This window comes from Pituophis catenifer, unplaced genomic scaffold, assembly GCF_029215685.1.
Source record: "Pituophis catenifer annectens isolate HBS135680 unplaced genomic scaffold, rPitCat1.0.hap2 SCAF_2, whole genome shotgun sequence".
Classification (NCBI taxonomy): Eukaryota; Metazoa; Chordata; class Lepidosauria; order Squamata; family Colubridae; genus Pituophis; species Pituophis catenifer.
The window spans coordinates 194,716,348-194,854,042 of NW_027256882.1; the positions used below are offsets into that span (position 1 = coordinate 194,716,348).

A 137,695-nucleotide genomic window follows, 5' to 3' on the forward strand; every position below is an offset into this window, starting at 1 on the left:
AAGCATCTTTTTGGCCGAAGAGGTTGTAGAAAAAATGCTTTTAAAAGTAAAAAAAAAACAGCCTCTGATGATCGTGCAGTTCAACTGGGCATGGAGGGGGGGGGGGCGCAGGGATTTTTGCTACCAGTTCTCCAAACCACCCACCACCATTGCTACCGAACCGGGAGCATTTCACCCACAAAAACATTTCAACACAAAACTGTGTTGACTAATCTACATTTGATCAGGAGGCTGAAATTTTTACTCTTCCAGATGTTATTCATGCTGGACATCTTTGATTAGTAGTTGACTATCTCATCAAGAAATTTATGCCAAAAGATTATATTGATGACTATCCTAAATTTAAAAAATGACAGTTTTGACAACCTTTCCAACAGGTTGGAAGAATAATTGTGATACATGTGCCAACCTAATAGGAGTTAAATACCTGAGATGTATAATCTTCTATTGCATTTTTGCATCAAAGCTGAAGTAAGTCTGTCTGGTTTCCAGAATTTCTGACAATTTGTCTCCTATATAGGATTATCAAGATCAATATCCTGAGCTTTCTTTGAATTATATGGTAGATCCTCTATTTCTGATTGGAATAACAACTTATTAGCTTAGACTATTTAAGATTTCATTTCGAAGCCTTTGATATTTCAAATGAGAGCATATCACATAGATGTCATAACCATTTCAAATCATGTTCCATGAAAATTTATAAAAGTTTAATCCACTGAACACGTTTTGTTGGTGTCCAAAGGTAGAGTATCTAAAGTATCAAAAATTATTTAAGCAGATAATGAGATCAAGAGATGCTACAATACTTGTGTTCAATAGATGAAGTACAATATTATTAGCATACATTGGATTATTATGATGTTATGGAGAGAATTGAGTGGCAGATTTTTTTCCCCCTAAAAATGAAATGATGTTCTTGCCAAAATCACAGGAGCAAAATAAAAAGTGCATAAGTATTTTAAGTATTTTAAAATATATGTATTTTATTGTAGTTTATTGTGGCTGTGCACTGCCCTGAGTCCCTCGGGAGAAGGGCGGTATAAAAATTTAAATAATAAATAAATAATAATAATAATAAATAAATAAGTATAAAAAAGAATAATGCTAATGTTCTGAACCCAGGATAAGTGCATTGTCCATATTTATATCTACAAATGCTTTTCTTGCTCCATAAAAGGGCCCAGGTTAAGCTCAATTATTTGGTTTGAGTTTTGTAGTTTGTTACGATATAATATGTTGGAGTTATGTCTAGAATCAAAGCATAGTTTTAACACCTGATTAAATAATCCCTTTAGGGTACAGGGAAAACTGAAATAGTGTTCTCTAAAATACTTTTTTGAGATAATCTTATTTCTTCTATGTCAGAAATTGCCTTTGGGACCGTAATTTTTCCTATCATTGAGCATGCATGTAAAGATTTAGCAGGATGGCACATGATTAAACTGGAAACAAATGCCAAACATTTGAAACTTGCCTGCAGGATAATAGCTCAATTAACTTACATTTTTGTGGAAAGTTAACATCTGCATGAGATAAAGATGCACATTTTAATTAGTTGAAATGGTTACTTTCCCTTTGGATATTTCGCTGGAAGTTTTCCTTGACAAATTCTGGATTGCACTAACATTGTTCAGAGGTATTTTCACAAGTGGCACACAAAAAAATTGATGATGATCTTCATTTAAAAGCAAATATATTGCACTTTATAAACTATAGTATTCCAAACTATGTGCTATAGCTTATAGCAAATTATAAATTATAGCTTTAAGCTGCCAACCAAGAAAATTAAGAGGAGGTACATCTCCCTGAATTCAGTGAAACTTATTTCTGAGGAAAAAAAATACACCAAATTGGGTGATCATAAACATGTTCTTATAATACTTTAAATAACATATTTTGTTATTTAAAGCGTATGTGACATTAAGGTATTTTAAATGGAAACAACTCTAAAGGAACATATATTGCAGCCAGCATAAGATGTGAATTTAAATTAAGCAGTAGATTTAACAAAAAAGATTCAGAATTCACTTGAAAAAGTACTCAAAAATGAAACTAACAAAAAAGAAAGGATGAAATACACCATAGCTTTCAGATACAAAAAAGACCTTAGTCATACAATCATGCATTTTTCCAATCTCAGAAAACCAGAGCAAGTATTCACAGATGCTAAACATTCTGGTCTTGCCATTGGTCAAAACTCACCTCATACCCATCCAAAATTAACAGAAATGATTGATGGATTCTCCCCTCCCCAGCTGGTCACATTTGGGTCGGGTGGACAAAGGCATGGGGAATCTACCTATTACTTCTTTAAGTTTGTCATGCCTGAACACCATTCACAAGCCTGATTCTTAGGCAAATTAGAGTTGGACTGTCAAGACAGCACAGTTTATTCTGGCCTTCTTTTCTGCTGACTCAGAGACTGGAGGAATATTTGTTAAACTGGCTGTGAGGAGCAGCCCATTGCTATTATTTTGGCATGCTTATGGTTGGGTGATTCTAGAAAACACTATATATTGCTTTTGGGAAATGACTTGGGTGGTTTAATGGCATGAAATGATCTGGTCTTTGAAGTTGCCATAGGAGCAATGAACAAACACTGACAGAAAAGACACTGACAGAAAAGTGTCACTGAGGAGTACAAAACCACCTAGAGCTCAGAGGTGAGATTTGGGGATAATCTGTCATAGTTGTAAAAACCTATGAAAATCATAGTATAACAGAATCAAGGAACTTTAGAGGACTTCTGGACTAGTCTAACCCCTTGATGACATCAGCAATCCTCAGAGCTTCTCAGAAAAACAGCTGTTCAATCTTTCTTTGAAAAACACCAGTAATGAAGCACGCTTGACTCTAAATATTTTGACTTTGCTGCAAAAAAATCTAGGATGTGAGGAAAAAAAACCTGTGAAAGGTTCATTGGGTTCTTAGCGAAGAAAACCCCGGATGGGTCTCGCCATTGTTGGGAGGAAGATGAGAAGGGGCCGAGCGGCTGTAAACTCCGGTGACGTGCTCCCAGCTGTTTGGAGGGACTTTGCCGCTCAAGCACAAAAGAAACGAACGCTTTCATCGGAGCTCAGTGAAGCATAAAGCTTGCGAATGGCGCCTCCTTGTGACGTAACAGGAAGCGCGCCCTATCGTTGAGCAAGCTAGTGGGAAGGGGTGTGTGGTGTTAACTGTTTGATTGCCAAATGGTAAATTGCTTGTTACTAAGTGTATAAAGAGCGCTATACAGCGGCTGCATGTAGCGCTAACTTTAAACGTCAATGCCGGCTTGTGCCTTACTCCTGCCTGTGTTGCTGTGCTTAACCTGATTAAAGATGCTGCAAACCGCTTCGTTTCCTTCTGGTTGTTGTTTGCTTCCAGAGCGGTTGGGTGGACAAGCTGAGAGAAAGTTAGCGCTCTCCTCAATCATCATCCCAACCACCTTTTCTAGCGGTGTTTTGTGTGTTGGAGGAGTTTCGTTATGGCTGAGGGGACGGCGCCAGGAGCCTCGGAGTTGGAGGTACCTCTAGAGGCAGGTGTGGAGGAGGTGCTCGTGGAAGCGGAGGAGCTGCAAACCGCACCCCCTGAACAGCCGGTGGTCAGACCCAAACTGCGCCAGCTACGTGAGGAAGATTGTTGTGGGCCGGCTGGTACACAGAGTCAGGGGTTTGAGCATTCTGAACAGGCTTCCGGTGGAGACTGGTGGCCCAGTTCCACCCACACTGGTTCTAAACTGCCAACTCCTCCCCTGTTGGGTCCGTCTTTCAGGGGCTGGAGGGAAAGGCGCTGGACAGATGACGAGGAAGCGGATTGGGGTTTTGCAACTACGGGTCCTGACTCCAGTGCTATGGAAGCCCTTCGAGACAGGTTTGGGGAGGGGAGTTTTCAGGACGCCCCCTCTTGGCAGCCCTGGGCCATCGGATCGGAGCCGTTACAGGGCATGTCTTGGCAGGACAATGGACTTTCTAGGTCAGAGGTCTGGTTCCTCATCGCCAGCCCTAAATTCCGAAGGGAACAAGAACCAGGTCGAGCAGAGGGCCAGACCGGGGCCTGGGAACATTGGATACCCAAGGGGGAGTCCAGCATCAGGGGTCCTGAGCAACCACCGCATAGAAGAGAGGTAGGGGCTGGAAAAAGGGCACAACGTCTTGTGGGAGACTGGTTTGGTTCCACTGACAGGAGGACTGTTGAAGACCAAAGGAGTGATAGGGAGAATAGGCCACCTGTCCCACCTCCAGCGTGGCCTCCAGTTCCTGGGATGTGGGCACCTCAACCCACTTGGGGCCCCCCAGCACTGCAAGCTACATTCGACGGGAGCCCAGACCATGTGGCATTGTTCCTAAGCCAGGTGATCAGTCATCTAGACCAGTATGGTTGCTGGTATCCGTTTCAATGGGCCATGGTGGTGGCCATTACGGCCGTGTTGACAGGTGATGCTGCAGATTGGGTGGCTGGTTTACACCGAAATCATGCTAGAAAACTAGTAGACGTGGGCAAGTTCTTGGAGGCCCTCCATTCTACCTTTGAGGATGAGTCCAGTGAGCAAGTTGCAGAAGGTGAACTTGTGGCCCTCAAACAGAGGGGTTTTCCAGCTAAGGACTATGTACGGGACTTCCGGAAACTTGCTAGTCGCTTAAGGGATTGGCCAGAACGAATGCTAGTCCAGCAGTTCCGTATGGGGTTGGATCACGAGTTGAGGCAAGCCTGTGCGTACCGAGGCCTAGCTCCACGCTTAGCCGTCTGGTTCAAAGCAGCTATTGAACTGGACATAGTGCTCCGAGAGTTTAGGCCTCGGGTGGAAGTTAATGTGGGACAGAGAAAAACTGACATGGAGAAGTCGGCGGAGAAGCCTCAAACCATGCGACTCCAAACCCCTCTGCCCGGCGCAATCTCATCTGACAGATCTCAGAAACCAGCCTTCCATTGTTTCCAGTGCAATCAGGTGGGCCACAGGGCAGCGGAGTGCCCTTTACCACCATTGTGGTTACCACCCCAGAAACAGACTGCAGGGGTGCCAACCAAGGGTCGACCACGACAGCCGCAAGAACGAACGCAAGTGCTCCAAGGACCAAAGACTGTCATAGACACACAGCCAGGGATGTCATACCAACACCAACGGCGGGGAGGTTCCCAGTGGTGTCAGGCGACAGCGACGACGACGAGCTGGAGGACCCAATGGTGAGCGAACCTGTGTACCCTTTTGTAATACCTGTGGTGCTGAGAAACCCCCACTGCCCAACAGGTCTTCAGTATGGAGCTTTAGTGGACACTGGGTGTACCCGTTGTCTGATTCGTAAAGCTGTGGTAGATGCTCTGGGTCTACGGACAATGCGGCTAAAAGTTCCTGTCAAATTCGAACAGATGGACGGGTCGTTGTTGGGGGGACGCCTGCTACCCACGTAACAGAAAATATGTTGTTGGCAATAGGCGACCATCAGGAGTCCATTCGGTTCATCGTAGTCGAGAAAATGATAGAACCAGTGATCCTGGGTCTGATGTGGTTAGACAAGTGGCAACCACACATCTGGTGGGAGGGGGGTTACCGTAGACTCGGGATCCCCTTGGGACCAACCGTCCCAACCCCCCGTCCCTCCGGTTGTACAGCCAGGTGGGGGCAGGACAGTAGCTGTGCATCCACAGAGGTTTCGCATGCACAGGGATTCCCTAATGTCTATCACGATCTTGCAGCCGTATTTAGCGAGGAGGAATGTGAGGTACTACCCCCCCATAGGCCCACGGATTGTGCTATCGAGTTGGTGCCTGGAGCTAAATTGCCGAAGCCACGAATGTATTCCATGACCCAACCGGAATTAGCTGAGTTGAGACAATATATCGACAAAAACCTAGCCAGAGGCTTCATCATCCCTAGTAGATCCAGGATGGCTGCCCCAGTTTTCTTCAGGGAGAAGAAGGATGGCGGGGTACGTTTGTGCGTTGACTTCCGAGGCTTGAACAGGGTGTGCGTAGAACATTTGTATCCTCTTCTGCTTATGAAGGATCTTTTAGCTGCATTATCAACTGGCCGTGTTTTCACAAAGCTCGATTTGCGGGAAGCGTACTACGGGTTTGGATCAAGCCGGGTGACGAATGGAAGACCACCTTCAATTGTCCCCTCGGTAGTTACCAGTATCGGGTTATGCCGTTTGGACTCCAAGGCGCTCCAGCTGTGTTCATGCAGCTTATTAATGAAGTGTTGCATGAGCATCTTTATAGAGGAGTTCTCGTTTATTTAGACGACATCTTGATCTACACCCACAACTTGGAAGAACACATTAAATTGATACGTCAGGTTCTGGAGAAACTGTTGGCTGCTAAACTGTTTGTAAAACTCTCAAAATGTGAATTCCATAAGTCAAAAATAGATTACCTCGGTTATCAGATATCGAGCAACAGTATAGAAATGGATCCACGTAAGGTCCAGGCTATTGTGGAGTGGCAAGCTCCTAAAACAAGGAAGCAACTCCAAAGTTTCCTTGGTTTTGCTAATTTCTATCGCCAGTTTGTCCCCGCCTTTGCCACTATAGCTCTACCATTAACGGACCTATTATGCACTAAACCAGCTATGGTAAACCCAAGACCAAGGCAGGTGTTGCAATGGTCAGCCCAATGCCAAAGTGCATTCGAGCAATTGAAATATCTCTTCACCAGAGAACCAGTACTCAAGCATCCTGATCTGTCACGTGAGTTCATCATTCAGGCTGACGCCAGCGACATTGCTGTGGGAGCAATGTTGTTGCAAAAGGATGAACAGAATCAAATACGTCCTTGTGCTTATACCTCACACAAATTGAACACCACGGAGAGGGGGTGGGCGATTTGGGAAAAAGAAGCTTTCGCCGTCCGATGGGCGTTGATAACTTGGCGTCACATTCTGGAAGGGGCAATCCTCCCGTTTGAAGTGTGGACAGACCATAAAAATCTAGAAGCATTGCAAACGCCTAGGCGTCTATCTCCAAAACAGCTACGCTGGGCACAATATTTTCAAAGGTTTTCCTTTAAACTCAAATATGTACCAGCAGGGAAGAATTTCCTTGCTGACGCACTATCACGTATGCCGCAATACAATAGCAAGCGCGAAGAAGTAGTGGAATCCCTTATACCACCTATTGGGACTGGACAACCTGTTGCAGCAGCACTACGAAAAGAATCGTCTTTCCTAACAGACCTATGAATGGCTATCCAACAGGACACGTGGTTAACCCAAAACCAGACATCAGTAGTCTTATGAGATGGATTGGGGTGGAGTGGGGATAGGCTGTACATTCCAGAACCATTCCGAGTGACAGTCCTATGACGGAGTCATGATGCCAAATCAGCAGGTCATTATGGTTTCCTTAAAACTCTTCACCTGATCAGATGTCAGTTTTGGTGGCCACGGATGCGTGGTGAAATTGAACGATACGTGAAAGAGTGCCCCACATGTGCGGCAGCAAAACCATGGTCAGGGTAGCTGATTGGGCGTTTGCAGCCAGTGGCTGATCCTAGTCGTCCATGGGAGGAGGTTGCGATGGACTTTATAGTGGACCTCCCTTCTAGCAATGGATATACCGTCATCTGGACGGTAGTGGACCTGTTTTTGAAGCAAGCGCACTTCATACACTGTCGAGGTTTACCGTCTGCTCGACGGTTGACAGACAAGTTCATCCAACATATTTACTGTCTTCATGGAGTTCCGAAGAGAATTATATCAGATCGGGGTGTTCAGTTCACCACTCGATTCTGGAGATTTTTCATCCACCGGATAGGATCTACCCAGGGGTTAAGTTCAGCCTTCCATCCCAGTACTAACGGGGCCTCAGAATGGGCTAATGCCGCAGTGGAATGTTATCTCTGTTGTTATGTTTCTTACCAACAAACTGACTGGTCTGCTTTGATCCCATTTGCTGAAGTTGCATACAATAACATCAGCCATTGTAGTACGGGCTTTTCTCCTTTCCAAATCATCTACGGGAGAGAATTCCCTGCCATACCTGAAGTAGAACCTCCAGCTACAGATGTAGCTACGCCTTCTGGCTGGGCAGACAAAATCCGACAAATGTGGCCAGAGGTTAAGGCTGCTCTACAAAAAGCAGCGAGTCAATACAAACTGTATATTGATAAAAAAAGAGCAGATCCAAAACCGTTTTCAGTGGGGGATCAAGTTTATTTATCAACCAAATATTTAAAACTATGGTTGCCTAGTAAGAAATTAGGACCCAAATATATAGGTCCTTTCCTTATAATACGCGTGATCAACCCCGTCACTGTAGTGCTCAAATTACCTTCACTGTTAGGAAAAGTACACCCTGTTTTTTATAGCATCCTCCTAAAGCCCATCAGTGGGGATAGAGCTACGACTCAGTCTGACCCACCAGGACCGAGCCATACCGACCAGTATGAGATAGATAAAGTGTTAGATTCCTGACTATGCAGGGGCAGGCTGCAGTACTTAGTACGTTGGAAAGGTTATCCGTTAGCACAAGCGTCTTGGGTGGCAGCTCCAGACGTCCATGCCAACTGGTTAATCCGTCGGTATCATCGCCAACATCCAGATAAACCGGGACCCAGTGGGCAGAGTATCTTCTGTAATTAATGTCTCTGTTTTACCTCCTGCAGGTGGACTCCTGGTAGAGGGGAGCCACCTATCGAGCCCCGGATGGGTCTCGCCATTGTTGGGGAGGAAGATGAGAAGGGGGCCGAGCGGCTGTAAACTCCGGTCATGTGATCCCAGCTGTTTGGAGGGACTTTGCCGCTCAAGCACAAAAGAAACGAACGCTTTCATCGGAGCTCAGTGAAGCATAAAGCTTGCGAATGGTGCCTCCTTGTGACGTATCGTTGAGCAAGCTAGTGGGAAGGGGTGTGTGGTGTTAATTGTTTGATTGCCAAATGGTAAATTGCTTGTTACTAAGTGTATAAAGAGCGCTACACAGCAGCTACGTGTAGCGCTAACTTTAAACGTCAATGCCGGTTTGTGCCTTACTCCTGTCTGTGTTGCTGTGCTTAACCTGATTAAAGACGCTGCAAACCACTTCATTTCCTTCTGGTTGTTGTTTGCTTCCAGAGCGGTTGGGTGGACAAGCTGAGACCTTCCTTGACTGCTATTGCATATAAACAGCTCTAATGCTTCAATTATTAAAGAAAAACATCATAGTCATGCAATTCCTTTCCTTAACCAATTCCTCTCACAGATCACAGGAGCAGAGGAGAAATTAGGAAGACACTCAGTCCTCTTCCTTGTTGTTGCAGACATCCAATTATTTTAAAACTATATTTTATATTTTGGTAATTGTATTTAATAAAAGAGTGCAAAACCGTGTCTATATGCATCTATATAGGTACATTTTACAGATGAATGTTTAAACCATTAGTGTGAAACACAGAGTTAAAATCTGACTAGAGATGAAGGAAATACTTCTAAAAGAAATTAACTAAACAACAAGCTTAGATATATTTATTTATTCATTTATGTATTCATTCCTTGTAATATTCAGCCTGCGCCACAAAAGTTCAAGGTGGAGTATGTAGTATTCCATCCTTTAATTTTTCTCCACAATAAAAACCGTATGAAGTAGTTTACCTGAGAGAAAGACATGGCCCAGAGTTACACAGTGATCTTCTATGAGTGAAGATAAATTTAATCTTGGGTTTTCCATAGTCCTAATTAATGTCTTAATTGCCCCATCACATAAAAAAACCATTATTATAAAAGATAGGATACAAATATGAAATTGTTCCTAGAGCTTGCCCATTGGACACTGCCTTCCTTCTGCCTTTGAAGGGACACTTTAGGACAATGGTCCCCAACCTTTCCGGCTTGGTGGACCAGCGGTGGAGGGAGGAGAGGTTGATTCTGAGTGGGCGGTGGTGCAAGTGAAGCTTTGTGTATGAATGCAAGTATCCGCATGCATGCTCACCCACCACTTGCATGGCCTGGTTTCAAAGGGGCTGCAGCCTGGTAGTGGACCGTGGCCCGGGGGTTGGAGATCCCTGATTTAGGAAATGGTTAATTCGAAAATAAATGTTTTGGAAATTAAAGCAAGAGAGGGAGAGTCGGGATTAATTAAAACTGTCCTCATGGTAATGCCACATCTATTGTTTTGTGTATATCAAAACTAGATGCAGGCCTTATGAGAGACATCAGCCCAAATGCAGTTTGCTGCCTGCATAAAAGTGGAAAGTTGAGTGCAATTCTCTCTATAACTAAAAAGTAATGATTGGTTAGTGTAGGGAGTTACTTATCCTGAAGTGTTCTTAGCCCAGGCTGTTCTGAAAAGTCACTGCGCCAATTCTTTCTTTTTCACAGGTTCTCCTGCACAATCTCTCCCATGTAGTATACTACCCAGTGACTTTTTTTCATCTTGAGGGATGATCTGTCCAGTCTTAGCTGATCCTGGGATCCTGAAAAACTGTTAGGCTCCTCAGAATACAGCTGTCATCTGCAGTTGCATGATATGGTAGAAGCCAGCTGATAGCTCTTGTTACTTCCTTATCACTACCCTCACTCTAACCTGCTCAGTGAGTAATAGCAATTCCCAGGGAAAAAGAAGCTTTTAATCAATTACTTATTTTGGGCTGCAGGCTTTGCTTATCTCACCACCCATTGTTATCATACAGAAGACCGGGAATCTTATTAATCAGCACTGCATAATGACCTAGGCATGCAAGTATCTTGCAGTTCCACAGCCTGTTTCAGTAAAAGCAACAAAAATGCTTACTGTCTCTTTTCCTGTTTAACAGATACGGCTCTTACAAGAAACAAGTCTGGGTGATTTGCACAATTCCTTATCAGACAGCAAGTTAAATAAACCAGAAGCGGAGAGAATCAAAACACTAGGAGTGGTGTCATTTCTAGTGCAGATACATAATCTGAAAATGGGAAAAAATGATGTTTTCTAGGAAATAGGAACTGTGTAATTTGATTACATTCCTCAAATATTCTGTGTATTACAACTTTGAGCAATTGCTCTGTTAAATGATCTCAGTGTTGAAGTTTAGTGTGAATTATTTTGAATGGTTTTTGTGAATTCTTTTCTGAAAGGCTTTGGGCTACTGTCCACTAATGAGAAAGAGAAAAAAATCCCCCCTTTGGTATCATGCTGGCTTGCGCTATTGTCTAAGGTTTCAAGTAATAAAGCTTTAATATCTCAACTCTGAGAATTGTGCTTTCTCAGCAAGAAAATTGTAACAAAATAATTAGATGTTTGGCAGAAAACTGATTTCAAGAGTAGAATCTAGGTTGCTAGTTGTTTGGTTTTTTTTTTTTTTTTTGAATTGCAACAGTTTTGCAGGGGTAATCTCCTGCTATTCTTTTAAAAAGTTCTCATCACTTCTTTTTTGTCATTACTAGCTCCTTTGTTTCCAGGCAATTTGAAGAACTTTATAGGAACCAAATCACGATTCACAAAGAAGTAACTTTCTTACTACCTATGTGCAAGCTGCATCTAGATGTAATTTTTAATATAAAAATGTTTATTTATTTACTTATTTTATTTGTATCCTGCCATTATTATTTTTAATTCAAGGCAGCCAACGTATATTCAACACACCTTCTTTCTCCTATTTCCCTCACAACAACAACCCTGTCAGGTGAATAGATTGGGAAAAAGTAACTGGCCCAAGGTCACCCAGCTAGCTTTCATGGCTAAGGTGTGACTAGAACTTGCCGTCTCCTGATTTCTGGTCTGGTGCCTTAGTCACTAGTCTAAACTGACTGCTTTGAGAATTTAGAATTGGAATTGAGAAGCTCTTGCTCCTTCATTCATAGAATTCATGAATGAATTCAGATAATTTTTTTTCCATTTGTAATTATCATACCTTTCTATCTCTTCTTACCATGAAGTATAGATATCACTGCACAATGACTTTGATTAGTAGCACTTGAGGTTTGTCCATATAAGTTACCCTGAGAAATGGAGCACTCCTTGCTGAGATGATTAACATTTGTACATTTTATGAAATAAATTATTGTGATTCCCCCCCCTCTCTCCCTCCCTCCCTCCCTCCCTCTCTCCCTTCTTCTACTGCAGTAGACTTTGAGCAGTTTACATAATCCAAAAGTAAAAACAACAAAAAAAAACAGTTAAAAATATATATAGCAACATAGATAGACTGGGCTAACAATAACAAACAACTACATCAAACAACTCCAAAATACATTAACCCCAGCCCTAAGAACAAAGCCAAAACTTAAAGGCTTTCTAGAATCCCTTTTTATAATTTTTTTACTCACTCATATTTATTTGCTTTCTTATTATTGTTCCACCTATATGTAGCCACTGGCTGTGGTGGTGCAGTGATTAGAAATGCAGTATTGCAGGCTAACTCAGGAGTTCGATCCTGAGGTTGATTCAGCCTTCCATCCTTCTGAAGTTAGTTAAATAGGGATCCAGATTGTTGGGGGAAAGATGTTGACTCTAAACCGCTTATAGAGTGTTTAAAGCACTATGAAATGGTATATAAGTCTAAGTGCTATTACTATATCAATTTGTATAGCCATCCAACTTGCAATTGCAATTCTGGGTGATGAACAAAAGAAGGAGTAGGCTAATGTGGACTATTTTGTGTTAATATTACAAAGTATATATATTAGGAAAGGGGTTTACTGAAATGTCTAAATGAGTTAACTTAACCACATATACTTCTCTTATAAAAGTAGCTAGACAGAAAACCAGCCATGTAATTTGGGTGAAGAAAAAAAAGGTCTCTCAGCTTGCATATGCACATTACCTAGCAAATTCATAGCAAGAAGATATACTTGTAAAATGTTTGGTTTCCACTAAACACAGCTGGTGCAACATGCTTAACACCTTTAATTACTTTGGCATGATTACAAAAGGAGATAACTTTAATAAGAACATGAACAAACCCACTAAGGGGATGTGAGCTTGTGCCAAAAAGTTATATATGGCTGTTTTTCTCTTTTGATATATATTACCCAGAGGCTATCACAGCCATATTAAAAAAACCCAGTCATCCATAAATTCAGCTAACGTTAGTCATAATTAATGGAACGGAAGAAGCAATAGAACTTTTAGTTACAGCACATTTCTGTTGATTTTAATGGAACCTATTTGGGACTAAGAGGGCCAGTTTGGTGTAGTGATTAAAGCACCAGTCAAGAAACCAGGAGACTATAAGTCCTAGTCCCACATTAGCCACAATGGGGTGGGTGACATTGGGCTAGTCATTCACACTCAGTCCTATGAAGGAGGCAAATCACTTCTGAAAAAAATTGTCAAGGAAACTGCTGGGACTAGTTCTGGCAGTTATCAGAACTCGAAAATTGACAGGAAGAAGGAAGGAAGGAAAGAAGGAAAGAAGGAAAGAAGGAAAGAAGGAAACCAGAACTAGCTATAGTTGCCCTGCATATTTGAAGGCAATGTATTCACAAATGAAAGTGTGAGAGGTGAGAATTTCTGAAACATCACCGTGAGTTATTTTATTCTCCAATGTTTTCTAAGTTTATAACATCTCTGTTTCCCCATGATAATTAGATAATAAAACAAATCTGCTGTACTGAATGCCTTGACAACTAGCCATGGCAATGGGGAGCCCCTTGTCACCCAGTTTCCCTAATAGCCTTCAGTATGATGACCTCCATATAGTTTAGAGTTATAAGAAAACCATCTGTCTGAAAACTTATATAATAGTGCTGATCCAACTACAATGGAACTTCAGATCTTTAAGTTTCAAAAAGTGACAAAAATAATGCATTATTTAGGGGGAAAGAGAGCAGTAACAGTTGGAAGAGTTTTATCTTTCTGCCCTTCCTGTTATTTTTCTCCCCAGACATTTCTATTAAAAATTTCCATGGGGAAAATGATTTTAATATAGCAGGGTACAGTAGAAAACAATGATGGGAGATTCTTTTTAATCTGTCACTTTTCCAAGTTGTATCCTTTTATTTTCCCATTTAAATCTGGCCATTTAAGTCCTGTTGAATTGAATTTGGGGATTGAGAAAAAGGTGATTTTAGCTTTGCCAGTTGTGCCCTGTCTCCAAAGTGCTGTGAGTTTATCTTTGATGTACAAACTGATAGAAAGTTCTCATTATGTGGGATGATAAGAAATAACTTGAGAATTTTGAGAAGATGCTACAACTCATCATTTTATATGACTGTTACACTGACTGAAAGTTTATATAGTCAGAAGATGGCTAGCCTAACCTTTATTCCTTAGAGTTTGAATCCATTGATTCTGGTTCCTGCAGTCTGAGGAACTAAAGAATAAACTCTTCATATATTTAGCAACCCGGCATGTTTTTGAAGAATACTCCCTTATCTATTAGAGATCTTGAAATGGAAGGAGGACAATAATCTATCAGATATGCTCTAGTGAACCTCACACTGAACAAGAAATTTAGATGACCTTTAGATTCCTTTCCAACTCTATTTCCAAAGGTACTTTTCTAAAAAGAAACTAGACTTTCTTAGTTTTTTTCCTTGAAAATGTTTTGCTTTCCATTTTCAAGGGAAACCCCCCCCCCCCCCAAGAGAGTCCAGTTGCCTTTTAGAAAAGCACCTTTGGGACAACAATGACCTGGATGATTGAAATCTCCATAGACATTCTTCCAACTCTATGATTCTTTCAAGAGAAGCACAAGCGTGGAATCTGAACTTTGACAACAATCTTAAGGATTTCCATCATCTTATTTGTCAAGTATTATGAGGAGGCAGCAGTGATGGGCTGCTACAACTTTCCTCTCGCCATCAGAGTAGCAAAGGATTAGCAACAAAGCTGCTCTATTGCCTTAGGATTAGCTCCAAGAGCTGCTGCCCTGAAATGTAGATACTAAAGAATGAGCTGCTGCAATAATATTCCTGGGCATTTTCATCTTCATTTTGATTTATCTGCTGATCATGGATGCCTTTGAGTGAATAGGCTTTCCGCACTGAGTTAAAGCCATAGCCACCACATTTCCTTTTGTGTACCCACAGAATGGTGTTATAAGAGTTGTAAGAATTATTTTTTCTTTCCTCATGCCAGGGATCATTGACAGATCACTTTATAAGCATAAAGGTGTGCGGGTGTGGAGAAAAAAGCATGACCTTTTTCTTTTAGTTGTCCTCTCTTTTTAAAGGCTATGGATGGTGTTACCTCTGAGCCTAGTAACCCAACCATTTCTCTCTTGTATATGAAATCTTTCAAAGGTCACCTGGATCAGAGGAAGCTAACAGTAAGAATGTAGGTAGCTTTAGATAGCTAAAGATCTTCTGAAGTTACTTAGTAGTTGCAGAATAAGCTGTTGCTCCAGAGAGAAGCACAAGTGATATTTTAAACAATGTTTGGGAGAAGAGAAGGCACGTTTTAACCTGCAGTCTTCCTGTGAATATCTGTTTTGCCATTCCCGAGCAGCAAGGTGCCAGCAACCAAAGGAATGATAGGAACCTTTTGAAAGAGATGGATTAGGGATACGAGCCCAAACTTCCGGTTTTGCAGTTGCTAATATCAAATGCTTTATTATCTGTGTTATTGTATATTTAAATAAAGCCTTGATATCCACAAATGGTCACTCCATGTCCCTGCTGTTCAGCTCCTTTGACAAGCCATTCACATTGTGTTTTATTTGCTCTCATTACTTCACAGAGCAGAGACAAGGAAGAAGGACACAGAGATGGCCCTTTCACCTGCACAGTTCAAAATCTTCGCTACAGAACTGGAAGCTCTGCACAGGCCTGGGGACTACAAAAGAAAGCTGCAATGAATATACAATAATAACTGAATATTCAACCTGAATTATGCTTATACCTGATTTCTTTTTATCTCTTGTGACTAACCCAGACTTACCATACAGGTTTAACACAATGATAAATGATATCCTCATGCAGCTCACTGGTTTTGTGGTTTATCTTATACAATCCATGTTGGGAACTGCCATGAGTTTCTAATAAGATGGGTGCCTATATAATTTTTTAAAAAAATGTTGCTGGAGTTATTTTCTAATTGCTGATCAGTTTAGATATATATTTATTATATTTATTATATATTGCCCTGAAAAAAAAGAAGGTGCCTCCTCATCTTTCCTGCTGTAAGTTACAATAAAACTAATTACCCAGAAGCATTAAATATTCCTTTCAAATCCATGTTCTTGAGCCATTGCAGCACAATGTCAGCAGGACCAACAGCTGCCTTGCCAGATTACCCTGCAGGAATTAAACACAGAGTTGGACAGACTATGCTCAGAATATGTTGTATCACAAGATTGGGATTCCTGCCCTGTATTGCATTTTTTTACAAGGGCAAGTTCCAACTCCAAGTTGTAACAGATTCATTTTTTTGCCTTCACTAAGCAGAAGCTGACTCAAAGTGTGTGGTGTGGTACTCTCCTTCTGCCCTCTCCCATCTTTCCCTCCTTTGGAGTAAGATCTAATATTGGCTTAATAGTATCTCTGAAGTTCCATCACTACCAGTAACACATAAGCATACTTCATGTAGCATTATTTTACCTCTCAAGCAAGTATTGGTGCTAAAATGTTCTTCCTAATTTCTGCTCCTAAGGTCACAGTGTATTGATTTCCATCATGCAAGAGCTATGGACAGCATGGGAAGTAATCTGCTGCTGTGCCATTTAAATTGTTAGAGAGAAGCCATTTCGAAGAAAAACTTCATAGTGGGCTTGATGCAGTTGATCCAATGGATGTGTTCACCAGGGCTGTGGACTGGTAATCATAGATCATCACCAATGTCAACCTTGCACCATCTGTGCTTTCTTTTAAAGGCTTCTTGTGAAGGCATTTGTTGGTAGCAATTGGTGCATCAATGAATCATAGTCAGAATCTGCAAATTCTTGCCTCTTTCATGCTTCCTACATGTTCTTGTTGAACAGTACTTTTCTGCCTGTTGATTCCCTTTCAGTTCTGTCAACCTTGATTGAGCACTGCCTTAAAGATTATTGATGCTTTGCATTCTTATAATGTGCCATCATCAGTATTAGATGTGAGGTTGGAGAAAGTTCAATGGTGGAATCTGTCAAAAAAGTATTGTCTATATAAAGAAAAAGCAGAATAAAACCTGAAGCAGAAACAAGGGCTTCAGAGCAATTTGGAAACATTTATAAAAGCTTTTCCTGTGGATTTAAGGATGATGACACAGAATCAGAACTAAATAGTCTTTATCCCTTAATTCATTTGTTGAGATTTGAAGCTAATACTGAGTTAGTATAAAGCCCTTATTGAAGATTCAGCAATGGGTGTATCCTGCACTGTATATAAGAATATACGTGCCAATTCAATAATAGAAAATCCCATTTTTCCTAGACTTATCTCTATTGGCATCAAATGGAAGTCTGTATAATTGAAATATATGAAAAAACTTCACAGAAAAATACCATGCTAAGGAGGAAAATAAAAAAACTCTTTCCTCAGCATATTCAAGAAACAACTTCTTCCTCTTCTTCTTCTTCTTCTTCTTCTTCTTCTTCTTCTTCTTCTTCTTCTTCTTCTTCTTCTTCTTCTTCTTCTTCTTCTTCTTCTTCTTCTTCTTCTTCTCCTCCTCCTCCTCCTCCTCCTGCTGCTGCTGCTGCTGCTGCTGCTGTCAACTAGGAAACCAACTGTATTTCATAGTAATCCTTATCTCGTCATTGTAAGAATGCTACTCTCAATGTGCAATTCAGGATAAAATGTCTGGGGGTGTGTTCTAGTCTGGGTTTATAATATTATAAGGAGAATATAGGAAGTGTTATTTGCCCAAATTCATACAACCTTTTTATTGATTTCTATTTTTCATAGAATAAAGTTCTCAGAGTTGTTCTGGAGTCTGGTGGCTTCTAAATCTCATAAGCAAACAAACATTTTTTTCCTTAAAAAAAAAAAAGCAAAATTTCTTTCTAAATACAGAATTATTGGGCACAGTCATTGAGGGCAGAAAATCTGACCTAAGCAGGCTGAATTTGCAAATTATACTATAGCCATATGTAAAAGAGTCTGATGGCATGTTCTCCATTGCCATGTTCTCCAGAGAGAGACATTTAGGAGCAGAGAACAATAACTTCCCTTCTAACATTACTTTGTGTATGTGTAATCATGGGTTAAGAAATGAGATGACAAGAAAGAAAGAAAAAAAAAATAGAGCTTTGGAGTCCTTGGTGCTCTCTGAGCTTAGCGGTTTGCTTGTGGAGATTTCATTACCTGACTAGATAACATGTTCAGTGCTCCATCTAGAAGGAGCTTGAAGAAAGCAGCTGACAAAAGGAAAATTAAGCATTCGCTTTCTCTGCCTCAAAACTTCTATCCAAGGGTGCTTTCCAATGAGAAGGTGCTTACCAGACTAATATTATAATAAATTCTAAATTTGGATGGCTGCATATTTCAAAAGAGGTTTATGAACATTCTATTCACATAAAGAAAATATTGTGCTAATGTCAGTCACTGAAATACATTTATAGTATCACTTGTTTTAGAAACTGGGGAGAAAAAGGAGAAGGATCAATGGAAGTCAAAGCTTGCATTATTTGTACCTTCATATTAACAGAATGAGGGCCCAGCACGGCAAGTTGAAACAGGCAGTGTGCAGAACGTATCTCGGATCAAAGGAGGCATGCAAAGTTATGGCAAAATGGGTAAAAGGCAGCAGCAGGACAATTGTGAGGGCAAACTATGGATTGAATGTCAAATGTGGTTAAGCAGTTGGATTCTAACATTGGGTGTGTCTCCATGTGCATGTGAGGAAGAGATAATATCCCTGAGGGTGGGGGGATACAGCAGCAAAGTGACAGCCAGAGGCTGCAGTCTCAAAACCATTGCAGGCAATGAAGTTACTGTGCAATCACTTGGGGGAGAAAGATACACATTCCATTCCAAGGAGTCAAAAGTGTGTTTGAGTTGCACATTCCAGGAGGAAACCATGATACAAAGAAGAAGTGGGTGGGAAAGTTATCCGCTTCTTTTTCCTTCAGGGATGTTATTTTGACCAGTTTCCCTGCCACTCCTCCATCTCCTCCTCTGTCATGCCTCCAGCCAGAGTAGGAAGAGAAAGCTTGGTCTCTGCTCTGAAATGATATACTTTGCTAACCCCTAAGGAGAAGGTGGAGTAAAGGACTCGGAGAAAGAGAGACGTTTTGCAAAGAATTCAAAAGTGAAATCATGAGGACATCTGCACAGGTAGGATGGAGCCCACTTCTCTCTCTCTTTGCTCCTCTCATTTTAGGCATTTATCTTCTCAGGCATTAGTTGCTTTAATTTGAGAACTAAAAGACGTGTTGCTAATTTGCTCCTGATATTAAAAATGAAAAGATACACTCTGTCTCTATCACTACCACCACACAAACGTTTACCAGCTAAAATGGAACTTGTGTTTGTGTTTTTTTGTGTATATGTATTTTTAGGGCCAGACTTAGCTCTAAGATAGAGAAATTATCAGTTCAGAAAGCAGAGAGGGTTTTTTTTTTTAAGCTTGGATTGAAAATCATTTACAGCCAGGCTCAGAATTAGGGAGACAAAATTACACATCAAAAACTTTCAGTGTATAGCAGGAATATATCTATTTTTAGAAATTAAACATAGGACATTCATTCAAAGGCTTCCTCTGCAACAAAATTTGTATATATATAGATGTATGTATGTATGTATGTATGTATGTATGTATGTATGTATGTATATATTGATGAAAACAAATGCAGGATACTGCTTCCATGTGGTGATACCCATTTCCCCATGCTCCACCGAGCAACAATTATGTCTTTTTAGGGAATTAATTTTTTAATATTCTCTACTTAGTCCGCTGCAGATGTGTAGTCATTTCCTAAATATTGAACAACAACATTCCAAGTGTTATCTACAACTGCTTTTGAAATGTAATGATATGTAATGTAACGAGTCATCTTTGGGGGTCTGGCTGTACTGAACTTGGCTTGTCAGTTATTTTCATTTACAATAATTGACCTCCACTCCACCCCCACCTCTTGAATATGCTGTGCTGGATTTGTTTAAACTGAACATATTTTAAAGTAAGATCAATTGCAAGCGGTAGAGATTGTCCATAAGAAATATACGAACAAATACAAACTCAATGAGATTTTTTTTATGCTTGTTACTAACATAAGTCACACTTTATGTTAATTGCTCAATTTAATTTAATAACATATGTTGCAATGAAAACTTTTTTGATGATAAAATACATATCACATATATCCCACTTGCTTTGCAGTGAGACCCCTGTGTCTGTCTTAATCCAGGGGACAGCCCATTCTACCTGGTTCCCAGTTTTGAAGCCAAACTGGGAAAAATAGTTGTCTTCCTTCTGTCGGAAAAGCATAAACAACTTTTAAATCTTTTAAATCAGAACAGATTGAAATTTGCAGGAACTAGAGCATAAGAAAATACTAAATACCATAGGATTCACAATAGGGAGTTATAAATCACACACTTCAGTATCTGTTTTCTTTTTAGCTAAAGCAAGAAAAATTTTAACATATGCCAGATCACTATTAACACTATCATGTTTGCCGAATTTCACAGAACATTGTATTACAGTAACAGGTTTAGTTCCTGGTGACTATTTGGACAAATGCCTGTCAACTTGATTTGTCTTTAGTATTAATTCATAGGTCTTCTAAAAATATTCTTGGAGGTTCTTTATATGCCTCAATATTATGAGAATGTAATAACACTGAGAGTGAAACTAGATCATGTGATGAGAAATGCATATGGCAAATCTCAGAACAACATTAATGGGATTTTGGGGAAAGGAAAGGAGAAGTAACAAGGAATTAGAACTAATGATTGGGAGTAAAAAGCAGTGAAGAAGAGTACATGAGATTAATTTATTCATCTGTTCCCAAAACAAAACAAAACTCCTTTAAAACTATAATATAAACAAGTCTGACACAAAATATATTCTTCCCATCCCCCAACTTCTACTGATGAGAGATGGGAGATAGTAAAGCAAATAAATGATTAAAATAACATTTATTTTTCAAATCCTCTTCTTACATCATTTCTGAGGTACAAACCAATGATCTGATTGAAAAGGACATTCCAGTTACAGAGCAAATCTAACATCATTGAATCCAGCATTCTCTCTACCCTTTTCCTGCCAAGGTGATTTATTCAAGCAAAAACAACATTTGGCATGGGCAGAGCTCCTAAATTTCAGATCAAAAGTGGAATTTTATGGAGAATTTTGTATCAGGAAAAATTAACCTTGTCATTTTACAGAATACCAAAAATAGCACTGAGCTGCCTGATACATGCAAAGTTCAGATTTCACATAATGATACAGACTTCACAAAATGAGAAAACAGCTGATATTTACATGTATGACATTCTTTTTTTTTAATTGAACGTTGGGAATGTTGCACAATATTCAATAAAGTGAATAATTTTTCTGTACAATGGATTTGCTTTGATGAACTGTTATTAACACCTAAGGCTACACATATTCTAAAGTTACTTTGACTTGGAAATTAGATATAATTATATATTGTTTGCACCTTAAAGATTTATGTTAATTCTGCCATGTTTTCTTTAATGAGACTAACTAAGTTTTGTTTTGGCCTAGCTCCAAATAAGAAAATGTAAGATAGCTCCTTACTACCTTTCTCACTGTTTTAGAACTCAGTATGATAAAACGGTTTTTTTTTTCTTAGAATGACATGCCCCAAACTTCCCAGTTGGGAATACCAGATGTTTCAGCTCTAACTCCTATGGAGATCACTAGATTGAAGATTATCATATATATATATATATATATATATATATATATATATATATATATATATACATACATATATATATACACACACATATATGAACATAATAATAATAATAATAATAATAATAATAATAATAATAATAACAACAACAACAACAACAACAACAACAACAACAACAACAAAAACCTCCACTATTTGGAACATTGTACATCTTAAGAAGGTACTTGGTTGATACCTAGGATGCTGGCAGCAACCCGTATCAACCATTAGCACCAGCCAATGGTATTTGTGATGCATTTTTGAATGTTCAGTTGACTGAGTTTCATGTTTAATGAATAAAGTAAATAATAATAATATTGTCATTGTACATGTATACATCGTATACCCTTACAACGAAATTCACTTAACATTTAATAGTCACTTAAGTACTATCATATGCTGCTTCCATCTGCTGATTTTAACCTTGGTTACACCAAGAACCTCAGAAAATGGTTTTTCCAAATCTTTTCCCTGAATCTTTTATTCCAGGGATTTGGCAATCCTTGCTTTATATGCCTGCATACAGAAATGGCAAGAGTTGAGGATGACCTGGAAGTGATTATATGGCTGAAGGTGCTAGGTGGGTCTTGGGCTTGCTCTCGGCATACAATAATCGCTTTCCTCCTTCCTCAACTGCCACTCTCTCTATGATTATCTCACACAGACTTATATCCACAGAAACAATAGGTAGCAAAATGCGACATGCTGAATTCAGCTCTAGAAAATTATAGAATTATAATTTATAATTATAATTATAAAAATAATCATGATGATTGGTTGACGAGCTGACAAATGTTCAGGAGATGGTTTGGTAAACAGAAAGTTTCTCCATTATCTATGAAAAAGTTCAGCTCTTTGCCACTTCATAGAAAAAATGTTAGAAAGAAAAGGAGTAAGACTGCATTTTCTGCCCTAAAATATTCAGGCTGTTAATTTAGTTCTGTATGAAAAATATTTTTTTAATAAATAACTCAAGGCAGTAAACATACATAATATTTCTTTCTGTTTAACCCACAACAATCCTGTGAGGTAAATTGAACTGAGAGAGGGTAACTGTCCCATAGTCACCCAGAAGGCTTTCAGGATTAGGGAAGGACTAAAACTCATGGTGTCCTGGTTTCTAAGCCAGCACCTTAAACACTACATCTAACTTGGCTCTCTTGCAGAAAATTGTGCTGAAAATCAAGTATTCTATCCCTTTCAGTTCAAAATATTAATGAAAGTACTGTGAGTTTCTGACTTGGAAGAGTTGCCGTGGGTTTGAGGCAATTGCCTGAATGGCAAAATGATTTCATTATTTATTTCATTCTTTTAAAAATGACAGGCATTATGTGTGGTAGGGCAGATTAAAAAAGAGTCAGTCCTATAAGATTCAAGAACTTCATTCTAACTTCCTTATTATATAGCAGTGATTCATAGAGATTATTAAATTCTTAGCGTGGCATGAATTAGATGAGGTTGCGTATCAACAGAACTCTTTATTTAACAACAGAACAGACATGGTAACTGTGAACAACCCTGAGGAAACCAGACAGCTCTTAAATACTGCCCCGCTGTCAGAGGGCTACCAATCAGGAAACACTATTAATCCTGTGTTTAAGAGGCCACGCCTCTTAGCCAATCCCCGGGCGGCATCCCCAGTTGCCGGGTACCGCCGAACACAACAGAGATGACTGAGGTATATTTCTTTTTGGCAAATTTGGGCCAGCATATCCTTTGTTGCACTTTCATCATTCTGTACATGTTGTTTTTCCTTTACTTAATGCTGTAAACTGTTGTTCTCAACCTCAGCAGCTTCAGGATGTGTGGACTTCCACTCCCAGAATTCCCCAGCCAGCATGATGGCTGGGGAACGCCCACACATCTTGAAGTTGCTAATGTTGAAAAACACTGATGTATTTGCAGCAACTTTTCCAAGTGCATGTCTGCCATTTAATTTCTTTTCATGGCTAATCAAGACTTGAAAAAGTAAAGTCTCCATCAAATTAAGCTCAGTTCCCAGTGATTTCATGGAGACATCCATTTTGTTTTCTTGTTAGAACTATGGGAGTACTGTGTGCATATGTACGTATAGATCGGGGGTGGGTTCTACTTACCTTTACTACCGGTTTGCAGCAGGGCTGCACGCTCTTCTGCGCAAGCACAGAAGCGTTTTGATGACATCAGGATCGGTGGGCAGAGCTTCCTGCTGGTTTTACTACCAGTTCTATACAACCGGTGCGAACAAGGGGCAACCCACCACTGGTATAGATATATACCATAGTTTAGTTAATCATTTTCAAGACTATGCCAATAATACCCTTTTTAAAGGAGAATGCAATATTTGGTAACTTCATAGATCTGTTTGAGTGATATTTGTTTGGTTTTTCTTCTGTGATGAAGAAGATGATGATAATGATGATGATTTGGACTTCTCTGTAAGGCCTGTCCCAGTTTGGGCATATAGGAAAGAAAGACCGTTGACTCCATTTTCAGTGAAAGCCAAGCCATTTTTACTAAAGCCAAGTGGTTACAGTGTAAGCAAACCCAGATCTGAGGATTCTGTGTAAAGTCAGTAATTTTCCCTTCCCCCAGGCCCTCCCCCATGTTTATCTTGTGAGTGTTCAATAAAGTTGAAATTAGCTGTTTTGGTAACAGTTCTAAAGTTTGGTGCCTCTTTGGTGGGTGTTCACATTCCATTCCCATGCCTGTGGCCTTGGATCATTCAACTGTAATCTCTGGTTGGCCCTTTTGATTCCTTTCATTCCCCCTCCCTGTATTCCCTCCTCCCCATACATTATGGCAGGCTGCCATCAAAGCAAATCAGGGCTAGCTGCTTCCCAGTCTAGCTTAAAGCTTTGGTATTCCCTGGAGGTCAGTTACTTAAGAATCAACCAAGTCTGTTTCTGCTTAATTTCTGAGCCGACATGATTGTCCAGGTGTTAATACTTGCTAGGATTGCATCTTAGAGATCAACTAATTGATTATGACACATGTTTTTGAACTCTCCACTTTAATAAATGTAGATTTTCACTTTTGTGGCAACAAATTTGACAGGGTTGCTTCTCTAAAAATGATCAATGAATGAAGACTCTCAGTAGGAGGTACAAATTGATTTGAGGTGATGTTATGAAAGTTTAATTATGAAAATTGTTATGCAAGTTCTATCTGGAGTATTTGATATGACAGACGTGCATATAGTAACTGAAGCTCCTGATGCCCAAGGTTATATTAATTTTTAAGTACACAAGTAAGAGCTTATAGGGTACCCGATCATCCAAATTTTAGAGACCAGGAAGTATATGAAAGAGTTAAAAAAAGAGAAAGGAATGGGATTTTAAAATCCACAAATGTATTTCCCATGTATATCCATATTATGACACTTTAGTTCTGTTGACTTACTATTTTACATCCTACCTAAACTGTTTCATTCTGGCAATTTGTTCACTTCCATTTCTGTTTCCACACATACTCCTATTTACCCAAAATATTTCATATTAAATAACCTCAGTTTTGAATACCTTGGAATATATCCCATTTGTTGATAAATTTTGTATGTTTATTAGGAACATAAAATGCCTCATTTAATTAAAAAGTGACATTCTAAGTCCTGAGTATTAATAATCGTATAAGATTCACAAAAATAATAAAGTTATTCTGCTTAGAAAATCTGAAGTATTCATAGAAAATACTAATTGTATGTTTCAGTGAAATATTAATCATTTTTGTTAAGCTTGATATTGGTTATATTCAAATATCAATGCAATATTAGTGTTTTTAAACAATTAAACAATTATTTTAAACAAATAAAATAATGTAAAACAATATTTTACAATAGAAAATAGCATCCAATGAAGGATTATTGTATAACTGTACTTCTTATATTTTAGATTGAGTGTAGAGAATTCATGCTGAACTACCACTCTTAGCTTCCTCCATTAATTCATTAATTAATGGAGTGTTTTGATACTTGTTCCCTGATTTTCACCTGACTTCACACTTCTCCTGATTTTGGTTCCTGGATAAGAATTATTGTAGTCCTGTCTACCCAAGGAAATAATTTGTTGCTGTGTTTCTCTGATTCCAGAGTGATGAAGGCCCAAGAGGGACTGTGCAAAGATGTCATCAAAGAAAATCCCTCTTCCTTTATGTTCTACTCTTCAGTGCTGTTATTGGTCTTGTGTTAGTCATTGTCTTCTCCATCATTACATGTGATCTAGGTATTAGAGCTTTTCTTTTTTATGACTTATTCTGTGTTTGCTCATTTGAAGGCTCTCTCTTATCACTAGTTCTCTCCAGGTTAAGCATAAAAAAATGAGTGACAAAACCATTTTGTCAGATTGAGGGAACCAAAAATGCTTAATTAAATCTGAAGTTGCTTCATAAAGTTGCTTTAGGGTGGTTATGATGACTAAAAAGTATGGAAATTGCAATCCTACACAGAATTCTGTTCAGGAGCTTGTTGGGATTCTAGAAGTGATCTGCTTTTAAAAGAGGGTCAGTTGTTCCTGGTAGTGTAAAGATGCTCTTTGTATGTATATTTTACAGAGCGTATTTGGATGAAATGCTAGCAAAAAACTGAAAGAAGCTTTCCTTTGGGCTATATTCAGAGCAGCATGACAGCATAAGAAGGAAAATGAGAGAATCAAGTTTCAGAGCTTTAATGTTTACTTACCAGAATAATAATTTGTATTGATAAAGATCTTTATCAACTAAGATCACCACAGAATTATGAGAAAAGTTGCACATATTTTTGCGAAGTGTGATTATTGTGTTATGGAAATCTCATCAACTTCTGTACTCCCAGAAAACTCTTAAAAGATCTTTACATCTTAATGTTTAAACTGCTTCTTGAAAATCTCAAGACCCCCCTCATTTATCATAGTTTCTCAGTGAAGATAGCAGTAAAATCAAAATACATTTGTAGAAAGCACTTAATACACTATTAGCAGTGGTGGGATTCAGCCAGTTTGCACCACTTCGGGAGAACCAGTTGTTAACTTTCTGAACAGTTTGGTGAACTGGTTGTTGGAAGAAATTATTAGGGCAGAGAACCGGTTGTTTAATTATTTGAATCCCACCACTGACTATTAGTCATATTTTCCTGTAATACTCTAAGTCAGGGTTGTCAAACTCCCAGCCCACGGGCCAGATGCATCATGCACTGGCCACGCCCACACTCATTTAATGAAGGGGAGAAAAGTCCTGATATGTCGCATGATGCTGCCGTGACGACATGAGTTTGACACCCCTGCTCTAAGTATCTGCAAGATACTTGGTGATATACTCTCAGCTCACACAGTTTGGCACTGAGGTTCAGTAGATTTAGCCACAGGAACCTCATCCTGAGAAGAACTATTTCCTACACTCAGACACTCTGCAATGAGCACAGACTGAATTTTAAAAATACAGTTAGCTATTGTACAATGCATTGTCATTCTAAAACATAGCATCAACATATGTTTATGTTGAAAAATATGAATATTTTAATAGCATTAAAATATTCATGACATATTCAGTGTAAATATTTCTCCTTGGTTTAACTCTAGATATTCAATTTGGCTTCCACCTTTTAGAAGTTACCATTTCTCTGATGCTTCATTGACCAAACAACATTACTGAAGCTTAAATATATATGGCCAAAAGACAAAAGAAAGACCTTGAGGAGGGAATAGACAGATGATAACAAATTCTATTGTACATTGTGCTTGGTCATTTATGTTACCATTAATGATACAGTGTAAGATATATAGGTAAGTGATCTAGCCTGATTCATGTCATGTGACTTTCAAGGAATTCTGGGAAGCACATTCCAAAGGAATCGGTTACTTACATTTTCCTGAGCAATGTGGAACTTATTTTGAAAGAACAAAAAAATTCAAAGGAAAAATTAGATGGAAAACATCCATTAATCAAATTGCTCCTTATGGAAGTTCTCAGTAGTTTCCATCACCACCACCACCCACAACTCCAAAGATTGCATCCTAGAAGGCAGGGAAGAATTTCAACAAAATCTTAATTCCATTCTTCAATAGATCCATTCTTCAACAGATCCAGGAAACTACAGACCTATCAGCCTGACCTCAATACCAGGGAAGATTCTGGAAAAGATAATCAAGCAACGAATCACCAAACACCTAGAAGCAAACAAAGTAATAACCAAAAGCCAACATGGGTTTGTCAAAAACAGATCATGCCAGACTAATCTTATTGCATTCTTTGATCAAGTGACAAAATTAGTGGACCAGAGGAACGCTGTAGATATAATGCACTTGGACTTCAGTAAAGCATTTGATAAAGTAGACCGTAATCTACTACTAGATAAAGTAGAAAAATGTGGGTTAGACAGCATCACCACCAGATGGATTCATAACTGGCTGACCAACCGCACTCAATGTGTAGTCCTCAATGGAACTGCATCTACATGGAGGGAAGTATGCAGTGGAGTACCCCAAGGCTCTGTTTTAGGCCCAATACTCTTCAACTTCTTCATCAATGACTTGGACAAGGGGATAGATAGGGAACTCATCAAATTTGCAGATGACACCAAGCTGGCAGGAATAGTCAACACTCCAGAAGATAGGCTCAAGATACAGAAGGATCTTGACAGACTTGAACATTGGGCGCTATTTAAAAAAATGAAATTCAACAGTGAAAAAAGTAAGGTTCTACATTTAGGGAAGAAAAACAAAAAGCACAGGTACCGTATATGTGGTACCTTGCTCAATAGTAGTAACTGTGTGAAGGATCTTGGAGTCCTAGTGGACAATCATTTAGATATGAGCCAGCAGTGGTGCAGCAGCTGCCAAAAAAGCCAACACAGTTCTGGGCTGCATAAACAGAGGGATAGAATCAAGATCACGTGAAGTGTTAATACCACTTTTTAATGCCTTGGTAAGGTCACACTTGGAATATTGCATTCGGTTTTGGTTGCCATGATGTAAAAAAGATGTTGAGACTCTAGAAAGAGTGAAGAGTGTGGAGAAGAGCAACAAAGATGATTAGGGGACTGGAGGCTAAAACATATGTAGAACGGTTACAGGAACTGGGTATGTCTAGTTTAATGAAAAGAAGGATTAGGGGAGACATGATAGCAGTGTTCCAATATCTCAAGGGTTGCCACAAAGAAGAGAGAGTAAAACTATTCTCCAAAGCACCTGAGAGTAGAACAAGAAGCAATGGGTAGAAACTAATCAAGGAAGGAAGCAACTTAGAACTAAGGAGAAATTTCCTGACAGTTAGAAGAATTAATAAGTGGAACAACTTGCCTGCAGAAGTTGTGAATGCTCCAACACTGGAAATTTTTAAGAAGATGTTGGATAACCATTTGTCTGAAGTGGTGTAGGGTTTCCTGCCTGGGCAGGGGGTTGGACTAAAAGACCTCCAAGATCCCTTCCAACTCTGTTTCTATTCTATTCTATTCTATTCTATTCTATTCTATTCTATTCTATTCTATTCTATTCTATTCTATTCTATTCTATTCTATTCTATTCTCTCCCCCTCCCCCTCCTTTATCTAAGATTCTAGACCAAGAAATCTCCTCTGTTCTGCCTTGCAGGCAGAGATTCTAAGCTGGCTCATTTATACACCCCTTACTTGCTCTAAGGTATTTTATTTTTCCTGATGTAGAAAGTTGTGCAAAGAAATGAATATATGCTATGGGTTTTCCTGCAGTTATAGTATAAAGCAATCTATACTTTTCAGTAAAGGCAAGATAATTTACAATTCCTCCTATGTTTTTCCAGAAAGCTGCAATACTGCGTCCTGCCTTCTGCTCTTGAGTAGACTGCAGAAGGCTCAGAACGGCACCATTGATCCTTGTGAAGACTTCTTCAATTATGCATGCGGCAACTGGGAGGCTAATAACACATGGGACATTGATATGCCCTCAATGAATATGTTTGATGTACTTTTGGAAGAAAACTATCTCATCATGAAGAAACTTTTAGGTAGAGGGACAATACATATGGTTACTTCTATGGTCAGAATCCTATGCAGATATCTAGGGTGAGGGTGGGGGACAAAAACCAGGAATATATTCTAAATAGGACTGCTAGTAGTTATACCATTAATGCACATATACCATATAACAGACGTAGATTCATTAGTACTAAGATTCTTGATGCCAACTCCCTGTTATCAGAAAATCTACATCTATTCCCAGTTGCAAGTATAACAACCTGCAACAGAACAAATTTAAAACCAATTCAGATGGTAATTTTTTATTTGGCAAGAGTATCACTAGATAACATTTCCTACTCTTTTGATATAAAGAGCATTTTTTTCCTAAATGTATCCAATTGGAGGGGTAAGTAGAGTCTTTAGCTAACCATTTCTTTATGCATTCCTTTTAAATCTGTTTATTCTTTTGAACCTATTATTTATTATTGGTTTATTTTTATTCATATTCCACTGTGAACCCATAATTTTAGGGATTTCTTTTTGATTAGATTATTTCATCAAGTGTTGTTCAGTTTGATGCACGAAGTATGATTCATTTGTTCATCCCAATTGTAGTACAATTACCAAAAATCACTGCTGCTTGCAGTGCTATATGCTTTCTTCTGTCTGTTAAAAAAATTGATCGGATTCTGTTAGAGATTCTTGATAAAAAAAAATAAATTCAAATTTTATCACTAGAGTTTGTCCTCTTGGGATTCTGGGATGGTGATTATGAAGATGATCGTGATTTTAATGAATAGGTTTTGTGGCATGAACAGGTTTGAAACCCCTTGATTGTACTGTCCCCTCATTCTTAGCCATTTGTAAAGACCCTAGTAAGCCATAGTTTCCATATAACATTTCTGCCAGTTATCTATGTATAAGAAATATATATTCTCCCCTATTAGTTGCCTACTTTCTTCTTGACTTTTCCTTTCTCAATTCTGCATATCTAACATCTCTACTGCTTCTGTTTCTCTTGCTCGTTTATGCTAAAGAAAAATGATAGCCAAGTCACCTAACATTATAAAAAAAAAATTCAATACAATCAAAAACAAAAGTTTCAAATGGGAAAAGGCCTCCCATTAAAACATAAGAAATTCCAAACGTCAAATTCAAAAAGGTCCATTTGATACTCTTTTTGAATGTAGAGAGAACAGACCGATAAAGAAGAATATCTGTAGCTCAAGCTTGAAATAAGGCGTTCTTGATGCTCTCTGAGCTTGGTTGTTTTCTTGTAGACGTTTCATTACTCAAAGTAGGCAAAATCTTATGATGTTACCTTGTTACCTAGTTTGGATAATGAAACATCTGCAAGAAAACAATCAAGCTCAGAGAGCACCAAGCACCCCCAGAGAGAACAGGGACAATAACAACTCAAAATAGGTCCCTCATGTGAGTTTTTAAATCCAGCCAAATAATTTTTCTCTCAGAAGGACGCTACTTAATAAATCCCAGAGCAACTGCATTTCTCTATGGTATCATATCAACTTTCCAATTAATACAAAAGCATACAATGCATAATATAATCAGATAACATTTTTGGAGCTCTTTTTGAAGGAATTCAATATGTCATCTTTAGCCATATTCAAAAGAAAGATAATTATGTAAACACAATGGAGCCAAATTAATTTGATGATCAAACTTTGATTTCTGCAGCCATAATGTCTTTATGGTGCTTCTTCGCACATGTATTCTTCTTTCTTGCTGTGTCCTTCTTTGCTCTATTTTTTTCCTAATTTTATTTATTTATTCTATTGAAATAAGTAGCCTCAAGAAAAAGAAACCTGAAATACCTCATCGCCTTAATTTTAATTGACACATTTTTCTGCCTTGAATATCAAGGCATCTTGTAGAAATATACTACAGATGGAACCTCTTCCATGGGTGGAGAAAGGGTCATCACCTCCATTCCCTGACCAATAAAAGACAATGGGAATCTAACACATCTGAAGGAAGTGGTTGGGTAAAAGTATTTGTACATTATGTCTTAATGCAGTAAAGCAGACATATGCCAAAACATATGGGGATGCTCATCTGTTCTCTGTTGAACTCATGGATATAATCTTAATATGATTTGATTTAATAAACTTAATATGATTTAAAGTTAGTATTTAGGGTTATTTCTGCTAGCCAGCCAAACCAATGTATTGGTTTCACTCAGATTCTTCTTTTCAAATAGTACCTCTTAAAGTTGATTACAAATACTTTAACATGCTGAAGAAGCACATATAGAAATAGAAAACACTGTTATGAGAATGAAGGAATTTTAGCTTTGTTTAACTATGTATTTTATAGCTTGTCATATTGAAAGGAATTTGGGTTGGGTCACATTTAAAAAATATTAATCTCCCAATGATTTTGTTGATTTTAACTCTTTCTCTTGTTCAGAGGAACCACAACTTGGGACTAACAGCTCAGCAAAGGAGAAAGCTGTGCGGTTTTATACCTCTTGCATGAATACAGATCAGATTGAAGCTCAAGGTGCTGAACCTTTGAAGAAGCTCATAAATGAGGTGATCACTGTACATTAATGTGTATGTCTGATTTTGCCCAGGCATAGATGTATTCTATTATAGGTTCCATCTCCTTCATATTGGCATTGAACATAACAAGTGTGATCATTTACTTTCTGGCCCAGAAACTCAAATAATTGATGGTTGGTTATGATGTTCCTATTTCTTATTGACATATATCTATAAAATATAAAGATTCTATACTGTCCAGCCTATATTTCTGCCCTTTTTTTCTGTTGCTTTTTAAATTCTGTATCTACTTAGATTCATTTCTCATTTCCATTATTTCTCCCTTATTTGCTATTCTTAAGTGGATAGTTTCATTGTTTTTAAAATGTCAACTCTCAGAACTTAATAGCTGGAATCCATTTTTAAAATGTACTCAGTCTGAAAGATTTAAATTTAAAAATGTAATGATATGTGGGAATGACCTTGAAAGACAGGGAGAAGAGCCACAGCCAGAGAAATAGTTGGATAAGTGGGTGTTGCAAACATCTCAGAAGGAATCCTCCCTAATTTCTCAGACTGAATGGCAATGGGGGAGAAATCTACTTTCACACTGGTAAGATTCTGTTAGTGTAACCTTACAACAAAGTAGAATTAGTTCATCTGGGCGCACTTCTTGTCTGGACTAACTCACAAGGCTGACAAAAAGTGGTAAGCCTATATTTCTAATTAAGGATAAAGCCACATTTCCCTTGTCCCTGGGTTCAGAACATCACACACATTTTTTTAAAAAAAATTTTTTTATTTATTTTTAACATAAAACATAAAACAACAGCTTTTTAGAGCAAAGGTTTGGATCCGGGATAAAATAAGTATAAATTCCAAATTTCATCAATTAACATCTTAACAAAAAAGGGAAAAAACAAAAAAAGCAAAAAACAAAAGAAAGAAAAATAAACAAAAAGACACAAGTAAAAACAAAACAAATCTATACCCTATTTTTGTCATTCAATTTAACATCTTATTCTAACATTTAACATTTTATTGTGTAATCACCCTAAATCTTAAACTTCAAATCTAAGCAGCTCTTTATAATATTCATTTATCATTTTAACAATTAGTATTTCATATATTCTCCTTACTTCAAAGACCCAATTCAAGTCAATATTTCTTTGAAATCACATCTAATAATCAACATATAATATTTTATTCCTCTCTTAAACATTTCAAAATCAGTAACTATTCTTCAAAAATATCTCCTTCACTCCTCCTATTTTTATTTTTGGCTGAATTGCAGCTTAATTGGCTGTCTTCCACGTATATTCCTCCTCTCCTAACCTTATTTGTTGGCTGGATCACAGTTGATTTTAACTGCTTTCCAACATTTTCTCCTTCACTCCTAGGTTTATTTTTAGCTGGATAACGGCTTTTCAGCTGTTTTCCAGTGGTGCTTACCTCCATTCCTTACCTTTTATTTAACTGGTTCAGTTAATTTTAACTGGTCCTCAGCATTATCTCCTCTACTCCTCCTGGGTTTATTTTTGGCTGGTTCACAGCTTAGCTGTTTTCCAGTGGTGCTTTCCTCCACTCCTTACCTTATATTTAACTGGTTCACAAATTGGCTCTAACTGCTCTCCAGCATTTATCTCCTCCGCTCCTCCTAAGTTTATTTTGGCTGGTTCACAGTGTAATTAGCTGTTTTCCAATGGTGCTTCCCTCAACTCCTAACCTTATATATAACTAATTCACAATTTAGTTTTAATCACCTGATCCCCAAAATCACACTTCCTTGTCAAAATAAAATAATAATGCATTTTAATATATAAATTTTCTTCTACTCTCTCCTACACTATTAATTTTATTTAAATTTCATCCATTTCATATTTGTTCCTTGTTTTTATGTAAAGCAACATATAAAATCTATAAACAATTCTCATTGGTAAAGGCTTCATTCACATTTTCTTTTTTTCTATAAAAAACAATATTTTAAACCCTTTTAAAGAAGCCAGTTTCTATAATCATTAAATCTATCAGCAATTCTTATTAATAATCAAAAATTCATTCATACTCTTCATGTTTCTAATAGTTTTTCTAGAATCACCTTTTTCCGATCTTAAAAATCACTTCTCTTAATAACAATAATAAAAGATAAAAAAAGGGAAGAGAAAGGGAGAAGAAAAAAATAAAAAAGAGAAAAAAAATAAGAAAAAAATAAAATAAAAAGATAAGAGTATGGCAAAGAGAATAAAAAAAAAGAATTTCACCAAAAAAAACCCAAAAATAGAGAAGAGAGGAATAAAATAAAAGAGTAATAAAGTAAATAAAAAAAAGAAAAAGAAAAAAAAGAAGAGGTAACAAAGAGAGTAAAAGAAGAGGAAATCTCCTCCTTACATCATTTAAACCTCAATTACATAAAAAACATTTACATCCCTTTTAATTAGACTATAGTATTTTTCATCTTGCTACAATTTTTTTCCCTTTTCAATTCCAAATGTCAATAAAATTATAAAGACTAAGAAGTTTAGTTCTTTTTTATTCCCAATATGGTATTGTCATATCCTCTTCCGTTTCTACGCCCTTTCCTTTTGCTGCCACACCTTTAATCAGTTTTAATTGTCCAATTAACTTCTTCTTGACAGGCAACCATTTTAGCTTCCTCTGCCACGTCTGCTTAGTCAGTTTAAATTGTTCCATCTTATTTCTTTCCTTGAAACCTTAAACAAATTAGGAATCCCCAAAGTTGGACCTCCTTGATTCCATAACAGACCAATTTAGGTAGCAAGATACATTGTGTCTGAGTTAATTCAAAAGTAATCCACAAGTTTAAACTTTCACTTCTCCACAACATGACTCCATTTTAACCATTCTGTAATTCTCCGATAGGCTTTCCTGGTTGCTTCAAAAAATTTCTGCTTACCACCTCTTCCCTCTTTGTCTCTCCAGAAGTAATCCAGTTCAATAACAAAGAGTTTCAAAGTTTTACAATTTCCAACAATAATAAAGATAATTCATAAATGGGTCTCTTCCTCTGGCAAATAACTTTCCTAAATCTTCTTGCCCTCACAATCTGTAGCCGCTGTTTAAGGCTAGGGGCTCTCTTGTTAAAATCCATTTTTTAAGCACTGCTCCGCCTGGGTTAAATCACTCACCCGGCTTCCAAACAGTTTGCTCTATTTCTTCGCTTCTTCCTCCTGCACATCGCTTTTCCCGGTTGTCACAGCCTCGAGGCAGCCACCATGGCTGCCACTGAGCTGCCGCCGCCGCAGAGGGTAATCCTCCGGCCCCGAGAAACCTGCCCATTCCTCTCGGCTGACCGAGGGGGTCCCTCTCTTTCCTCCTGTCCCTTCAGGACAGGATAGGTCCGTAGACCTGCCGGTAGCAGCATATCAGACAGGGTTTTCGCAGGGCTCACTTTTATTATTTGTTTTCTTTTGTGGCTAGTTGTTGGACAGATTACTGTGATGATGTAGCCTTGGACATAAAGTTCTTTCCAAATCTATTTTTCTGAACCTTTCTTAAAGGTTTATTACCATTAATAGGCCAATCACAGATCTAATACTACAGAGTTTTCATAGTTCCTTAAAGGCAATATTTTCCCCCCCAGAAAAGTCATCTTAATTTCCATATTCAGCTCCCGTTCTTCAAATAAGGCAATTTCAGGGCAGGGAAAAATGCATATATGAATCATCCCATAGGAACATCTCCTTGGTTTTCATATTACTTTCTGGATGCCAATATAGCTATAAGCATTGATCAAGTGAACAGGGAGAACCAATAGGCGTTTGCTGTGGAATTCATATGAATTAATTATTATGATTATATTTTATTGTCAGTGTACAACAATGAGATTGGTTGAGCTCCCTCAGTGCACCCCCCAACACAATACAACTCACAGTGAAGACAGAAAACCCCTAACCCAATAAATCATATTAACAAAACACCCAGTCCTATTGCACCAGTGTCAACATGTTACATATTGAGCCAGCCCTGCAGTCCATCATACTACATAGTTATGCTGTTATTTCTCATTCAGGATTCTGACAGTCCACGGATAAAAACTGTTCTTCAACCTGTTTGTGCGGCTGGCTATACTTCTATATCTCCTTCCCGATGGTAGAAGGGTAAAGAAGTGATGACCAGGGTGAGAGTTGTCCCTGAGAATTTCCCTCACTCTTCTAAGGCAACAAGCCCTAGCAATCTCATCTAGTAGTATCAGGGGACAGCCCACAGTGTTTTGTGCTGTACTCACCACCAGTGGTGGGATTCAAATAATTTAACAACCGGTTCTCTGCCCTAATGATTTCTTCCAACAACCAGTTTGCCAAACTGCTCAGACAGTTAACAACTGGTTCTCCCGAAGTGGTGCGAACTGGCTGAATCCCACCACTGCTCACCACCCTCTGTAATGTTTTTCTATCCGTGGCTGTCAGACCAGCATGCCATACTATGATGCAATAAGTAAGGACACTTTCTATTGTGGACCGGTAAAAGGAGGTCATCAGTTGTTGTTCCACCCTGTTTTTATGCAAGACACTCAGGAAATAGAGTTTCTGTTGGGCCTTCCTGGCCACCTGGATCATGTTGTTTTTCCAGGTGAGGTCTTCGCTGAGATGGACTCCCAGGAATTTAAAGGAGGAAACTCTCTCTACACAGCCCCCTCCTCAATGTAAAGTGGGGCAGGTTCCTCTCTCTTCCTCTGGAAGTTTGACATCTGAGAAGGTAACAAATAGAAATAAATTATTTTTTCATTTATGGTGAAATGAAGGTGAATGGACCTAACTTTGCTGCTGTGACTTGCAACAATTGGGAGATACGTTTGCAACTAGTGCAAGCAAATGGCACTAATGGAAGAAATACTGCAGTTGGATGAGCAAGGGACTAACAACTGTTAAGAAGATAAAACAAAATTATTAGATTAAATAAAGGCGCATTACAACAGGAGTCAGGAGTGGAAGCAACTTTCCAAAGGGAAGAGAATCAAACAAAGAAGCAAATTGAAAGGGAGTGACAACAAGAACAAGACAGGCAGAAGGAACATTGCAGGACAGAAACTCAGAAATGGTTTTCTGGTAACAACAAAGGAAATGAATTAAATATTCTAGGGAAGGAAAACCGGAGTGGACTAAGCAAATGAGCAACTAGAGTTTTAAAGAGCAGATGCCTGAAAGAGAACTTAGAGGAGAAAATTTAGTTTGGATTGTATGGTTTTGAAAATAGAAATTAAGCAGGAGAATTACTTACCAGTTTCTGCCAATCCAGTGATTTCTTCTTTTCTAATATATTATTCAAACAACCTATGCATGACACCTGTGTACATTGACAACACAAGATGGAGTACATAGTGTCACAAGTAAATGCCTTATTCTCCAATATGAATATATCCCATATATGAATGGGATATCAGGGGTTAATTTATTCTTCACTTCTTAATGTATTCATACTTCACCACTCCCATATCTAGCTCCACCCATTGTATATATAAGGAGCTGCACGCACCCATTCCTTGCTTCTATCTGTGAATATTCAGTGAATATAGAATGCCTTGTATAAATAAAGAGAGATATATTTGAACTCTTAATTCTTAAATGATTTATTGAGTCTGATCCTGAAAACATTGCAACAAGCTGGTAGCAGAGGATGGTTAAATTGACTCAATAAAAACTTAAATATGTCTAAGAGAGATAGGCCCAACACCAGGGCATACAGCAAAGAAATGGGAACGGATCAAGAAATAATCGATGAGTCCGCAAATGCGATTTCGAGAGAATCTGAAGAATACACCACTGAAGACGAAGAAATAATAAATGAAAATGATGACCGAGAGGAAAACAAAGTAGAAAACAACGAACTCAGGTCAGAGATATTAAAACTGTTAAAAAGCCAGAAGAACGATGAAAGCCTCATCGCGAACCTCCAAGATATGCTGAAAAACAGCGGAGCAGCGAGAGAGAAGCACATCGCTACTGAAAAGCCAAAAGATTCAAAAATAGTGAGTAATACGATTACAGACAAAAACGCTGTGAAGAACAAAAACGGTGATCCCGCGCAAAATTTCGAATGGCAGCCATCTTGGTTTCAACAGACCTCCAGGGTGAGCGAAGCAAAGCCAATCAGAAAACTTGATTCAAAATTTCTGGCGCGAAAGACATTACTAGATAATGAAAATGAAAAAGAAAAGTCAAACACCTCAGAAGAATCAGAATCGGAAAGTGAAGGTGATTCAACAGACACACAAATAAAGTCAGCAATGAAAACGCTTTTTGCTGCATTTGGACCGAAACTAAAGATTACCAAAAAATCAACTAGAAAGCAAGCGAGCAAGCCAACGCCTCAAAATCTACCCGCTCCCATCCTGACGACGAGAGCACCGACGCCTGAACCCAGAGAGCCCTGCAGATACCGCCCCACACCGCAGATCGATGAAGCACCAACGCTCTCAAGAGAAGAAAAAGAACAACCGCCATCGTCAGGACTCCCAAGATCGAGCCAGAGACCGATTCATCTGAGGAGGAGCAGAGCGAGCGAGCCGCAACGACGAGAACCTCTCACGACGACTCCAGGAATGAAATGAGCAACGCGCATGCGCAAGACTACGCAGACGGCCCAGGAAGACATGAGTTGCTGAAAGGATCGTGCAGACTCGTTGCGAGCATTCCCACGCCGTTCTGTAATTTCCAGCATTTAAGAGACCACGGACTACCCCCGGTTGTAAGTAATGGACACAATAATGTCAGAAACTTGCCCAGTGACTTCCCAAAGCTGAGAATAGATGGCATTAATTTACAAGAATGGTATCAGCAGCTCCAGGTTGTCTTTATGAAAGAAAACTTACTGTTTTTTATCACTAATCCCCCAAAAAGACCTTGGACTCTAAAGTTAGACTACTTACACCATACAGCATTTTTCTTATTAATCTCTAGTGTATCTCCTGCAATGTATCACAGCATTAAGCAAAATCTGACTGTCTCAGAAATTATTCAATGCATGTTCAATTTATTTCACAGTGATAGTGTAGCTACTACCACAAGAATGTCTAAAGATTTCTTTTCTTCTAGGATAAAACCAGGGGTTTCCATAAGTGAACATTTAATATCTTTAAACAAAATTAGAGCTGAACTGCATTTAAGGGGGGAGGTGATTTCAGACCAAACGATGAAAAGTGTTATCATCAATTCACTTGACCCATCATGGGATAATTATATGTCACATTTAGACACAATCAATCTAGGATACCTATCCATAGAAAGTCTATCCAATAAGTTAATAGCTGAAAACAATTCAAGGAGGGATCGCTCTAACAACCACATAGAACACAAATCATATAGAAAGGTAGCATTTCGAGAAAGATATCATGAAACATTTAGATGCCACAACTGTGGATCCAAGGAACACAATAGGAGAGATTGCCCCAAAATTCCAAAAGAAAGACATAGGTCAGAACACAGAAATAAATACAACTATAGACAGCCTTCCATTGATAGACATAGATATAGAAGCCCACCAAATTATAAAAAGCATAGAGGGGGCAGAGATAATTCAAAGGATAGAAAATCTGGTTCACTGAATGGACTAAACAAACAAGACAACACTAACATACAGCAAACTGAGAACAATAATTGGCTTATTGATTCTGGAGCAACTAATCATACCACTAATAATAAAAATATATTATCTTCATTTGTAGAAGATAAATTTGTAATAAAGGTAGCTAACCAAGAAAAGGTCCAAGTAATAGGTAGAGGGAATGTAACCTTACCTGGCCTAGGAAAAATAGAGGGGGTATTACTAATACCTGAAATACCTCATAACATACTAAGTGCCATAAAACTAAGCAGAGATTCTGATATTAATATTGTGTTTTCAAAAGGAAAAGCGACTTTGGAGAAAAATAAAATAGATATAGGTACAGTAATGATTAAAGGAGGCCTACCTTATTTAATAACAAAGGAGAAATGGTTACACAACATTGATTCAAATATGGAAGATTGTATTGAACTAGATAATGGAAACATTAGTAACAGTGACAATGATGAATGTAAGGTAGCTCATAATCACAAGGATGCACATAATGAGAAAAAACCAAAAATAGGTAAGCCAATTCATGATGAGTGTGCTCATGTTTTACATAGGAAGTTAGGACATGCCAGTTTTCCTGTAGTACAAAAAATGACTGAACACGCAGAAGGCGTTAAAATAAAAAATTGTGAAAACTATTTGGAATGCTCAGTATGTAAGTCTACAAAACTAAAAACTAGTCCCAGGCCTAGAAAATCAACAAGGTTAACCAACAAAATTTTTGATTTAGTACACATGGACCTGGTTGGTCCACTAACTCCATCAATCACTTATAAAAAACGTTACTTCTTAACCATTGTGGACGATTATAGTCGTTATGGATTTGTTTACACATTAAAACATAAGGATGAAACTTTTCAGAAATTTAAAGAATTTTACAAACGCGTAGAAACACAACACAATATCAAAATAAAACAAATCATGACAGATAGGGGATGTGAATTCATGTCTAAGGAATTCTCCCAATGGCTGAAGGACAAAGGAATGTTACATTACACATCTAGCCCATTTTCTGCATTCCAGAACGGAATTGTAGAGAGAAAGAACTCAACATTACAAACAATGATTAGATGCACATTGGAAGATGCTGGCTTAAGCAAACAATTCTGGTCAGAAGCCCTACAATATTCCAATTACACACAAAATAGAACTTGGTCCAGCATTGTAAATAAGACACCATATGAAGTGATGTATAATAGGAAACCAAAATTAGCACACATGCACATATTTGGAGTCACTGCAGATGTACACATACCTAAACAATTAAGAAGAAAAGGAGAAAATGTGTCTAGAAGACTTAGATTTATGGGATATGAGACAGGTACAAAAGGATACAGATTCATTGATAATAATAACAAATTTATAGTTTCCAGAACAGCTGTGTTCCATGAACAGGCCAACTGGTCTAAAATACATCTTAATGAAATATTCCCAAGCAACAACACAGATACAAAACCCCAAGAGAAAAGAACTATAGAAAAGCAAAATGACAACAAACATAGAAACAAAACCAAAACATGGACAAACAGTCAACACAAAATAAAGACAGATACACTAACAAAAAAGGAAGCAAGATATTTGCATGATAATAATAGTAAACCTGAAAAAACAATTAGAAACACCAGAAATCAAATGCCAAATAAGTACAAGGATTATATAATGCATATGAATGGAGAATCAACGACACCTAATACTTATGAGGAAGTGTTAAAACTTCCTCCTAAAGAAAAAGAAAAATGGGAATTAGCAATGACAAAAGAGATGGAAAGTTTACAAGGATTAGATGTATTTACACCTGCAATTGCACCAAAGGACAAAACTATTATTGGCACTAGGTGGATATATAAAATTAAAAATTTAGAGGGAGGCAATACTCTATACAAAGCTAGATTAGTTGCACAAGGTTATGCACAGAAATATCCCGAGGATTATACTGACACTTACTCCCCTACAGTAAGAACTGAGAGTGTCAAAACAGCCCTAGTTGAAGCATCAGCACTCAATCTCGATGTATTCCAATATGACATACAGACTGCGTATTTACACGCAAAATTAGATAAGGAAATATATGTAAGAGCACCTCACAGTCAATACACAAACAAGAATGAGACTTGGTTATTAAACAAAAGTTTATACGGGTTAAAACAATCTGGTAAACGATGGTATGATTGTTTAGTAAAAGTACTTAAGACTATGGATTTCAATGCTACTACTGCTGATAACTGTTTCTTTGTTAAAAAGGGTGATGATTAAATAGAATTTGTATTGATCTATGTAGATGACATTTTGTACATAGGTAAACATAAAGAAAGAAGAGAAACATTTGTAACAAAGCTAAATGAACATTTTTCACTGAAATCTTTAGGCAAAGTAAATAAGTATCTTGGTGTTCAAATTAGTAAAACTAGAAAAGGATTCAAGCTTTCTCAGAGAGATAAGATCATAGAGCTCTTGAACAAATGTAATCTAAGCGATGCCAAACCCTGTGACACCCCTATGCAGACTGACTTTCTAAGGAATGCAGATGAATCATCCCCTGAGTTCAAAGATAACACTTTCTATAGATCAATCATAGGTTCCCTTCTTTACATTTCCAATTGGACCAGACCTGATATCGCTTTACCCCTCAATTTATTGTCCAGACATGTCAGCAAACCAACAATGTACCATTGGGAAGCTGTCAAAAGGATATTAAGATATTTAAAGAATACCTTAGATTTTTGTTTGATATTAGAGCCTAATAATGTCAAGGAACCAAACCTCACATGTTACGCAGATGCGGATTGGGCTGGAGACACTTCATGCAGAAAAAGTACATCTGGTTATATATTCCTCCTTAACGGTTGTCCAGTTTACTGGTACACTGGCAAACAAGATTTAATGGCCACTTCAACAACAGAAGCAGAATATGTTTGTCTATCTAAAGCAGCAAATAACCTGTTATGGTTTAATGACTTAATTTCTGACATTTGGAAAAAACCCACCTTGCCTTTTGTCATGCATGAAGATAATAAGGCGGCTATCGAAATATCTAGATCTGATGCCATTGGACAAAGGTCCAGACATATAGATATAAAATTTAAACATGTGAGACAGTTATCTCAGGATGGATTTATTAAAGCGGTACATTGTGAGACATCAGAACAATTAGCTGACATATTAACAAAACCTTTGCCATCTAAGCAACATAAATACCTGACTTCTAAGTTATATGTTTTGTATTGTTCTGAATCTGAATGTAATTGGTGTAGCATATCGAATCGGCATTTAGAGGGGGATTTGTCACAAGTAAATGCCTTATTCTCCAATATGTAAATAGTATATGAATGGGATATCAGGGGTTAATTTATTCTTCACTTCTTAATGTATTCATACTTCACCACTCCCATATCTAGCTCCACCCATTGTATATATAAGGAGCTGCACGCACCCATTCCTTGCTTCTATCTGTGAATATTCAGTGAATATAGAATGCCTTGTATAAATAAAGAGAGATATATTTGAACTCTTAATTCTTAAATGATTTATTGAGTCTGATCCTGAAAACATTGCAACACATAGAAATCAAATCAATGTTATAATTGATACAAGAAGGTAGAAAACCTCAGCTATAGCAGCAAAAATGTGAAACAGTTAGTGTGAAAGTTACAACAATGTGCAGAAGAACAAAGCCAACTAATTTCTACTATATGAGCATATAGCCTCCATTTTCAATGAGATCATCAAGGATCACTTTGAAATCCTGAACCTCATTAATAGAGAAACGATGGAATGAAATCAAACAAAATAAGTACAGATGTGGAAAAAACCCTGTCAAAGACCAAAAAAAACAGAAGAAAGCAAACTAGATGTCAGAACAAGGAAAATTGCAATGAAGAGAAGAGAAGCTAAAGTCATGAAAGACAAATACCTCAGGAAGGAGGTATTTTACAGATCTTCTAGAAGAGACAAGAAGCAATAATACATCTGTAAGAATGTAGGATATGGAAACAATAATAGAAAAACAGGAACAATTTTTCAAAAGATCTCTGAAGTCAGAAGGACTTTCCAATTTTGAAATGGTATGTGGGAGGACACCAAGTAACTGATGTCTTAGAAATGATTTCCTGTTTACAAGAATCCCTAGTACTACCAGATGAAGTTAGAACAGCACCCCTTTGGTCATCAAGTTGGAAGAATATAAGAATTTATGGAATAATTATAGAAATATAACATGCAACAGAAGAAGAATCAGTAAAAATTCCAGTGAAACTATGTTAGTAAATCTGGAGAACAATACATTGTGCAACAGATTGAAAGGAGTCTGTCTACATACCAGTAACCAAAAAAAAGAGAGGAAGCGTTCCACATAATAGCAAAATAATGCTGATGATCATGCAACACATATTTATTTCCTTACATGGAAATAATCATTTCCTTAATATTTGTCTCCTTACATGGAGAAGGAGATGTCAGAAATTCAAACTGGTTTTTAAAAAGGCAAAAAGGCATCATGAGTTTATTATTGCTGGAGCATAATGAATAGAAAAGAAAGCCGAAGAGGGGGAAAAAAAAATCAATATGTGCTTCATTGACTATAAAAAAAATTTCACCTTGCCAGCCACAAGAAGCTGTGGAATTTTCCAGAGCTGTGGAAGAAGTGGTGGTGGGGGGGGGGTGTTGGTCAACCTATTTTCCAAAGCATCTGAAGGAAGAACAAGAAGCAATGTATGGAAACTAATCAAGGAGAGAATCAACCTAGAAATAAGGAAAAATCTCCTGACAGTTAGAACAATTAATCAGTGGACCAACTTGCCATTAGAAGTTGTGGGTGCTCCACCACTGGAGATTTTTAAGAAGAGATTGGACAACCACTTGTCTGAAATAGTATAAGGCCATGATGGCAAATTTATGGCCCGTGTGCCATAAGTGGCATGCGGAGCCATATCGGTGGGCATGTGAGCTTAGCTCCAGCGCACATGCGTGAACCGGCCAGCTGATTTTCGTGTCTTCTCGGCCCACCAGAAGTTGGGAAAAAGACTGTTTCCTGCATCTGGAGGGCCTGGGGGGGTTAGGGAAGGCACATTTTTTGCTCTCCCCAGGGTCCAGAGCCTCTCTAGGAGCCTGGGGAGGGTGAAAAACCAGGCCTACCGGCTCAACAGAAGTTGGCAAACAGGCCATTTCCGGCCTCTGGAGGGCCTCCAGGGGGGGAGGCCGTTTTTGGGGCCCCCCCCATGCTCCTAGAGAGGTTCTGGAGCCTGAGGAGAGCAAAAAACAGGCCTACTGGCCCACTGTGCCATCGCATGCCAAAAGTGGTGGGAGTGCAAGGCGGGGGTCGCGCACGCATGCATGGAGGGCAGGGCACATAGAATTATAGTTGTGGTCACACATGCGCGTGACCCCCCCCCACACTTCCCCCACTTTTGGCACACGATTGCAAAAAGTTTAGCCATCACTGTATAGGGTCTCCTGCTTGAGCAGGGGGTTGGACTAGAAAACCTCTTAGGTCCCTTCCAACTCTGTTATTCTGTTATTTTTGAATATAGATAACTGAAAATGCAAATTATCTGTAAACTCTAATAATGAAAGTCAAGAAGCATTATGAAAACCCATGAGACTATGATTAAATGTAAAGAAAATCAAACTGATATCAACATGTACTGCAAGGAGTTTTAAAACTGATTATAAAGACATTGAAATGATAGATAACTTCTGCCTTTTAGAATCAAGTATCAGAGTAAAGATATAGCAATCAAGACATTTTTCAGGCTAGCATACAATATGGGGGCAGTAAAGATATTTACCCTGTTTCCCCCAAAATGAGACATCCCCTGATAAGACCAATCATGCTTTTGAGTGCATGGCAATATGGCCAAGCGCTTATTTCAGGGTTCAAAAAAATATAAGACAGGGTCTTATTTTCAGGGAAACATGGTAGATGCCACGACGTGTATGAAATAGCTTTCTTTGTGACCCTCTGGGGAAGAAACAGGGTAGAAAGAGTATTGATGACTTTGAACGTTGTTGCTAGAGAAGGCCCTTGATAATATTAGAGACAGCTAAGAAAACAAACAAATGAATCACAGCAGAAATCAAACCAGATTTCTCACTTGGAAGAAATAGAAGAGTTTCAAGCAGCAAAGCGGGAGGATTCAATTACACTGGAAAATGAGTTAATCACTGAAAGCCTGAAGGGTCAGCTTGGGGACTGATCATCCTGGAGGAAATTTATGTATATGATTTACTAAGATTCAATGCTGACTTGGTAGAGCTTAATCAAACAATTATTCAAGTTCTTTGGTATGCAGATTCAGACTTTAAAAGATCTACAGAGTACTTGGTAAAAATATTAGACATTAAAAAATCTTTTTGCTTTGAGAGTTATTATGAGCAACATGTCAAATTATTTTTATTTATATAATATTTCCCTCAGTAAATGTCCCTCCATTAGAAGGTTTCTTTGCAAAAATTACTGAGGTAAAATGAATGAAAGATACATGGAATGCTGCAGTATCTGATCAAGGCCATGATTCATTTTGATAATTTTTTTCATTTTCAGATAGGCAAAAAGTTGCTTCAGATAAGTCTTATTATCTAATGACTTACCTCCTCCATGATATTAGGTGGTATCTCGATGTCAGCATTTTCACTTTATAATTCTGTTTACTCACTGTTTCTTCTGTCTATATTGGGTACTATATAACTACAAGAAATGTGTTAAAAAAGGAGGGAGCAGGAAAATTGTGCTGTTAGGGTTCATCATCTGAGGGAGGGCTGTAAGTCCATCAATAAGTTCAAATAATAGTGGAGTGAAACGATAGCACTCTGGTAGGGAAAAAAAAAAACTCTTTTGTCCCATAACACAATTTTGACAGAAATATTAATACTCTTATTTCGGGGAGGGGGTGTGTCAAAATTTTGCATTAGTTTTAATGATGACATGTGGACTGAGGAATACAACTAGATGAGCTAAATCTACTTTGGTGTAAGGCTACATTATTAGAATCTTGCAAGTCTGAAAGTACAAATTTCCTGCCTGCCATTTTTAACTGCTTGACCCATTAGGGAAGCTCCTTCCTATCTTCCTTCCTTCCTTCCTTCCTTCCTTCCTTCCTTCCTTCCTTCCTTCCTTCCTTCCTTCCTTCCTTCCTTCCTTCCTTCCTTCCTTCCTTTCTTCTCTCTCTTGTATGATGGCTTCCAAGGCAGCATTGCCTCTCTCTTTTCCTCAGGGTAATCCATGCATTCCGTTACAGGGATTACTGTTTTAAGGTAAGTACAGTGTAGCCGGACATTTATCAGGATGGCAAATGAGGAAAGAAAAGAATGAAACCTGTCCTTACATATGGTGGTGATGGTGCTTATTATTATTATGGTTTCATTTATTTTAAAAGGAGTCTTAGTTGAGTCCATTTCTGAAATCAAATTTGAACTGAGCATTTTCCGATTCAGAATTTATACAACTCAGAGGCTGGTTGGAAAGAAGGACTCTGTTTATTGATGAGCAGAAGCAACAACAGCATGCAGTTCTGGGATAGCTGACAAACTGGGGTTAGGATAGGTGGGCTTTTATACATTCTTTCGGGTTTTGTGTTTTAAATGCTCCAGGGGGTTGTGCAATGTAGTGAACTTTATCTCTTTTGCTATTCTAATGGGAAGGGGGGGGGAGTTAATACTAATATGTCCTAAAAGTCATGTCCTGTCCTTCTTAATCCCATCAGCAGGAGCTTTGTTTGTGAATAGATTGACCCAGTCTTTCTTAATGGACACAAAATATCCATCTCTAAAGACTTTAAGTATCTGCTGGAGGCTGTTTTGCCAGAAGACTGGGGTTGTCTTTAAGAACATGTTTTCTCCATTTCTCCTTTGGGGAAATATAATATTCTGCCTCTTTTTTAATCTTCCCCAAATTATTTCATTCTCTGAGGAAGGGGGCTTCCTAAAGTAACAATGTTCAAATTTTATTTGTTCAGATTGGTGGTTGGAATATCACCGGTTCCTGGAAACAAACAGATTTTAACCAAACTCTTCAGATACTCATGGAAAAATACAGCACTTTTCCATTCTTCAAAGCATACGTGAGACCCAGTTCATCTGATCCAAGCACCAATATTATCCAGGTAGGATTACTAGAAGACAACATTTAGGTAATGCAGTGAAAATGTTTAATTCAAATATATGCATTTTCCTGTATGAAGTTACCTTATGCAGAGTCGGAACAACGGAATTAGCACACGGAATATGACCATCAGCGGCTATGAACATTCAGTTCTCAAAACACATATGATAAATCTCTTTCCTTTCCATGTTATATCAGGATTCAGGTTTAATGATCCCCCATAAAAAAAAATCAATGGAAATTTGAGCATTTTTGTTTTTTATATATTTTCATGTACTCCTACATAGATATGTGAACATGCTTCTTTAGTGCAATTTTTGGAGGTCAGGAAAGAGAAAGAGAGAGGGAGGGAGGGAGGGAGGGAGGGAGAGAGAGAGCGCTAAGCTCTTCTGAAAAATGCATCTACCACTGTTCACAACATTCAGTAAATTTTCATACTGAGGTTTAGAGTGTGAAGGATTACATAGCTTTTTTTAAGTTAAGGTAAGATATTAGCTAGATCTGATACCGTACTTGCATTGGCATCATTGCTCTGTCTAGTGGAATTAGAAATGCTTATTGGTTCCAAACAAAATCCATGATAGAATAGATGATTTATTATCAACAAAAACAACTCAGAATGTATTGTTTTCCTCTTTGAAAATTACATCTGATAGATTATCACATGCAAAATTAATGCAAATTTGTGCCATTGCTGATAACAACTTGACAATGTAAACTCTTCTGTTTACAATGCTCTCTTCTTGTCAGCAATTTTGCAGAAGTCAGTATTCTCTCAACACCTTTCTCCCTCCCTTTCCTTCTTTCCTTCTTTCCCTTACAATTACTTTTTGATTATTCTTACCCTGTTTATAATATAGCTGGTATTACTATCTATCCTTGCTTTCTTTTTTCAGATTGACCATCCAGAATTTGACTTGCGACTAGAATACTATTTTGAAAGAAATGTGAATTATCCCCAGGTAAGCTGTGTTAAATGATTAATTTACTGTTTCTGGTTTAGTCATTTCCCAAGTCAGTCTCTATATCTTGTGCTTGTTGTGTGAAACTGACAATATATTGTGAGGTGGGTCACAAGGTCTCATTCATCTATGATGTGTATTACTGTACTGTACTGAGAAATTTAAATGGATGATATTGCTTGTCTGTGGTTTTACAGTGGCATCAACTCATGGTGGGGATCAGTGGTAGGTTTCACATTTTGTTACTACTGGTTTGCGCCATGCAGGCCTGCCTTCCGCTCATGCGTCCTGCCTCAAAAACGTGCCTAAATAGGATGGCATACAGCTGGGCCCACCCGCGATTTCCGCTACCGGTTTGCCTGAACCAGTCCGAACTGGCTGAATACCACCTCTGATGGGGATTGGAAGTCTCCATTGTAATCACCTTAATCACCCGGTAATTTGTCCAAATTGAAATATACTATGGTCTTTATATGGCATTGAATCAGTGGAACACTTTGAAGAAACTTGGTTTATCTATCCTAATAGCCTTCCTGAGTGAACTAGCTGAGATGATCTGAAGTATGCTATTAAAGAACTCCAGGATAATGATCCTACAAAAATTCAACAATTCAATTTATGCTGAAGCTGACACTTTATGCCTTCTATGTTAACTGTAAATCATTCTAAAACTATATCTAGACAAAACTATAATTATGACATTAAACTGTCTTAGTATAGGGTAGGACATGCTCTCACATTAATTCTGGCCTGGGATATGGGTAGAATGAATTTGATACTGGAGGAAGAGATAATAGTTATTCCAATATGATGCTCAGAACTTCATTCCCCATCAAAAAAAGTAAAAGGAAGCATTAAGGGCATCCACCCTTGACAACTGTTGGAATCTAGTGGATTCTTGGCTGCTCTGGGGTTTTTGCAGAAGCCAGAGTTAATAATCTTGTTTTAATCTACTACCGGTATACAGGACAAAAGTATATTCAACTGCTTTGAATGTTTTTGATCTATTCTGTACAAGAGGAAAACAAAAGATATTGAGGCAATTGCTCTAAATTGTTTTATTTAGGATTGTAGATAAAAAAACTTCTCTCTAGTTCTCCTGAAATCTCTGGCCATGGAGCAGGTCAGGAGACAACTGAAGTATAAGTGGCATGATATTTACAATGGCAGTGCACACAGTCCTGCTTGTTGGGTGGCATAAAAAGTTGTAAAGAAGACTTCTTCACATCTTTAAATAATTGTTCAGCTTATCTTTTAAAAGTGGGTTTACTATTATTAAAGAATTTATTGCCATTGCCTCAAATAAACTGAATTTACAGTTTTCAATTACTTGCTTGACAGATTTAGAAGGCACTGAGGATAAAATTGCTCATCTTCATGCTAATGTGAACACAGTTTTGATTTCAAATCTACTGAACTGTACCTTGTACCTCCTGATGCCTGTAGTTATGATAAGACGTCTTGCTCACTTGACCATATTACCTTATTCAGTGATCATCTCAGAAAATAGCAATTGCTGACTGTGCCCGTGCTCTCCAAAAGTTGTGTTGTGGGATCTTGTAAATAGTAATTCATTCCCACCCCAAAGGTGCTTTTTCAAAAGGCAACTAGACTGTTTTTCCTTGAAGACATTTCGCTTCTCATCCAAGAAGCTTCTTCTGACTGAATGGTGACAGATGGAAGGATTTATATTCCATTCTCCACCATTCAGTCAGAAGTTAAGAAGCTTCTTGGATGAGAAGCAAAATGTCTTCAAGGAAAAGCAAAGTCCAGTTGCCTTTTGAAAAAGCACCTTTGGGACAACCATGACCTGGATGACTGAAAATCTCCATAGTCATTTTATTCCAATGCTATCTATCATTTATATTAAACTGTGGCTGTCATAAATGTTGGCTCTGTTATTTTCAGCATGCAAATCACACTAAGGCTTACTATTCCATAGAATCTGAGTTCGGAGAGTCTCTGCCTGGATGTAGTGGTAGGATAGCTGGATAAATTAAATTGTTAGATTGAATCCTGGCAAAGTGAAGATGTTTTTGGCAGATGATTCCAAAAGGTATCATTGTCTTTGTAGCCATGTGATTTCTGTTTAAGAGAATTTATTGTCAACTTTAGTTGATATGCTTTCTTGAACAAGGACATCTAAATACAGGGTCATTCTTGAAATGGAAACCACATATTTAGACCTCTAGTATGGTCTATATAGGGCTGCTGTTGTGCTTGGTGTGGAAACTGCAGTTGGTACATAATCTGAGAGCCACAAGGGGCAGTTGCATATCCACAATGTTATATCTCTGCCAAAGCATTTGCACTGGCTGCTAGTTAGCTACCAATCCACATTCAGATTTTCATTTTTGACTTGTAGGGTACTTAACAACTTGAGACCACAACAGCTGAAAATATACCTTCATCATTACAGATCTGTCAGTTGCTAAGGTCATCTAGGGAGGTTCTGTTTCATGAGACAGGATTAACAGGGTATTGTCTTGTGGTTATTCCCAAATGGACCTTCTTTGTAGTGGCACCTATACTCTAGAATCCTCTCTCTTTTGAAATTCATGAGGTGCCTACTATTATGTCTGTTGAGTATTGAATGGCAGATTTGAATGGACCAATCAGGGACAAGAGCAGGAAATTCATAGGACCGTCAGTGGCTGAAGCTGCGGACAGCTCCTAGCTATAAAAGGAGCTGCCATGGCTAGCATTGCCATTGTGATTTACGGAGCTAATAAAAGTGTTAGATTCTACTGCGTGTCTTGTCCTTTTCTTGCGCCCATGACTTAACACTGGCGATGAAGGTGGGATCCTAGGACAGAGAACAAAGTACTAAACCTCCACAGCAATCACCAGCTACCCCAATCAATGGCCACGAGATCGGTCAGATCATCGGCTACCACTATGCCTTCAATCAGCCCACCCGCACCATTCAACCCGGCTGGAGAAGACTGGGAATCTTATATGGAAAGATTCCATATGTACATGGAAGGGAATGACCTCTTAAGCCTGTCGGAGCAGAGGAAGACAGCCATATTCCTCACACACTGTGGAGCCGCAGGGTTCAAAATGGCAAAAGCACTCACAGTCCCTACAGAATTGAGAACGATGTCCTGGACAGACCTACAAAGCATCCTCAAGGCGCAATATGCTCCCCAAGCCTCTTCCCTGGTAAGGAGAGATGAGTTTTACCGGAGGGATCAGAGGGAAGGCGAGTCGATCAGTGAATTCGTCGCAACCTTGAGGGAGATAGCCGCAGCCTGCAATTTTTTAAACTTAGAAGAGGCTATGAGGGATCGGCTAGTATTGAGACTAAAAGACCTTACATTGCAAAGCAGACTGCTAGCCAAACCTCAGATAACCTTCAAGGAGGCGCTGGAAGAAGCCACAGCATCAGAGGCATCCCAGAAATCCGCGGCAGCCATGAAAAAAGTGAACAAAGGGCCACAAGGGAAAGAGGAATTAGTGTGGGCTCCCAGCCGGCTTGAGGGGGCGCTGCACCGGGAGGCCCACGTTGGGAAGGCAGATGTGGGGAGCGTGTGTGTGCTTGGCTGCTGGTCCTCCCTCCCTCCTTCTCTCTGTATCGGAGAGGCAAAGCGGCCTGATTTCTGCCATCCCGGCGCTCTGGTAGCACGGCCCGCGGGGGTCCAGATGCGGGGGAGGCCGCCGCCATTACCATCACCATCACCATCACCGCCTGAAGGACTGCGAGTATCGGCAGATCCCGTCGGGCACCCCGGCTGCCCCCACCGCATCTGGACCCCCGAGCTCTGTAGCCACCAGCACCGCTCCCACGACTCTGGCTTCACGGCCCCGCCGCAAATGGGAGGTTTTCCCCGGGCTCAACCGGTTCTATTGTGGCGGGCGCCTCATGCTGGCGCGGCATAGCAGCGTCTTTCTCCTCACGGTCGGCCTCATTGTGGTCACCAGCGGCCTCTTCTTCGCCTTCGACTGTCCATTCCTGGCTCATAACTTGACCACGGCCATTCCTATCATTGCTGGCATCCTGTTCTTTTTTGTCATCAGCTGTTTGCTACAAACCAGCTTCAGAGATCCCGGTATTTTGCCCAGAGCCACCCCCAGTGAAGCTGCAGATCTGGAGAAATGGATTGACAATCTCGGCACTTCCACTTATCGGCCACCTGCCCGAACCATGGAAGTTGTAATAAACAAGTATATGGTGAAAGAGGAATCCGGGGTCCACTATGAGGACATACAAACAGAATCAGAAGAAGAGGAAGAGGATGAGGTCCACCATCTACAAACGGACCAGAGAGGCAAGCCACGAGGAAAAGGGAGGCTAGAATTCCGGTGTGCAGGCTGCGAGGGAAATCACCCCAGGGCAGAGTGCAGGTTCCGTGATGCCATATGCCAATGATGCGACCAAAAAGGGCATATAATGAGACCCTGCAGAGCGTTTCAACCAGCAGCCTGAAGAAGCCGCTCGAACCACCTGCCAAGCTCACCGCCACCCAACCGTTCATTCAAACCAAGCGGAAAAAAGCAATCATTTGGAAGAAGTCGCAGAAGCAAGGACTCTGGATCGGAGCGAGGCGAGACCCACCAAATGTTAATAGTGGGTCATGTGAGTGCGGGAAAGTCCAATAAGATGGCGGTGACCGTACTCATCGAGGGGAGACCCTGAAAAATGGAGGTCAACTTGGGGTCCTGCCTATCCATGGTTTCCTGGACAACGATACAACAGCTGGTTCCAGGCATCAAATCCAGCACACTCAAGCAACAAAGATTGACTCTCGTAGACTACCAAAGGAAACCGAATCCCAGTAGTTGGCATGGGAAGATTCAATGTTGCCTACAAAACCTTCAAGGCAAAGTTACCCCTCACCATCGTGGACTGGGACAGACCTAGTCTATTGGGCCTGGAGTGGTTCGAGCCGTTAGGACTGGCGGTAACAGGCATCGACCACATCAACAACTGCGGCTGGGAAGAAGACCTGATGACAGAATTCGCAGAAGTATTCAACGGTGAATTAGGCAAGTACACGGGGTCCCCAATATCCTTTAACCTAGACCCCCAAGTTGCCCCTGTCCAGATTAAACCCAGGAGGCTCCCTTTTGCTCTAAGGCCCAAAATAGATGAGCAAATAGACAAGCTAGTTCCTCAAGGAGTATTAGAGCCTACAGACCATGCGAAGTGGGAGACACCCATCGTCACCCCAGTTAAGCCAGATGGGTCGGTGCGCATCTGTGGTGACTACGAAAGTACAATAAATAAAGCCCTACAACAGAGCGCTTACCCGATACCAGTGGTGCAACATCTGCTTCACTCGTTGGGCCGCGGAAAGATATTTGCTAAACTAGATCTGGCACAGACATATCAGCAGCTGCCTGTAGATGATGCCACAGCCGAAGCCCAAACAATTGTAACGCACAGGGGTGCCTTCAAGTGCAAGCGATTACAATTTGGAGTCAGTGTAGCCCCAGGATTGTTCCAAAGCCTGATAAAATGATTACTACAAGGGATTGAGGGAGTTGTCCCATATTTCGACAACATACTCATCTCAGCAAGGAATTTAGACCAGCTGAAGCAACGCTAAGAAAAGTGCTATCTAGATTCCGAGAGGTGGGGCTCAAAGTAAAAAAGAATAAATGCAACTTGGCAGAAAAGCAAGTAGAATTCCTGGGGTACTTAATTGATGAATCAGGAATAAGACCCACTCCTGGAAAGCTGAGGGCAATTAAAGAGGCACCCACACCAAAAAACAAAACGGAGCTGCAAGCTTTCTTAGGATTACTGAACTTTTATAATATCTTCCTACCACAGAAAGCTACAACTGCTGAATCACTCCACTGGCTACTGGATAAGACAACGGAATGGAAGTGGGGAAAGAAGGAAGGAACGGCATTCGAAGAAATAAAAAAACTACTAACATCGGAAAGAGTATTAGTCCAGTACAGCGGAACGCTGCCAATCCATTTGACTTGTGACGCATCACCTTTTGACATTGGAGCTGTACTAAGCCATTGCATGCCAAATGGAAGAGAGGCCCCCGTAGCATTTTATTCCAGAACGTTGTCCAAGCCAGAGAGGAACTACAGCCAGCTAGATAAAGAGGCATTGGCTGCAGTAGCTGGAATAAAAAGATTCCATGAGTATTTGTACGGCCGAAGATTCGAACTCATCACCGACCATAAACCATTACTGGGCATCATCGCTGGAGACAAACCCACACACCCCATTCTATCATCAAGAATGCTTCGCTGGATAGAGTTTTTAACAGCCTACGACCAGCTGAAATACAAGCCTGGCAAAACAATCAACCACGCTGACGCCCTCAGCAGATGCCCGCTTCCAGTAATAGAAGAAGATCCAGCCCCAGTATCAACCACACTGCTCATTGAGACTATGGAAAGTGCTCAAATCTCCGCTGCAGACATCGCGAGAGCCACCGCGAAAGACAAAACCCTGGCACGGGTTTTAAATTGGGTCTGGAAGGGCTGGCTGGAAGCGAATGTGGACACAGAATTTCAACCATTCAAATCCAGACGAACCGAACTGTCGGGACTCAAGGGGTGCATTTTGTGAGGGGACAGAGTCATAATTCCCGAGATGCTGAGGCAGGACATCCTAACTTATTATATGAGAGGCACCCGGGAATAGTGAAGATGAAGGTGTTGGCAAGAAGCTATGTATGGTGGCCTGGAATGGATAAAGAGATAGAGGCCTGGGTAGCAACATGCACACCCTGCCAAGAATCATGACTGGCACCACACACTGCACCCACACATGATTGGGAGAACCCGGGAACACCCTGGGCTACACATAGACTTTGCAGGGCCATACCAGGGCAACATGTTCCTAATCATAGTGGACGCATTTTCAAAATGGTTAGAAATATTTCTGATGCCTTCAACAACCATGGAAGCCGTTATCCGAACATTGAGAAGACTGTTTGCAACACACAGGTTGCCGGACTTGCTGGTATCTGATAATGGGCCCCAATTACCGCTAACGCATTCAAGATGTTCCTAGCCAACCAGGGAGTCCGACACGCATTATCAGCGCTGGGAAAGCTGTCCACTAACAGGCTTGCCGAACGAATGGTGAGAACGACCAAAGAAACATTGGCACAGCTGGGGCCCGGGGACATGCAAGCCAAAATAGACAAGCTGCTCATGATCCAGCACATCACGCTGAGCGCATCCACTCACCAAAGCCCAGCAGAATTGCTGATGGAAAGAAAGCTGCGATCTCCATTAGATAGATTGCACCCTCAGTACAGCACCGAGAAACCCACAGACTCCACGAGCAAGATCCGTAAATTCCAAGTGGGGGACAAAGTTTATGCTAAAAATTTCAGCGGCAACCCCCTCTGGATACCGGGAGAAATAACCCAAATCACAGGGGCACTGTCGTACAGGTTGCAGACCGAGGACGGCCGACAGTGGAAACGCCACATTGACCAGCTCAGGGGCAGAGTGACAAGGAACGAACTCGGCCCACCAGACAGAGACCAGACCCTACTACAGGCACAAGCACCAAACACCACGAGAAGAGACTCAACCCCGAATAGAGGCAGTGGACACTTACCTGAAGTCCAGGAGAAGGAACCGAACATCAGCAACAATCCACCATGTTGTCCGGGGGAGGAAGGGAGTAACACCCAAGAAAATAATTCCACTCCAGCGAATGAGAGTTCCAGAGGCGGAGCCGTCAGAGCCACGGAACTCGACCTCTCACTCCAAGAACACCGAAATGACTGAACTGCACAGGTGAAGTCGCAAATCGAAACGACCCGCCTACCTGCGTGACTACGTTGCCTAGGGACTTCAGGATTGGTTATGCTAACTAGAGGGGAGGGGTGTTGAGTATTGAATGGCAGATATGAACGGACCAATCAGGGACAAGAGCGGGAAATTCATAGGACCGTCAGTGGCTGAAGCCGCGGACAGCTCCTAGCTATAAAAGGAGCTGCTGTGGCTAGCATTGCCATTGCGATTTACGGAGCTAATAAAAGTGTTAGATTCTACTGCGTGTCCTGTCCTTTTCTTGCGCCCATGACTTAACAATGTCTTTTAAGTCTCTGGAATAGAATACAATAACAGAGTTGGAAGGGACCTTGGAGGTTTTCTAGTCCAACCCCCTGCTTAGGCAGGATACCCTACACCACTTCAGAGAGATGGTTATCCAATCTCTTCTAAAAAACTTCCAGTGTTGGAGCATTCCAGTGGAGGCAAGCTATTCCACTGATTAATTGTTCTAACTGTCAGGAAATTTCTCTTTAGTTCTAAGTTGCCTCTCTCCTTGATTAGTTTCCGCCCATTGCTTCTTGTCCTGCCCTCAGGTTCTTTGGAGAATAGCTTGATTCCCTCTTCTTTGTGGCAGTCCCTGAGATATTGGAACACGGCTATCATGTCTCCCCTAGTCCTTCTTTTCATTAAACTAGACATACCCAGTTCCTGCAACCGTTCTTCATATGTTTTAGCCTCCAGTCCCCTAATCATCTTTGTTGCTCTTATCTGCACTTTTTCTAGAGTCTCAACATCTTTTTTACATTGTGGCAGTCAAAACTGGATGCAGTATTCCAAGTGTGCCCTTACCAAGGCATTATAAAGTGGTATTAACACTTCACGTGATCTTGATTCTATCCTTTTCATTATGCAGCCTAGAATTGTATTGGCTTTTTTGGCCACTGCAGCACACTGCTGGCTCATATTTAAGTGATATTCCACTAGAACTCCAAGATTCCTCTCACAGTTGCTACTATTGAGCAAGGTACCATTTATACTGTACCTGTGCATTTTGTTTTCCTTGTCTAAATGTAGAACCTTACTTTTGGAAGACTGATGTCTTTTTCCAGGCCTTCATAAATAAATGCTAGATAAAGGAGTCCCTTTTATTTTTGTTTTTAACATACCTCCCTTTTTAAATAAAGATAATATTTCATATTTTATTTTGTGGTTTTGTTTTTATTATTTTATGTTATTTTTATTATTTTATAATATTTTTTTTATTAAATTTTATTAAAAAAAATATTTTAAGATGACAAGGATTTGGCAAGACAGAAAGAATGAGATACAGGAACTCCAATGAGTTTTGATAATGCAGGCATATTACTATTTATTAAATTTATGTTACCTGTTTTACTAGCCAGAGTAACTTTGGGTGGCTTACAGTGGCATAAAAGCCTAAATATAAAAACATAAAAAAAAAAACACATTGAAAAAGCATTGAAATTAGAAATTGCTAAAATAAAAGATTAAATATCGGGAGCACAGACAATAAAGGATGTACTTTTGTCTCTCACTCAATCAATCAATCAACCACTTCCAATAGAATGTGCCCCTGTCGGAACCCTAAGCCAATTGACAGAGGCAGTTTTAAGATCCTTCCAGAAGGCCCGGAAGATGGAGATGGTTTTCATCTTTGGAGGCAAGATGTTCCAGAGTGAGGCCCATGGCAGAGAAGGCTCTTTGACTCCACTAGCTGAAATTCCTTGGCTGACAGGATCAAAGAAGGCCTCTCTGTCATAGTGAGTAGGGTGGGGTCAATTCCATTGCAGGAAGATGATTCCTCAGATAACTTGGTCCCATGCCATGAAGGGCTTTAAACATGATAACATCAAAATTAATAAAAGAAAGTAAAATATTTAGGAATTTGGCTATCGGCTAAATGCTCCTCAATCAAGGAAGATAATTATGATAAATTAATACAGCAAATAAAAAAAGACTTAGAAAATTGGAAAAATCTTCAACTGTCACTCACTGGAAGGATAGCCTCTATTAAAATGAACATATTACTGAGAGTACTATTTCTATTCCAAGTTACACCAATAAAATCAGGAAAAACTTTTTTTTTAAGATTTAAATAAATTAACCACAAAATACATTTGGCAAGGGGAAAAAAATCAAGGATTAAATTAAAATTATTGCAGGATAGCAAAGAGAAAGGAGGCTTTGCACTCCCAGATTGGGAATTGTATTATCAGGCAACTGTGTTAACATGGGATTCAAGATTGGATTGAACTAAAAAATAAGAGGATCCTAACACTAGAAGGGCATGACCTACAATTAGGATGGCATGCATTTATATGGGATGGGAAAAATAAATCCCACAGTTATTTTCTTTTTTTTTTTTCTTTTTTAAATTTTAAACAAACTTTATTCATATTTAAAAAAAGACATTTAAAACAATTATAAGAAAAACTGAACAAGTTTTTCTTAATCAAACACACAAATTACAAGTACATATACTATACATATATAGTGCTCAATTTCCTCTATCAACTACTTTCTAATGTTATATATACATATATATATATACACACAGTGACTATATTTCCTTCTATATCTCTCTGACAGTGCAGTTGTTTATTTACATTGATTTCTCCTAACTTTCATCTCTCTCTCTGACTTATCCACTGGTACCAGCTATTCCATATTTTAAAATAATTTGAATCTTCCTTATCCTGTAATTTTAGGGTTAATTTATCCATCTCTGCGCATACATAGATTTTCTGTATTACTTCCTGATCAGTTGGCAAACGGTCAATTTTCCAGAGTTGTGCCAATGCTAATCTTGCCGCTGTTATAATATGGAGTATTAGGTATTTTATGTCCTTCCTAATATTTTTATTGATCATGCCGAGTAAAAAGACTTCAGGTGTTAATTCAATTTCGTGATTTGTTATTTCTATTATCCATGTTTTTATTTTGTTCCAATATTTTTTGATTTTTGGGCAAAGCCACCAAGCATGGTAAAAAGTTCCCTGTGCTTTTTTACATTTCCAGCAAACCGGGTTCACATTTGGATACATTTTTGCTAACCTTGCGGGTGGCAGATACCATCGGTACCACATTTTATAATGATTTTCTTTGTATGGTACCGATTTTGTCATTCTATAATTATCTTCCCAAGCTCTTTCCCAATCTTCTAATTGTATATTATGCCCTATGTTCCTCGCCCAGGCTACCATCTGCCCTTTGACCAACTCTTCTGCCAGATCGAATTCGAGTAAATATTTGTAAATTTTTGAGATTAGCTTCCCTTCTTTTGATTCTAATAGTTTGTCTAATTGATTTTGTTTTAAATCTATTCCTTCTTTCTCTTGGTCTTTTCTGTATCTTACTTTTATTTGCGAGTAGGGCCACCAGTCTATTTCCATTCCTTGTTCTTTAAGCTCTTCCCTAGTTTTCAAATTCCCCTGAACATCTACTATTTCCCTATATTTTAGAATCTTTTGTTTTGATAATATGTTGGGGTGAGTTATTGCTTCTATAGACGATAGCCAGCCAGGAATTTTCATGTAGTGTTTTTGTTTAATTTGTAGCCATGTGTTAATTAAGGATCTCCTGATTGTATGGTTGTTAAAATGTTTATATATTTTATTTCCTGAACTCCATATAAAGGCGTGCCATCCTTTCATTAAATCATGCCCTTCTAAATTTAGCAATCTTTGATTATCTAAGGTTATCCAATCTTTAATCCATAATAAACTGGCAGCCTTGTAATATTTATCCCATGCCGGGAGTCCAAATCCACCTCTACTTTTATCATCTTGTAGTATATTCAATTTTATTCTTGATTTCTTCCCTTCCCACACAAATTTTTTAGTTATTTTATCCAAATTATCAAAGAATTTCTTATCTAATTTTATTGGAATTGTTTGGAATAGATAAAGGAGTCTTGGCAGTATGTTTGATTTTATTGCTGCTATTTTCCCCAATAAAGACAGTTTTAGTTTCCCCCATTTTTCTAAATCTTCCTTTATTTTCTGGACTAAAGTATCATAATTGTCTTCTTTTATTGTTGTCGTTTTGGCCGTCAAATTTATCCCTAAGTATTTAATTTTTTTTACTGTCTGCAGACCGGATTCTTTTACTAATTTCTCTACTTGTTTTATTGTCATGTTTTTTGTTATCATTTTTGTCTTTTCTTTATTAATTTTTAAACCTGCTACCTTTCCAAATTTTTCAATCTCTTTTATTAATTTTGGGGTTGTTTCTAATGGGTTTTCTACGAAAAAAACAAGGTCGTCTGCAAATGCTTGGACCTTATAATCCTCTCTCTTGATCTTTAATCCTTGAATTTCTTTATTTGCTCTAATTCTGATTAATAAATTTTCCAATGTTAAAATGAATAGTAAAGGGGAAAGTGGACATCCCTGCCTTACTCCTTTATCTATTCCAAAGAATTTTGTTGGGTCACCATTCACCAAAACACATGCTTTCTGATTCTGATATATCGATGTTATCATTTTAGTAAATTTTTCTCCAAAATTCATACTTTTAATTTGTTGCTTCATAAATTGCCAGTTAACTTGGTCAAAGGCTTTTTGTGCATCCAGAAAGATCAGTGCTACCTGTCTCTCTGGATGCACCTCATAATATTCTAGAACATCCAATACTATTCTTAAATTGTTTTTTATCTGCCTTGTAGGCAGAAAACCATTTTGATCCTGGTGTATTTTATTTTGTAATATTATTTTCATCCTATTGGCAATTATACTCATGAAAGCTTTATAATCAGTGTTCAACAAAGAAATCGGCCTATAATTTTTTATTAGTGTGGTATCTGTCCCCTCTTTAGATATTAAGGAAATGTATGCTTCTTTCCATGTGTTGGGTAGCTTTGCCTCCATTAGGGCCTCATTGTATATTTCTAACAGTATTCCATTTAATGAGTCTCCAAATGTCTTATAGAATTCTATTGGTAAACCGTCTGTCCCCGGGGTTTTATTATTTTTTTGCCTCTTCAGTGCCTCTTTTAGCTCCCCCATCGTAATCTCCTTATCTAATAATTCTCTTTCTTCCTCTGTCAGTTATTTTCAAAGACACCTAATTAGGAATGCCTTATTACAGGTCTGGCAAAAAATAAAAAAAAACCCACTATACCAAAATACCAAACTGGTTATCCACAATGGGAGTGCTGAAATGCCCAAACCTAACAGACATAGATAAATTAATAAGATATAAGGATCTGATAAATGAACAAGGGAATTTGAAATCAGGGTATAGATATAGATTGTGTCAGATGTAAATGCCTTATTCTCTATTGTGTAAATACTGTATATATGGGACATCAGGGGTTAACTTATTCTTTGGATTTTAATGTATTCATAATTTACCACTCCCATTCCTGGCTCCACCCCTTGTATATATAAGGAGCCACCCTCACCATTTTCCTTGCTTCTATCTTGAATATTCAGCGAATATAGAATGCCTATTATTATTAAAGAGAAATATATTTAAATCTCTAATTCTTATTATCTTTATTGAGTCTGATCCTGAAAATATTGCAACAAGCTGGTAGCAGAGGATGGTTAATTGACTCAATAAATAATTAAAAATGTCTAAGAAAGATAGGCCCAACACCAGGGCCTACAGCAAGGAAATAGAAACTGAACAAGAGATGATCAACGAATCCACTAACGCGATTTCGAGAGAATCCGAAGAATACACCACTGAAGAAGAAGAACTGATAAATGAAAATAATGACCAGGAAGAAATCGAAATAGAAAATAACGAACTCAGGTCAGAGATATTGAAGATACTAAAAAGCCAGAAGAACGATGAAAGCCTCATCGCGAACCTCCAAGAAATGCTGAAGAACAACGGAGCAGCGAGAGAGAAAAACGTCGTTAAAGAAAAACCCAAAGATCAAAAAACTGTGAGTGAAATGAATACTGAGAAAGTCGTTGTAAAAAAGAAAAGATGTGATCCCGCGCGAAATTTTGAATGGCAGCCATCTTGGTTTCAACGAACTTCAAAAGAGAATGGAGCAGAGCCAATCAAAACGCTCAGTTCAAAATTTCTGGCGCGAAAAACGCTATCAGACGACGAAAGTGAAAAAGAAGACTCAAACTCTTCAGAAGAACCAGAATCAGAAAGTGAAGACGATTTAACAAAGTCTCAAGTAAAGTCAGCAATGAAAACGCTTTTTGCTGCTTTTGGGCCAAGATTGAAAATTTCCAAGGCACCAACGAAGAAGCAAGAGATCAAACCGACAACTCGAGACCTGCACGATCCCATCCTGACTTCGAAGGCGACGACACCTGAGCCCAGAGAGCCATGCCGATTCCGTCCTACACCGCAGACCGGATCAAGTGCCAACGCACACGAAAGAAAGAGAAGAGCTGTCGCCACCACCAGAACCCCTAAAACCGAACCAGAGACCGACTCATCTGAAGAGGAGCGGAACGAGAGAGCTGAAATGGAGAGAACCTTCCACGACGACGCCAAGGAAGAAATGAGCAACGCGCATGTGCAAAGCTACGTAGACGGCCCCGAAAGACTTGAACTGGCCAGAGAACCGCGCAGACTCGTTGCGAGCATCCCCATGCCGTTCTGTAATTTCCTGCACTTGCGAGACCACGGACTGCCTCAGGTTGTAAGTAATGGACAAAATAATGTGGGGAACTTACCCAGTGACTTCCCAAAACTTAGAATTGATGGCATTAATTTACAAGAGTGGTATCAACAGCTTCAGGTTGTCTTTATGAAAGAAAATTTACTATTCTTTATAACTAGTCCTCCAAGAAGACCTTGGACTTTAAAAATAGATTGTTTACATCATAGAGCATTTTTCATAATAATATCTAGCGTATCTCCTGCAATGTATCATAGCATCAAATCAAACCTAACTGTGTCAGAAATAATTCAATGCATGTTTAATCTATTTCACAGCGATAGCGTAGCTACAACTACAAGAATGTCTAAGGATTTCTTTTCTTCTAGAGTGAAACCAGGGGTTTCTATAAGTGAGCATTTGATATCTCTAAACAAAATAAGAGCTGAGCTGCAATTGAGGGGGGAAGTGATTTCAGATCAAACAATGAAAAGTGTTATTATCAATTCACTTGATCCATCATGGGATAGCTTTATGTCACACTTAGATACTATTAATTTAGGATATTTAACCATAGAAAGTCTATCTAACAAATTGATAGCAGAAGACAATTCAAGAAAAAATCGTTCCAGTAATCAAACAGAACACAAATCTTTTAGGAAAGTAGCTTTCCAAGAAAAATATAATGAAGCCTTTAGATGCCACAATTGTGGGTCCAGGGAACACAGTAGAAGAGACTGTCCCAAAGTCTCAAGAGAGAGACATAGGCCAGAATATAGGAGCAAATACAATTATAGACAGTCTTCCACAGATAGACACAAATATAGAAGCCCACCAAATTACAGAGAAAGTAGAGGGGGTAGAGAAAATTCAAAAGAGAGAAAATCTGGGTCACTAAATGGACTAAACAAACAAGAAAACACCAAAACACAACAAAATGAGAACAATAATTGGCTTATTGATTCTGGTGCAACCAATCACACCACTAACAACAAAAGTATATTATCTTCATTTACAGAAGATAAGTTTGTGATAAAGGTAGCTAATCAAGAAAAGGTTCAAGTATTAGGCAGAGGAAATGTGACCTTGCCTGGTTTAGGTAAAATAGAGGGGGTATTATTAATCCCAGAAATACCTCATAACATACTAAGTGCTATAAAACTAAGCAGAGATTCTGACATCAATATAGTTTTCTCAAAGGGGAAAGCAACTTTAGAGAAGGACAAAACAAATATAGGCACTGTGATGATAAAAGGAGGTCTACCCTATCTGATAACGAAAGAAAGATGGTTACATAACATTGATTCAAATATGGAAGATTGTATTGAAGCAGATGATGAAAATGTTAGTAACAGTGACAATGATGAATGTAAAATATCTCATGATCACAAAAATACACACAATGAGAAGAAACCAAAAATAGGTAAACCAATTCATGATGAGTGTGCTCACATCTTACATAGGAAGTTAGGACATGCAAGCTTTCCTGTAGTTCAAAAAATGACTGAACACGCAGAAGGTGTCAAAATAAAAAATTGTGAAAATTATTTGGAATGCTCAGTATGTAAATCCACCAAACTAAAAACCAGTCCCAGACCAAAAAAATCTAACAGATCAACTAACAATATTTTTGACTTAGTACATATGGATTTAGTTGGTCCATTAACTCCATCAATTACCTATAGAAAACGTTACTTTCTAACAATAGTGGATGATTATAGTCGCTATGGTTTTGTTTACACATTAAAGCACAAGGATGAAACCTTTCAGAAATTTAAGGAATTCTACAAACGCATAGAAACACAACATAATATCAGAATAAAACAAATTATGACAGATAGGGGATGTGAATTCATGTCTAAAGAATTCTCCCAATGGTTAAAGGATAGGGGAATGCTACATTTCACGTCCAATCCATTTTCTGCGTTTCAAAACGGGATTGCAGAGAGAAAGAATTCCACACTACAAACCATGATTAGATGCACATTAGAGGATGCTGGTTTGGGCAAACAATTCTGGTCAGAAGCCCTACATTATTCAAATTACACTCAAAATAGAACCTGGTCCAGTATTGTGAATAAGACACCGTATGAGGTGATGTACAATAGGAAACCTAAATTAGCACACATGCACATATTTGGAGTCACTGCAGATGTGCACATACCTAAGCAGTTGAGGAGAAAGGGAGAAAACGTATCCAGAAGATTAAGATTTATGGGATATGAAACTGGAACCAAAGGGTACAGATTCGTTGATAATAATAACAAATTTATAGTCTCCAGAACAGCTGTGTTTCATGAGCAGGCCAATTGGTCTAAACTGCACCTTAATGAAATATTTCCAAATAAATGCAAAGATGCGATATCTTGCGAGGAAGGGACAATAGAAAATCAAAACATTAACAAAAATAAGAACAAAACCAAAACTTGGACAAATAGTCAGCATAAAATAAAGACAGACACATTAACAAAAAAGGAAGCTAGATATTTGCACGACAACCATAGCAAACCTGAAAGAGCTATTAGAAACAATAGAAATCAAATACCAAGTAAATACAAAGATTACATAATGCATATGAATGGAGAACAAATAACACCTAATACATATGAGGAAGTATTAAAACTCCCTCGTGAAGAAAGAGAAAAATGGGAACTAGCTATGAAAAAAGAGATGGAAAGTTTGCAAGGATTAAATGTATTCACTCCTGCGATCGCACCTAAGGATAAAACAATTATAGGTACCAGGTGGATTTATAAAATTAAGAACCTAGAAGGAGGCAATACTTTATACAAGGCTAGACTAGTTGCACAAGGTTATGCACAAAAATATCCAGAAGATTATACTGACACATACTCCCCCACGGTGAGGACAGAGAGTGTTAAAACTGCTCTAGTAGTAGCATCTGCACTCAATCTGGACGTATTTCAATATGACATACAGACTGCGTATTTACACGCAAAACTAGATAAGGAAATATATGTAAGAGCACCACATAGTCAATACACTAATAAGAATGAAATTTGGTTATTAAACAAGAGTCTATACGGATTAAAGCAATCTGGCAAGAGATGGTACGATTGCTTGGTAAAAGTACTAAAGACCATGGATTTCAACGCTACCACTGCTGATAACTGTTTCTTTGTAAAAAAGAGTGATGATCACATTGAATTTGTATTAATTTATGTGGATGATATTTTATATATAGGAAAACACAAAGAGAGCAGAGAAATCTTTGTAAATAAGTTAAACGAACATTTCTCGTTGAAATCTCTAGGTAAAGTGAATAAATACCTTGGTGTACAAATTAACAAAACTAGAAGGGGATTCAAACTTACTCAGAAAGATAAGATCATTGAACTTCTAAACAAATGTAATTTAAACAATGCCAAAACCTGTGACACTCCTATGCAAACTGATTTCCTTAGAAACACTGATGAGTCTTCCCCTGAATTTAAAGATAATACATTTTACAGATCAGTTATAGGCTCACTCCTTTATATATCTAATTGGACCAGACCAGATATTGCATTACCTCTCAATTTATTGTCAAGATATGTTAGCAAACCAACCATGTATCATTGGGAAGCTGTCAAAAGTATTCTAAGATATTTGAAAAGTACATTAGATTTTTGTTTAGTATTAGAGCCTAATAATGACAAAGAACCAAAAATTACCTGTTATGCGGATGCAGATTGGGCTGGTGATACATCATGCAGAAAGAGTACTTCTGGTTATATTTTTCTATTGAATGATTGTCCAGTTTACTGGTACACTGGTAAACAAGAACTGGTAGCCACTTCAACCACAGAAGCGGAATATGTTTGTTTATCCAAAGCTGCAAATAACCTTATATGGTTCAATGACTTGATCTCAGATGTTTGGAAAAAACCTGCATTACCTTTTGTTGTGCATGAAGATAATAAAGCAGCCATTGAAATATCCAGATCCGATGCCATTGGACAAAGGTCCAGGCATATTGATATAAAATTTAAGCACGTGAGACAATTATCTCAAGATGGGTTCATCAAAGCAATACATTGTGATACTTCTGAACAATTAGCTGACATATTAACGAAGCCTTTACCTTCTAAACAGCACAAATATTTAACTTCTAAATTGTATGTATTATATTGTCCTGAATCTGAATGTAATTGGTGTTGTATAGCGAACCGGCATTTAGAGGGGGATTTGTCAGATGTAAATGCCTTATTCTCTATTGTGTAAATAATGTATATATGGGACATCAGGGGTTAACTTATTCTTTGGATTTTAATGTATTCATAATTTACCACTCCCATTCCTGGCTCCACCCCTTGTATATATAAGGAGCCACCCTCACCATTTTCCTTGCTTCTATCTTGAATATTCAGCGAATATAGAATGCCTATTATTATTAAAGAGAAATATATTTAAATCTCTAATTCTTATTATCTTTATTGAGTCTGATCCTGAAAATATTGCAACAGATTGGTGGACATATACGCAAATCCAGAACAGATATAATAAAGATATAAAATTATACGAATTTCAAAAAGAACAGCAGGAACTAGACAGAATTTTACAAGGAATGGAAGAAAAGTTGATTAGGAAAATATTTACTGAGATATAAAATAGAAGAAGAAGCGGTTAAAGAAACAATGATAAACAGGGCAAATTTTTTTGGATATAGCATAGATTTGGAGAAATGGGAAAAACTTTGGAAAATAAATTTGAAATTGACAATGTCAGTGGCCTACAAGGAAAACCAGTACAAGATGTTTTATAGATGGCACCTTCCACCAGCAAGGCTTGCTAAAATGTTCCCAAACTCATCACTGATTTGTTGGAAATGTCAGAAATCATACAGGACATATTATCATCTATGGTGGACTTGTATGACAGCAAAAAAATACTGGACTAAAATTAAAAAGTGGCTTGAAGAGATAACTGAACAACATATAGCCTGGAAACCAGAACTATTTTTATTGGCATACCCACAAAAAATTATAATAAAGAAATTTAATATCTCATTCTACATATTATAACTGCAGCTATGCAAAAAATTGGAAAAATGATGTCATACCAAAAGACGAAGAGGTGAAAATTTTGGACTGTGTGGAGATGGATAAATTGACGAAAGAAATAAAAGGAAAAGATGAAACGGAATATTACTTAATATGGGAAAAATGGTACAAATGGTTAGAGGACAGGAATAACGAACAAGAAAACACATAATAGAGATGATCTAGAAATCAGGAAGCATCAACAAAATGATATTAAATATATAATATATGTAAAGTAACATATGGATGTATAATAAGTAAGGAGTAGTATATATAATATATGAGTAATAAGGGAACCACAAAAATAAATATGTGAATATGTAGGGGGGGGAGGGAAAACATAAACTGTGGATATACACTGATGCGGAACTGTTGTAAAATGGAAATTTTTCTTTTTGGTTTTGTTTTTAAAGTACAACAAAACAAAACATGATAACCAACACATTGAACTGGGAGTGAACGGGCAGCCATTGCAACTCGCATAACAGAGAGGTTACATGTACCACCCTAGGGGGGTCTCCAAAATGTGCTGCTGATGTATGCATATATATAATGCATACATTACCTCTGTATTGCTTCATGGATTCAAATTTACTGGCCAATCCTTATATATTAGTTAAACAGAAGCTTCACAGGTATTTATGAATAGTAGAAGCGTGGGGTATGTGGATTTTTTTATTATTATTATTTTAGCTAGCTCATAACTGAGCAAATAGCTCAGAACAAGTTTAACTACTGACTCTGGTTGAAAGAAAGGTTTATTTTGCAGGTCTTACGTTCATATTACTTGTACCTGAAGAAGCTAGAAGAGTTGATGGGTGGACATACAGATTCTACTTCTACCTATATTTCCATGGCATTCTCCTTTATCTCAAATCTCCAGAAGATTGTTACTCCCATGAAGCAGCGACATGAGAAGAGGATGCTATTTCACCACACTACCATCAAGAAGCTACAGGTCTGTATATAGCTTTCCAGAAATATGTAGTTTGGATCTTTACAGTATATAATGCTGAGTCAATAAAAAAAATCTCAGTGGTTAAGAGTAATGCTGCAACGTTACTGTGAAATCAAAATATCTATCTATTCATGGAAAATGTCCATGGTATATATATAAAATAGTCACAAATCTTGTAACAGAAATAATAAGGGTAATAAAGCAAAGGATTATTTAATTTCTTCTAAAACCAGAAAGTACGACCACTATCAAACATTTTCTAGAAATTCTTAGTCTTAACTAACTTCCAGAAGTTTAAAACAATGGGCAAGTCTAAATTCCAAATGCAGTTTTGGAAAATTACAAAAAATAATAATCCAGGATATTCTGGATAATGAAATGACTTTTTAGTGCCAAGAGGACTTGAAATTCTTCTTGATTTAAAAGGATACATTATTTTTTAAAGGTGATCTAAAATTAATACACAAAGGGAATTTGAAATATCAATGATTCACTGAATGTTCCTATTGTAATAGTAACATTCTGCACCCACTTTATCTTTAACATTCGCTCCCTGCAGAGTACATTGCAATGGCGTAGTTGAAAGAATAGAAGGCTAAACTGTGGCAATAAGGAGCCAGAAATAAGTAGATGACCCACGGCAGCCATCTTCACTGAAAGAAGTTGAAATCTACTTCTTTCTACTTCTTCAAAGAGAATACTGTACTTTCCAGTATAGGCCATTCTCTCATTTACTAGGCTTGGAAATCACATACCAACAGTGTGTCTATCTTGCCAGAATCTTATTCTACTTTTATTCAGGGCCCAATGCCATATGTACTGAAATGGGAACAATGAGATTTATGAACATGCAAAATCATGCATAAAATCAGGCTTTTTCCTATTTCCACTTGTAGTACAGTCTTGCTTCCTCCACCAAATCATAGCATTGTCTTTTTATTGATTTCTGAGGAATGTTTTGTGTGTGTATGTGTGTGTCTTCTTTCCTCCTTTCTGCGCTGCCTTCACACTAGAATGCCCTTCAATTTCCAAGCAAGCATTTTGTTGTGTCTCTTCTTGGTGAGATTTCATCATTTCATCTGTCCAATTCTATTTTTAGGAAAAGGCTCCTGCTATTGATTGGCTGTCATGCCTTCAGGCAGCTTTCCATCCCGTGCAGCTGAACATGTCTCAACCAATTGCTGTGCATGACATGGATTATTTGAAAGGAATGTCACAACTTATTGAGCAGTGGCAAAAACGGAGGTAAGACATTGCTAGTTTGTGGAATGCTGTAACTTCACTTCTACATCTTAGGAAAGCAAGACCTGGAGAAACTGTTTTGAATAGACTGTATATATGGAAGTTGAAAAAGGAGGCCACATTGATTACTTCATGTTCACAGTTACATTCTGCACCAAATGCATAGAGGAAATTTTCCTGTTTGGTATTCATAGAACTTTGCATAATTCATGTGTGGGCCGCCTTGCATGTATACTCTAGTCTAAAACATCTTCTTGCAGTCCTTAACCAGTACATACTTAAAAGTCATTTCACCATTTTGTCCACAACACTTTTTTTGTCTGATGTTTTCTTTTTCCATGAAGGGCTAGCAATAACACAACCCCTTATATGGTTGTGGGGCACAATTGTTTGTTGTGCCCCAAACAATTATTAAGGTACATAATCTATAATAGTTTTTACATAATGCATTTAAAATGCCAACATTGATTTGTTACTAAAAAACCTTGTTTTTATAGCCATAGTTACAAATCTGACTATCCCCACTGTAATTTTAGGATTTTCACCTGCAAGTATTTCTTTTTACATACTCAGAAGTATAGTAGTTTGGATTTTAATATAGGTAAGATAACTTCCTGCTGAGGACTCTTATCAAATTTACAATACAATAAAAATCTGAACTATCCTTTCAAGATCGATACCATTACAGGGACAAAAATCACATTTTGTTCCTTTCTTTTTCTTATTTTAGAGATGTATTGCAGGCCTACATGATACTTTGCCTAATTGAAAAACTCTCCCCAGCCCTGGACAGCCAATTCCAGAAAGCTCGTCAAGAATTAGCAAACATGCTGGATAGCAGGGCGGGGAACATGGTAAGAATGCTTTTCTTATACTCTCTTTTTCTATTGCATTAAGAATCAACACAACATTAATCCAAATTTCATTGTAATTTGGGAGTGCTAGAATGCATGAAAGAAAAGAAATATATAACTCATCAATAACCTCCTTGGGATTCTTCCTCTCCGAATATTAAATTGGGGACAGAGGATAGGGACATTTTTCCCCCTCTTTTTTAAAATAATATGGTCTGGTGGTAGATTTCCAGTCAAATAGGGCAAATGCTACTAATAACAACTACATTTTGGAGTTGTTCCACAATTAGACAAAAACTTTCTGTTGATGGCCTAGTGAACCCCTCTATTTCTTGATAATGTTTCAGATTTGTAAATGCTTCTTCCTGAGATAGGCTCATGATGACAATCATGGCCATTGCCACAGATGCAATATCATTGCTTCTTCAGCAATACTGCCTCAACCATTGAAGCTGCAGAAAGGGACACAGTCTTCTGGCTGTTGTTGCAGTTTCTAGCAGTCACATTTTATTTTTACAAAAGGGAGGAAAACTTCCCCCATGGCTTGTCCTTGTAAGCCCTCTGCTCCTGATCTCCAAATTGAAATGCTGTTCCAGATTCATGCATTACAGAAGGACGGGTGATGTTTTTATGCCATATTGGAGGAGGCAGAAGTAGTACATTATTGTTTGTAGATCAAATACATTTTTTGATTGAAGGAAATAGCCTCCCTTAGGGCAAGCAGGACTCCATGTATATGCCCATGTGGGTTGCATTGTCTTCTTCCATGATTTTTTTTTTCAACTTAAATCCTGGAATTTTTTTGTGGTGGATTTTAATCTACAACCACATTTAGCTATATTCTGGAGCAAATGCTCCCATTTGATCCAGATTCATTTTTCATACTTCTTCAAGTTTTAATTTAATTTTAATTATTTTCAGGTAAGAACTGAGCGATGGAGGAAATGCCTGATTGACACTTGCACATTCTTTGGACCTGTACTTGGGAAGATGGTCGTGCAGGAGATTTTCCCCCAGAAGGCCAAAGATCTCGTAGGTATTCAATAGTACCAGATACTGACTTATTAGTCCATATTTTCTTGTGCTTTTCAAACTAATATGCTTATGTGGTATGTTTCATGCCTATCCATAGCTAATCTTAGATTTCATTAGAAATGGCAGGAGATATTGTTATGTTATAAGGGGGAGGGGGGCTCCATCAGGAAGGAAACAAAGTAGTATCAGATAAAATATGCTCTTCAGCATTCTATTACCATACTTAATATTATCTACAGCGGGTGGCTAGATTTAGTTTCTCCTTAACCATTCCTTTCAAGAATGCTTCCATATCTACTATGCAACTTCTTGTTTTTAAAGTTCAGTAAGTTCAGTTTAGTCTTAGGGTTTATGGGCAAATAACAGGTGAAATGCTTCCCTACTTCTGGGACTCTCTTTCCTTTCTCTGGCCAGGCAGAAGAGATTTTTTCTGAGATACGGGATGCCATTAACAACCATCTGGATCAAGTTAATTGGATGGACTCCCAATCCCGTCAAACAGCCAAGAAGAAGGTATGTTCATCTATTGTGATGCTTGTTTGGTTAGGGAATGGGAATGGATTACTATAATAGAATTTATACCTAGGGAATGTATTCTCCAGCTCAGAGACTTCAAAACCAGGTATACGAGCCAGAGCTTGGGCATTTCTGAGAAGTCGGTATTTATTCCAGCACTTACCAGTCAGAAATATTATCTTTGTTTCTGTAACACTTGGTAATATTGTCAATGCAACCTTTACCTTCAAGATTAAGGTTATATAGTCATGAAATTTATCAGTCTAATTCCAGGCATAGACTAGAAAATTTCCCATTCAATCTTTAATGGTCTTTGACTGTGGCCTGCTTTGTAGGACATTTGGTTTACTTACATTAGTGAATGAATACAAGAGTTATAAGCAGGGGAAATCATACTGTAAGTAATACTCAAGTCTTTTCTGAAGGAGTCCCTTGTTTACGTACCAATTCCAATAGTCCTTTTTCCATCATGTCATAGGTCCAGAGTAAACAACTAATCTTTATTTTCCTATTTTTAGATTTATAGCCTCCAAGTGGAGATTGGCTATCCAGAAACCATGCTCCAAACAAACAAAATTGACAATGAGTATCAAGAGGTAAAAGTTAAGCACCATTTGTGATTTGGCTTCAAATGTCTTTATTTCTTCCACTGAAGGATGGGTCTTAAGACACAGAAAAGTGTATTTGTTGCTCTCCTACAGTTTCAAATACTAGGGATTGAATCAAAGATATGGACACTACCTCATGGGCTCTCCCCAGATCACGGGACACTGCCAAGAGAGTCAACAATATCAAAACAGCAAGGATGGCCAGGTCCTTGCTCTTGTAGGCATCTAAAAAGGAATGAGGGTTTGACGATCCTGCTCTATGCCTCCCAGTTTGACACAGCTGATCTCTGCTCATAAATACTCCTATCTCAGGTAGCTCTTGAAATAAAACTGCCCAGTTTTCAATTTTACAAATAAAGTTGGTAACTTTTAAACTATCAGCAATAGATTGAATAGTCATCCGTAAATCTACTGCACGTTAAATGTGTTACACCTATGGGTTGTCATCTGTTTCTTTGTTTTGTCTTAATAATTCATAGTTACGCTTGCTTGTGTGGAAGGGCAGCATATGGGAAAGGAGGACACAGTAAATTTTTTGTCAAATTGCAGCTGCAGAGGAAAGGAGTAATTGCCTTATTTCCTGCAGCAGTTCCATGAAAGTGATGGGGGAGCGACAAATATTATTTAATAGGCAGGCAGTATATAATGAAACTCTCATCTGCCAAATGATTGTGCCTTTGTAGAGCTACAGATTTATGACCTGTTGATAGAAGCTTAGAATTTCAGGGGAGAGTCGGAAGAATTAAATACCCAACATAATTTATACTTAATTATTTAACAGAGTGAAACCTAGGTAGAATCAAGAGAACAAAATGAAAAATAATATTTATTGTCTTTGCCAAACATTAATTGTCATTGAACTCCCATTCCTAAAATTATTGTTTGCTACTTTGTTCAGCTGAAGATTGATGAGAATAATTTTTTCCACAATGTGGTTGCCTGCCTAAACTCTCCAAAGAAGAAGGTCTTGCTCAGACTTGTCAATCCCCATCTGCATGACAGGTATGTTTTTCTTACCAAATGAATAAACTAATATCTTGGTTTCCTACATCCTCTTCTGCTGTTGTTGTACAGGTTTGCTCTCCTTGGCTTCCAGTTTGATCTATATGATTAGACATTTTAGAAAAGTTCAGAATTGCTTACTATTACTATTACCTGAACTCTTTTGCAGTACCCTTCCCCTGCCACACCCACAAACCCACGTCCACAGAACCGGTAGTAAAAAAAAATGGATTTCACCACTGGATGTACCCCTGTATACAACAATTGAATTAAGACTTATTTTTGAAACTTGCCTTCATCTATGTATTCTGTCTGTCTGTCTGTCTGTCTGTCTGTCTCTCTCTCTCTCTCTGTACTAGGAATGGGGAGACTAAAGTTCTAGTCTTTTCTTGGGTACAGAAGCCAGCTGGATGACTTTGGGACAACCACTTCATCTCAGTAAATGTAGATTTGCCAATTTGCACTGGACAGATGTGGTTGATTACGTCCCATAAATTCATTGAGCAGGCCTTCATTCTACAATGGATCGATTCAGCCAGAGGGTGATAATAATGATAATAATATGTACCACACACCAGCATAATATACATACGTAAATGATAAAGTTAAAAAAAAAGATAGAGACTAAAAATGTAAGTTGTTTCTGTCTGAAGACAAACCAGACTCAAGAAATACATTTGAATCAGCAGATTGCTAACACATTGGTGCCACTCTGATGAAAAGGTCAAGTAATTTGGAAGCCTAAAACTGTGAAGAAGTTGGCATTGCTATAAATGTGAGAACATATACCAGCAAAAATGAGAGAGTTCCAACGAAAGCAATTATTTCCTTCCTTTGCTGTGATTTTTCCCTCCATTTCAGTTGGGAAGTGTTTCCTTGGACTGTCCATTCCTACTACTCACTGCGGCGCCATGCTGTAGTATTTCCTGCTGGGATGTTTCGTAATCCTCTCTTCCATACTGAATTTCCCAGGTAAGGAAAATGGCAAAACAGCTATAAAAACCATTGATACTTTCCCAAAGCTGGCTGAAGAACATGGTCCTGAAGCCTCTTGGTGCCAAACCGTGAAGGGCATTATAGGTCAAAACCAGCACCTTAATGTGGACCAGAAACCAACTTGCAAACAATGCAGACTTCATAAAATCATAAAATAAAATAAAAAATCATAAAATCAGTGTTATGTGCTCCGTCTGTCAAAATTATGTGGGCTGCTGCATTTTAAACCAACTGCAGTTTCTGAATATTCTTTAAGGGAAGCCACAAGTAGAGCACATTACAGTAGTCTATTATGGGTGGTCATAGGACACAGTTGGTACACCGATCAGAGTTGTGTAGAAGCCCTACTTGCTTTGGCTTCCAACTGTTGATCTAACATGATCTAACATGAGTTGTGAGCCCATCAGGATTCCCAAGTCTTGAATCTGCCCCTGATGGGTAGTACTAGCCCATCAAGGAGTAGCTCTGATGGCCAAGAAAACCTTGCTATATCAGCCACAGCCCTGATTTGCCAGGGTTCAGTCTGTCCTCTCCCCCATCCAGATGCTGACAGTCTCCAGCCTATTTGGTACATTTTATATCTAAAAATCTATATAAAAACAAGTCTATGGAAATTTAAAAGATCTCCCATGTCTTTTTTCCAGTGCTGTCAACTTTGGAGTCATGGGTTTTTTCATGGCACATGAACTACTGCATTCCTTGTATAATTATGGTATGTATTCTGAGAAATTATGAGTAATATGTTGACCATCCTGTTATCTGCATTTATAGGGCCTTATTTGGTAAGACCAGAATCGAAAATTCAGGTGCTGTAAGCCTTTCACAAATGGCTTAGTGGGTGAGAGGCAGGGATGAAATTCACTTATCTTCGCTACCGGTTCGCAAATGTGAGCATGTGCGTGAGCATAGCGAGCGGGCACCTCCTCCACACATGCGCAGAGGGTCAAAAACGGGACATGATGATATCTGGGCAGGTGGGCGGAGACTCCCACCACCAGCGCTACTGGTTCGCCCGAGCCGGATAGAACCAGCTGAATTTCACCACTGGTGGGAGGTATGATTTTTTTTTAATGGCAAATGTTTTGTTGGCCACTCATTTTTAATTCTGTCCCCTTTTCTCTGATACTCCCCCATCCCATCCCTTTTTTCTCTACAGAATTACAGACACATACTTTTTTTTAAAAAAAAAAAATCACAAGTATCTAGTTTTGGGATCAGGTTTTGGAGTTGGGGGAAAGAGGGCTTTTCTTCCGTTTCTTTCCTTTGGCACATTCAAGGTTGGTTTGCTGAGAAGAAACAGTGACTGAATACATGGGATAGATGTGACATGAATAATTTCAGTTTAAAAGAGTACAGATAGTCCCTGATTTACAACTATTTGTTTAGTAATCCTTTCAACTTATAACACTGAAAAAAAAAATACTTATGACAGCTTTTCACACTTATGACAACTGCAGCATTGTCACAGTCACGAAATTGGGTGCTTGGCAACTGGCATGTATTCATGACGGTTGCAGTGTCCTGGGGTCATGTGATCACCTGTTGCGATTTCCTGACAAGCAAAATAAATGGGTAGATTCCCTTAACACCTGTATTACCAACTTAACAACTACAGTGATTCACTTAACAACTGTGGCAAGAAAGGTCATAAAATGGAGCAAAATTCACTTAATAATTGTCTTGTTTAGCAACAGAAATCTTAGGCTCAGTTATGGTCATACATCACGGACTACCTGTAACAAACCAATTGTTAAGCATACAACATGGTTAGTACAATATTGAAATCTCCATTGAAAAATCTAGTTCTTTCGGGGCTCAAGTGTTTTTCTTTAACAATATGGTATATCCATTCTTCAAGGAGGAACACATCTTGGGTTCAGCTTGTTACATCCTTTCCCCATATGCATTGTTAACTCAGACAGAAAAAGTACCTTTATCCATAGCATGCAAACCATTTTAATTAAATGGAACCAAGGGCCCCGAACTCATATTAGATTGAGCTACTACTCTAGAGATGTAAATTAATTCTGCTACAATTTTGTTATGAATGCTTTGGGCATTTTGCTTTCTCTTGCTTTCAATTGAATTCTAACATGGAGTCCTGTAGAGTTTTGCCTTTTTCCATTCAAAGGCGAATTACCCTCTTGTTAAAAAAATCATGAAATGGCCTGAAAATAAATTACATTTTTTAAAGAATCTTCATAGAAAGATTCCATGAAGCCTATATCACAAAATGTATTGGAGCTAAAGGTATTTTTTTCCTTATGTTGAAGGAAAATCTGTGAGCAATTTATATTAATGCTGATTTAATTTAGGGAGAAATGGATACAAGCCTCGGCATATGGCATGGCACGAAAATATAAATGTTATGAAATATTCTTTAATTGTTTCAGACTGGTAAAAAGTAGATTAGAAGACCATCTTAACCCCATAACCTATAATATAACCCCCATAATTCCAGACATCTGCACATACTTTCACAACAATCAAGTGCTACCAACTGAAGCAATATTTAGTCATTACAGCTTCAAGGAGGGCTTTGAGGAGGGAAATTTTGTTTAATGGAACTCTATAAACATAAGAGAGTTACAGTGGCTGATGAGATCCATTATCACACATGACTTTCTTTCTGGAGTTTTTTTCCTTTGTTTACAGTGTCACCCGAGAACTGTTCTACTTGTGGCATGAATATACCAGCAGAAGATAAAGATTGTCTGGTGAAACAATATGGGAACTACTCCCTAAAGGGCCATAGCATCAATGGCTCCTTCACACTCCTGGAGAATTTAGCTGACACTGAAGGGCTTGCCATTGCTTACCAGGTATCTGAATCAAATCATATAGAGAAATTGACTAGGGCTTCCCTTTCAAACAAACTGACTTCATTTGCAATTGACAAATTAGTACCGATCCTAGCATAATGAACTGAACTTTATACAGGTAGTCCTTATGACCATTTGCAGTGTCCTGCAGTCGGATGATCACATTTTATGATGTTTTTGCTGAAAATGAACACTTACTTCCAGTTTTCGGTAAAACTGGTCCATAGCAAACATTTGGTTTGCCTAATGATGGGTCCGGGTTATTGGTGACCCATTTTTTTGATCGTCATGACTTATGACCATAATGAGCATGCTCCGTTACGATTGTAAATTGAGGACTATCTGTAGTGTCCATGGGAACTCAATACAAAATCCACATGAATGCATGTGAAGGAATAATGCCAAAATCCCCCCACCTTTTTTTTAAAAAAAGAAGAAATAGCTAGGGACAGCATCTCTGAGATTTTAATTGAAACTAATTATGGAAAGGCAAACTGCAATAACTATAGAAAAATACATTGCACAAAGCAATGCATAGTAATTACATTTTTAAAAAGTTGATTTGACCAGCAGATTGATTAGGTTTATATACAATACATTTAAATGAGCAATAGAATGTATTTCACACATAATGTGCAAAAAACCCATATGATTTTGCTGCTAGATGTGCATTTGGTTAAGTGCTGCAACTGACCCTGTAACCTTGATGTCTGTATATTTTTGCAAAAATCCCAGCAAAGTTTTCCTTTCTTGCTCAGCGATGTTGCTTCCCTCAAGACTCAGTGAGGAACAAAGTATTAAGACAAGAAAGTTGTGTAGAGGCCTTTTGGCCAAAGTGACAACCACTTTGTACAAGCTGTTCTCTTCCCCAGACTCATAGGAACCATGTTGCTAATTTTAAAATGCCATAAAAGGCTCACTCAGCCATTGGATTATTTAAGGAGAAGGAGAAATCATAACAGATATTTTTGCAGTACGCAAAGATCTCTGGAATGATTATCTATTTGTTATCAAAGGGTCAGCTAAGAGCTAGACCATGAAACAAAGCAATGTACATGAGTCATATTAGCAGAAACACCAAGGAAAGAATAACCTAGAACCACTATTGTTTAACCTCTCATTACATGATTAACCTAACCATTGGGGATACAATATATTGCAATGTTTCATTACAGCCCCCAGATTTTATTTGGTAACCTTAGATGTTAGCCAAGATCATGCCACTGAAATTGTAATAATAAAATATTAAATAACAGGAGTATTACTTCCATTTGGGGCAAGAAATCCAATAAAATAGAAACACAAAGGACAAGTATTTTAATGTATTTATTCACATGTTATGTATTTGTTTCATATGCTTATATGCCACTTTTGTCATAAATCACCTCTAAGCAGTTTACCCAACAACCCAGGTAACAAAATGTAGTTATAAAATAGAACAATAAATGTATAAATCATTTGTATCACATCAAGGAAAAATCAAGCCAAAATAATATCAATCTTACAGTGGAGTAAGAACTCAACTCTCGGTGTTCGGGTGTCACCCTAACTAGAAACAAGGCAGAGATGTTTCCAAACCGAGTTGGTTTCTGAACTCAAAGGAAGCCATTTCAACCTGCTGAGATTAAGCTTGAGTTTGTTCTTTCCAATCCAGATCCTTACAGCCTCCAAACACTTAAATAACACCTTCACCGCATCTCCTGTTCAGGCCAGGCTTGAGATATACACCTGAGTACCATAAGGATATTACCAGCACCATGTGGATGAATGACCTTCCCCAGCAAATAGGAGGGGAGAGAGAATTGAGTCTTGGTACGCTTCATAACAGGGACTCTGATATCAGATTAAAAACGGTTCTGGAAAAAGGAGGCGAATCACTGCAAAAGTGTCCCCTCACTTCCAACTTTTGAAGATGGTCAGAGGGATTCTTCCCCTAACTACGGTTCCTTTTTTAAAAAAAAGCAAGATCCTACCCTCCAAAAGTTGCCATGCCTGCATTATTATTTTCTCATTTAACATCATATCCCAAAATATAAAATGCATTTATTTATTTTCTTTCTTTCTTTCTTTCCCTCACAGGCTTATGAAAACTGGTTTGCAAAGCACAGAGGGGTAACAAATTTACCTAAGCTTGGACTCTCACACCATCAACTCTTCTTTGTCAGCTTTGCCCATGTAATTCATCCTTCATTTTTTTTGCCCGATGATTTTAGTTTGCTACTCAGTTCTTTATATTTTTACAACTTTACCGACTGCTTTTACATTTTCTTGGAATATTGTGTAGCTCTTTTCCCTTAAGTGATATCAGGAACATCTGTAGCTCAATAACTGTACCATGAAAATATGATGCTAGTTACAGGAGAAGAATACCAGTGCTCTTCCTCTTTGCTTTCAAAGGATCTTCTTCTGTTTGAACCACACAGATCAACAAGCTGCAAAATTGGCTTGAGAAAGATCTAATAGCATGTCATGTGATGTACACAAACTGGGCCAAATTGGGGGGTTCATGTATCCATGTTATTGAATCAGACAGGAGTTAAGTACCCATAGAAGGAAATCTGTATTAGTGATTGATACTAATGATGAACATAATGATGATAAGTAATAATGCCATCTACTTTATGGCCATAAATATTATGAGGGAATATATGCCATTTTTTTTTCTCTGCATACCTTTTCTCTGTTCTCAAAAGTTCTCCAACATGAGTGGCTTTTTCTCTCAATATTTGTATTAGGATGCAGTTATTTGGTTTGCTGCTTCTCTATGCTAACTTTCTTCTCCAACCTGGAACTGAATGTTTGGAAACAGAGGTATAAGAGACTATATGGAAAAATGACTTGCTTTAATCTTGCTACTCAATATTTACAACTGCATGTTTTCCACAGGCAATGTGTGGGCACCAGAGCCTGGAAAGTCTGCAAGCCTTCTTACAGAGGGATCCTCACAGCCCCTCTCCTATTCGTGTGCTTGGTTCTTTAAGCAACAGCCAGGATTTCTCTAGACATTTCCAATGTCCAAGCGAATCGCCAATGAATCCAGCTCTTAAGTGCCACATCTGGTGAGATGACCTCAAGAGCACATGGGACAGTTAATGCAGAAGACACAAAGATTGGAGCTATAAAGTCATGACTCAGTATGTTGATCATGCTTGTTGCAAGGCTATATTCCATTCCTTCATGATACAGTGCTTCTTCCCCTACTCTCCAGTTGTCAACGTGAAAGAAGTTTCCATCCATTTATCAAGATGGAAAAGGAGAGAACATTCCACACTCTGGAACTTCCCTACTACTTTTTAAAAGCATTTTGTAAAAAGCATTTTGTAATCAGACAAAAGAAAGACTCTATCTGAGAATTGGAAAAGCGAAACTTGAAGCTCTGAGATGAGAAACCTAAATATTCAATATCTGCCAAAGCACGCATGTCAGTCAAAATTCAATCTGTGATCAATGTGAGAAATTTGTGTTTGGGTTGAACCAATTCAGAATGAAGATAATGGCTGACTTGCCATGCAAAACTAAACAAACATAATTGTGCAAGAAAAATCCATTCTTGCTCCTTTACATGATAATTTCCTATTAATTCAAGAGCTTTTTGTACAGAGAATATGGCTATCAAAGTCATAGCTTGATGTTCTAAATGGTCCCCAAATAACCATAAGTAAACATGTTGTTTTTCTTCATGATGTAGCCCCCGAAGACAAAGCAGTAAACACAGCTATGTTTTAGTTCATAAAACATATCACAATATAGTTTGTATACTTCCTAGATTGCAAAAACCACTTCCAATTGTGATTTTTAGATTACAATTTCTAATTCTGACTCCCAGCTATAAAACCATAGTTTATCAATCAGTTGATGCTTCAGTTCATGCTGTAAGTTATGCTTTTTTAAAACCTGAATTAATCTTAAATAAATGTACATATTGATTATAGGTTATTTTCCTTTATTATTTATATTACACAATATAATCTGATATTTGCTTTATCTACCTGCAGCCATAGAAAAATATGGTTTTTCTCATCATTCTTTCACTTGGAGGCCAAACACTGAGGTGACTAAGTAATAGCTTGATGAATTAGGCTAAACACTCTGATGTCAATATACTTGGCCCATTGAAGATCTACTAATTTTTCATCACTTAAAAAGATCATACATATTTCATATTAATACTGTTGATTGCTACCTCAGACCTTTTCTGAGAAAAGGAATATGGCAACTGCTAATGTGTTTTTCATAGCCATCTTTTAAGAATTTTTTGCTCATTCTTCCAAGTGAAATCCTATTTAACTTAACATTTACAGATGTGTACATACTATTATGAGGACCATACTTTTGGGCTAGAAATAACAAAATCAATGTAGTGCATAAGAGCAGAGCCAACAACGGTTGAAAGTTGCAAAGGGATTTGTTATGTCTGCAGCAACAGAAGCAGAGCCTGAGAGACACAGAATGGAACAAAGAGCCAAAAATGAAATAGCTTGTCTCTTTGGCTTTTTACACGAAGATGATACTATTTTCCAGAACAGGCTGTGTAAATTAGGCACTGATGTGCCATTCTTCAGATGAGTGCAGCCCTACAGAGGTGTCAAACTGGTGGCCCATGGGCTGGATGCATCACGCACAGGCCACGCCCACCCCAGCACCACGAAGAGAAAAAAAAGGTCACAAAACATCACATGATGGCAACATGACGCCGTGAGTTTGACACTGATGCCCTAAAAACATAGACATTTGACCATTTCTGATTTAAATGGATATCCAGTAGAACATGAGGAATGAGTTGCATATTATAGCAGAATATATTAGAACACATCCTTTGTTCTAGCATAACTGCTTAAATGTCACAGCTATTGTTACTTGGTGCTCTTTACTGATTTTCTATCAACAAGATTTCTTTTTTTAAAAAAATGAAATTTATATCAAGATGGTTCTTGAAAGCTAATTAATTAACCAGAAGTGTAATGCACTTCTCTTTACAACTCAGTAGTATTACTGCAATATTACTACAGAGAGAAGCATAATCAATATTGATTCATGGGCGAGAAAGCCCATTACAATGCATGTGACTTCCATTGAAAAATTATTAAAATTCTAGGTGATTGGAACACTCCCCACCCAATCACAGAGAATGTGAATGTTTCTCCTAGGTGTCAAAAGCACATTTCAATCTCCTGGGAAGTTAGCCTGCCCATTGGCCACACAAAGAAACAGGAACATTTTTAAACACACTTCCCGATTATTTCAATATATTAATGCAGAACTTCACAGTTAAGTGCCTCTTGCTCCTTATTAAATTTGACTATTGAAACAAAAGCACTGAAAAGTTTTCTTCCAGTTTAACAGACCAATGTGTACTTGTAAAAGCACAAGACTGAATCACAATTAAATTGACGTTGTTTGTAATAGTACAATATCTCTTTCTCTTTATTGAAGTCTAAGAGCAGTACAGCACAATATGAAAAAAAAATAGTGTTGCCAATCTATACAACAGGCACTATGCTTTTCAGAGAAAACAGAGAAATAACTAAAGCAGCAGAACAGCAAACACTGGGAGACCATTTACATTTAAAGATTCTGAACATTTAAAGTTCAGAATCTTACGTGTATTCACCACATCATAACAAGGTAGAAAAACAGCTCTGGGTCCCGTCCCCCAATGGTGCCATGAAGCATAACAAGAATCAGAGCCCCCTGTGGAGGAGATCACAATTTCTCTAAGGTTCATTTGGTGCTTCCAAGGATTAAGCGTAGGAAGCGGCAACATCCTGTAAAAAATGTTGCCTCTGTGGTATGTTAAAAATGCTTGCACAAGGATACATTAAATATGCAGTTGTAGTTCACATGTGTCTCCCTCCTAACACACACTTTAAAAACAGCACATAGAGGTCTCATTGCCGTGCAGGTGGAAAGGATCAGGTTTTTTCTCCATAGCATAGTGCCAGTGAAACCTACCTCTCTGATGCTGCTCATCTTCTCCATACAGCCTGACCTTAAATGGCCAGAATTTAGACAGGGGATTGCTGGCTGTTTAAAATCTTACAAAGGGAGGAACTATGTGCCTGCTGGTAGGCTGCTAGATAATCAGCTGGGAGGTGAAGCCTAAGAGAAGATTAAACACCTGTAACCATGCTGAGGAAAACCTCTCGTTTTCCTCAGCTGGAGGATAATTCTAAAAATAAAACCAAGTTATTTTTCAGGTGTGAAAAACAAGGGCTTTTATGTCTTTTGTGGACACCATTTCAAATTAAAGAAGGAATGACTGAGGTCCTCTTCTGAAAAGGAATTATGCATAGAAAACTAAGATATGTAGGAAATGTCCAGATTGATTTCTTTTTACTCTCTGATACAGAGTTTTCTATTCACAGTTGTTGATTTGATGGTCCTGGGCACCAGGAAGAAAAATTACAGAGGGATTATCTGTTTACCTAAAAAGCTTCTAAAGCCCAAGAAGACCTAAAGGGACCCACATCTAAGAATGAGCAAAACAGTGAGGATCAGAATTCATATTTCTGGCTTAGAACACATCCTACAAGCTTTGGTTAGAAGGTTTATTGCTCCTTTCAGGGGCCATGGTGTGGAGACATGCTTAGTTGGTACTGAGGTCCCTGGGTCTGAGTGATGGTCACAGCTTAGTAGGCAATCATGAAGCAGAAGTAGATGTTCAGGTTGTCTTCATCCATTACCATTGCTAAGACTTCTGGCTCTATGTCACGCATAAAAAAAAGAGCATGACACTGGCAGTGTTCAGAGAGATGATTAAGTCCAGCAAGATGTCCTTTACTGCCGTATTCCCAAGCTGTTGGGAGTCCTCACTCTCAGCCATGTTGATCACCTCCATGCCTTCCCCTGTTGATGAAGCCACAAATGTTTCTTCCATCTTTCCCTCACCTTAAATACAAATCAGGAATCAACCGTCTCTTTTCTGTGACTTTCATTCTTTAATTCACCATAGCTGCCCTTTTGTTTCTCCTGAGTCAATCATTCTGTGGTGCTTTTTAGCCTGACTGCCTTCCCTCAGAGCTCTAGTGAATGTTTTTATTAGATGGTTAAATAAGTGGAACTGTTTGAAGAAAATCAAAAGAAGCATAGGACTTACTGTAATTGCTATAAGCTTCTTGATTTATTGTTCAAGTTGTTTATTAACAACTTTTATTGTAGCTAATTATCATCTTAATCTTACCACATTACTTTAAATGCCCAAATGAGGAGCTCAATTTATAAGCATTTGTTTAGTGACCATTCGAAGCACTGAAAAAAGGTGATTTATGACCATTTTTCACATATTTGACCATTGCAGCATCCTACGGTCACATAATCAAAACTCAGATGCTTGGAACTGCCATGTATTTATGATGGTTGCCGTGTCCTGAGGTTACATGATGACCTTTTCTGACTTTCTAACAAGCAAAGTCAATGTGGAAGCCAGATTCACTTAACAACTGTGTCATTTACTTAACAACTGCAGTGGTTCACTTAACGACTGTGGCAAGAAAGGTTGCATAATGGGGCAAAACTCACTTAACAGCTGTCTTGCCTAGCAACTGAAACTTTGGGCACAATTGTGGTCATAAATCGAGGACTACCTCTATAATAAACTAGAAAATAACATTTATGCCAGCACGTCTCGCTGTTTTCCTACCAGCCTTTGAGAAGAAAGATTCCGATATGAGCCTTTAACCAATATTAAATTAATCTGATATCCATATCTCATTGAGCTGATACAAAACAATGATCAGGTATTCCTATTATCAATCTTTATCCTGCCTTTGTTGCATCTGTTCAAAGTAATTGCCAATTGATGTTAACCCTGGCAAGTATTCTACTTGCTTTAAGCAGTGACTGGGTTTCTCCTCTGGCTTTGTTGTTCTTTTCCTTCAGCACATCACTAGCCAGCAGGGAAAGCTTCCAGTATTCAGGGCACTATGGCAGAAATAGGTTGGGTCTTCAGAACTTTGCCTGTCTTTGCCTGCTTCTTCTCATTTGGACATTTAAAGTAATAGGAAATAATGAAGCAGGTGGGAAGTCACAGCCCTGGAGAAGATAGTCAGATTCTGCCATGATTGTGTACCCAGTTAGGGCAATCTCTCTTCCATTGTACTGCATTGTGGGGAGGAGAAGTGACGGATAGAAACTGATCAAATTTACCAAAACTGGCAAACAATTCACAGTAGCCTGATTTGATGACTTTTAATTATTTTCAGAAAAGCAGCTAAAGATCCCAGTTTAAGCACATTATGGAAACACAATTGTGCAAATAACCCCCTTCTCCTTCCCCATCTAAAATAACACAGATCTTCTAATAGTGCTAATTTGTAGCCAAAATATAATTTCTTCTTTTAAGGGAGAATTATGTTGTACAATCAAGAAATAAGATCACAGTTGTTAAGGCATGATGGTGATATGAGAAGCTACAAGTTGCTTGCTGCATAGACTTTCTGCACAACATATTTATAGTCATGCACAGTTATGTGTATCTAATTGAGGCAAGACTGGCTGCATATGAAAACAGGCAGTTGAATGGGTGCCCTATTAATAGCAAAGCAGTATACACAAGTGACCCCCTAAATGGAGAGCCATACTAAGAATATGCTTCTTTTCTTCCTGTCTAATTTTCTTGTCAATAATTTAAATTTTGGGATTGAGGGGGAAAGGAGGATTTATTTTTCCTCTTTCGGTGTATAGAAGTGAGTTGCAGATTTCCCATTAACAAGGAACGCTTCCTCATTGCTCTGTGTGATAAGAGGAAATGCCAACCTGTCTTCTAGTAATCCTTACATTATGCTGCCAAATATGCCCCCTTCCCTGGTAGTACCAGCTTATCTACTTCTGTTCTAGCAGTCTAATTAACCATTTAACTTTTAGACTTCATTTTGAAATATTTACCATGACCCATTGTAAGAGCTATTGACTGTGCAGGCAGAGATCATGACCAATTCCCAACACAGTCCTTAAAAGACTCCTCTGGATGATGCATGTAAGGTACATATGGAATGTCTGTAATGTGGTAAATCAGCTGCGCTCTTTAACAAGAGGACACATCAAGCAGTGGGTTGGAAAGGTAGCAAATGCAGACTTGATCTCAATTTGCATCCATCTTGATCCACTGCCTGAAGTGACTGCTTGTTAATAGCAGTAGGGACAAACCTGAGATATGCTATCATTTGGCATCATTGATAAGAATACATCACAATCATCATTCATAAGAATACATCACCGACTGAATGTCATTGATCTTTCAGTTAAGGAAGTAGGGGGGTATTTTTGCTGAACTTAGGAACAATAATGATCTGGTCTGTCTGTCTGTCTGTCTGTCTGTCTGTCTGTCTGTCTGTCTGTCTGTCTGTCTATCTAATAAATGTATTGCAACCATCTTTTGGATTAATAAATGCAGCTAATCTTCTGGAAATCCTGATTACTAGATCTATTTCTTTTTAAGTCTTTTATATTCTTACTGTCAGTATATTCTATCAAGCCAACTTCTGTGCCTGAATCTCCCCCTAGTCATTGTGTCGAGCTTGTTTGCTTGGGGAACTTCTACAATTTTCAGCCACTTTATTTGTTAACATGTACAGAGCCTAGCATTTTCTTGCTTAGCTACTTCTGTTGATACAAATTACATGTACAGTTGCAGTTTACAGTTGTAAATCTCAGATGTTTGTCAGTTGGTGAAGATCTACAAGTAGATTTAATTCACATTAGAATAGGAAACCCCACTTTAAGTTCCCTATCACTTAAACTTAAAGCCATGTTTTCTATTCTAATGTGAATGAAAAGGAGGAAGTGGGAAAATTAATGCTTTGCCTATAAATCAACCTTAATCACTTTCTAAGACGTTGAAACTCTACTTTCTGATACTTTCTGTCCCTGGAAGTTCTCCAATTCTATTTTATCCCTAGGCTTGGAGATGAAGCTTCTTATTTGTAATTCATGTGGGCTTGTCTTTAAATAATAATAAAAATAACAATTAATTAAGCAATACCCAGGCTGGTCCAAGGCATTTGGCTCCTGCAGAAGAAGCACTACCACTGGCATAGCAGTCGAATCTTACTGGTGAAGAGACAGAGCCTGTAATGGTATGTGGGAGTTACCTGGGATTAGATAAAAGGCAGCTGAACCCTCAGAAGGACCTAGGACATGGCAAACATCTCAAAAGAGACCATTCCTAGGTCCTTGGACTGTAAAGGATTGGGGTGAGAGATGTACATTCAGACTTGCAAGAATCTTTTAACATAACCTTGCAATAAAGCCAGAGCTAATATTGCTGGATATGCTTCTTATCTGGACTACCTCATGAGGCTGACAGATTCTTGGTCAAAACTGAGTGTAGCAGCTAGTTTAATGGGGGAAACTTTGTGGAAAACACAGCAGAAAATAGCTGAGCCACTTGAAATAACTGAAGAGGTGCTATCCACATACTAATCATTTTTCATCCAATAATTGTCTTTCAATTGAATATAATCATATTCATTGATTACCATAAGACACAGTTCCCAAACCTTTCTGGCTTTGTGGACTGGCAGGGGAGAAGAGAGGGGATTGTTCTGTGCGAGTGGCTGGAAAGCATGCACGCAGCTCCATTTGCACAAGCAGTGGGTACACGCATCCACCATTCGTGCAAATGAGAGTGTGTATGCACACGTGCTTGCCTGCTGCTTGCAGAAGTGGGGATGTGCATGTATGTGCTTGCCCATCAATTCTGCGGCCCGGTTCCAATCAGCTCAAGGCCTGTTAGTGGGCCTTGGCCCAGGGGTTGGGGACCCCTGAGATAAGACAATATTGAAAACAAAGGAATGGGCAAGAGGTATTATTCTTCTGCCTGTTCAAAGGCATCCATCAGCTGTTACTTAGGAAGGAGTTGTTGCTGTTTGCCTGGTGAATTTAACCCTTTCTCTAGTACCAAGCTCTGCTGAAATTATACTTTTATGTTTCCCTCTGTTAAAATGGTTTGGTGTAAGACAAGACTAGTTGGTATATAGATGGGTATATCTCATTTTACAAGCAATTGATTGTAAACCAGTGCTTGGTTGTTAATCGGCTTACTTTTTTGGCTCTGCATGTTTGGATTCTGGCAATTATATAGATATATGACCACATATTCTAGAACAGGGGTGCCAAAATCAAGGGCCAGGGGTCAGATCTGGCCACAGGGTGCTTAGATCGGGCCCGTGGGACCGCCGTGGAAACAGTGAAGGACCAGCCCGCAGTGCCTCTGCCAGCAAAAATGGAGCTTGGGAGAGGCCCTCCCAAGCTCTGTTTTCGCTGGTAGTGTTGCAGGAAGCCGTCGCAGCTGAAAACAGAGCTCGGGAGCCTGTTTTTGCTGGCAGAATGCTTGGGCCACCACAGGTGCCTTCAACACGAGTGACGTTGAGCTGACACCCACCCTGGCCCCCCCAAGGTCAAACACAACCCTGATGCGGCCCTCAATGAAATTGAGTTTGACACCCCTGTTCTACCGGTAGAACAGAATGTGGCAGATATATACATGTATGGCCCAGGTAAGCACTTACTGATGAGAAGGAAACATTTAGGGGCCATTTCAGCTGGAATGGTAAACCCTGAATTGGCGCATCCTTGATGTGCATGATGGGACTATACCATTTCATCTGTTTATAATTTTTCCTGTCTAATCTTTCTTTTGGGGAGGGGTCATCTTGAATTCAGGACTGATTCTTTTCTAAATAAAAATTAGGACAGTATGTGCTTTAAAAATTAATCTGAAAATGAATTCCAGCCCTTTTCGGAACACTTCACCTCACTGCTATTTTTTAAGGTCATTCAACATTTTTCAGACTGTTTTGTAATCCTTGAAACAAAAATGTTACAGCAGTAAATGCCATAACTTTAAGTTGATTTCTTAAAGCAGTGACACCTTTTTTCAAGGTCATCCTGTTGTATGTCAAGTTGTATGCTGAGCTGGAACCGCTTCTGAATAATTTTTGAAGCACTTGTAACTCTGATACCTCTGTACTCGACTGCTTTAAAACTCATTGAATTTGTTACTCAATGCAGTTTGATGCGAAAATGTTGTCCCGGTACGCATCATTTGGTACTTGACGCGCAAGGTAGAACTTGTCGGTATCGGCTGCCTCAAGGCTCACAACCATTTCCAGCCAAAACAAAGGGTCACTGATTAAGTCATGTGGTTTGTTTGGTATTTGTCATTTTTAGTACCTATCACACCTCCTGGAACCAATTAATGATGAGTATCGAGGTACCACTGTAATAGTTAGCCTCTGCTACTGGAAATAGCTGTGTCTGGTTAATCATCTTTAATCATTCTTCAGATGATTGGATGTCTAATGCTTTTCTTCTTTCTGTCTCAGGATTCCCATATCTCTTAGCATATCACTTACCTTTTTCCTGCCATTTGTTAGTGGTTGCTTGAAAGGCAGCTCTGAAGCCATCAGAGTAAACAAGGAGATGTGTTGTAAAGAGCGCAGCCAACAGGCAGATGGTACACCCCAGGGACACCATTGGGATTAGGTCACCCCTTCTCCACCTTTACTATTTGATAGGAGCCTCTGCTCCTCATGACTCCCCTGAGTGAATGAAGGACTGAATCAGGTCTCTCACTTCTGAAATGGGCCTGTGACATCACCAGTCTTTTGTGACCTCATATTAGTTCATACTCTCTTATGCATCTCATCAGACAGTAGGATCCTGAAGAAAAAGAGGGAAGAATAATAATAAGGAAGTTATTTTTGAGTGGAAAAATTGAGATGGACTTGTCAGGTACCAAGAATCAAGACCATCCATTAGATTGCACCATAGAACATTTATTCAAGCCTATACAGAAGAATATGGTCAAGTCAAGGTCAACACCAAATTGATGTCAGATAAGGGTCCACGGAATTCAGGAAGGATTGGACGTGGGCCCTTATCGGCATCAATTTGGTGCAACGAGAATGGGAATGCATGGGAATGCAACGATGTTTAAATCTGTCCCCAGCTCTACCCGCACTTTTCCTATAGGACTAGAACTTGAACCAAAAAGACATGTGGGTAATTTTATGATTTATTTGAAGTGAATTAGTGCTGTGAAAGTCTTCTACCACAAATTTCTTTGGAAGTTGATTTCGGAGCAGGAGTGACCTATAGCCTCCCAAACAGGGGTGAAATCTAAAACTTTTTGCTACCGGTTCTGTGGGTGTGGCTTAATTAGTGGGCATGGCTTGGTGGTCAGGTGACTGGGTGGGTATGGCTTGTTGGTCAGGTAGGTGTGGCCAAGTCGACATCACTTCTTTGCCCTTTTTTAACCTACAAAACACAACACAACACAACACAACTGGCTCATCCACAATATAAAAGCAGCTGTTCTAGACCCAAAATGGCCCCTGCAACAAGCAGGAACCTCACACAGCCCCAAAAAGCCCAAAAAACCAACTTTCACACTTTACACACACACAACACAACACAACACAACACAACACAACTGGCTCGCCCACAATGTAAAAGCAGCTGTGCTAGACCCAAAATGGCCCCTGCAACAAGCAGGAACCTCACACAGCCCCAAAAAGTCCAAAAAACCAACTTTCACACTTTACATACACAAAATTCCACATATAGCTTTGTGAGATTTTGTGTGATTGTGTAGTTAGAGTGAAACACTACAGAAACACACAAAATCTCAGAAAGCTGCACAAATATTTTATTTTATTTTATTTTTATTTTTATATAAAAGCAGCTAAATTTAAAACTTCCTAAACTTTAAATGGCTAGGTCTAAAAAAAGAACAACTAAAAAAAACCCCAATTAACTATTTTTTTAAAGCTCCCAAAGGGGAAAAAAACTTACAGGCAGGCAGGCAGGCAGATAGAGCTGCTCACCGATGAGCTTGATTGCAGGCAGGGAGATTCAGTTGCTTGCTGATGCAATGGATTGCAGGGATTACAGCAAGCGAAGCAAGGCAGGCGTTGCAACCAGCGACTCAGGATTCAGTCCGAAGAGCAAAGGTAAGCAAGCTGGAGGCTGGGGGGGGGAGGGATTTTTGCTACCGGTTCTCCGGACTGCCTGCCGCCATCGCTACCTATTCACCCGAGCCGGTCCGAACCGGGAGCATTTCACCCCTGCTCCCAAGAAATCTACAAAAGATGTCCTGTATGTTAGCAAAAAAAAAAAAAAGTCAGCTAATTGACTAGGCTGAATTTTGTATCAGTTCTCTGAGTGGTCTTTCAGATGTGTGGTTATTAAAATGTTTAATCTTAGAAAATTTTCCTACTTTCTTTCACCACCACTTCTTGGATTGACATTGTAAAATTGCATGATGGTATGGTTAGTAAGTTCACATAAGATCTGGAAATATAATTAAGTAAATACAGGTAGTTCTCGATTTACAACAGTGCATTTAGTGACTGTTCAAAGTTACAACGGCACTGAAAAATGTGACGTATGACTGTTTTTCGCAGTTGTGACCTTTGTAGCATCCCCATGATCATGTGATCAAAATTCAGATGCTTGGCAACTAATTCATATTTATGACCACCGCTGTGTCCCACGGGCATGTGATCACTTTTTGCGACCTTCTGACAAGCAAAGTCAATGGGGAAGCCAGATTCACTTAACGACTGGGTTGCTTTCTTATCAACTGCAGTGATCACTTAACAACTGTGGCAAGAAAGGTCGTAAAAATGGGGTAAAACTCACTTAACAAATGTCTTACTTAACAACAGAAATTTTGGACTCAGTTGTGGTCATAAGTCGACGACTACTTGTATAACTAAATAAAAAAGTATGTATTCTCCTAACTTAGAATGTGTTCCTTTTAGTCATAAGGAATTTAAACATACTCATTCTGCTTTTCATGTTACCTGAACTATGTTGCTTTACACATCCTAATAACTCCAGTTCATTCCTATAGAAATGCCAGTTTGCAGTATGAACTAGGTAGCAATACATTTTTCATTTCAATAGGATTTGTAAAGGGAATTTCCCAGTGCTCAATGGGATTTTTTTTTTTTTTTTAAATAGCATTTATTCTCCACATGGCCACCAGATGGTGATCTGGCACAGTGATCACAGCTTGGAAAGTATGCTGGATCTGAAGAGGCCAATGAATTTTAAATTATAAATTATAATTCTGCTTTGTATGCCTGCTGTAGAAGCTTTAGTAGGGTACCCTTGACAAACATTTCATCTTCCAATGGTTCTAAGTTTAAAAACTCATAAGGCGCAGAACATGATCAGAATTCAAAACGATTTTCTATGCAGATGCATAAAATTTCTATTCTTGTAATGTGCATTTTAATATTCAGAATCATAAACTCCTTGTGTTTGTGAGACTCAGTAGCCCCAAAGAACATATTCATAACTTATTAAAGGATCTTAGGAAAGTACTGGGAGAGTACTACTGAATACTAATTGCTGGTGGATTGTACTGGTGGGTTGGGATTAGGGTTAGGGAAGGAAGACTCTCTTGATTAAAATGTTTCTGAAGTTTCACACAGGATTCTGATATTTCATCTGTGAAAAAAAAAAGATAACATTTTTTCTGCCATTTAGTGTTCACCTGGATTTTTGCAGCCCAAATATGGTACTTTGGTTCAGGGGTCTCCAACCCCCGGTCTGGTGCTAGGTCTCAGCTCATTCAGAACTGGGCCGCTGAAGTGTTGAGTGTGTGTGTGCATACATGCGTGCACCAAGCTGCATTTGTAAAAGTGGTGCAGGTACATGTGTTAAAAACCATCCTTTTCCCCACCATCACCATCATGCCACCTCCACCAGTCAGCTGAGTCAGAGGGGTTGGAAACCACTGCCCTAGTTCATTGACAAATAGTATCTGGAAGAAACATTTTTGGTAGGAAAAAAATGAAGGAGGAAGGGATCTATATATCACTGAGCCTTTTGACCTTCAGTCAAGCTACAGTAGATACATTATTGATGCTATTAACATCCCCAAAGTGCACAGTTTTTTTTTTAATATAAAGAGCAAGCCTTGAGAGATGTATGCAATTTTGGAACTATGAGATATACGTTGAAGAAATTTAACTTTTTCTCTCTATGCCATTATTCTGAAAAATATTATTTCCCAGAATTATTACTTACATTTCAAAGACCTCCTGTGGGGAAGGTAAAAGTGGTATATTTTGTCCCCAGATTTCCCCAGGAAAATGAATGAGATAAATAGTATACAATGTTTAGAACAGGAAGTATCAGCACAATTACAACATATACAATAAATAGAAAGCATTTCATATTTCTTATTGTTGAAAATGGTGACCACTACCCTGAACCAATTATCTCCTTAAGAGTAGAAAGGCAACTGGTGGGAAAGAAGTGGGATGGTGTTTGGAAAGGAAAGTTTGATTGATGATGAATAGAAAAGGTTTACACTGGTTTTTCCTCTTTCTACAGGTTTCTGAAAATGCTTTTGGATTTAAAAAAAAGGGTGGGAGACAGTTTTACATTTTTTAAAAATCTGGAACACACTTTTAAATGAGGAGTGTTTGGTGGCACCTGTTTTGACCACCAAGTTTTTAGATTTCACCACCAATTTTATGCAGAGTCATTAGATCTCATCAGATGCATCTGAAGAAGTGAGCTACCACTCAAGAAAGTCCATGACTTGAATAAAATTGGTTAGTCAGAAAAGGTGCTAGCATATATTCCTCCTGATTTTTTGCCAGCATAGATTAATGCACTTCTATCCTCTAGTGTAGTGTTTTCTACACTTTCAAATTGTTTCAATATTTGTTGCATATGGTCCTGTGTTACGATTATGATTGCTGTTTTAATCACTTGGTGTCAGCTTTGGAAGCCATATTAGGCCGGAAGCTTCAATGCTGCCACCTCCTCATGTGTGGGAAAGTAGGAGGGGGGATTTAGGAGAGGGGGTTAGTAGACATAATAGCATTCTTCCTGTCGGTCAAGGTCAGGGCATCCAGCATCTGGAGAAGGAGTGGTTGGGGGGCTGGATCGAGATGGAATGGACGTTGATTGGAGCATGTGATTGATTGGGGAGAAAGGGGCTGGTTTGGGGAGCTTTGACTAACTGAAGGAAAACCTGGGCTTTTCAGATTCGGGATTTCCCAGATGTGCCAGTTTGCCTATTCTAGTAAAGAGAACTTTGGAAAATGCTTGCTTCCGTGTCTTTACTTGGAGTTGGGGTTTTTCTGGAACGCTGACACTTGGTTTTAATTCTCAACTGCTTTGGAAATCTTTTTATGAAAGAGCACAGCATAATTACCAATAAAACACTGAAATTATGTCTGATTGTGACTTGGTTAATACTAAAAACCACAGATAATCTAAGAGATTTTGTTACATGTTTCTGAAACTGCAGAGAGCAACTTTCTGTGGTGGATAAACAATCTGCTTTTATTTTGGACATTAACTAGCATTCCCTCCTTATCCCAGGTCATACAGTGCTCCCTCACCATGGTGGTATGTGTGTGCCTAGGAGGGATGAGCAAGGAATATTGGGGGTGTATGTCATGACTCTCAACAGGGTCATTCAAGGTGTGAAGGTCTTCCCAGCTCTCCAGCTAAAGCAAATAGGCAATTGTATTGAACAGCAGCAATATAGGAAGATGCTGGAGGCAAATGATCACTTTAGTGACAATGGCAAAAACATCATTGATACAGCCCAGGAGAAGGCAGTGATAAACTACTACTGTATTTTTTTATCAAGAAAACCATAAAAAATAGAAAATGATTGATGATAGAGGGCTGAATGGTGGGCTCCTCAAGTCGAATGGCACTCCCCAGGCTACTGAGGAAGAGCCAGGGAACTCTTGAGTACTAATGATGTTTATGATATAGCTAGATATAGATATACCTTTGGAGTGCCAAGTTGCTAATGTTGCCATACTGGAAAAGAAAATCAGAATCTGGAAAGACAGAATTACAGTGTGAACATGGAACTTAAGAAGTGTGAACATGGAAAAGCTCAGCATAGTAAAAAGATGAAATGAAACAACTACGAATTGACAGCTTAGGTACTAACAAATTGAGATGGACTGGGATTGGAAAATTTCAGTTGCAAGATCACACTATTTCTTATTCAGGATATGTAAAACAAAGATGTAATGGGATTACTTTTATAGTTAGGAAAGGTATAGAAAGAATTTAGTACTCCGAGTGTGGTAAATGTTGGGTTGTGCTTGAATATTTATTATTTCTCTGGGGCTAAAATAGTCTTTGGTTGTGGTTTGTGGGTTTTGTTTGTTTGTTTTTACTATTGTTAATTTCTTCTTTTAGTATCTTATTTTACTATTTTACTCTTCTCACTTGAAAGAAGGAAGTGCAAGCTGCTCAGAATCTCTCTTGGTTGGTTATACAGTATGTCCCATGTAAGTCCCAGCAAGTAAGTGAATGAATGAATAAATAAAACGTTATTTTCTCAACATCTTTTACTTGAGCTATTGAAGATGTTGCTCGGTGATATGGTAGAAAAGTCTGACCGTGTTAAGAACTAGCTGACCTCTGATTTTCCAAATCATCTTTACATATTTGGTTCTGTCATCTTTGGAATGAAACAGCAGCAAAACAATTTTCAGTCTACCGGAGCAAGAATTTCAGGAAAGTGAACTCTGCAGACGACTTCACCGAAGGATTATTATGAAGTATCAGTATTACATTTCTCAGAAGGGTCAGTCAGGTTAAACAGAGTGCAATGGTTGCAAAGGGGACAATGGTCAATGGCCTTACTACACAACAGTGTTTGAAATATTGCTGAATTTCATAAACATAGCTCTCTGACTTTTATTCAGATATAAACTTTTATAAGAAGCCATTTGCTTTAAAGGTACATTAAGGTTGAAACAATTATATTTTCTTTTTATATTCTGGGCTGATTTAGTCAACAGAAGAGAATGGGATCAGATATGGTTGTGGTTGAACTCATATGCTGGCAGTTTCTCATCAAATCAAGTGGATTCTGTGCCTGCTACGTGAGGCCTCCAAAATCCAGTCCTATAATGTATAGGTATTTGGCTTAACAAATACCTTTTTACCAGGGGTGAAATCCAGCAGGTTCTGACAGGTTCTGGAGAACTGGTAGCGGAAATTTTGAGCAGTTCGGAGAACTGGCAAATGCCACCTCTGGCTGGCCCCAGAGTGGAGAGGGAATGGGGATTTTGCAGTATCCTTCCCCTGCCACGCCCACCAAGCCACACCCACCAAGCTACACCACACCCACCATAAGCATAAGCCATATTAGGGTCACAGGGAAGGGCTATTTTGAATATGGCATGTCTACTTATTCAGAATGTGAATGCGAGCACTGTGCTATACAGATAGAAAATCATAGTTTATTTACCTAGTGGAAGATGGATACTACTTCCCTTTCATGTCCTGGCATGATTGTTCTGCCCAGTTACGGGTCCCAAGAAGTGTAACACACACACACAGCTCCAAAAACTCTGTTTAATACAAACAGACCCCTTTCAAAATGCAGGCTTTAACCACAAATGTCTTTATCAGCCTGCTATGAATTACAGAGATTAAACAAAGTCCGACGAGGGTTGGCAATCAGCCCAGAAACCAAGTTGTAACAAAAAACTCACTCTCAAAATGCTCTGCATAGGACCAAACATTGTTTCCAGCAACATTTGCTAGCTGCGTGGGAACTTAAATAAGCTAAGGGAGTGGCTAATTAACCCCAAGCCTTACTCTCGAGGAGACCTCCTCCTGAGTAGCCATTCCTGCCTTTTGGCAGCCCTGCGTGCTCGAGCATTGAGAAGAGGCTCCTCCACTTCACTCTCTTCACTCGAAGGAGCCTCTGGAGGTTCTGAAGGCCTTGGCTGAGTCTCTGGCACCACATCCTCTTCAGCCTCCTCACGGTCTGACTCGAGCGCCGGCTGCACAGGCTGCTGGCGCGACACCACACCAGCCTCCTCGTCGTTGGGATCAGCCACAATCTGCGCAGGCCACTGGCAGGCCACAACAATGATTTCCTTGCCTATCACAAGTGATGCCTTGGAAACAATGCTCCAATGCCCTTTTCACAGCATAAAATACAATTGCATTTGCATTACCAGAAATGTCGAGGTCAAGAGACCAGCCTGATTATAATATAAAGAAGCTCATGGTAGAAGTAAGATTCTTCTGAAAGACTTGGATTTTGGGAAGTGTTGTTTTTTTTCAATACATTCATTCTTTGTTATGAATTGTTATGACTTTTGAGAGGCTGCCACAAAGAAGAGGGGGGGTCAAACTTATTTTCCAAAACACCAGAAGGCAAGACAAGAAACAGTGGATGAAAACTAATCAAGGAGAGAAGCAACCTAAAACTAAGGAGAAATTTCCTAACAGCGAGAACAATTAACCAATGGAATGGCTTTGCCTTCAGAAGCTTTGGATGCTTCATCACTGGAGGTTTTTAAGAAGAGACTGGACAGCCACTTGTCTGGAATGGTATAGGCTTGAATAGGGGGTTGCACCAGAAGAGTTCTATGGTCCCTTCTAACTCTGTTATCTTGTTATTAAATCACTCTAAACTACAACATTTTTAAATGTTAATGTATTTCTTTTAGCTCCCCTAACTTTTTACTCATTTCTTTAACTTTAACTTTTTTAATTCCCAGTTTTTATCTTATTAACGTGTGTGTCCAGCTTTGTTTGGTTTTCTTTTATCTGAGTACCTTTTTTTAATCTTAATGGGGAGAAAGAAGAAGAGGACTCGATTAAATGTGAGACATAAAAGTCCAAGAAAATCCTCGAAGCAGCTAAGAATTGATGAGCTGGTCAATGAACTTGACTGCATGCCAAAAAGTGTTACAGATGTATTTATTCTAAGTAATCCCTTCAGTTCCTTGACTGACCCATGATGGGAGACAATTTCAGAGGCAGAGGCAGATGTTGTGAGCAACCAGGACATGTCAGTGTACTACTTACTACACTATATTCTACAGGAATCTCCCTTGTCAAAACAGCAAACAGAAGGCCTAAAAAATAACAATAGCTATATCTCCTGTACTAATTGGCCCCTCTCAGAGTGTGTTAATGGCAAATCAATGTTTAATTGTTGCAGATCGGTTCAGGATTAAACAACAGTGAAAAATGGGACTCTCCACCACAGATTTAAATATTTGAGAAAAAAATATTTCTCAAAAGGTTCTTTACCAGACCAAAGAACCTGTCTTGGGATGAATCTTGAAGCAACCTCAAAAACTTTATAATATATTATACAATCAGCTAATCTGATGCTTACCATTTACAATATCATGATTATTCATAAAGGGGATACTTTCAAGAAAATAGCACTCTCCTTGATTTTGCTGCTATAGATCCCTATTTCCCAGGTGGACATGGATTCAATGGAATATCTTTCCAAGTGATAGGGATGCCAATAGGATCTTTATAATTTAACACTTGCCTAATTCTATCAGTGCTGATTAAGATGAGGAACTACTTGGCTACCTTACAGATCTCTCTTAATCAGGTTTTCAAAGATATGACAATTAAGCCTCTGCTGCTACCTTTTGAATCTGGGTCCTCTGCCAAGCATATCTTTGGTGGTAAAGATACTGATAAAAAGCTGGCTTCTGTCCCAGAGAGGCTGACCTTGCACAATTATTCTTTTTTCGTGATCTGTCCCTACATACTGTATTTCTATAACTGTGATGGTGAACCTATGGCATGCGTGCCCAAAGTGGCACACAAAGCCATGTCGCCTGGCACATGCAGTGTTGCCCATTCTTCTTCTGGGTTTCTGGCATTCATGCATGCGCAACGAGCAGCTGGCCTTTGTGCATGCAGCAGTGCCGGAAACCATGGTCTTCCGTTTTCTGGCGTGAGCATGCACGCCGGCCAGCTGATCAGTGCGTGCGCATGCATGGCAGTAACTGGAAGGCATGCACCGCAGAAACCGACCCTGACAAGCACAAGCACGAAGTGCCCCCCTTTTGGTACTTGGTATGTTGTGCTTCCTTTTTGGCACTTGGTGCCCCCTGCGCACGCTCCCTTTTCAGCACTCCATGTAGAAAAGGTTCACCATCACTGTTCTATAACATCTCATATGTTCTTAATTGGAGATTATTTATTTTGGCTTGAGTTAAAGCACCACCTATTAGGACAATAACTTTAGTAGATATATAAACATCACATATGAAAGCCGGAATTGTTTCTGTTCAAACTCAGAAGCAGAATCTGCCTGCTTATTAAAATGTCCATTATATACCCAACAAGATCTGGTTTGATGCCTCCAATTGTTAATAACTCCGACTGCCATTACTCTTTTCTTGTGTGACCACTTTTCAAAAACCTTTAAGAAAGCTTCAAAGATCAATATCAAAGAAGCCACCTGCTTCTTCCCTTTTACAATGAATTGTTAGTTGATAATTTGATATTTTAGAATATCTTTTTATAGTTGTTGTATGTTGGTCTTTTAAATAAGTTTTGACTTGATGATCACTCTATTTTGTGATTCACAGGAGCAAATTCAAAAGCATATAAGCCCCCTATCACTTTTCTCCCTGCCATCCATTTTAAACTTTGCATTTTTTGCTGTTGATCAGCCAAGCACTTATTATTGCCTGAAAGCTATTCCATTAGTGCTGCTTATGCTTTATCAAACAAATCACTGAATGTTACACTCAGTTCTGGAAAAGGCCCAACTAAAATGAAAAGAAATGTCAACAGAGTTCACAATTTTGCAAAGACTATATCTGAGGAAGAAAAAGCTATAGAAGAAGTAAAGCATAGCTAGAAGTTTAACTCTTTCTTGTTATAGTCTTGGCCATGTCCTTTTTTAGAGGGTTTCTTATGATCTAGAATAAAAAAAAGGAGTTTTGGTTTCAGCTAGAGGTGGCAATTCTAGATTAACAAGGTAAAGACAGTGGGCATTGAACAGGATTTTTGTTTATTGATTTTTCTGTGTGTCTACTCTTACTCTGGAGGGGTAGAGAAGTACTTTAAATTCAGGATTATTTTAAAACGTAAAATCTTAAGGCAGCCTTTCCAGGAACAAACAATAAATGCCAACATTAAATATTAAAATAATGGCATGATTCTGGAGGTATAGCACTGATAAATAGTGAAGCAAAATCATAGAATTATTCACAGCCCTCTGATTTGCCAATTTGGAAGGGCCAGAGTTTTATTAGTGCAGCTGAAAACTATTAGGCAGGAAATAGCAATATTTTCTAAATAAGTCCTGAACACATTGTAGTAGGAGACACTCAATTCATCTATGGTAATAAAAAATCATGAATCTGGTAGCAGATTCCAACTAACAAACTTTTTTAAATGCCTAAGCTTCCATAATGTAGCTCACCTCCTCGAATGCATAGAGTAGCTAGTTGAGAGAGAGGGACTTGCCCAAGGTCACCCTGCTGACTTTGTGCCTAAAACAGGACTAGAACTCATGGGGGTCTACAACAATTCTCCATGGCCAACTTGTCATGGCCAACTTGCTGTGGCCAACTTGCTGTGGGACAACTCGCCACAGCTAGCTTGCCACAGGACAATTCACTATGGGGCAAGAGTTACACTATATCAAAGAAATAGTAGAATAGAATCATTAAAAAAATAAAAAAAGGAGGGATAGAATGAAACGTGAATGGCAAAAATTAAAATGTTTTTAAATTTATTTTAAATAATTAAATAGAATTGTTATATTGTCCTACAGTGAGTTGTCCCACAGCAAGTTGGCCATGGTGAGGTGTCCTGCAGTGAGTTGGCCATGATGAGTTGGCCATTTCAAGTTGGTTGTGGTGAGTTGGCCATAATGAGTTGGCCACAGCAAGTTGCCTGTGGCAAGTTGTCCCATTCTGAACTCATGGTCCCCTTGTTTCTAGCCTGATGCATTCACCATTGCACTAAACAAATTGAAACACAGATGTAAAAAGAGGATTTGGAATAATCTAAAAATCAGGAAAAATATCATTTAAGTGAAATAGGGCAACAAGAAGTAAGGACAATCCTCTATAGGAGTCAATATCCCCAGATATGAAAATCTTCAAGAAAAGAAGCACATGGAGGTGATCCAGAGGTAGTAAGAGGAAGGAAGAGAGGCATTAAAACTTGAATTGACCATGGCAGATCATTAGCTACTTGAATCATGAAGGTGTGAGTGTGTATTATTATGTTGTATTTTAAAACTACATAGTTCCAGATAATCTAGATAATGATTTGAGGGATAACCATTCTTATCCCTCAAATCATTATTTAGATGAGTGTTCAGTAGGGATGTGGACATTGGACATTTCCAAAATAAAATAAATGAGGCATGGCTATCAAACAGCCACTCAACCTTCTTTAAGAAACCCATTAATGTTGAAATGGCCTGGAGAAAGCCAAGTTCTCTCTTGAAGACAAGGAGAAGGCAACATGTTTGGTGAGGCATAAAAGGCTCACGGCAGGCATTAAAATAGTACAGAGTATGTAACTCTTCAATAATATGCAACACAAAGAAATGTGAGGGACTGCTTGCCTCAGGAGGAATGGACGCAAAGACCTCATCGTGCACTTGGTGACATGGAAACAGTTGTATTGCTTCAGGCTGTTGCATCCATCATAGTTTATAATTATTTTGTGCTATTCTTCCTGTACACTTTGGTGGTAACTTTGGTGTCAATTGCAAATAATGTCCTGGTATGTTTTGTCCTTTTTCACCTTCCAGAAACATCCCACCTCTGACAAGGACATTTTTTGAATAGCTGCCACAAGTGAAAATCACAATACAGGCAGTCCTTAACTTACAACCGTAACTGAGCCTAGAATTACAGTTGTTTTAAGTCATTGTGGTCATAGGTCGAGGAACTCACATGAAGTAGCTTTCCAGTGGCAATACCAATAGCACTTAGACTTATATACCGCTTCATAGTGCTTTTACAGCCCTCTCTAAGCAGTTTTCCAGTATGTTTAGTATTGGTCATTAAGTGAATGCCATGATTGTTAAATGAATGCTGAAGTTGTTAAGTGAACCCATTCATTTGAAAGGGAGTTCAAATGAATGTGAATTGTGGTCACCTGACTGTGGAATACCAAAACAGGTCATAAAGCTAACCTGTCGACAAGTAGTCACATGATCTTGAGAGGACAGGGTATGACATTTTTATGGCTGGGGGTGCTATTTGGGGCTAGGATTAAAGCACCTGTTCCCTGGGTGTTGTAATTTTGAACATTTGTAAAAAAATCTGGTTGTTATGTGAGGACTACCTGTACATCTGGAAAATCTTGATTCAAATCCTTTATTAATCCTGAAGCTCACGGGATGATCTTAAGCCAGTTGCCTTTTCTCAATCTGGCCTACCTTGACTAGTTGATGAGAGAAAAGATGAGGAAGTACAGAGTATTTGCGCAGTTTTGACTTCTATACATACTATACCTATCTCCATAATGTCCATTTACAGACTTTAACGACATTTATGCTGTTGCAGGCTGAATGGATAGGGACTGATATGAAGATACATATTTTTTTCATTGCTGAATCATTTTTGCACGTCTCTTACATCAAGAGTCATGGCATAGACGTATGCATTCTTTCCAATAAGCTGTTCCATGTCAATAAGGTAATTTAAGGGCACCAAAAGGAGAGAATCTGAAGATAATATTGCAACAGATACATATACAGATACAATATATACATAAAACTCCTTGGAAGTGGGTTTGTAAATAGAGTGAATGTTCTTGAAGATTATGTCATTTAGACATTAAGACATCTTATTGGCTAGCCCTGATAATTAACTTGATAGTTCTAATTTAAAATAAGAAGATTCCACACCTTCTTCAGAGTTAGCCCCAGGAACAAAATAGTATATTGCCCAAACTAGGGATTAGCACAGAAGGTGTAAATGGCACCTTATCTCGGTCTAGATTAGATTGTTGAATTGAGATGAGGAGGGCAATTCTTCTTCCAGTGACAATAATAAATCAAGGAACAATACCAAACAGTATATGCTAAAAAACTCTTTTGAGACCAGGATTTGAAGAGAAAGATTATTTCAAATGAGTGAGGGTTCACATATGAGCCCTGCTCCCACTTTCAGATTATTAGCTGCTTTCCCAACTAAGAAAACTAAGAAGACCCCAAACCCAGAGGATATGCTGTTACTAGTCTTTGGTTAATGACTGCAATGAATGACTGATAATTCCCTATTTATTACTGCATCCATGTAATCTTGAGGCATACTTGGATGGCCAATGGCCCTAGCAGGAGTTTCACCAGGACTAACATTCCTTAATTGAATGTGTGAATGGAGAAAGAGGGGGAAAATGCCTAGGAAACAATCAGACAAGAGAGGCAGGAGCCCCCAGTGGCTTAATAGTCAGACAAAGGAAGTTAGGAGGACCTGCCCTAATGGATCAAGCAGTTAAAAGTGGCAGTGGGAAGTTTGTGCCTTCAGATTTGCAGGATTCTGCTAATGTAGCCTAAAGTAAAATTAGTTCATCTAGACCTGTTTCCTGTCTGGTTTACCTACTGTATGTGGGATGACACATTCTGGGAGTCTTCAGTTCCAGATTTGAAGCCCTTAGGGAAATGGCCAAGAAACAAGATAAAACATACAATACCAGAATCTTTCACTAGTCTATCTGACATCCAACACTCAATACAAATTTTTAATGTTGACACTCTTATAGTCTAGAAAGGGAGAAGAAATTTAGAAGTTGAAACAATGCTCCACTGTCACCAGTAATGTCAAGATTATTTATTTATTTGTTTACTTATATATTTATTTAATTTATATGACGCCCATCTCACCATCAAAAGCAACTCTGGGCAGCTTACAGTGCAATGAAATATTATGCTGATGGAAGACAGAATACTTCAGTAATTTTAGCTGTTCACTCTTCCAAGCTTCAGTAGGCATATCTGATCAACTCTGTTCTATAGGATTAAATTATATGTATGAGCTTTACTTTGAGCCAATCTGGTATGTAACAGTAAATGAAAAAGCCCATGTAACAAATTGAGAGATTGTCCAATGTGGAGAAAAATAGAAGAAGCAATAAACACAAGATTTAACATTATTGCAACATTATGCAATTTCTCCATAAATGGTATATGATACCCCCACAGAAGCAACAATAACAATCAGAGCTTTTCAGGCATTCCACAAAAGCTGCAACCAGTCCATTGTAGTAATATGGTAGAGGAGTGTATGAGTTCTGCATTATATGAGTATCTGATTAGTAAGAGCTCCATCTTAAGTTACCCTTCTCACTCAAACAGCAGAAGAAGATCAGGTGAATGGTGCTTGTGTGTGACTCATTTGTAGCAGCGTTGTCCTTCCTTTGCCCTTCTTCTCTGGACAGTGGAAAGACCCTTTCTTGGCCCAACTCCCTCCTGTTCAATGAGGAGCCAATTCTGAGCACAGCCACCTCGCTGATTATGATCTTTCATTCCAATTTCCTTCTTCCCTCCACTTGCTCCTTCTTGCCTGAAGGTCTGCAGGCCCCTTCTGGGAATGAGCTCCTACCTTGCCTGTCTCCTTGCACTTTCTGCTAATGAGCTTGATATGGGCAGCGATCTGATGAAGAAAGTGATAACATTTCACTCTTTAATGGCTCTGTGCTTCAGTGCACCAGAGAAGCTATACTGTTTTACGGGATATGCTCAGGCATTTGTTCATTCAACCTGGAAGGAGAGCATGAACTTGTCTCCTATATCCACCCCTCTGATTTGATCAAAGCATTAATTCCCCCAAAATGGCCCTGAAATCCAGAGTGGAAGTTCTGAAAGTAAGCTCTCTCTGTGGTTCCATGGGGCAAGATGTTAACAAATATTAATATTAAATATTATAATAAATATTAACAATTCCAGAAAATCAAACTTTTTTTTAATGAGCTATTTTATCAGTGAAACAGCTCCAAAACCAGTCTTCTCACATCCATCCACCTGAGGTCTACAGTACATAAAATCCTCTATTGAATGCTGGCAAGCAAAACAACATTTTTCTTCAAAGAGACAGCTGGGTCACTTTCTCCTAAGTTTTCCAAATATTGCTACCAGATGAATTTGTCGAGGCTGGCAAATTATACATATACATGTGCAACAGTTTTGGTCTTCCTGAAGGCATCATAATAAAACATTAGCAGAAGGAGTAAAATATAACAGTGAAGGCATAAACAAATTGAGCACAATCTTATGTACTGGAGAATATGTTATGAGCATGCATAAAGGCACAATCACATGTCATAAGTGCACCTGTTCCATCTTTTCTCTTTTGGAGACGTGAACATTGGTTTACACTCATATTTTATAAGTGTTATATGTTCACATTCAAATACTTAATAAAAGTGCAATCGTAAGCCTGCATTTCAATTAGGTATACATCTGCTTTTTTCCTTGGATATGTCCAACTTTCACCTTGTAGTTGTAGGTTGTGGAAGGGGCAGTATTTTTTCCTGTGGCACAGAGGATGAGTCTCTCTGCAAAGTCAGAAAGATGGGGATCTAAACTGTCTTCCTAGAAGGAAACATGCCACAGAAGGGAGCAGAATGATGCTTCTCTGTTACAGGACTTAGAACTGGGTTCCAGGTAGGTTTCCCAAGTTGCTGTACGTCCAATTTACAGAGATATACCGAGAGACCAGTATGACCAAAAAGGAGTGCTTGAGAAGCAGTGATTTCCATGATGATAGCAAGGGTGAATGAGAACTTCCAACTCTGTTATTTTATGTTCTAACTAGCCAATAGCAGCAATAGAAATCCTGGAAGGCTCAAATTTAGTATTTTCAGTGAGTGCTTCCTAGTCCTTTGGCCTCCAAACTTCCCTACATATATAATAAAGAATTAATGCACTTTTCCCACAAGGCCAAATGTTTTTTGGGTGCCAATTAGTTCACCCTCATTATTTGGATGTAGATATGTTTTAGTTTCGGCTTAGAAAGGCTGTTTCCAAAGGTGCTGAACACTATTTCAACCTCTATTCTGGGGAGTTATGTTAGATGGAAAAAGGAGCCCACTATTATACGTAAGAAACAGCAATTTCTCCAGAATGTCATCTTTTCAGAAGGTTCATAGAGTAACACTTTCTGAGCTTCAAAATTCATATTTCATAATTGAATGAAAACATATAAGGGTCTGCCTGATGTTATGGCTAGATAATAGTTTTAAATTTAAATGCACATCCCCTAGTGAAATGACTGCAATGTTGAAAGCTTTCATACAAATTCTACCCTTGAAAACAATTGCATTTAAATTTGATATTAAAAGCCAAACAATTTTCAGGGCCAAACAAACACAAACAACGTTGGCAGAGCTATAGAATATGCATGTGCAGAAGTGTCTTTTAAAAGGGGGGAATAGAAACCCCAAATCAATATGGAATGCCGATCCCTCTTATTTATTGATGACAGAAGAGCCACTGGGATAGAAAGTCCACAAGTCTTAAAGTTGCTACGGTTGGAGATCCCTGCCCTATACCATTTTAGACAAACTGCTCTTCTTAAGTCTCTTCTTAAAAGCCTCCAGTGATGAAGCACCCACAACTTCTGAAGGCAAGCTGTTCCACTGGTTGATTGTTCTCACTGTCAAGAAATTTATCCTTAGCTTTAGGTTGCTTCTCTCTTTGACTAGTTTCCATCCACTGTTTCCTGTTTTGCTTTCTGGTGCTTTGGAAAATAGTTTGACCTCCTCTTCTTTGTGGCAGTCCCTCAAATATTGGAACATTGCTATCTGTACTGTATCACTGTACAAACTTTCTTCCTTCACTTTTTTCAGTTAAATAAATATCTAGGAATATTTTCAGGATAAAATTGAACTGATCTATTAGTTTCATCTTGTTTATTACTAATAATTAAGCTTTCCAGGCAAGCTTTGTTCATGGCCAATACTTGGTTGAATGCACCTTAGATCCACACTGAACCTCTTGGGATTGTGAGTCTTTAGATAATCCCCCAACTGATAGTCAAATATTGCCACTTTGAATTCTTTATCTCCCCATAAATTTGAAAACTCACCTATCTGTTGCTCAACTAATGATAACATGCACAGATATAGGATATTAATTTCTTTAACATTTTAGAAATTATTATCTTTCAGAGTGAGCATTATACAAGTACTTTGGTGCAACATAACAGCAGCATACAATTCTCTTAAGTAGCCCTATTTTTCTGTCCAATTGTCCTTGAACCTGTCAGTTAATTAGCTACACTGGATTTCCTCTTAGTCTTCAGCTTTCAATATCGTTTTTAACAGTGCTGAAGGATACAATAAGGATGTGCAAAGCCATACCGGTAAATGTTGCTGATCTTATTGAAATGGGCTTCCTTTGGGGAAAAATGTTACCTCAAGTATTGCTTCAGGGCTTTCAGTGGCATGTTCAATCTCTCTGAGAAATGCTACCAGACTTGCTTTTTTTCTTACTAACTGGAAACACCTCATATGTTTTGCTCTCTGTATAGGAACCCATCACTTGGGGCAAGTGATTGGAAGTAATATGAAATTTCAAGAAGGAATGATATCCATTCGTACTCATTGTCTCCACATTTGTGAAAATGTGGTTTAGACCTTTTTTTGTCAGAAGAAACATACTGAGCCCCACCAATGGTATCTGCACCATTGATGTCCAATCATTCCACCCAAAATGGTGTTTAGAAGACACTCATTTCCTATGAGGTTTTAGGTAATATTCTCATGTGAAGTTCAATTCAAAAGAGAGCTGGAAGGGACCTTGATGGTCTTCTAGTCCAACCCTATACCATTTCAGACAGATGATGGTCCAATCTCTTTTTAAAAATTTCCAGTGTTGGAGCATTCACAACTTCTGGAAGCAAGTTGTTCCACTGATTAATTGTTCTAACTGTCTGGGAATTTCTCCTTAGTTCTAGGTTGCTTCTCTCCTTGATTAGTTTCAATCCATTGTTTCTTGTCTTGCCTTCTGGTGCTTTGTAGTTCTGTTCTTCTTAATTCTTCCATTCTTCCCATTGGGTGGCCTACAATGGTAGGTTTGTAATTGGTCATATTGGGGGTGGAGGAAGGTGGGCTGAATAAAAGTAGCTAGTGATGTTTCTCAAGATAAAACCAATGACATTAAAAGATTTAGCATGGAAAATGCCTTTGGGTCAACCAAGGATGTTCAGGTGGAAAAAAAAACACTATTATTACTGAGGCAAACATTGTTCCAAGTATAGAGTGTGTTTTGACCTGACCTTATCCACCTTTTTGTTTATAATGCTATTGGGAGACTTTTTTTTTTTTGATTTACACATTATGGAACATGCATAAAGTATGCAAAATGAGTTGATCAGCTGATACAGTACATATTTCTGGTTCCTATTCTGAACTAGCTGAACTTTAAAAAAAACCAAACTTTCCATCCATCATCTACAAAATAATAAACACTCATACTGAGAAATCTCCCTTGACTCTGCAGGGCTGCTTGCTTTGTACTGAACATCTGCATGAAAGGCTAGTCAACATGACTTCTTCTTCCCTTTAATAGTGGCACAGAAGAAATAGCAATAGCAATAGCAATAGCATTTAGACTTATATACCAATCCAAAGCGCTTTACAGAACTTTCTGGGCAATGTCAGCATATTAACCCCAACAATCTGGGTCCTCATTTTACTGACTTCAGAAAGATGGAAGGCTGAATCAACCTTGAACTCCATTAGGATTGAACTTCGGACAGTGGGCAGAGTTTGCTTGCCATACTGTATTCTAACCACTGCATCACCATGGCTCTTTTTTTTTTTTTTGCTTTAATAAGGGCTTTAATAAGGACTTTAATAAATGATATTGTAAGGTCAGAGATATTTTTGGCATCCTATACATTTCTGTGAAGATTGTTATGTACATGCTGAAGCAGACATTTAAAGAATACTCAATTAATTATAACAATATACAATTCAGCAAATTGTTCAAAAACAGTTAAATTTTCTCTTGGTGTTCAAAAGTGCGCTGTACTTGTATCACAATATTTGTTAATAGAGAATGCGAGATCACTTTATGTATGCATATGTGTAGCATTTGCTTAATGGCATTCTGCTAAAGGCTATGTACATTGCAATCTCTATTAGTTTTTAAATTAATGATAATTTAAAAGTTTACGTAAGTTCAGAGAAATGAAAAAGAGGGGTGAATCCATCTACATTTCTGAATAATGTTTTGGATAAAATACTTTGTGGCAAGAGAAGCCAATTTTCTAACAAACAATATTAAATTAACTTGGAATTGTCTTGTGATATGTTTTATAACAATTTTTGAATTTTGTATTAAAACATAAAGGTATATGCTTCTTTTTATCTATAACTAGTTCCTATCTATAAGTTTCCTGTATATATGTAATAAATAAATATAAATATGCATAAATATTAAAAAGAACAGCCAAATTCATAATAATATTTCTTATTTATGAATCAGTTACATCTTAGTCCTATCTTATTTTAATGTGTTGATGGATTATTAGACAAAAGGTAAAGATAAAGTTTCCCCCTATCCAGTCGTATCCAACTTTAGGGGACACGACTTCTTTCTTGGCCGAGGGAGTCAGCATTGTCCGAAAACATTTCCATGGTCATGTGGCCAGTGACCCACTGAAGTGATATCTATTTATCTACTCGTATTTGCATGCTTTCAAATTGCTAGGTAGGCAGGAGCTGGGGCAAGGAACGGGAACTCACCCAAAGAAATAGATAAACATGTGGTTTTCTAAGTCAATGTGTGGACCACAAGGATCCTTATGTATGGTTTAGTTATCCCATTTTAATACCATTAAACTAGATAATCCTTGTGGTTCTTTCCAACTCTATAATTTGAAGATTTCCCCCATTATTAGTCATAAGTATTAATAATGGTTTAATGGTTTATAGAAAAACATAAACCATAGCTGTGGTAAAATTGCATAATTTAATATATATAGCTTAATTAGATGTACCAAATTGTTAATGCCCATTCTTTTACCTGATACATAGAAATTGGCAAGTAAAGTCCCCCCCGTCCCGTTCCCCCCACCGTTATTGCCAAGGAAGTACGTAGGTCAGGTGCCAGAAAAAGAAAATGATAATGATTTTCTTCCCTTACCATTTCTGGTACCTATTCCACAATTATTTAGTATACTACAGTAAGTGAATCTAGTGTTTCTCAACCTCAGCAACTTTAAGATGTACGAACATCAATGCTGGCTAGGGAATTCTGGGAAGGGACATCCTCATATCTTAAAGTTGCTGAGATAGAGAAGCACTGATCTAGATAATGTACATTTCCTAAAATCTATTGATAAATACAGCAATGTTTAGGATAACGACATATCCCATTCTTTTTCTGTCAAGCCAATCAAGGCCAACTAATTATCTGGAAGATGATTAAAAACAAAGCAGCAAAGATTCTTTGTTAATTCCACTTTGTCAAAAGTAGATAGATAGATAGATAGATAGATAGATAGATAGATAGATAGATAGACAGACAGATAGATAACCCAGTTTATGTGTTCGATCAGGGTAAAACAAAACAAAACTTAGACAAAACTCAGATAATCGTTGCTCATTCTCTAACCATCCTCCCTCCCTCTCCCCCTTAAATGCCCTCTTGTATTCTCATGAGTTCTTGATGATTCTTTCAGTGAAAAAAACACACAAAACAGTATGAAGTCCTTGACGCTCTCTGAGCTTAGTTGTTTGCTTGCAGACATTTTGTTACCTGACTAGGTAGTGCATCTTCTAGCATCTTTGGTGCTTGAAGGCAGTGGAGTTTGTTCTCTGTTAGCTTGCCCTGAAAGTGTTGGTGGGAGTGTTGTTTTCTTCTTGGTACTTTCTTCATTAGGTTGTTGTTTTCTACTGGATTATTTGTCTGGTGGTAATCCTGGTGGTAATCCCTGCTTCTCTGGGTGTTGAATTTGCTGGTTAGGAGGTAGTGCATATTACACTAGAGGGCACCAGTACTTAGTAAAATGCATTGAAATAGATGGCTAGGCACACTTGTACAGTGGTACATGACATTATTGCATTTTCCATTCACTCCCCAGGACCTAGGGCTGTGATCTGCTCCCATAACAAAGAAGGGTCAAGTAGGGACATTTCTGTTAGAGGCAACTAGCAAAACTTTACATGCACGGGAAAAAACTGTAACAAGAAAGCAGCCATAAAATAGCTGCATCACCTAGATAGCCTTGATGAACTTAAAAAGATAAACAAAGTCAGAGCTGATTGATAGTTGGAGAGGAAATCAAGATATTACAGGCCTATAAACTAGGCAGAGAAGCTGAAAAAGAAGCTCACAAGAAGGGCATCCATATTGCCAAGAAAACATTACATCTTCATGTACTTAGTGAAAAAATCACGGTGGTAGAAATCAAACCTGATGCCAGCAACTTCAGGAGAACGCAGAGAGGAAAGTCTACAATATTTTCCCTACTTTTTGGTATATGGAGGTGATAGCTGATTTTTTTTTTTCATTTCATTTTATTTGATTTATATACCACCCTACTCCCGAAGGACTCAGGGCAGTGAACAGGCACAAGATAAAACACATAGAATACAAAAATTTAAGAGCAGAAGTAAAATCAAATTAAATCAATTTAGCCTAAGACCAATTTAAAACCCCAGGTTAAGAACAAATTAAAATGTACATTAAAAAGAGAATGGGAGAGGTTAGGCCAGACCAGCCTGGTGAAATAAAAAGGTCTTGAGAGCGCGGCGGAAGGTGCGTAGATCCAGGATCCTCCATATCTCCGGGGGGAGCTCATTCCAGATAGTAGGTCTCCCCACAGAGAAGGCTCTCCCCCTGGGGGCCGCCAGCCAACATTGTTTGGCCAATGGCACCCAGAGGAGTCCCTCTCTGTGAGAGCGTACTGGCCGGTGGGAGGCCATTTGCGGCAGCAGGCGGTCCCATAAATAACCAGGCCCTAAGCCATGGAACGCTCTAAAGTGGTAACCAAAACCTTGAAGCACACCCAGAAGACCACCTGCAGCTCGCGCAGGAGAGGTGTTACATGGGAGCGCCACGTCGCTCCCATAACCACCTGCACGGCCGCACTCTGCGCCTCCGGAGCCTCCGGGTGCTCCTCAAGGGGAGCCCCATGTAGAGAGTGTTATAGTAGTCCAGGCGGGAAGTGATGAGGGCATGAGTGACTGTGTTTAAGGAGTCCCAACCCAGAAAGGGACGCAACTGGCGAATCAGGCGGACCTGATGGAAAATCCCCCCGGTCACGGCCGTCAAGTGCTCTTCTAAAGACAGCCGTGAATCCAGGAGGACGCCCAAGTTGCGAGCCCTCTCCGTGGGGGCTAGTGATTCGCCCCCAATAGTCAGCGATGGCATCAACTGACTATATCGGGACATCAGAAACCACAGCCACTCAGTCTTGGATGGGTTGAGCCTGAGCCTGTTCCTTCCCATCCAGATCCGCACGGCCTCCAGGCACCGGGACATCACTTCAAGGGCATTGTTGGAGTGGTCTGGGGTGGAGATGTACAGCTGAGTATCATCAGCGTACTGGTGGTACTTCACCCCGAAACCACAGATGATCTCACCCAGCGGCTTTACATAAATGTTGAACAGAAGGGACGAGAAGACCGACCCTTGTGGCACCCCACATATGAGGCGCCTTGGGGTCGACCTCTGTCCCCCTGCCAACACAGACTGCGACCGGTCGGAGAGAAAGGAGGAGAACCACTGCAACACGGTGCCTCCCACCCCCAACTCTTCCAACCGGTGTAGCATGATACCATGGTCGATGGTATCAAAAGCCGCTGAGAGATCTAATAGGATCAGGACAGAGGAGCAACCCCTGTCCCGAGCCCTCCAGAGATTATCCACCAATGTGACCAATGCCGTTTCCGTGCTGTACCCAGGCCTGAAGCCTGACTGAAACGGATCCAGATACGCCGTTTCATCCAGCTGCTGGGGAAGCTGTCACGCAACCACACTCTCAACAACCTTTGCCACAAAGCGAAGGTTGGAGACCGGACGATAATTAGACAACACTGCCGGGTCCAGGGAAGGCTTCTTGAGGAGAGGCCTCACCACCGCCTCTTTAAAGGATATCTAGATTAGAATTACAGGCACTAATTAGAAGTAGCAGATACTGTGAATAAATAGAGACAGGCAGACAGACAGACTAACTCAGTTCCCAGAAAAATACATTTCTGCAACTACAAGTTAATACTGCTTCCAAGAAAACCTCTGCCATTTTCAGTCATCCAGAACAAAAGAGTAACACTCCTTTCTTCACAGAATTACAGGTAATCCTCAATTTACAACCACGATTGAGCCCAAAATTTCTCTTGCTCAGTGAAATGGCTGTTACGTGAGTTTTCTTAACCTTTCTTGCTACAGTTCTTAAGTGAATCACTGCACTTGTTAAGTTAGTAACATGGTTGTTAAGTGAATATACTTCCTCATTGTCTTTGCTTGGAGATCCTGCAATAGTCATAAGTGTGAACAATGGTTATAATTCACTTTTTTCAGTGCCACTGTAACTTTGAATGGTCACTAAATAAATTGTTGTAAATCAAGGACTACCTGTATGAAACTTCTGTGCTTATTAATTAAAATAAAAAAAGACAAAGATCATAAGAAGGAACTAATAAAGAATAATAAATAGCTATTAGAAGAAACAAGAAGCAGTATTATGAGGCTGAAGATGAAAATAGCACTGGAAAAACAAAGAAAGGTTTCAAAAAAAATCTGTGAATAAGATTTTAATCTTTAATTGATATGCTGTTTAATTAGCACTCTGGTTATTATTGCAAGGTACAGAAATTAATAAAATATCTATAGAAATATGGCTAGCAAAAGAAGAATCAGTGGGATTTTAATCAATGTCAGTAAATGTGGAAAATTAAACAGTGGCCATCAAAATGCAATATATCAATCTACATGCTGGTACCAAAGAAAGAAGACTTAAGAGCATTCCAAGTATTGCACAATGGCCTTAATATTACATGCTGGCAAAATATTTGTTTAGAATCATCCAATGGAGGTTAGAATCCACAAAAATTAGGGGCGAATGTCAGATGTTTAAGGTAGTTTTTAGAAAAAAGTAGAGGAACAAGATATATTAGTGCTGATGTACACTGGATAATTGAGAAACTAAAGAAGTCATTAAATGTTTCATTGACTGTAGAAATGTCTTAGAATGTGTTTAGGAAAATGGAACCCCAGAACATCTCATTGATCATTTGTGAAGCCTATGCACAAGACAGGATGCCACAATCTGGGTGGAACACGGCCACGGACTGAGAAAAAGCTGTTTGCTCTCTCATTCATTCAACTGTATGCTGAATTATTATTATATTGAAGGAAACTGATTGGAAGAAGAAAGGTGTATTTTAAACTGGAGGAGGAAGCAATAAAACCCATGCTATGCTGTTGACGTTGTTTTGATATCTGTAAACAATTTTCAAAGTCTACTAATCAAAGTCAACAAGCAAGTGAAAAAAACGGGATTATAAGTAAATATAAAGGACCAATCTAATGATAGCGGATTTAATAACCAGCCTTTGAGTTGACAATAAGGTAGTGGATAACTTTTACTTTTATGATGATCAGTCCTTAACTGAGAGCCAGTTTGGTGTAGTGGTTAAGGCATCTGGCTAGAAACTGGGAGACCCATGGGTTCTAATCCTGCCTTAGACACAAAGCCAGCTGGGTAATCTTGGGCCGGTTCATCTCTCTCAGCCCTAGGAAGGAGGCAATGGCAAATCAATTCTGAAAAACCTCGCCTAGAAAACTGCAGGGACTTGTCTGTTGCTCTGAGAATCAGACATGATTGAGCAGAAGAAAAGAAAAGTACTAAAGGAACTGGCAATTAAGAAATACACTGCAGACTAGCATATGCAAGGGCAGTAATAAAAGCCTTTGGAAAATATGTTATATTATATGTCATTATATGTCTATACCTGCAAAAATCAGAATTATATAGGTAATAGGTAATGACGCACTATGGAAGCAGAAGCTAGACTTTGAAAAAGCAGGCTAGGAAGAGTATTAGTGCCTTTAAACTATAGTGTTGGAGAAGATTCTTCCATATATTATGTATAGCTATCAAAACAAACAAATGTTATAGCTATCAAAAAACAAATTAATCAAGTGTTCTTACTTGAGGCATGCATGACTAAGCCCAAAGTATCATATTTTGGACACATATTGTGTGAAGCTCCAGCTTTTTTGAGGCTAGTAATGCTGAGAAAGTTGGAAAGAAAGAGAAGAAGAGACCCATAATATGGTAGATGGGCTTGATTAAAGGGTTTACTAGAAGATCTAAAGGGCCAGGTTAATGTCAGATGTCATCTTACAGAAAGTGATCATTCCTTACTAGTATGAGATGATTATTCCAGTGTGGGTTGGGGATCATAAAAAATGTGATCCATGTTATCAGCATCAAACTGTGGGACTGGGAGTTTATTGTATAATGCCCAAATTGAAACTGGAGACAGTGTCTGATTGTATAGTTCTTTCAATATTATGTCAATAAAACAATTTGCTTCTATTTTGGTAAAAGGTATATGATAAAAATGCCTTTGATCCTATGAAAAATAAACATGCTTAAAAAACTCACAGAAGACATTGAGATTTTGAACACTGACATGGTAATAGTGTTCCAAATATTTGAGGGCTGTGACAAAGAAGAGAGAGTCAAAGCTATTCTCCAAAGCACCTGAAGGCAGGACAAGAAGCAATGGATGGAAACTAATCAAGGACATACGCAACCTAGAACTAAGGAGAAATTTCCTGTCAGTTAGAACAATTAATCAGTGGAACAACTTGCCTCCAGAAGTTGTTGGATGCACCATCACTGGAGGTTTTTATTTATTTATTTACTTATTTTAATTTTATTTTTTTTGAAAATTTATGTAGCTGCCTACTCACTCACAGCAACTCTAGGCATCTTACAAACAAACAAACAAACAAACAAAAAAACCAGGAAAAAATAAATAAATTAAAAAACAATATCCCCCGCTTAAGCCATTTCTCCAGAATAGTATAGGGTCTCAGGGTGTTGGACTAAAAGACTCCAAGGTCCCTTCCAACTCTGTTATTTTGTTATTCTGAAGTTTAGTGAACAAGTTATACTTTGGTAGTTGTGGGTTATTATTTTTTTTTTTAAAGCATGAAGACGTTTACTTATAAACCAGCCTCCTTCAAGCTGGTGTCCTTCAAATATTGGGTGGTGCCCTCCAGATGTCCCAATTTAATAGCCATCTGGTGAGGAATATAGTTATAACATTTTTGGAAGGTAACAAAAAGCTGCTTCCATTGCAAACTCATTTTAAATTTACAACAGCTGACCCAATCTGTTCCTTGATTCCTTTTCCTCTTTCAGAGGTAGTTGAGTTTTCGCTGGTGGACAAATAACCCCAGTGCACCCATCTAGTAAACCAATAGGTCTTTTTAAGATAACACATTTTTGAAGGGAAGACAGATAATAACACATTGTGTGACATTCCTGGAATCTCAGTTCAATATATTTGAATGCCCCAGGCTCTGGCTTCAATTTTGCGTGCTCTATTTCTACAACTAATACAGTCTTTGCAGAAAATGACTTCTTTGGTGCTTTGTAACCTAAACCTCAGGCTGTTATTTTTGCATTTTGAAATGGAAAAATCAATGATTTCAAGTTATCTACCGCTAGAATGATTTTGTTGTCTATAGGAATATTGGGAAAATGTAGGAAAGGTATTTGTACATTGCTAAAAGTATAGCTCACCAAAACAGGGTGACAAAAGCGGATATAGACTGTCATAAAATAAACACAATTAAATGTGTACAAATTAATTAGCAGAAAGATTAATTGGAAATAGAGTATATCTCAACATTGTAACTATATCAGTCTGTCTTTTAGAAATAATTCTAAAAAATGTTTGACATTTGCTAAAATACATTTTTGGACAGTGGAAAATATAGATTATTTCCTTACTTGGAAATACCTAGAAATAGTTTTCATTTACTATCAAGAACCAAACCATGAGCTACTTAAGAAAGTGATGCATAAGAATGCTAATATATTTCACTAATCTCTTATATCTAGATTAATTCCATAATTTCGTACAAAATTCCATAGAAAATTTACCCATCCATGTTTCTTCCATTCAACTCCTTAAAAACCTTGGATTTTAAGTTTCTCATTAAGCAAGGAGCTTTGCTCTTTGGAAAGTAATTTAGCATTCGCCCTGGATGTTCTATATGAGCCCAGTGAAATTTTTAGACTCAGGAGAACAAAGAAGGATTGGGAATAGAATAGAATAGAATAGAATAGAATAGAATAGAATAGAATAGAATAGAATAGAATAGAATAGAATAGAATTTTTTATTGGCCAACTGTGGTTGAACACACAAGGAATTTGTCTTGGGTGCATATCAGGGGTGGATTCTACTTACCTCCGCTACCAGTTCACAACGGGAGCATGTGTGCGCTTCTGCGCATGCGCAGATCGTTCATGATGATGTCTGGGTGGGTGGGCGGAGCCTCTAGTCGCCATTACTACCGGTTCGCAAGTACCAGACTGAACCAGGAGCAACCCACCACTGGTGCATATGCTCTCAAAGTACATAAAAGGAAAAAAAAGAAAAAAAGAGAGGAGAAAAAATATATTCATCAAGAAGTGATGACACCAAATACATTCATCAAGAAGTGATGACACCAAGAACCAATGAATGGTTCTTGATGTCATCATTTTCTTTTATAGTCATTTGATTCTGAAGATCTCTTGATAAAGGAACAATGGGCAGTAGAGTCTACTTGCCTTGTTGAAAAGGCCTGAGGTTTAGAGGGCAATCTTTGCCTGCAGGAAGCCCCAGTTTGAATTTCTAGCATCTCTAATAGTACTAAGTGCTCTGTGAATTGTAGGAGATTTGCTGCCAATATATACTCCCTTAGCATACTGTTGTTAGACGGATTGATTTTCTGCTGTATTTTCTAGATGAGGAAAAAACTGAATATAAAGAATCTAAGAGACACACGGCTTATTAGCTTATGCATGTTTTTTTTTTTATGAGCATATATACAAGTTTGCTATTTTTACTTGGAAAGAAAACAGGCTGCCAGACCTGGTATCAAACATACTACCAGTAGCTTAACCCTCAGGTTTTGAGATTCACTTTTTTCAACTATGGTTCATTACTGAACTGTTTATAAATAGTGCAAGAATTGATAAATGCAATCATTTTAATTTCAAGGTTAAACATTTTAATTGCTTTAAAAATATATTTTTGGTACAAGCACATCATCAAAAGAGACTGAGGAAAAGACAAAAAATTGTCTCTTGACAGCCTTTGTAATAGAGGACTGTCCTTTGTTATGTAACATTAAAACACTTTACTTTAAAACAACATAAAAATTTATCTCGTCTGTCTTCATTCTTCTGGAATGATAAAGTAGTCTTTTTTTTTTAAAGGGGGCACATTCTTAGTTATAGAATATGTCTTTTACTGTTTGAGATTTTAAATCCTAACCCTAAAAGTGCTGGGAAAGATGCAAGGAAGGATAAGTGGATGACCCAGAGCAAAGTGGATAGACTCAATTGTAGCAGTGATGAGTACATTGGAAGGACCCTTGAAAGTTGAGATAGATCTTTCTGGAGAAAATGTATCCAGATGGTCACTATGAATAAACGCCGTCTTGATATCACATAAGGAGCCCTGGTGGTGCAGTGGTTAGAATGCGGTATTACAGGCAAACTCTGCCCCTAGCCTAGAGTTCAATCCTGCCAGGGCTCAAAGTTGACTTGGCCTTACATCTTTCCGAAATTGGTAAAATGAGGACCCAGATTGTTGGAAGTAATATGCAAATAATGCTGATCTTATAAACCGCCCAGAGAGTGCTGCAAAGCACTAAGAGGTAGATGTGTGTCTAAATGCTATTGCTATTATTTATCAACCCTGTAAAAGGTTTTCACCTAAAATCAAACACAGATCATCTCCTCCATCAAGGATAAAAATATTCAGCAGGACTGATTCTCCTCTGTAATTTTTTTTACCACAAAATGCTTATGAAACATTTCTCTTCACTTTGAAGAAATATGAAGTCGTCCCTAAGGCAAATTTTGGACAAAAAGTGTGATCTTGACTTCTGGTGGCACCGTAGGCATTGAAGACGCTCCTTCATGAGCGCCAGCCCCGCGATCGTGTAAAGCCACTAGAACAGTGCAAATCAGCTGTCTAGCGGCTTGGAAACTTTCTCCCTGGAAAAAGGGGAGGAAGAGAGCGAACGGGTGCAGGTAGAGCTCCCCAAGAAGCCCCAGGAACAATTCTGGGGCTTGAAGGGTGAGAGCTCCATGGAAGCCCGACAGAGCTCTGGATCCGGGATGTTTCTGCTATAAGCAGAACAAGACGCCGCGACCACCCCTGCAAACAACGCTTGGAATAAAACATTGGATTTGGAAGCAGGCTGAGCAAAGCTGGGAGATCAGATTTGCAAGTACTAAACTTTAATTCTAAATGTGTATTACTTCCTTCTGAGTTATTAAGGGAAGAAAGTGAAACCAAGATGGCGATTGAGCTCTAATGGGGTGTGAAATTGAAAGTTAAAAGGAAAATTTCATTTAGCGCTGGCAGCCCCTGTATAAAACTAGAGATCTTTGCTTTGAAAGAAAGAAGATTAAAAGCTAAAAAGACTATAGTTTTAAAAAAATGATTGATATTATTTAAGGACTGGAAAATTTTGGACCTGGTGGATTTGTTGTTCTGGTTGCTGAATAAATTCAAATTGGAAACTAAAAATGGCTTCAAAACAAATAAAGACTGTTGCCTCTAAAAGCGCTGGGAGCTCGCCAGCTCAAACATCCAAATTGCAATCTCTCTCTGTTCCAACAGAACCACCAATATTAACACTTGAAATGTTGCAGGAAGCCCTTAAAACATAAGCCTCTGTTACAGAAAAAAAAATTACTTTGGTGTTTGAGGATAAAATTCGAGATGTCGCTGATGAGATGGCTCAAATTAAAGAGTTTATTCAAATTCAAAATCAGGAAATTAGAGAAGATATTGTTATGGAAGTCCAAGGTCTGGCAGGCCATATTGAATCATTAGATGAAAAAGTGGAAGAAATTAAGCAGTCTAATGTGAATTTGGAAAATAAAATGGGAGAGGTTCAGAATAAGATGGAAAGAGCAGAGGCCGATGTAACAATGATACAATTTAGAGATATGGAATTTGCTTTGAGAATAAGAGGCCTGAAGGAAAATAAGCAAGAGAATTTTAGAGAGATTTTTTCAGAAGCATTTGCACAGATAATGGGAGAACAAAAAGCAAATCTTGAATGGCAAATTGACAAAATTTACCGTGTCAATTCATGGGTCACCAGACAGAAACATTTACCAAGAGACATTGTAGTCTATTTTATTACAAGGAGAATATGCAATGAATTTTACAAGCCACTTTTAAAAATAAACAGCTGGACTAGTGGTGAATTATTCAGGAGAAAGATATCGTCTTAATTTGGTGTGGAAGGCAAGAGATTTTTACACCAATGTACTAAAGGCTGGATGCCCACAGTCCCCAGAAGCTAGAAGGAAGATGGAAGCAGAGGGGGCAAGAAAGTGGGAGAAGGAAGAATCATTGGTACAGGCCCAAAGGGGAGCTTTGATTATTCAAGAAGATTTAATACAACTTTTGACTACTACTCAAGCTTTGGAGGTATTCAAAAAAATAGAAGAACCTAAGGATCAAAGACAGACCCGTGCGGCAGCCAAGCGTCAAGAAGAATTAAGAGTGCAGCAACTCCAGATGACAACTCAAGAAACTACAAAAAAAGAAGTAGTGGGAGGAGCAAGGCCAAAAAGCAAAATGCATGGAGATTTCCAGCAGATGCTCCGGAAGCTTCAGGGTGCCAAGAATGGCAACTAGATTTCTGACTTGGAATGTTAATGGCCTAAATTCACCACAAAAGAGGAGAAAAATATTTCATTATCTGAAACAGTTTAAAAATGAAGTAATTTGTCTACAAGAGACTCATATTAGAAGGAAAGATCAAAAATATTTAATAAATGCAAGGTTAGGTACACATTTTGTTGCATCTGCTCCTGAGAAGAAGAATGGTATAGTTATATACCTAAAAAAAGACTTAATTGCTAACTAATTGAAGCAGATGATCAAGGAAGATTCATAGCAATTGAACTTTTAATAAAAGGGGAAAAATACTTTTAATTGGAGTATATGCACCGAACCAAAAACAGGAAAAATTTTACAAGCTTTTACATTCCAAGTTACTACAATGAGATTATAAATCATGCATTTTATTGGGTGATTGGAATGGAGTTTTGGACACTAAAAAAGATAAGAAGGGGCTCTTGCAAAATATCTCAACGCGTGCCAGATTGCCAAAATCGTTTTTTGAAATGATGGATGATATGGAGTTGAGAGATATCTGGCGAGAGTGGAACTCTGAGGAAAAGATTTTACTTTTTTTTCTGATAAACATCAATCTTTCTCTAGGATTGATTTCATATTAATTACTAATGATCTCTTTTCTAGGGTGAAGAAGACGAAGATCTGTCCAAAAGTTTTAATGGATCATAGTCCAGTTTGGATGGAATTAGAGTATGGAAAGGGATTTAAGAGGTCTTGGAGGTTAAATGAAAATCTGTTTAGATATGAGGAAAATGTAAAAGAATGTAAAAAAATTATGAAAGAATTTTTCATTATGAATATGCATAAGGATACATCTATGGAAATGGTTTGGGATGCAAGTAAAGCATATATGAGAGGTATTTTGATATATTTGAATAATAAACATAGACATAAACAGGAAAAAAAAAGGAAGGACTTAGAAGAGGAAATTAAAAAAAAAGAACAAGCTTTGATATTGAACCCAGCAGGCAAGAAAATAAAAGAGGCAATTAACTTACTGCGAGGGCAATTTAATATGTTAATGGCAGACCAGGTTGCAACTAACTTGCAATATGCTAAACACAATACTTTTTGCAATGCTAACAAACCAGGGAGATAGTTAGCATATCTGTTAAGGAAAAAACAAAAGTCACGGACTGAAGAGAAAATAGAATATAAAGGTAAAGAGGTTTATCAGCAAAATATGATTAAAAAAGCATTCTTAGAATTTTATACGAGGTTGTATGCTAGTGATAAAATTCAAAGTTTAGATATAGATAGATATTTACAGAAAGATAATATTCCTATAATTACAAAAGAGCAAAGGGAGGGTTTAAATCAACCGATAACTTCTGAGGAAATTATGTTTGCAATTAAGCAGTTGAAAGTGGGTAAAGCCCCTGGGACAGATAGTTTGACAGCCGCTTATTATAAACACTTGCAGTTAGAAATGGTGGGACCACTTAAGGAATTATTTACTAATATACAATCTGGAGGAGACGTACCCCCATCCTGGAGGACAGCTTTTATTTCTGTGATTCCAAAGGAGGATCAAGACCACACCCAGCCAAAAAATTATAGGCCTATATCACTTTTAAATACAGATTATAAGATTTTTGCTAAAATATTAGCAAATAGGTTAATGACAGTCATGCAACAAATGATTCATAATGATCAAACTGGTTTTATAAATGGTAGGCAAATGAAGAATAATGTAAGGCAAATTGTTAACCTAATAAGAGTATTTGGGGAAGAACAACCAAATCCCTGCAGTGCTAATATTTCTTGATGCGGAGAAAGCATTTGATCGATTGAATTGGCATTTCTTATTGAAAATAATAGAAAAGATGCAGTTTGGAGAATATTTTACACAATCTATTAAGGCAATATATCAGAAACAAACAGCACAAATAATAATTAATGGTAGTTTAACAGATACTTTTAATATAGAAAAAGGAACAAGACAAGGATGTCCCTTGTCTCCATTATTGTTTATTTTGACTTTGGAATTTTTGTTGAGTAAAATACGTGGGTTGGATAAAATAAATGGAATTAAAATTAGGCAGTATGACTACAGTTTATGAGCATTTGCAGACGACTTGGTTGTTACTTTAACCCAACCATTACAGTCGGTTGTAGGTTTAATGGATATAATTAATCAATATGGGCAAGTATCTGGATTTAAAATAAATGCAGGGAAAACGAAGATAATAACTAAAAACATGACTACAAATCAAAAAGAAGAATTAGAAAGAAAGACTAACAGGATTTGAAATAGTAAAAAAAGTTAAGTATTTAGGGGTTTATATTACAACATCAAATGCGATTTTTTTTATAATATTTTATTGATTTTAAAAAAAAATTTAAAAAGAAAACATCAAATCTCCATTAACATCTGAGGTGTCGTGCGGTTACATATTTACATTATGTACATATCAAGTATCTTCAAATCTACCATTATTAGAAATAGACATATCCTTATAATCTCATTCTATTATTCCACCATTTGTACTACCTTTCCCATACTGCCTTAAATTTTGAATTTTCATCATCTTTAAGAGCACTTGTTAATTTTGCCATTTCTGCGCATTCTAGGATTTTATTTATTATTGTCATCTCTGGAGGGGTTTGTTTGTCCTTCCGGTATTTTGCAAAGGTTAATCTGGCCACTGTTATATCATGTATAATTAATTGTATCTTGTCCTTAGAGAGTCCATCTCCCATCATTCCTAATAAGAAGATTTCGGGGGAAAGTTTTATATCTTCTTCCACTATTTCTCGTAGCCAGATTTATATTTTTGTCCAAAACTTTTTTGTCTCCGGGCAGGACCACCACATATGAAAGAAAGTGCCAACCTCCTTTCCACACTTCCAACATATTGCTGAGGCACTGGGAAATATTTTTGCTAGTCTAGCTGGGGCTAGATACCATCTATGAAATATTTTATAGTGATTCTCCCTATAAGTTGCTGATTTAGTCAAATTATAATTTCTATTCCAGGCCTCCTCCCAGTCATTGAAATTTAGCCTATAGCCAATATTTTTTTCCCAAATGCTTAGTTGATTCCTGGCTATTCCTTCTGCTCTGTCCTCACCTAATAAGAAGTTGTAAAATCTCGCTAGCATTTTCTTTTCAATCCCCAACATAATTTTATCCAGATTGTTGTACTTCGTCTCTATACTGAATTGATCCCTATCTTTTTGATATCTTGAGCTTATCTGTAGGTAGCTCCACCAATCTAAATTGAAACCTTGATTACTTAATATTTCTTGTGATTTAAGAATACCATTATCATCTAATATGTCTTTGTACGTGCCGAATTTCAAGATATCCCTTTTATTAGAGGCAGTCAGAGCCTCCATAATTGAGAGCCAGATTGGTACTTTCGTGTAAAATCTTTGTCTAATTTCTTCCCATGTTTGAATCAGGGTCTCCCTTAATTTGTGTTTGTGGAAATGTGAGTTCTTTTTATTCTTTAGGCCCCATAAATAAGCGTGCCAGCCTGCCTGTAGATCGTGGCCTTTTAATGTCAGAATTCTCTTGTTTTGTAATGTAACCCATTCTTTGATCCATACTAATTTGGCCGCCTTCTGATATGCTTTCCAATCGGGTAATCCGAAGCCACCCATGTTTCTTTTCCCTTGCAGTGTTTTATATGCAATCCTTGCCTTCTTCCCTTCCCATAAAAATTCTCGCACCTTCTTTTCCAGATCTAGGAAATATTTTTTATCAATATTCACTGGTATAGTTTGGGATAAAAATATAATCTTGGGGAGAATATTCATTTTAATTGGTGAGATCTTACCTGTAAAAGACAATTTTAACTTCTTCCATCTGTCTATATCCTGCTTTATTTTTTGTAGTAGTGGACTGTAGTTATCCTCCTTTAAAGAGGAATATCTTGCAGTGATCCATATTCCCAAATATTTTATTTTCTTCGCTATCTGAAGTTCTAAGGACTTTTCTAGCTCTTTCTTGTTTGTCTCTGTCATATTTCTTGCTAAAATTTTAGTTTTGGTTTTATTAAGCTTGAAGCCAGCGACTTCTCCATACTGTTGTACTTCCTGGAGTAATTTGGGGCCAGATTTCAAGGGATCTTCCATTATTAAGGCCACGTCATCTGCGAAGGCTTGTGTTTTAAAAATTTCTTTCTTAATTTGTAGTCCTTTGATTTCTTTGTTATCTCTGATCTTTCTGAGTAGGATTTCCAGCGCCATTATAAAGAGTAGAGGGGACAGGGGGCATCGCTGTCTAACTCCCTTTTGTATCCAAAATATCCGCGTCTTGTCCCCATTTATTAAAATGCTTGCCCTCTGTTTATGGTAAATATTTTCAATCATCTTTCTAAAATTTGTCCCAAATCCCATTAAATCAATTTGGTTGATCATAAATTTCCAATTTAAGTTGTCGAACGCCTTTTGGGCATCCAAGAACACTAACGCCAGCTGTTTTTCCGGGTGCTGTTCATAATATTCTATGACATTTATTACAGTCCTCACGTTATCCCTCATTTGCCTCCCTAGGAGGAATCCTTTCTGATCATTGTGGATCCAGCTATTTAGGATTTTTTTTAGTCTTTCCACAATTATACTTGTAAATAATTTGTAATCTGAATTTAACAAAGAAATCGGCCTATAATTTGCTATCTGTTTCAGGTCAGCACCTTCTTTCAATATGAATGTAATATAAGTTTCTTTCCAGGAATCTGGGATTCTTATACCAACTAATACCTCATTAAATATATCTAAGAAGATATATTTAATGAGGTATTAGTTGGTATAAGAATCCCAGATTCCTGGAAAGAAACTTCTTTCCAGGAATCTGTTCTAATTGTAATTCTTCCTCAAATGTTGCATAAATTTCCCCTGGGAGACCATCTGGGCCTGATGTTTTTTTTTTTTTTTTATTTTGGCAAGAGCCAATTTGAGTTCTTCCACTGTGATTTTGTTGTTTAACATTTCTCTCTCTTCTTCCGTTATCTGTGGCAAGTTAGCTTCCATCAGATATTGTACAGTTTTATCTGGATCAATCGCTTCCTCTTTATATAAAGTTTCGTAAAATTCTCTCGCTCTTTCTAACTTATCCACTTCTTTTGTCAAGATATCACCATTGGAGTCTTCTAGTGTGAGTATTTGATTTTTTTCCTGTTCTTTTTTTAATCTGTATGCCAGCCATCTTCCCGACTTGTTGGCGTTCTCAAAGTGGTAGTGTTTTGTTCTCTTGATTTTTTGCGCCAACTCTTCCTGATCCAGAATGTTAAAATTATGCCTTGCCATCATCCACTTTTGTTTGGCCATCTCGTCTCCCGGATTTTGTTGTAATTTGCTATTCTTCTAGTTTCCTATTATAATCCTCTCTAACTTTCCTTTCTTCCTTATTTTTGAACGCCGTGTACGATATCGCTACTCCTCTCAAATACGCTTTCATGGTATCCCATACAATTTCCTTCGCCGTGCCTTGCTTGCCATTCTCGATGAAGAAGCGCTTAATTTCTTCATTTAATTTTATTATAAACTCTTTTTCATTCAAGAGGTTGGACCTTAAACTCCATCTTTGTTGCTTTCTCTTGTTAATATAGTGCCAATTTACTTCGAGAAGTTTATGATCTGTCCAAGTATTTAAACTTATATCCACTTTCTTAATTTCTAGACCTAATTTTCTAGTAGTCCATACCATGTCGATTCTGGACCAAGAACTCTGTGGATTTGAGAAAAAGTTGTATTGGGAGTCGTGCGGGTGTAAAGTACGCCACATATCAATTAGATTAATTTCGTCCACCAGATCAAAGAAGCTTTTTGGCAGAGGTAATCTTTTATTTCTTTTTCTCTCCCCACTTTTATAATCTTTCTCTGGGTTAACAATACCATTAAAATCGCATAACATACATATTTCAGTATGGGCCCGACTCCCTAATTGTTCGTGTAATTTTTTGTAAAATTGTCCCTGTTTCTCATTCAGGGCATATACTCCCACCAACATCATTTTTGCATTTCCTCTCCTAATTTCTACCATTAGAATTCTCCCTTTAGTATCTCTGTACTTTAATTCTGCCTCAATTCCTTTTTTCACATATATCGCCACACCCCTTTTCTTTTTCTCTGCTAATGACACAAATAGTTTGCCAAATTTAATAAATTCTAGACAATTTGCCTCATCTTTTTTTATATGAACCTCCTGTAAACAAATTATGTCTGGGTTCTGTTTTACCAGTTTTGATAAAATTATCTTTCTTTTTTTATGATCGTTTAAGCCATTAACATTTAAGGATAAAATTTTTAGGCCATCCATTTCTTGTATCAAATGCGAAATTATTTAAGCATAATTATGATCCGTTGTGGCAAAAAATACAGAGAGAGATGGAAAATTGGAAAAAATTACAATTATCTTTGTTGGGAAGAATAGCAGCAGTAAAAATGAATGTTTTGCCTAAGTTTTTATTTCTTTTTCAAATGATACCAATACTTTAAAAAGATGAAAATTTGAAGATATGGCAGAAGGGTATTAATAATTTTGTCTGGGCAGGAAAGAGACCGAGAATAAAGCAAAAAATAATGCAGGATATACGTGAAAGAGGAGGTCTCAAAATGCCCAATTTAAGATTATATTATGAGGCAGCTGCTCTATCAGCAATTAGTGACTGGATGAATTCAACAGAGGAAAGAATATTGAATATTGAGGGATATGATTTGGTTTACGGTTGGCATGCTTATTTATTATATGATAAGAAAGTGGTTAAGACTTTTAAAAGTCACATATTAAGGAATGCTTTATTGCGTGTCTGGAAAAAGTATCAGTATAAATTAAACAATAAGTTACCAATGTGGGCAATACCCAGACACGCGATAGAGAATATAAGTGTAGAGCAAGATGTGACTACTTATAAAGAGCTTCTTAACAAGGAAAGAGGTATACTACAACTAAAATCTTTGAATCAATTAAGAGAAGAAAGGAAATTCGAACATGGTTTCAGTATGGACAGTTGCAAGCTAGATGAAGAGAAGATCAGAAAATTGGTATCTTGCAAAATGAGGAGAACTTGGTAAAACAAATTAGAGACCAAAGTCAAATGCATATAAAAAGGTTGTATAATGCATTGGTAGAAATAGATTCAGAAACAGAATTAGTTAAGGACTGTATGATAAAGTGGGCACAAAATATTGAAGAACCAATAATGATGGAAACGTGGGAAAAAATATGGGTTAGAAATGTAAAGTTTACGCAAGCCCAAAACTTAAGAGAGAATTTTTATAAAATGTTTTATAGATGGCATCTGGATCCTAAAAAGCTAGCTTGTATGTATCCAAGTTTGCAACCTAAGTGTTGGAGATGCGAATGTGATGATGCCACATATTTTTTTTTTTTAATTTGATTTATATGCCGCCCTTCTCCGGAGACTCAGGGCGGCTTACAATGCGTTAAGCAATAGCCTTCATTCTTTTGTATATTTTATACAAAGTCAGCTTATTGCCCCCACAAACTGGGTCCTCATTTCACCTACCTTAGAAAGGATGGAAGGCTGAGTCAACCTTGAGCCTTGGAGAGATTCGAACCAGCAGAAATTGCAGGCAGCTGTGTTAATAACAGGGTGCACTAAACCCCTGTACTATCAAGGCTCTTGATGACAAATGGACTGCCAATTTTGACCAATTGCATGTATTTCTGACATATAGCTAGAAACACAGCAAAAATTTCATTAAATTATATTCCTATTTTGTAAAGGGCAAAGGATTTATTAATCTATCCAAAAAAGGAAACATGAATGACTTCTGGGTAACATGTACTTATGGCTCTTGCTCTTCTTTTGAGGAATTCATGATGTTGAAGTACAAATGTGAAGTGACAAAATAATTTAAAAATCCACCTTAGGGCTGAGAAGCTCAAAGTTTAATCCACACAGCCCAGGGTCAGGCTGACAGTGAGTACTTACTACATTTTCTGTTATGTTTTTCCTTTGTGGCATAATTTGCAATTCATAACAAATGATCCTGTTGGTAAAGTTGTGAGCAGTGAGGCCTCATTGATTATTTGGATGGATCTTTGGAAGGAGCTTAAGGAAAGACTGATCTCAAGAACCAAACACTGCTTTAGGCCCAATTGCAAATATCTTGTTTTATTGCAGCTATACATTTTTAACTTGACAGAATGTGTGCTATAATTTTATTTCTATACCGCCCTTCTCCCGAAGGACTCAGGGCGGTGTACAGCCTATTTAAAAACATAAGACAAACATCAATTAAAAATTTAAAATTATTAAATAAATTCGGCTCAATTTAAAACCCCAAAAAATTTAAAATACCCCAATTTAAAATATTACATTGATAGCCCGGCCTGGCGGAACAACAGGGTCTTCAATGCACAGCGAAATACCTGGAGGTCGGAGATCTTACGTATTTCCGGGGGCGGTTCATTCCACAGGGCTGGGGCTCCCACAGAGAAGGCCCTCCTGCTGGGTGTCGCCAGCCGTCATAACTTGGCCGATGGCACCCTAGGAGACCCTCTCTGTGGGAGCGAAGTGGCCGGTGGGAGGCTATTGGTGGCAGAAGTCGGTCTCAAAGGTACCCGGGTCCTATGCCATGGAGCGCTTTAAAGGTGGTGCCCAACACCTTGAATCACACCCGGAAGACCACTGGGAGCCAGTGCAGCTCGCGCAGGAGGGGTGTCATGTGGGCACAACGAGTTGCGCCCATAACCACCCGCGCGGCCGCATTCGGGACCAGTTGGAGCCTCCGAGTGCTCTTCAAGGGGAGCCCCATGTAGACAGCATTACAATAGTCCAGCCAGGAGGTGACAAGGGCGTGAGTGACCGTGCGCAAGGCGTCCCAGTCCAGAAAGGGCTGCAACTGGCGAATCAGGCGAACCTGATAAAAGGCCCCCCTGGCCATGGCTGTCATATGCTCTTCTAAAGACAGCCATGCATCCAGGAGGACACCCAGATTGCGAGGCCTCTCTGTGGGGGGCAAAGATTCACCCCCAATAGTTAGCAATGGCACCTGCTGACTATATCGGGACGCCGGAAGCCAAGCCACTCGGTCTTGGAAGGGTTGAGTCTGAGCCTGTTCCTCCCCATCCAGACCCACACGGCCTCCAGGCAGCGAGACATCACATCAAGGGCATCGTTGGGGTGGTCTGGGGTAGAGATGTACAGCTGAGTATCATCAGCGTACAGATGACACTTCACCCCAAAACCACGGATGATCTCACCCAGCAGCTTCACATAAATATTGAACAGAAGGGGTGAGAGGACCGACCCTTGTGGCACTCCCCATGCGATTGCACAAACTGATTATAAACAATAATATAACACAGTGACCATAATGATTCACTGAACATCCCTAAAATAATTACGTGTCAGTAGTAAAAAATTGGTAGGAATTTATAGTTGAAAAAGTATTTGAGAATAACCATGTTAAAATATTGTGGGATTTCCAAATACAAACTGCTAATGTCTTGGCTTGTAATACATCAACTTTTGGTTGAAAAGAAGAAAGTGTGCAAAATTGATGTGGCAGGAGATAGTAGATTAGAAGACAAAGAATTGGTGAAGATCACAAAGGATCAAGAACTGAACAGTGAAGTTGGAAGATTATGGCATAAACCAGCTGTGGTGGTTCCATCAGCACACTGGATGCCATACGAAAAAATGTCATAAGCATTGACAAAATTTCCATCTGCCAACTACAAAAGGTCACAGAACCTGGATCTGCAAATGTACTGTGCCAATGCATTATCCTAGGTTCTTGGGAAGAAAGCAATGGAGATGAAGGCCAACACCAGTTAAAGAACTGTTGTTTTCACATCACTGTGTATATAATTATAATTTTCTAAATAGGCAATAGTCCTGTGTAAGGTCTACTTTCTGCACTTCGTCTACCTAGCATTCCAGTTTTAGGTGAAACCAGTTTAATTGGCTGTAAAATAAGGTTCTGTCAATATTTATTTGATCATCTATCCACATATACAACCATTCTTACTCTTACACAGAAGTACAGTAAGGTACCCTTGTCCATTTTTGTCCTCTGTTCCAACAAAAACAGCAGGAAAGAAAAAAAGGACACACTGAAGATGAGATGGGGGAAAATGGAGTGTTGACTGGAAAAGAAAAAGAAGGGGAAAGAAATGAGGCAAGAGAAGACCTAAATAGACAGAAAAACAAAAGACAAGAAAGAGAGAGAGACCATATTTAGGTTGTTCAAAAAGAGATAAATTCACCTGGCAGGTTAACCTTCATTAGCAACAACTTATCTTATCTTCAAACTTTGCAATTGTCTAACCAAGAACTATTTCTACCTCCTGCTCATTCTTTAGTTATCAACAGCATCTTCTGTTTTTATTAGGGAATATACAATGATTCTCTTAATTCATAGGGTTAGTTTAATCAAGTACATGATTGGAACACTTTGGGATTCTACTGAACCCTCTGGAGATTAGTTCATTGGATCAATTGACCTCCATTGAGATAGACCAATACCTTCATATCCCCCCCCCTCACGGAGTCAGTTAAGCAACTTGAGGGAACAGGCCAATGCAGAACACAGTATTTATTGGGTTTACCTGATAATAGATTTTGTTTTTCCTCACATAATTTCCACCAATAGCAAGATTATTGTAGAGCCAATTTGGTCTAGTGGTTAAGGCAGAAAGAAAAAAACCTGTGAGTTCAAGTCCTACCTTAGTCATGAAAGCCAGTTGGGATACATTTACCATCTTGGGTTGTTTCTAAAAATAATAAAGGCAGCATACAAATAAATAAATAATTAGAAAAGTAATGAACTATTTACTGTGGAAGATTGGATTATAAAATTAAGTGAACATGCAGAAATGACTGACCAGTCTGCAGCGAGGGAGAGATTTTGTTTTTTAAAGACTGGAAAACTTTTTGTTGAAAGACGAAAAGAACAAATTGATGGTTTCTGGATTGGGGAAATATAAAGGGCCAAAAAGGATGGGGAAGAGAATAAAATGATAATGACACAATAGAAAGAAGGGTGGAAGGCATAGCTGGTTTTTCCCCTTTCCCTTTTTCTTGCTTTCTGTCTCTTACTTCACATCTCATACTACCTACCTGATTAATGGGGAAGGGTTTGGCAATGCCAAGAATCTTTGTCAATAGTATAAAAGGTTATGAGATATGAGGCATTTCCTAGAGAAAGTGGATGGGGAGTCTGTATTCAAAATAAGACTATTTTCCAAAACATCTGAATCTCCTAGTTAGTACACAACCTTAGTGGAAATTCCCTTCCTACATGGCATCTCTTTCTTCCATATTCCTCAACATAACTTGACCAGCATTCATTGTTTTAAATCAATTAGTGGTAAACAAAGGTCTCTCATCCTATAGATTCACTATTTAAATTGCAGGTGTAGCATTTACACATTGGATAACTTGTGATTGTTCAGATCAAAGATCTGACAATGCCCCCTAAAGACAGAAAGAATATAGGGCTTATGCTCTTGGAGCCAGAAAGCCCAACTGGGAGGGTGAGGACTGCAAGTTTACAGTGCAGGAATTTATCTACTCACCTATCTAGCTCAGGTATTTATAAGGCAGATTTAACAATGAATGTTTCACAAGCTTATCTAGCTTTAAACCAGTGTTGTCTTAGGACTCTTTCTCTATGATCAATAGGGGCATTTTTTTTTTCAGAATCAGCACCCACATTTTTCTCTGCTGGCCTTGCAACCAGCTATATCAATGATGTTTAATGTTGTGTTTAGAATCAGAAAGTTAAAAGGACCACCAACATAAACAGGTAATTATTTATTTAATTTATATCCAGCCTTTATTATTTTTACAAATAGCTCAAGGCGGTGAACATATCCAATACATCTTCCTTCTATTTTCCCTACAATAACAACCCTGAGATGTGAGTTAGGCTGAGAGTGAGTGACTGGCCCAAGGTCACCCAGATGGCTTTCATGGGAAGGATTTGGACTCACATTTTTCCATTTTCTAGCATGGTGCCCTAACCAGTAGATCAAATTGGCTCTCTTGTTTTATATTTATATTTCATTTGGTATTGTGTATAGTGTTTCTTCTGGGACCAAAATCTTTTCATAGTGTATCTCTCCATCTTGTAGGAAGACCACCAACATATCACTCTTTGTGTCCACTTATTGTCAGGTAAACAATAATTTATATTTCTGTTTTAATCCTATTTTTAATGACATCTTTGAAGCTAGACTGTTGTTGAATTTCTGATTTGATATCTGAGCGAGATCATTAGCATTCATTTTCCCACTGCATGCTGCATGACTCAAAGATTTTCTGCATCTGATTTCTGCAAGTGCCATATTTCACATTCATAAATCATAGTTGGAATGACCATGGTGTTCTCTGCAGGAATTCAAGTCAAAACATCCCTATGCATAACTGTCCAATGTTTGCTTCTACACAGCCAATAAATGGAATCCCACTAGGTCTTGAGGTAATAAACACTTTCTCTTACTTTTGAGGATGTTTGATCATAATATTCAGTAAGAATTTGTCTTCCTAGAACTTTGTTATTTTGTGTTCTGCCATCTGAGAGAAAGAGATCTTCAAAGCACAGAAATAATCTTCAAAAGCCATCACTTGTGGAGATGAAATAGGTAACAATGAATGAATGAATGAATGAATGAATGAATGAATGAAATCCCCATTCCTGTGATCTAAGATATTTTGTGTTCTGCCTACAACTTAAATGAGCACCTTAAATATCCTACTTCTGAATAGGCATAAATGTGAATTGAGTTGTAAGATAATGAATGTGTATACAGTAGACAGATCATATGATGATTTACAAAAAAGGGCAGGTCCCAACCATGAGGATGTTCCATTCTAAATTTCAGGGGCAAAACTCAGTTATTGGAGGAAAGACAGGTGTAATAGCCTGGGAAAAATCTATGCTGGGCTAGGTTGCAGTAGATGAAATGACAATCAGGCAAATTCATAGCGTATTATAGACGTATTTATTCAGAAGCAAGTTCAATGGTCTATGTGTCCTTCTAATTCCATTCAGCCATGGTTGGAGTATCCATATAATAAACCTGCCTGCTATAAAGAATTGTTCTATCAGTCTGGAGGGAATTCAGGACTCCAGAATTCCAGTCACACATGTAGTTCTAAGAAATGGCAGATGTCAGAAGTTGTAGACTAGAGTAGGCTATATATCTTCAAACTTTCCAGTTGGAAAATAGCAGTCAACATGTAAAATAAAACAAAAACAAACTATTTCTAAAAGCAAAAACCCTAACAGAAAAAATGTTGCAGCCTAACCCACTAATTTGTGTTTCTTTTCTAAGATATTTTTGATATAGGGTAGCGTTCAACATGCAGATAGTGCTTTAGAATAACAAAAGTCTTCATTCCAAGAATTTTTATAGGCAAGGACTTAATACATTAGAAATAAATTAATTTCCTATGATTCAAGTGTTGTTTAATATGATTTTAGATGGAAGGAGAAAAATAGTATGCAGGAAAGAAAATGATTCAGCCTTGGAGTAAAGTAAACCAATAATAAAAAGTTATGCTAACATGTGTGTGTGTGTGTGTCCATCATGATATTCCCCTTTTGGCACATTGTACATAACATTATGCAAAACAGAGAAAAGGAACAAGGAAGATTAAAGTTGTGTGTGTGTGTGTGTGTGTGTGTGTGTGTGTGTGTGTATGAGAGAGTGAGTGTGTGTGAGAGAAATAAGTTATACTTACTTTATACCAACCTCATTTCTCAAACTGATAGCCCCCACAGTATCTGCCCTTGCAGTAACATTGTAACATTGGTAAAATGGCTCTCACCTGCAAAAATATTACACTATCTAAATTTCCCAAATAGTTTTCAGGAACAGCCCAAAGATCAAATAGTTCAGTTTTAAAGGCCTTACATTACATTATGGAATGTCTCCCCTGTAAATCAGATTTGCCCCAACCTTGTTAGCATTCCCAAACTGTTAAAATTTTCTTGGGGGCTTAACAAGTTGAAAAATATATTAGCTTGTTTTAGATTTTTTGTTGAATTTTTATTGATTATATTGATTACTGATTATTCTTTTATTATACTGTTAATAGTCACATGATAGTAGTGATGTAAAAATCTAATTAAAAATTTCCAGTTTGCACATTCAGACCAGTTTTCTTCAGTCCTATTACATCCTTCCCTTTTTTCTGCAATTCACAAAGTTCAGCCTATCTATTTTTCCTTCTTTTCTTCATTTTAATTTAATCTGTGCTTGTCATCATTTATTCTTCTTGTTATACTTCAGCCCAGTCTTCACTATACTATGGTCATCATCAGATAGACCCAAATACCAACTTCTGCTACTCACTGTGGCTTTGGTCAGCAACACTTGCACGTTTTCTAAAGTGACAGGGACAGTATAGCCTATATTACTACCCTTGGTTGTCACCATGCTGTCATTTTTGTCAGATGTTGACTAGTATGCCACAAACTCAAAGTTCATGTCTACCCCGAGCAGTATTCTATACCAGCTAAGATTACTAATCTAGAGACCACCTTTCAAGCCATCATAAATTACATACCTACCAACTAAGAGTGTACGCAGTATATGGGCATAGTCTGAGGACACAAGCATGAACTGTACAATGCGCTTAATTTACTTGCAAGTTTCTAAAATTCAACCATAGACATTATTATAAACTAAAGTTTCTAAGGAAGCCTAGAGCCAGGTTCAACAAGTAACTAAAAGAAAGCAAACTTTTTATTACCATTCATAGATTACTGAGATAGTAAACTGTCTTATGAGAATGGCTCATAACTGCCCTTTGTTGCTTCAGCTATCTGGAGAAAATAAGATTGTACAATGCAAACTTGAAAAAGAGGAATAGGCAGTGAAGAAGCAATTAATTAGGCAAAAGCAGGAAACCTACAAAAAGCAGCCAGTGTTGTCTCAGACTCCTTCATCCAACCTTTGAGAAGTAGTCTGAGCTGAAGGATGTTATGTAATCCATATGCTGTTGCATATGGAATTTGGCTCCCATTTCCCAAGGTAGATTCTTCCTGCAAGAAGTTATCTTTCCCTCTTTCTTGATCCCCCTGTAGGAAAACAAAATCAGGTCCAGTTGCAAGCCAGGAGAAATAAAATGGAGGTTAATTGGAAAGAAGGATTCAATTTATTGAAGAGCAGAACCACAGCATGCAGTTCTGGGACAGCTGACAAATTAGCTTGATAAGTGCAAGGATTTTTATAGTTTCTGAAATGCTGCAGAGGTTATGCAATGTAGTGAGCCTGGTGTTTTTTGCTATTCTAACGGTGGTGTGTTAATCCTATTATGTCCTAAAGGTCATGTCCTGTTCTTAGAATTGGGTGGAGGGAGGTGTAAATTTTAATCCTATTGCTGGAGGTGAAGGTGTTTTGTTTGTGAATAGCTAGCCCAGTCTTTCTTAATGGGCACAAACTATTTCTGCCTTTAAGAACATGTTTCTCCATTTCTTCTTTGCGGAAATATAATATTCTGCCTCTTTTAATATTCCCCAAAATATTTCATTCTTCTAGAAAACGGGGGGGGGGGGCTTCCCACACCCTCTTCTCCTATTTGTCTTCCAGAAAGATTTGGACCCACAGAGGAGTGAGATGCCATAGCTGAAGATCACCCAAGCAGGGATTTATATCTGGGCTGCAAAAACCTAGATAGCCTAAAGAAATGCAGACAACTTTGGTAGTCCTTGGAATTTTTATAGCTCAATTCAGCCTAACCTTTTATTCTGGAACCAGCTGGAGAAAGTACCACGTCAATTGTGCAGTTTGTGAAAAGTGATAACGTTCTTCTTGGCTGCGGTTACTAAATGCCCTCCAGGGTCAGCGAGGGGGCAGCCAGGCCACCTCCGACATTTGCGATCCCCCAAAGCCAACGGACCAGAGGAACTCTTCGACCCAGGGCCACTTTGGGGAAGGAGGGAAGGAAAGTGCGCGTCACGATTTGCCCCGCCTTCTCCAGCGCCTGTCCCTATATTTCCCTCGGCCAGGATCGCTGCTAAAAGCTTGGTTAGGGCGGAGAATCCTGT

The 137,695-nt window shown here is 38.4% G+C and overlaps 1 protein-coding gene across 5 annotated transcripts; it reads left to right on the forward strand.

Moving 5' to 3' along the window:
* The first annotated feature begins 18,789 nt into the window (after positions 1–18,789).
* Positions 18,790–81,976, forward strand: KEL (Kell metallo-endopeptidase (Kell blood group)). Of its 5 annotated transcripts, XM_070938456.1 has the most exons (19): positions 18,790–19,063; positions 25,721–25,853; positions 29,379–29,582; positions 31,966–32,090; positions 47,561–47,707; positions 48,603–48,668; positions 68,782–68,970; positions 70,070–70,215; positions 70,943–71,066; positions 71,988–72,098; positions 72,516–72,614; positions 73,136–73,213; positions 74,124–74,227; positions 75,089–75,199; positions 75,868–75,935; positions 77,879–78,045; positions 80,125–80,220; positions 80,781–80,856; positions 80,932–81,020. In XM_070938456.1, exons 1-18 carry the CDS (start codon positions 19,046–19,048, stop codon positions 80,814–80,816), a joined length of 2,022 nt encoding a protein of 673 aa, XP_070794557.1. In that variant the 5' UTR covers positions 18,790–19,045; the 3' UTR covers positions 80,817–80,856; positions 80,932–81,020. The 5 variants fall into 5 exon arrangements, 3 of the variants coding, with proteins under 3 accessions (XP_070794557.1, XP_070794556.1, XP_070794558.1); XR_011600069.1 differs by lacking the exons at positions 80,781–80,856; positions 80,932–81,020 and adding an exon at positions 79,700–79,857 and having other exon boundaries at positions 80,125–80,212; XM_070938455.1 differs by lacking the exon at positions 80,781–80,856 and having other exon boundaries at positions 80,932–81,976.
* The last annotated feature ends 55,719 nt before the right edge of the window (positions 81,977–137,695 follow it).

Excerpts from the sequence above, each read along its gene's own strand:
- KEL (XM_070938455.1), top strand. Across the intron at positions 74,228-75,088 it reads AATCCCCATCTGCATGACAG|TTGGGAAGTGTTTCCTTGGA; the intron begins GTATGTTTTTCT and ends CCTCCATTTCAG. Across the intron at positions 75,936-77,878 it reads GCATTCCTTGTATAATTATG|TGTCACCCGAGAACTGTTCT; the intron begins GTATGTATTCTG and ends CTTTGTTTACAG.